General features: G+C 41.3%; 3 protein-coding genes across 3 annotated transcripts; 2 read left to right on the forward strand and 1 right to left on the reverse strand.

Annotated features, from left to right (window-relative positions):
- Window positions 1–1,156: 1,156 nt before the first annotated feature.
- On the reverse strand, window positions 1,157–44,252 carry aco2 (aconitase 2, mitochondrial). The gene is made up of 17 exons (XM_039765482.1): window positions 44,159–44,252; window positions 31,632–31,774; window positions 30,799–31,057; window positions 30,615–30,707; window positions 29,816–29,974; window positions 26,877–27,027; window positions 26,635–26,739; window positions 23,902–23,993; window positions 23,115–23,220; window positions 22,662–22,819; window positions 22,263–22,336; window positions 19,923–20,034; window positions 19,549–19,827; window positions 14,511–14,702; window positions 14,164–14,296; window positions 5,283–5,404; window positions 1,157–1,912 (listed from the first exon to the last, which is right to left on the reverse strand). Exons 1-17 carry the CDS (start codon window positions 44,222–44,224, stop codon window positions 1,775–1,777), a joined length of 2,382 nt encoding a protein of 793 aa, XP_039621416.1. The 5' UTR covers window positions 44,225–44,252; the 3' UTR covers window positions 1,157–1,774.
- Window positions 44,253–44,635: 383 nt separating this feature from the next.
- On the forward strand, window positions 44,636–60,787 carry phf5a (PHD finger protein 5A). Its single transcript, XM_039765483.1, has 4 exons — window positions 44,636–44,743; window positions 53,610–53,633; window positions 58,959–59,125; window positions 60,615–60,787. The coding sequence occupies exons 1-4, from the start codon at window positions 44,692–44,694 to the stop codon at window positions 60,702–60,704; spliced, it is 333 nt and encodes a 110-aa protein (XP_039621417.1). The 5' UTR covers window positions 44,636–44,691; the 3' UTR covers window positions 60,705–60,787.
- A 6,817-nt stretch (window positions 60,788–67,604) lies between these two features.
- Window positions 67,605–92,688, forward strand: LOC120536915 (protein Tob2). Its single transcript, XM_039765484.1, has 2 exons — window positions 67,605–67,900; window positions 87,659–92,688. The coding sequence occupies exon 2, from the start codon at window positions 87,790–87,792 to the stop codon at window positions 88,894–88,896; it is 1,107 nt and encodes a 368-aa protein (XP_039621418.1). The 5' UTR covers window positions 67,605–67,900; window positions 87,659–87,789; the 3' UTR covers window positions 88,897–92,688.
- The last annotated feature ends 10,823 nt before the right edge of the window (window positions 92,689–103,511 follow it).

Consider the following 103,511-nt stretch of genomic DNA (forward strand, 5'->3'; position numbering starts at 1 on the left):
AGTGATCATAAAAAATATATAAATACACACCGAAACAAGAAGTTGTGCAGCACATCGTATAAGCAGGGGCATTCCCAGCCCTCCTCCTACATCACCTCTTTGTGAGAAGTGGAAGTACCAGCAAGCTCAAGTACTGCATTTAGAGAAGGTCAGTGTGGAAGTGGCAGGATTAGTTTGAAGCACTGCAATGATGAACAAGATATTCAAGAAGATCTTTGGAGGGAAGACCAGCTTCCCCACAGGATTATTCGTTTAGGTGTGGCAGTAGTTCAGTGTTCTAAACAACATTAAATAGGGTCAAGAAAAAGAATGTGACCAAATTTAGGTATAGATTTGTCATGAGGTATAGTCTGATTTTCATCTAAGCTACACTAATGAACAAACAAGTTATTGTGTGGTTCCTGTAGATATTGAAAAGATCATTCAAGCATTAACAGCACATAGGCTGCTAAAGTCTGTGAACCTCTAAGCTGATGACTTCCATAAAAGCTTACTGGAGTCCATCCACCCAATGACACGAGATTGGAGGTGTGGTTTACTATTAATTTCACATCACACATCCTAAGACTATAAATAGATAAGAGACTTTATTAATCCCGGGGGTAATTCACAGTGGAACTGAAGCAGGTCTGGTCCAAAATTCCCCCTGAATGTTAGAAGCATTTCTCAGGAGGTGCCTTGGAGGCTCAACCAACTATTAGATCTCAAGGTTACTGTGACTGTCTGATAGGTGTGACAGATTAGAAGTTGTGTGTGTGTGTGTTATTAGTGTAAGGACATTATGTGTGTATGTACTTGTGGACTTCAATGAAGATCAGATCCCATTTTATGACCAATTAATGCAGAAAAGGATTTCCATACTTTTTCTTGCCACTATGGGTACAGGCTGACCTACACAGAGTCTTCTGCTCCAAGTCCCACCGTATGCAAACTCATGGGGACAATTCACTGGATCTCTTACGGAAAGTGGCACAACTTCAGGGCACAAAATGAAATGTAAACTTCCTTCAGGTATTAAGTCACAATTATCTATTATTTAATTTGACAAAAATGTAAATGTCTCACTTGGGGAAAAAAGTTCAGACCCCTTCTCAGCAGAACTTGTTAACATTTCCAGTTGTCCCAAGACACAGCTAAGCACGAGTCAGACATGAGCTCCCACAAAAAAGTACTTTTATTCACACTTTCATTTCATGTTACAAGAGCAACTTCATTTTACAGCAGCAGGGGTGTTTGAGAAAAGACAGAACTGTATGGCCACAGACAAACAGATTAAAATAACCAGTGGAGCATGGGATGGAAAGCGACTGATCATTGTGCGTTAGTAGGAGATTAAATACAATTTACAGTAATACACAGCCATAAAATGAAGTGCACAACACAAGCGACAAGCCAATTACTTTCATATTTTTATAAATGGATCTTGACGCTGGTGCAGTTTGGTGCGGATAAGCTTACAAATCAAAACAAAACTGGCGATTTTCATTGTTTTAATGATAAGGTTTAGATGTTCCAACAAGACAAACTCCAGAGCCCAAGCACTTTTCACAGCTGAGGTTTACACATTCAAAACTCCATGAGGCACGCAGATGTGTGCTGCTTTTGGGGAGACAGCAAGTGACGAGAGTAAGGACTCGATATACTTTGCCAATTCTTCTGTCCCGTTTATCCTCGAGAAAGGGTTTATTGTACCACCACCCACACATCCTCCTCATAAGCTGCAGGTTTCCCCCCCCTAACCCCCACCCCCAGCTTCCAGCCGGTCTTCTTATTCTCACTGTTTCTGCAGCTCCTTCATCCTGTTGAGGGCACTGCCAGCCTGGAACCATTCAATCTGGGTCTCATTGAAGGTGTGGTTCAGCTGGATTGTGTCTTGGCTACCGTCTTTGTGCTTGATGACCGCCTTCAGTGGCTGTGGAGAGGGAGAAGGAAGATGTTGAAGTCACATCACACAACTTGTGGTCAGGGGGGGATGTCCGACTCGCCAACTGCCTGATCTCATGGTGGATTACAAAAGTAGAAATCGCTAGACGTGGCCAATTAGAGGACTCCTTGAGGACTTTACAGCAAAGTTTCACACTTCCAAAGCATCAAATGAATACTCCATCCAGAAATTATATATTATGACACATTCTTTACCTCAGATGTAGGTTGTAGTGGAGGCCATGAAAACTTTATAATCTCATGTTGTCGTGGAGAAGTTACATACTGAAGGTTCAAACTCCACAAAGCTGTGGTGAGAAGATCGAGACAATGGCAAACAATGTGAAAAAAAAAAGATATTGTGCCGTAACTCGTGCTGCATAACCCACGTGTCTATTATCTATCCATGTAGTCAAAATGTGTGCATGTGTTTGGTAAATTATTATTAACAGACTTCCCGAAAACACTGCATTGAAGGCCAGCAATAAAGACACCATTCCCACAGTCCTTTCAATCTCAAAGATCTGTCTCTTTTCCCTCATTCACTAGTTAAGAATGTGGTCTTCAATTCAAATGCACAGCATTGTGGGAATGAGGTCTTTCCTGTTGACCTTCAATGCACAGTTTTCAGGAAGTAACTTAATATTTTACCAAAACGCACATTTTGACCACACAAATGGATAACTGAGATGTGGTTTATGTAGTTTAAGTTATGGGAAAATTTTGTTTTTTTTGGTCTGCCACGGACATTTTTTCACATCGTTTGCCGTTATCCAGAACTGGTCACCACTGGGTTCTGTAGAGTTTGAATCTTTAGTTTGTAATATCTCCATGAAAACATGAGATTAAAAGTTTTTTGGTCACCACTACAAACTACATGAGGTTAAAAAAAAAAAAAAAAAATGTACATAAAATTTTGAATGGAGTATATCTTTACGTTCCATGTCAGAAATCACAACTTTTCCTGTGTTTTACGGTCAAAGACTTCATTTCCCTAATCTTTCGGGGCAGTCATGATGCGTTTCAGTGACCCCTAGTCACATGGTCCGACATAACCACAAACTCAATCCAACCAGGCGGGGCAGTCAACCAGTGACCCTAGTCACATGGTCCGACATAACCACAAACTCAATCCAACCAGTCTGCAACTAACCCCAACAAAATTAAACCAGTTTGATTTTGTCTTAATTCATAGGGGTAGGCTCTTGTGGGCATAAGAGCGGACAACAAATGAATGCCCACCAGTAAAGTACACTGCAGATAAATGCAGCAACGACAACTAAAGAAAGCAGGCAAACACGAGAGGCTTGTCAGTCTGATGTCTCGTGTTTTATGCATTATGACAGAACGGAGGGAAAAAAGCAAAATCAAGGACTGGGTCTGCAACTTGTTGTACCTGTAAACCCTTCGTAAAGTCCCAGAAAAATGGGTAAGCTTGCAATCCTCACTGTGCTGGAAAGTCATTATGCAGCTGGGTACTACCTTGACATGTACCAGGAGATTTCTAGTCATATAAACTGGCACACTCAGGCACCAAGATCAGCAACTGAAGTCACCAAGCTTGACATGCCCTCGAACTAGAAGTTGTATAAATGAGATAACGGCTCAAATTAACAACACGCAAGGTCAGACTTTTTCCAACTTTATTTGCCTAACCCTGGGGTGGGCAATGTCGGTCCTGGAGAGGCTGCAGGTTTTTGTTCCAGCCCAGTTTCTTAATGAGAAGTCAATTACTGCTGAAGAAGCACTTATTGCTTAAGTGACATTTTGGTGCTTCATTTTAGTGGTCTCACTTGCTAAGGTTCTCCACCCTTAATTGCTTATTTCAATCTTAAACAGCTACATTCACTGTTTCAATGGCTCCTGATTAGCAATAAGATGTAAAAGATAAAGCAGTCAGACGTTCTCCATCTAGCTTGTTTCCATTTACATCTCTGTGTGTTCAACATGCACGGTTAGATTTAATAAAACAATTAATAGAAAACGTGACAGACTGAAAATTATCCGTTTTAGGCTTCAAATCATTTTGATGATATCCTTGAAAAGGAAAACAAATCTACAATAAGAACCTTACATTTCAGACTAACAAGCCTTAAAATTAAATAAGGTCTGAGATTGGCAATTGGGTTGGAATGAAAACCTGAAGCCACTGCGGCTCTCCAGGACCGACATTGCCTAGCCCATTAACAATTGACTCGTTACTTACCTAGTAGTATTCCAACCCCAACAGCAGCACAGAACACAGACTGAAGTTTCATGATACACAACATTTTGTGAAAGCAGGTTGACTCAATTTATAAGAGTGGGATAGACAATTACAGATGAAAGCATCAGCAAATTGTACACAGAAGACCCCTTCACAAGTAAACCATATTAGGAGTTCTGAACAAAAGGTCCTCACTTCATGCATTTCAGTAATTGCCATTTAGCAGTTTAGAAATAAAACTACATCATGAATCTTAAAATTTCCTTTTGTATAAACAAGTTAAAATGTGTGTGCTGAGCTGCCCGGTGTAGACAATGATCTCATCCTGATAATTTCACTAAGCTTTACACGGTCACCGACCTCTGATGTGTCGACTCAACCCAGGGGGGTAATTTTCACACAGTAACAACCTGGCTGGGAATGCTAGAGGGAATTCAAACAGTTCCTACTGTTTTGAGTGGTCAGTGGAAGGAATTTTCATGCATTTCCAAACTAGGCGAGTAATCACAAGACTGACACTGACAGCCTCCTCGTACCTTTCTCCCAAACACACGTTGCAGTTTCCAACTCAAGCAGTCACAAATAGAAATAAGACAACTTATTCTAAGCAGAAAACTTGCCACGATTGGCCTTCTTGATGAAATCTTACTGATTTATAAACAGAGCGAGTTTGTCCATCATGCTTGACATAACATGGCTCAGCACCATACTTGATTAATTAAACAAGACTCCCTGAAGTTCCCCAAATGGCTCCACACAAATCTTCCCAATGCTTAGCTGAGTCAATCTAGGCAAAGCCGTTATATGCATTTATTCAACTTTTACTTCTCCTTGAGAGAGAAACTTCTGGTGGGAGGCATGTAGTGCAGTAGTGGCACTGCTGCCTCACAACAGGGAGGCTGAAGTTCACGTCCCGGGTGCTCTTCACATGTTCTTGTGTCTCCTCCAGTTAACCTCCCAACAGTCCAAAGACATGTAGGTTAAGTGGACTACGGATTTTAAATTGGCCCTAGTGAGTGTCTTCACCCTGTTCCTACCCTGCATCATATGTTTGATGGGATAGGCTCCAGCTTCTCCACTACCCTGCCAAGGATAAAACCGGTTTAGAAAATGGATGGAGAGATGGATAAGCTTATGGCTTGTTATGTATTACCTTCCCTGGAGCAAACTTCTTCAGGCCTTGTATTGAGATTTTATCATCAGGACGAATCTTGTCGTAGTCAGCTGGGTCTGCAAAAGTAAGAGGCAGAAGGCCCTGCTTCTTCAAGTTTGTCTCTACAAAAAAAACACCCAAAAACACACTATCAGATAATGGAAGCAAAGGAAGCAAAGGTTCATAGAACAAACAGGATTAGGGAAGAAACCCAGAGTCCTCCTCTCTCCGAGTCTCCTGCCATCAGGCTCGCTGCAAAAACAAGCTGCCATAGGACTTCGCGGATAGGACAAGTGCTAGCAGGTAGAAAGCACATCTTGTAGGAGCAGACATGCAAGGACTTGGAATTGATGATCAATTCCAGAAGGAAAGAGAACATCTTTCCACTATTTGCTGCAGAAAAGTAGTCTGACCTTCGAGTCAGCAAAGCGAGGGGTTAATGAAGAGGTGGACAAGGTGGGATTGGAGATTATGGTTTGAGGGTGAGGACCACAGCAGATGCTCACCCCATTTTACCTCTATTTGCTCAGCAACCATGAATGTTATCCATGTTCAGAGAAAAATCGGGGTTGGCACAAAGTTGACACTGGAATGAGCAGAATTAGGACCATTACACAGGGCAGCTAATAACTTGTAGTGTTTCTTGGCTAATAACAGTTTGGGGGATTGATTACACATGCAGACTTTGTAAATTGAGTAATTAATTCAGCACAGATTTAAAATGCCCTCACAAAAATCACAGGGGAACATGGAAGAAACTGCCCCGTGTGCTCCTAACTGTACTCCAATATCAACTTCGGCAAACTCCATCACTCCTGGGATTGTCAGAACTGCACGCCTGCGAAAAAGGACCAACAAGGGAAGATTCCAGTATATATCGAGGGGGGGAGGGGGGGAAAAATACACAAAGAAAATTAGACAACATGAGAGCTTAATGCACATATACTAATAGACTCCCCTCACCTCAACTTTTAACAATAATCCTAAAGGTCCTGCGGGGAGGCAGCTTATTCTTAAATTACATTACAGCAAGAAAAATGAATGCAACTCTCAGATTTTTACCAGTTGCATCAGGTCCCCCTGTGCCTACTGAACTAACTAAGCCCAGAAAAAAGGCAACTTTATTTATATATATATAAAAAAAAAAAAAAAAAACACCAACAACACACACCTCCCCCCCGGTATTAAAATTACCACTCGCCCACAGCCAAAATAAGATGTGGCCTGGCTGCAGCTCCTCATTATTTTTGGCCTAGATCAATTAAAAATCAGTATCTTAAGAGAGATAATAAAATTCTTCACATTTATATAGCACTTTTAGATAGATAGATAGATACTTTATTAATCCCAAGGGGAAATTCACATAATCCAGTAGCAGTATACTGATACAATGAAAAAATATTAAATTCAATAGTAATCAAAATGAAAAAAAATATAAAAATAAAATTAATGTTCGCATTTACTCCCCCGGGTGGAATTGAAGAGTCGCATAGTGTGGGGGAGGAACGATCTCCTCAGTCTGTCAGTGGAGCAGGACGGTGACAAAAGTCTGTCACTGAAGCTACTCCTCTACCTGGAGATGACACTGTTCAATGGATGCAGTGGATTATTCATGATTGACAGGAGTCAATCTCTGCCACAGATGTTAAACTGTCCAACTTTAATCCTACAATGGAGCCTGCCTTCTTAACAAGTTTGTCCAGGCGTGAGGCGTCTTTCATCTTTATGCTGCCACCCCAGCACACCACTGTGTAGAAGAGGGCACTCGCCACAACTGTCTGGTAGAACATCTGCAGCATCTTACTGCAGATGTTGAAGGATGCCAACCTTCACAGAAAGTGTAGTCTGCACTGACCTTTCTTACATAGAGCATCAGTATTGGCAGTCCAGTCCAATTTGTCATCCAGCTGCACTCCCAGATATTTATAGGTCTGTACCCTCTGCACACAGTCACCTCTGATGATCACAGGGTCCATGAGGGGCCTAGGCCTCCTAAAATCCACCACCAGTTCCTTGGTCTTGCTGGTGTTAAGATGTAAGTGGTTTGAGTCACACCATTAACAAAGTCTTTGATTAACTTTCTGTACTCCTCCTCCTGCCCACTCCTGATGCAGCCCACAATAGCAGTGTCATCAGCGAACTTTTGCACGTGGCAGGACTCGAGTCATATTGGAAGTCTGATGTATATAGATTGAACAGGACCGGAGAAAGTACAGTCCCCTGCAGCGCCCCTGTACTGCTGAACACAATGTCAGACCTGCAGTTCCCAAGACGCACTTAGAGGTCTGTCTGTAAGATAGTCCACAATCCATGCCACCAGGTGTGAGTCTACTCCCATCTCAGTCAGCTTGTCTCTAAGGAGCAGAGGTTGGATGGTGTTGAAGGCGCTAGAGAAGTCCAAAAATATAATTCTTACAGCACCACTGCCTCTGTCCAGGTGGGAGAGGGATTGGTGTAGCATATAGATGATGGCATCCTCCGCTCCCACCTTCTCCTGGTATGCGAACTGCAGAGGGTCAAGGGCGTGGCGGACCTGTGGCCTCAGGTGGTGAAGCAGCAGCCGCTCCATGGTCTTCATCAGATGTGACGTCAGAGCAACAGGCCGGAAGTCATTCAGCTCACTAGGACGCGATACCTTTGGGACAGGGGTGATACAAGTTTCCTCCAAACGTGACGCCTGGCATTCACACCAAAGAGTTCAATCTTTGTCTCATCAGACCAGAGAGTCCTTCAGTTTCTCACTACTTAAAGCACTTCAGTGAGTGGGGAGCCACTTCAACCACCACTAATGTGTAGCACCCACCTGGATGATGCAACGGCAGCCATTTTTGTACCAATGCACTCAGCATACATTTGCTGTTAGGTGGTGAACGTGTGAGAGTGAGAAAGCCAATGAGAGACAGGGGATGATTAGGCCATGGTGGGCAATGTAGCCTGGACATTGAGATGCACTCAACTCTTACAGTGCATCCGGAAAGTATTCACAGAGCATCACTTTTTCCACATTTTGTTATGTTACAGCCTTATTCCAAAATGGATTAAATTCATTTTTTCCTCAGAAGTGTTTCCACACAACACCCCATAATGACAGCGTGAAAAGTTTACTTGAGGTTTTTGCAAATTTATTAAAAATAAAAAAATTGAGAAAGCACATGTACATAAGTATTCACAGCCTTTGCCATAAAGCTCAAAATTTGAGCTCAGGTGCATCCTGTTTCTCCTGATCATCCTTGAGATGTTTCTGTAGCTTAATTGGAGTCCACCTGTGGTAAATTCAGTTGATTGGACATGATTTGGAAAGGCACACACCTGTCTATAGAAGGTCCCACAGTTGACAGTTCATGTCAGAGCACAAACCAAGCATGAAGTCAAAGGAATTGTTCAGACTCCGAGACAGGATTGTCTCGGGGCACAAATCTGGGGAAGATTATAGAAAAATTTCTGCTGCTTTGAAGGTCCCAATGAGCACAGTGGCCTCCATAATCCCTGCAGCAATCCACCAATCAGGCCTGTATGGTAGAGTGGCCAGATGGAAGCCACTTCTTAGTAAAAGGCACATGGCAGCCCACCTGGACTTTGCCAAAAGGCACCTAAAGGACTCTCAGACCATGAGAAACAAAATTCTCTGTTCTGATGAGACAAAGATTGAACTCTTTGGTGTGAATGCCAGGCGCCACGCTTGGATCGAAACCAGGCACCGCTCATCACCAGGCCAATACCATACCTACAGTGAAGCATGGTGGTGGCAGCATCATGCTGTGGGGATGTTTTTCAGCGGCAGGAACTGTGAGACTAGTCAGGATAAAGGGAAAGACGACTGCAGCAATGTACAGAGACATCCTGGGTGAAAACCTGCTCCAGAGTCCTCTTGACCTCAGACTGGGGCAACGGTTCATCTTTCAGCAGGACAACGACCCTAAGCACACAGCCAAGATATCAAAGGAGTGACTTCAGGACAACTCTGTGAATGTCCTTGAGTGGCCCAGCCAGAGCCCAGACTTCAATTCGATTGAACATCTCTGGAGAGATCTTAAAATGGCTGTGCACCGACGCTTCCCATCCAACCTGATGGAGCTTGAGAGGTGCTGCAAAGAGGAATGGGCGAAACTGGCGAAGGATAGGCGTGCCAAGCTTGTGGCATCATATTCAAAAAGACTTGAGGCTGTAATTGCTGCCAAAGATGCATCGACAAAGTATTGAGCAAAGGCTGTGAATACTTATGTACATGTGATTTCTCAGTTTTTTTTATTTTTAATAAATTTGCATAAACCTCAAGTAAACGTTTTTCACGTTGTCATTATGGGGTGTTGTGTGTAGAATTCTGAGGAAAAAAATGAATTTAATCAATTTTGGAATAAGGTTGTAATATAACAAAATGTAGAAAAAGTGATTCCCTTGCCCGGACGCGGGTCACCGGGGCCCCCCTCTGGAGCCAGGCCTGGAGGTGGGGCTCGATGGCGAGCGCCTGGTGGCCGGGCCTGCACCCATGGGGCTCGGCCGGGCACAGCCCTAAGCGGTTACGTGGGTCCTCCTCCCCATGGGCTCACCACCTATGGGAGGGGCCAAGGAGGTTGGGTGCAATGTGAGTTGGGTGGTGGCGGCGGGACCTTGGCGGTCTGATCCTCGGCTACAGAAACTGGCTCTTGGGACGTGGAATGTCACCTCTGAAGGGAAGGAGCCTGAGCTAGTGCGCGAGGTCGAGAGGTTCCGGCTAGATATAGTCGGACTCACCTCGACGCACAGCTTGGACTCTGGAACCAATCTCCTTGAGAGGGGCTGGACTCTCTACCACTCTGGAGTTGCCCCGGTGAGAGGCGCCGAGCAGGTGTGGGCATACTTATTGCCCCCACTGGAGCCTGTGCATTGGGGTTTACCCCGTGGACGAGAGTGGTGGCCTCCGCCTTCGGGTGGGGAAGGGTCCTGACTGTTGTTTGTGCGTATGCCAACAGCAGTTTGGAGTATCCACCCTTTTGGAGTCTCTGGAGGGTTGCTAGAGGGCATACCTTCTGGGATTCCCTCGCTTTGCTGGGAGACTTCAATGCTCACGTGGGCAATGACAGTGAGACCTGGAAGGGCGTGATTGGGAGGAATGGCCCCCCCGATCTGAACCCGAGCGGTGTTTTGTTATTGGACTTCTGTGCTCGCCACGGATTGTCCATAACGAACACCATGTTCAAGCATAAGGGTGTTCATATGTGCACTTGGCACCAGGACACCCTAGGCCTCAGGTCGATGATCGACTTTGTGGTCGTGTCGCCGGACTTGCGCCATATGTCTTGGACACTCGGGTGAAGAGAGGGGCGGAGCTGTCAACTGATCACCACCTGGTGGTGAGTTGGCTTCGATGGTGGGGAAGATGCCGGTCAGACCTGGTAGGCCCAAACGTGTTGTGAGGGTCTGCTGGGAACGGCTGGCAGAGTCCCCTGTCAGAAGTAGCTTCAACTCCCACCTCCGCAGAACTTCAACCACGCCCCGAGGGAGGTGGGGACATTGAGTCCAATGGGCCATGTTCCGTGCCTCTATTGTTGAGGCGGCTGACCGGAGCTGTGGCCGCAAGGTGGTCGGTGCCTGTCGTGGCGGCAATCCCCAACCCGTTGGTGGACACCGCGTGAGGGATGCCGTCAAGCTGAAGAAGGAGTCCTATAGGACTTTTTGTCCTGTGGGTCTCTGGAGGCAGCTGATAGGTACCGCAGGCCAAGCGAACGCGGCTTCGGTTGTTGCTGAGGCAAAACTCGGGCATGGGAGGAGTTTGGAGAGGCCATGGAGAACGACTTTGGACGGCTTCGAGGAGATTCTGGTCCACCGTCCGCGCCTCAGGAGGGGAAGCAGTGCAGTGTCAACACCGTATATGGTGGGGATGGTGCGCTGCTGACCTCACTCGGACGCTAGGGTCGGTGGGAGGAGTACTTCAAGACCTCCTCAATCCCACTAACATGCCTTCCACGAGGAAGCAGAGCCTGGGGACTCTGAGGTGGGCTCTCCCATCTCTGGGACTGAAGTCACCGAGGTGGTCAAAAACTCCTTGGTGGCAGGGCCCCGGGTGGATGAGATACCGAGTTCCTTAAGGCTCTGGATGTTGTAGGACTGTCTTGGTTGACACGCCTCTGCAACATCGCATGGACATCGGGACAGTGCCTCTGGATTGGCAGACGGGGTGGTGGTCCCCTCTTTAAAAGGGGACCGGAGGGTGTGTTCCAACTATAGAGGGATCACACTCCTCAGCCTCCCTGGAAAAGTCTATTCGGGGTTCTGGAGAGGAGGGTCCGCCGGATAGTGAACCTCGGATTCAGGAGGAACAGTGTGGTTTTCGCCCTGGTCGCGGAACAGTGGACCAGCTCTTCACCCTTAGCAGAGTCCTGAGGGTGCATGGGAGTTTGCCCGACCGGTCTACATGTGTTTTGTGGACTTGGAAAAGGCATTGACCGTGTCCCTCGGGAATCCTGTGGGGGTGCTCCGGGAGTATGGGGTACCGGACCCCTGATAAGAGCTGTTCGGTCTCTGTACAACCGTGTCAGAGCTTGGTCCGCATTGCCGCAGTAAGTCGAGCCCGCTTCCAGTGAGAGTTGGACTCGCCAGGGCTGCCCTTTGTCACCCATTCTGTTCATAACTTTTATGGACAGAATTTCTAGGCGCAGCCAGGGTGTTGAAGGGGTCCGTTTGGTGGACTCAGGATTGGGTCACTGCTTTTGCAGATGATGTTGTCCTGTTTGCTTCATCAGGCCGTGATCTTCAGCTCTCTGGATCGGTTCGCAGCTGAGTGTGAAGCGGCTGGGATGAGAATCAGCACCTCCAAATCCGAGCATGGTCCTCAGCCGAAAAGGGTGGAGTGCCCTCTCAGGGCTGGGGGAGAGATCCTGCCCCAAGTGGAGGAGTTCAAGTATCTAGGGGTCTTGTTCACGAGTGAGGGAAGAATGGAGCGTGAGATCGACAGGCGGATCGGTGCGGCATCCGCAGTGATGCGGGCTCTGCATCGGTCTGTCGTGGTGAAAAGGAGCTGAGCCGTAAAGCAAAGCTCTCAATTTACCAGTCGATCTACCTTCCTACCCTCACCTATGGTCATGAGCTATGGGTAGTGACCGAAAGAACGAGATCGCTAATACAAGCGGCTGAAATGAGTTTCCTCCGCAGGGTGTCTGGGCTTTCCCTTAAAGATAGGGTGAGAAGCTCAGTCATCCGGGAGGGGCTCAGAGTAGAGCCGCTGCTCCTCCGCATCGAGAGGAGTCAGATGAGGTGGCTCGGGCATCTGATCAGGATGCCTCCTGGATGCCTCCCTGGTGAGGTGTTCCGGGCACGTCCAACCGGGAGGAGGCCCCGGGGAAGACCCAGGACACACTGGAGGGACTATGTCTCCGGCTGGCCTGGGAACGCCTTTGGGATTCTCCCGAAGAGCTGGAAGAAGTGGCCGGGAGAGGGAAGTCTGGGCCTCTCTGCTTGCTGCTGCCCCGCGACCCGACCTCGGATAAGCGGAAGAGAATGGATGGATGGATGGATGGAGAAAAAGTGATGCGCTGTGAATACTTTCCGGATGCACTGTATATGAAAACCGACCACAGAGCGCAAGGACCTTGATTTTATAGCTCATCTGAAACAGAGTGCCAATTTTTATACGGTACAGTGTCCATGTTACTGCCCTGGGACCCACACACAGACCACAGGGTAAGCGCCCCCGTCTCACACTTCTTCCAGCAGCAACCCAAGCTTTTCCTAGATGGGCTCCCATTCAATTACTGGCCAAGCCTGAACATGCTGCCGAGTGCCTATCCATTGTTTTGTCACACTAATGCACACATTTCAAATCAGTCATATTGGGCCAGTGTAACCTCCTTAGCGTGATGTGGATGTGGAATGGCACACACATGCTTGAAAACGCTAATTTTGTTTTCATTATCACCAGAGGAGAAACAAAGTAGCACATCTTAGACAATTTGCCGTCATAACTGGAAATACACTGAATGCTACAAGGTAAATGGTCAAAAATAGTTGTAGTTTGCTAAATAAATAGCTTGTGCTCAAATTTAAATTCATGCACAGATATTCTAGGATAGGCTCCAGCTCCCACAAGTCAGTGTTTATGTTAAAGTTTCAAAAATGTAAACTAAAGAAACTGTAAACCACTGAAGCAGTTTATGACAACATTCTCAAGCCTGTTTTATATGTCTGGGGCACACTCGGTTTGCAAGGCATTACCGAAGGGTGCATGTACAAGGTAAAAGTCTTGGGTTTTGATATTCCGATAGGAATGGGCTTTTATGGGAAGTGGAATGACAGTATAAAATTTTCAAAGTGCATCTTTTAGTACAAAGATAGCTGTGGAGACTGACACTACTTTAATTTACACACAAAATTCCAACTATACAAATATGAAACAATTCTACTACACTATTAAAGAGTTCTGGTGTGACGCTTACTAGGGAAAAAAAAAAAGACACTAGGGGGCTTGGACCGTACACTAGGTGAAGCTTATCCTAAAACCCCCAGCAATACTTGCTTATCCCATCTGGAATTATGTGCTTGTAAGGCCTCTTTGATCACAAGGCACAGAAAAAATGACTTTTCATTGCAATATGACATGACACTTGTGCTTTGACCCAAACACAAACCACGTCAGTGCTCTCACTTCCCCTATCATTGTCCACATCATCTCACATGTATCATGTGTTATATTTGTAATTCTTCACAATTGGTTTCATACGACTCCATCCTCCTTTTTATGTATAAACCAAGGCTGCTAGGTCATGAATATACTCCAAGGTGGAAAGTTCGCGGTTACCTCATTGCTGCATACTGGGCTTTGGGGTGTGACCAATAGGTCACCTAAATCTCATTCAGAATATCAAGATGGAAGCCTCGTTGTAATTGCATGATAACAAAGTATACTCACCATGGATTCTTGCAAAACTCCTTGTGATGATGGCTCTTCCTCCAAGATGTCGTGGCTCCAGGGCTGCATGTTCTCTACTTGAACCCTCCCCGTAGTTCTCATCTCCAACCACTACCCACTGCACTCCGGCTTTCTACAAGTCAAGAGAGACGGGGAAATAGAAAGTGAAAAAGACAGCAATAGTGCATTCAGCTGTCATTACCCAGGATTTTTTAGCTCAAATGAGATTGTGAGCATTAGATTAAATACTTTATCCCATCTCTACTAGTTCAACAATTCAATGAGAAAGTAATTATTAATACCAAGAACTAAACGGCACCAAGGCGGACATGTGCGTCCTGGCTGACCTTATAGTATCGTGCAGTGTCTGGCACGGCTCCATAATCTCCTGTAAGCTGGTTCTTCACATTGTTTGCCTTGTTGTTTTCGAGGTTGATTGCACCAATAAGCATGTTGTTAGAGATGTTGTCCAGGTGACCTCTAAATTTCAGCCAGGGTCCAGCAGCAGAGATATGATCTGTAGTGCATTTTCCTTTCACCTGCGGTGAGAAAAGTTGGAGAAGTGTGAATTAGGTTACAACTGCAGGAACAGATTGTCTCAAAGGTCACAGAAAAGCAAAATTTGAGGCAGTCTGAACTTTGTCCATAAATCCAGCTACCCATCAGCTCTATCAGTTACACTGGTCATCTCCAATTTTCTGAATTGATCCAAGCAAAGACATAACCAACCGATTGTAGCCATCAGTTCAAATCTGGTACACGTACTCGTATTAATAGTAATTTATTGCAGTTAGCATATCATTGAAGTACAAAGTGAGACAAGAGCACCAGTTTTAAGTTTCAAGAACATGCAGAACCAGTAAAGAAAGCATCTTTGGTGATTCAAGAACTGTGTGAGCCATCAGCTATATGTACATTTCCACCTTGATGTGAATGTATGCCATACTAGAGGACTGTACCGCGTGCAGTTAAAACGGAGGATGTTAAAAGCAGTCCAGCCAGTTTCTCATCCGCTTCATTCCCAATTAATCGCCACCAGCCAGGAGTAGATGCTTCTTCCAGGAAAAACAGACTGCCTTTGTTCGCTCATCCATGTGACAAAAAGGGGATCTCAAGTTCCACCCTGGTGGCCTCTTCTGGCTGCAGGTTTTTGACAGTTTCACAAGTAGCAACTAATTGTTACCTTTAAGTGATCTCACTGATCATTTTATTATTCCTCCTCTCATTTTGCACTCGGCAAAAAAAAAAAAGCATTTTTGCTAGGTTTTCATTATGTGAAATCAATCCCTGTATCTCTGTATATTATCTCTCTCTCTTGTAACGGCACACTGCACTATAACATGCAGTAAATACACTCGACTTATAGTTTATCCTCTCTGTATGTTCAGCATTTGTTTGCTCAGAGGTTGATGCGTTTGCGGTTTCCTGAGCAGCTCTTTTCTCCACCCTAGCAGCCCTCTTCTTTTCTTCTTTCATTGGCATCTTTTCGCGTTAAAACTGATTAAGTCAGTGTTTGTGTTACAATTACTTTATGCTTTCTTTAATTTTTTACTTAAGTTGATACTTCAGTCTTCAATCTGCTTCAAGTATGAAGAGATGGAGGAAGTAACAGCGAAGGTGGGAGGGAATGAGAATGGCGCCCATACGCATGTGCCACACAGCCGCCGAGAGTTGATTCTACAATAAAATAAAAAAAGAGGAATAACCTTGGGAGGTCAATCATCACCCCGAAAGCAGATAGTAGACGCCACGTAGTATATGTGTACCAAATAGGAGGTCAATAGGTCAAATGGTTTGTGAGCTACAGGCGATTTAAAATCCTGGACAGAAAAACCAACAGCCACGGTAGCTTTATATAAGAAAATATGGATAGATATAATTTTTTTTGTCACCTTCTTTACATTCACGATGCAGCCATTTTCTTTTTATCATTCCTTTTCCATGCAGTTTGCGCTCTTAATTGTATCTGAACACATAATGACAAGCACTGCAAACATCAGGGCGAGCAACACTGGCAGCCATTTTAGTGTTACTCACTTGTGTCCTTATTAGTACATGTCATAAATAAATAGAAAATTAAAAAGAAAATACTAAAAAACAAAAGAATTCTTGTACGTCCAATTTCTTGCGTCGTTTGATAAAAATTTACCATAAACAGTTATTTTTCAATCAAACACACACAGTAACAGCTTGCATAATTAATAAAGGGATGAAGACTTGCAGCCACAGGGAGCCACCAGGACTGAACGTTAAAACCAAGCGAATGAATAAACACAAAATTAGGTATTTTACAGCATAATCGGTCGTTTTTTGAAGCTGGGACTTTTTCAAAAGACGAGTTTGGAAATCTCCCCAATGCAGCTTGCTCAGGCATTGATCACATTAGAAATATTCACGAGGGATGATCAAAAAATTCTTGAGCCTTAACCCGAGACACATTCTGCAATGCAAATTTTGTAAGGGGCAAAACACAAATTTCCTCCATATTAAAATATCCATCCATTATCCAGCCCGCTATATCCTAACTACAGGGTCACAGGAGTCTGCTGGAGCCAATCCCAGCCAACACAAGGCGCAAGCCAGGAAACAAACCCCGGGCAGGGCGCTAGCCCACCACAATATTAAAATATGTCAATTACAAGTTTCCTGCCTTTATATTACTAAACGAAGGTTGTATATATTCACGGATGCCAGTGGCCAGACGCACCGAAAGCACACGCGTACAGCGCCTCATCGCCCCAGAGTCAAACCTGGCGGCTTCCCAGTGTCAGTAAGTGGCGCCCAAACAACACAACCTGTAAACTAAACTTCAGGTCACAATACAACCACCGCCCAAACATGTGTGCCCAAATGCACACACCACCACATATACAACTTTCGTTTAGTAATGTAGAACTCCAAGCCGGGATCTGCTGCCATGGTTACCATGCGCCGCCGTCACCATCAGGGAACTAGATGCCGCCAAAACCGCATGCGCACAACGCGCCCTACAGTCAAACCCAGTGACTTCCCAGTGTCAGTAGGTGGCGCCCAAACAACACAACACAACCTGTGAAATAAACTTCAGGTTCAACAGTGCCAGCAGTCGGTGTTCTCCACTCAAGTTCCAGCAGCTACTCCACTACACAGTGCCAGCAGCATTCCACTCCACAGTGGCAGCAGTGTGCTCTAATCCACTGTGCCAGCAGTCAGTGTGGCATATTTGAATCACATTAGGGTAATTCAGTGGTAAAAGTAAGTTCAATTATGATTCCTAACAGCAAACGACTTCTAGCTAAACGACAGAACCACAGAAAAACAAAAACGAGCCCGCATGGATAAAAACAATAAACGAAGGCGCCTACAACGCGCTTCTGAAACAGCAGAAGCAAAAAGGGGCACGGCTCCAAAAAGAAATAGCAGAATAGTTTGTTTCCCTCCCTCCATCATTTTTCATCCCTCCAAAGATCGGAGGGAACAGAAAGGGATTGCCATTCTTGGATTTGCGATTCTTTAGAGAATCGGGGGTTTACTGGTGATTTAGACCACGCATTTCTTGTTGCAAAATCAAATCAATACGTGACACTAAAAAGCCACAAAATCAAGTACAAAATGCTTCAAGATATTCATTGTGTAGTCAAGTCACTGTGTGCCAGGACTGGACCATCACATGCCACAGTTAAGAGATGAGCCACACAATTCCACCATTGGCTTTTCGGCCGTCAAAAGGCGATCCCAGGTCTGGCTGTCCTTCAAAATCAACAGCAGATGACAGCATTGCGATTATGGATCAGATCGTAATAGGAAATAGAAAAGTGAGATAGTAAATATATATATATATATATTTATATTACTTTTGAGAATGCAACGTATAGTTTTGTCCAGGAGGAAAGCAATGTTGCCTCAAATCAATGGCAGCCTTTTGTAGGGTGTGTCCCTGAGACTTATTGTCATCGCGAAGCAGAGCCTTACTGGAAATTTGAGGCATTTCAATTGAAATGGGAGATCAGGGGGTATAACGGTGATGCCAGGAATACATTGAGTGTGGAGAAACTCTAGAGACAGGGTGTGTATTAACTTGTGGATTTTTCTGCGAGTATTTGGTGGCAGTGTGACTAAGTTGCTTCGAAGACGGCGTTAGCCATGGAGCTCAGCTCAGAGCGAAATGAGGTGAATGGGAGGGGAGATGATGACGCGACTCCCCCACCCGCCTTAACTGTCAATCCCCCACAAACACAGTCTCTTGGAATTTGCATAAGCACAGCCCTTCACCTGCAATTTTAACTTAGTTACAAAGTGATCAAAACTCTCGTTTATATCCTGTGTCCTCTCATTAAACTTGTATCCCGCATTACCATGGGCATGACAAACGCCAGCGGCAGCCTGTCTATGAACTTAATTTAAACTTTAGGTTTACACCGTGCTTTGTTTCCGAAGTAGCAGCACTCACGAATATGGTTGTAAATGTCAGTCGCTCGCTTATTGTTTCGCTGCCTTCTCAATTATATAATGCATGTTTTCTTTAGCGCTTTTTGGAGCTCTTCCTGGTTTTCTACGTACTGCGTTGATAGTCAGTTCACGTGATTACGTGGGAGGCGTGATGATGTCACACAAAACTCCGACCCCCACGGCCATCCAGCTCAACTCCATTACAGTATATGGAGAAAAATAGCTTCCAGTTATGACCATTACACGTAGAATTTCGAAATGAAACCTGCCCAACTTTTGTAAGTAAGCTGTAAGGAATGAGTCTGCCAAATTTCAGCCTTCTACCTTCACGGGAAGTTGGAGAGGTGAGTCAGTCAGTCAGGGCTTTGCCTTTTATTAGTATAGATAAGCAAAGCATACTTTTGAAATCCTCCATGCTACAAAGGTCATCAAGGGTGTTCGGTAAAAGTGTGGACTCAAAGAGACGTAGAACCCACACCCTCTGCTCCAGACCTGTTCCCCTGGGCACACAATACCAATGATAAAGGCTAAGTCAGCTACAGAAAATATGGTTGCACAAGGAAGACAAAATGCTTTAAGCAGCACAAAAAAAAGCCATATGAAAATTTAAAAAGTCAACTATGACCACAGGGTGTATAGTGAGAAATAAAACTTGTATGATTTTACGGTTTTTTTTTTTCTTTCTTTCAAATAGGTCATGCTCAAAATCATTTATCTCCTCTCAAAAGGCTAGGCCCTCATCTAATCCACACTGACATGTCTTCACAGATTTCTCTCTCACTTTTCCTAATTTTGAAATCTTTTAAAACTGCTTAATAGGACTGCACCAATGAGTAATTGATTTTAGCTCTTATTTAGAGGTCAAGAACTAATTCTAGTTAATCTATGAGATCTTTCAAGGTGTTTAAGGATAATATGGGAATGAGCTCTCTTGTCCAATCATTTGAAAGGCCATACCTTAATGAGGACCTGCATGTCCTCCAGATCTTTGCCATCCCACTTTTCAAAGGGCTCCAGAAGCTGTAGTCTCTGGCTCTGAGGACTGATGTCAACACGCAGGTTGCCAGGATCAGAGGGTGGGTGCTGATAGGTGTCCTGTCCGGGGTCAAAATCCCGTACAGGTAGTTCATCTGCATTTGGTGGCTGCAGCTTAAACTTCTCTCCATTAGCTGCTGTTAGGAAGTCTTTTTCAGGGTCGAATTTCAAAGTGCCTGCAATAGCCAGGGCTGTCACAATCTGCAAATGGAAAATAAAAGTGGCACAATAAAAACTACAGCCACTGAAGAGGAATACTGCATATTGCTTGGAGGCTAGGGAAAAAAAACTCTCACCTCTGGGGAGGTGACAAACGCATGTGTTGCTGGGTTGGCATCATTGCGGGCAGTAAAGTTCCTGTTGAATGAGGTCACAATAGTATTCTTCTCCCCTTTCTTCACATCACGTCTACACAAAAAAAAAAAAAATTTATAGTCACATGTGCACCCGAGGATCTCCTCAAGGGCTCATTCGTGGTATGCAATAACCCGGTGGAACAAGAGGGGGTGCTGTCGCTAACTTGTATTTCTCCTTCTTTCCTCGCAGCACAGACAAACCGCCCAGTTTGAGTATTCATGCCTGCCCCTTCCAGTCAGCGTGATACAAGAAGCTGGTCTGCCTGGAAGGAGGTGTCTCTTTGTAGAGAGCAGACCGCCAGTCTGAGTTCCCTGAAAAGACATGCTGATGGGCTGCGTTTTGAAGTCATAAAGGAATCTATTTTATTTTGGACTGTACAGTTAAACGGTACAACCTGGTTGGTGTCTCAACCCCTTTTTCATCTTTGTCTTTTTATTCTGACACTCTAATATTTTACATAGACAATTTTATAAATGCACACACAAACACACACGGGGTCTCTGCACCCTGCTCGTTTCACTCGCCAACCCCCAGGTTTGGTTAACTGGATATACAATTTAAAGAGATTGTTATTTTCATGGGAATTATTACATATGCATTATTTTCACTTTTACTTTAATAAAGTTAAAACAATATTTGGAATTAACTTTTCTTCAAGATCGCATTGAATTTTGATTACATTGTGACAATGTATAACTGCCTGAATATCGTTTCTTTCTATCTCATAAAAAAAAAAAGACGACTTTTTCGAATGCTTGTCCCTGTGATTTGTTCCTTCTCATAGCAAAAGCTATTCTAATGGGAAACTGTAAACGTTTTAATACGAATGGCATATAAAGATCTTCTTTTTGTGTCTAATGTTATTCGTGGAATATGTACTACATTACCTTTCTTGCTGGCAGTTAAAATTTTACATGTCAGAATTGTTCGACCAATTTTGAACAAAACTAATCTTGTCCAAATTCATAGCCCTCACTCAGACATAAATTACGCAACAACATCCTTCTTTCAACAGTAATTTCGGCGGTGGAAGACCAGACAGTGTTAACGCTTGTAAGTTGATGTTTTCATCTTCCGCACAATCACCACCAACTGTTTCAGCATAGTCTATTGATACATATATAATCAATCTGCCGTGTAACTGATCGACAATTTTCATGTTAATTCGTTTGACTTTGTTTTCTCGCTGCCATATTTAGATGAATGGGCGATTCTAAACTGGATCTTTGGAAGTGTGTGTTCATAAGTAAGCCCTTTAATGGATTGGTGTCTGTCCAGGTTAAGTGACGGAATGCACCGGATGACCATGGTCTTGTTTGAAAATAGTTGTAAATAGGGCATGACTTGAAAGAATCTCATGGCAAAAGTCTCCGGCTCACGGGTCCACCTTCCAAAAAGTGTCATCGCAGGATTTTTTTATATTATATATACAGTACACACACACACACACACACACACACTAATACACATAACTCAAGACATACAGTTACCAGCACATGTGAATTTTTGCCCTTGGGATTATCTACCATTGTTAATGGGGTTTTTAAACCTTCCTATACAAACAAATGTGGGAAAGTACAAGATCAACAACTCTTCTACCCCAAGATTCACAGATTAACAACCCTTAAAATGAAGGGTTGTGCTGTGCACAGTTACTATACAGACACCTAGCATTTCTCAAGAGGATTTTCCAAACTAATAAAAATTGCATTAGCCAGACAGCATAAGACAAGGTGTGTTGGCTGCCAAAGTATGCAAGGAACACAGAGGAGACAGACTTAAAGGCCCAGTTATTTATGAGTATGATTTAGAACCCTATCCATCTACCTAGCCTGTCATTAAAAGAGTAGTTAAGATGCAAGTAGTTCGACAGGTTTTTTTTTTTAAATAAAAAAGGGCGTATGATAGGATTAAGAACAAATACATTAGAGTGCCAGCTTGGGTTGTACAGTTTGGAGACCAAGTCAGCGAGGCCAGGTTGCATTGGTCTGGACATGTACATAGGAGAGATGCTGGGTATGTTGGGAGAAGGGTACTAAGGATAGTGCTGCCAGGCAGGAGATAAAGAAGAAGGCCTAAGAGGAGGTTTATGGATGTAGTGAGAGAGGACATGCAGGTGATGGGTGTGACAGAGCAAGATGGAGAGGATAGGAAGATATGGAGCAAGATGATCCACTGTGGCGACCCCTAACAGCAGCTGAAAGAAGAAGGGCACATTTTTCTTACTAAACCATCTTCAGTGGCATGCAGTTCCATAATTATAAATTAATTTAAAATACCTGTCCCATTGCCCAATACAAGGACCACAGGCATTGGCCAATACAATTCCACCAACATCTCTTAAAATCTTGGCCTGGTGGGGGAAAAGAGAGAAAAAAAAAACCTTTAAATACAAGTTAGGAGTAAACTGGACAGCTATAATATGTACTGCAGCTAAGCCCCTGGGGGAAAGATATTAAATTTCTGTATTTCCACTTCAACCACAGGATCTGCCATTTTGGAATGTACATCTTTGAAGAAGCCGGGTTCCACACAACTAAATGAACTACACATTCGTTTCACTATTAATATCTAAGCTTGGCTACTTAATTGCTTCAACCTCTCCTAAGTATTTCTACCACGGGCAAAAAATGTATTGCTGTCTGCGGTTATCCAATCAGTAGAATGAAGGTACTCACATAACCATCTCTCTCAATAGTGGCCCTGATTTGCTCGGAGCCAGGACTCACAGTGAAATGGCCCTTACATTTAATTCCCTTGTCCAGGGCCTGCTTGGCAACAGCTGCCGCACGGCCCATGTCTTCATAGCTGGAGTTGGTACAGCTGCCAATTAGCCCTGGGGGCAAAAAAAAAAAAAACACAACAACATTAAAAGCATTTCCTATACCAGTAGAGGATTTAAAAATTATTATTCAGTAACTGAGAACAGGTGTACTGAAATGTAGTTTGAATAGCCCTTTGACAAGTAGGTTTGCAAATATCTGGAAGACATGCAGAGATCCTCATTAACTAAAATGAAATGCAGTGTAAAAGAACCAATATTTATTTTACTGTGGACACAGTTTAGAAACTTCCCCTTTAAACTTGTAGTAAACTCTTCATTGATGAATGCCATTCAACATGGAACTCACCGACTTTCACTTCCAGGGGCCAACCACTCTTTTCAGCCACAGCTCCAATTTCAGCAACTGGGTGGGCCAGATCGGGAGTGAAGGGCCCATTAATATGAGGCTTCAACTGGAAAACAGGAAAATAAAGAAAAAGGTCTAAGATGGAGAGCTTGTAAAATGTTACCTGCAAGTTATACAAAAAAGCATCTACTCCAGTTTGAGAAAATGTTGCCCCAACATCCGGTAATCATCTCCTAGAAAACTGCTATGCATACTGTACTATACATACTGTAACTGAACAGAGCTTCCCACATTACAGCATGAATCCACTAAAGACAACATTATTCATATGTTTAGAGGTTAGTCTGTTCAACATGTCAAAGGTAATATATTATCACAGTAAAGGCAGCAATGACCAAGTCTACTTGGCCAAAGTATAAGAATGATGCCAAGTGTTCTCCAGGCTTTAGACACTATATTGTATAATTTCTGCCAATCAAGTTTTGCTTTGAGTGCGTTTTCTACTACTGTCACAGTACTGCTCAGGACCAACCAATAATACAGAGAAGTGGGAAAGGCAATAGCTATGCAGAAATTAGATTTTAGTAAAAATGGCAATCACTTCAGTTGTTCAAATCAGCATTGATGCAATAATCATTAAATAACTGTGTAATGACATTGTTGGGTGTACATTTATGCCCACTAGCTCTTTTTCATTTATCCAATTTCCAAAAAAAGAACCAAATTAGCGGTCTGTGACCTAAATGTAACCGAGCCACTCCCCCAATCACAAACTTGAGCAGCGCACCTCACTGAGGTTGATTTCAATGACCTCATCATATTCACAGCCACTATCTGGAACCAGATTGTCCTTGAATTCGTCAGCTAATGCAGCGATTTCTGCAAGCAGAGAGAGAAAAGCATTATTAGCTCTAATAGTAGGCAGGGATGAATGTCAGGCTAGCTAAGTGATTGTACTTTCACAACAATTAACCTGCAATACCTCATCTTAAAAACATTAACAAGAACAGAGTGGTTTCAGAGGAAGTAATTCCAGAAATAGAAAAGCCAAACATTTTCTGACTTTAATACTGACTACTTAGGACTAATAAAAATGGTCATCTCGCAATGAAAGACTACCAGTCTGTATTTCCACTGGTGTACAATTACAGTGCTGGGGACAGCAGCTGCAGTAATGACATCAGCATGATCTCTCATATTCCCTCTCGTTAGTCGACAAAGTGTATGCTCACTGCAGGGGCTGTGTTGCACAGTGGTCACCTTAACACAGAAGAAAGTTACAGTGGTAATTCTCACTGAGGCTTCAGCAATTTACAGATGTAAAACTTTTGCCCGACTGGCTATAGCTAGCAGATTCACCACCAGGTATGGACATCTGCATGGTAAAAGGGATATTCAAGCACTGGCTGCATACAGCCACAGCTTGATTGAATAGATGAGAATACGACACATTGTCCTGGTGAGGAAGCACGATTGACACTCACTGGATTATAAAGCTTACCTTGCGTTTACATTTTCTGTGTATTTTAGTAACCTCTTTTGCCTCTGCCATTCACAAAAGTGCACCCCGATTTGGGGGTTAGCATCTGGGAAGTATTAGGATTTTCCACTCAAGAAATCCATAATTTTAAGTTGCTCCTGCATTATTATGGATGAGTGAGCCCATTGATTGGCTTGAATCCTGACTGGGTTGGTTCCTTCCTTGTACCCAGTGCTGCTGGGATTTGCTTCAACTCTTGACAACCCTACTCTTGTATAACTACATGTATCAAAATGTTAACTCTATAAAAATAAAAGACCATCTGTTATTAGTATTTTTTTGTTTTATGAGTCTTACGTTTTGCTCTCTGCCTTACTGTTTTATTCTACATTTTGCAATTAGCATTAAAGGTCTTTTACAAAAGATGTTAAACATGCATTTCAAAATATCACTAAGCGGTGTAGTAAGGGGTGTGTGGTCACTCAATTACGCATTTAAACTTTGGTAATGCTGGTAATTAATAAAAAGACAACCCCAAGGGACTCCCCAAGCTAAATGTAAGTCGAGTGAGGGACCTCAGTATCACTTCCCAGCCGGGATGCCAGAAACATGACAAGATCTGTTCTGTACAATTTATGAATAAGGTTCATAAATCAGTGAAAATCTTTTTTAAACATTTTCATTTCTCTGTTGTCTTTTGACATAGCCGTGTGTGTGGATTATTTGTACAATACAGGACCCAAAATTAAGGAAGCTTAGGTGAACCTTTTCTTTTCTATTGAAAAAGGCACATAATTTATGAATTCTGATCAATCAATTCATGTGTTCAAGATGGGTAAGTTCTACAGGTAATTAAGCTTCTTATACCTGCACTGTGGCTTTCACTTGCCCATGCTAGTCTGCATGGGCCCCCCCCACCCCAGTGGAGTTTCATGTGTGAATATGTCCGTTAGTACATGCAAGATGCTACTCTGCACTTTTACTAGATTAAGGATGAGAAACTCGCAACTAGAAAGTATTTATCACAGTTATTACTTTTCAGTTACAATGACACCACTACCATAAAACATTAACTGTCTTTGTCCAATCTATTAAATTACAATTTATAGTTTTTAGAATCAAAGTAGGTGTCCTTGTGGTTCGGTGTAAGCAATGCTTTGTTAATTTCTCCAGGCACATAGAAGAACCTTTAGCATACTTTCTTCTTTTGTTCAGATGCTCATTTCCTTCTTTGCCTTGGTCACACCTTCAGGATGAAAGCGGTTTTATAGTTTCGGTTTCTAGCAAAGTTTCACCTGCAGAGTTGACTGGTGATCAGTCAGCCACCGCTGTCAGCAAGGTAAACAACATGGCTTTGCTATATACAGTCTTCCTCTACTTGGGCACTTGCTATCTTAGCAAAGCTTCAACTACTTGGACCCCTCATCCAACTCCTTTTATGGAGAGTCTTCCATTTTTCCAGTCCAGTCCTGGTTATCCTTTGGAGTAGAAGGGTTAGCTACAACTTTGCTGCAGTCACACCCAACAAGCACTGGGGTCTCTGCTATACAGCTGAGCAGACAGGTTCATCAGTGAGCGGATAGAGGAAAAGCAATGATCTAGGGCTACACAAGGGTCCTTGAAGGTGGGAACAGAGGCTTGCCACCGATTTGTTGGGTACATATAAGCTCACCCTTTTGGATGACCTTTGAATTTTAGTCATTTGTTTGAACTTCAATGCCCAGCATGTGCCTCTGAAAGATATCACTGCAATGTTACATGGTCTGGAATCGATCATCTTATCGAATAAGGAGCAAATGTTGCATTTTTGTAAGGTGTCCACCGTGGAAACAGACTTTTATGCTAGCAGCAACTTAAGCAGCAAAAGACTGGCGTTATAACCATAGCAAAAATGTCAGTCTGTCCTGTACCAGCACTTTAATTAGTATGTAGAATACAGCCTGCATGTTTTATCAACATAAATACATGATCTGTTAAATTACAAATTACACAGTTATTCTATCATGCATGTAATTTACACTCCATAAAAAGTGCACTCACCAGATCGTCCAGTTTTATTTAGATAGGTCTTCATACGATGGTTATATGGGAAAACGGATGTAGTTGCACCTATCTCTGCTCCCATGTTGCAGATTGTTGCCATACCTAAAACAATTAAGAGAAGCTTCAGCTTGCTCCAAAAATCAGTCAGGTCAACCACAGCCTAAACTCATTAGGTAAACCGTCACAAAGTGTCAGTATTTACAGTGGAAATTAACCAAGGATTAGTTTGTAGGACGCACCCGTGCAGGAGATGGAGTCTACACCAGGGCCATGGTACTCAACAATGGCTCCTGTACCCCCCTTCACAGTCAGAATGCCAGCTACTTTCAGAATGATATCTTTAGGGGAAGTCCAGCCAGAAAGAGAACCGGTCAGCTTAACTCCGATCACCTGTACAGTATGTGAAAAATCAGTATTACTGAACAGAAACTTAGCTTTCAAGGATGTTTTATTTTTGACATGCAAGCACCAAGTTACAAGCCTCCACCAACATACCACAGCAGCACATGAAGTCCCAATTCTACACCAACCCATGCACTAACCTAAATTCAAAAAACAAAAACAGCAAAAAAAAAAAAAACACACCACACACAGTACGAAGAAAGAGCTTTTTTTTTTTTTTATATACAATGTTTTTGTTTGGGGATCATTGTGCAAATGTGCACAACTGAGCTGCGACCACAGAACTAACTGCTCTGTGGACGATTCATTCAAGCATTTCAAGGGCACTTCATTGTAATGAAAGTATCTGCTGATTGTACTTCATAGTAACGAGATTTCTATAGACTTGTGTCACATGGGGAAACTGTCAGAAACATAAAAATACTTAGTTGTAATACTCTCTGACCTTGGTCTCTCTCTCTCTCCCCTCTCTGCACCGATGCAAAGCCCGCCCACCTAGCATTCTGAAAAGTGTCCTCACTGAAGGGGGCAGCCTTTTTGCTGTAGCCCTTCACTGAGTGAGTCTCGCGGCCTGGTAGTGGGCCGCAGACCAGGGGTTGAGAACCCCTGCTTTAGAGCATACTAAATGCAAGACTGATTTCTTGGGCATTTTTTTTTTTTTGAGACTTGGAATAGAGGTCTGAAGTGGACAGATTTTTTAAACCTGCTCCTGCAGTACTCCATCCTGTGCCCACACACTTTCACATAAACTTGGCCTCATGTGTCATGCACCCTAAGGGTTTTTGTCCCACTACCGTGTGCAGAAACAAATTGCTTCCATTAAGGAAAAAGGTTGATAAGCCTGTTTGACATGCTGTTATAACAAGGAAGTGGCTGAAGGTGTCCCCTCTTTGACTCACTTGTCCTTTTTACTTTTTTTGCAACGACTCTGTTTCATCAGAATTTAATACTGATCTTCCAATGGGACTTAAAAAAAATTCTGAGCACAAGTTTGCACGTCTTTTTCACAGAAAGGGTTATTTAAAAAAAAAAAAAAAAAAAAAGCGCAGTGTGAGCAACGCATCTTGGTAAAGCTTTGCAAGTAGGCAACCAGTAGCTATTCTATATTGAAATAAAGTACAATCTATGTTAAGAATTGCTGCTCATTCCACACACACACAAAATAATGGCACATAAGTTTAAGTGACAAATATAGTGATTTGATTTATATTGTTATATATTGATATCGACGGATAATGAAAAACATTATCGTGGTAAGATTTTTTTGCCATATCGCCCAGCCCTAAAACATCTGGACCATAGGATTAGGAACATAAAGATAATTGTATTGCACTTTGGATAACAAAGAATGAAATCAAGAACTAATTTTTGTTAAGCTGCCAGGATCACAAACACCTAATTATGGAAGATGGCACACAGATCTTGAAAGCTGAATTATACAAATATCTTGAATTATCAAATCCTTTAGGCCTGGGTACTTATGAATTTTCATTTATTTCCGAATACATCCATTTTATGCTAAACATCTGTCTTGACATTTCTCTTAATATTCAAAAAATGTGTTACTGCATAAAATCTTGTCCTGCCTCAAGTCACGCTGTCAAAGATCACTGAAGAGAAGTTCCAAAAATACACAAAACAATTGTAGGAGTATACTTTATGCTGGATGATAAAACTACCCTAAATCTTAAAAAGAACTAAACATTGGCACAGCTTGGAGATATATACTGTTATTAATAACCATGCCAACAAAGAGTTCTAACATGAGAAAGGCTTTAAAAAAATATAAATAAATAAAATTAAATTAAAATTAACATTAATCTAGACCTGAAGTAAACACTCCTCTTCCTGTCTTCTATCACATATGGATAGAAACTTCCTATCAGCATCATTTTCAACATGGTTAACTCTGCATTCTCCAACTGACAGAATCGACCTTGGGGTCATGAGTACCAGAGCCTGTTCTGGCAGCCATTATGCACAAGGCAGAAAGAAATCCTGGATTCAACTGCAATTAACGTATAAGTCGGGCCTTGAAACCCCAAAAAAAAAAAATTGATCATAAAAATCAGACTCCGACTTCAAAAATGCAACACTTACATTTAACCCCCCAATCTTCTCGTCTCCTCCAATCTCGCACCAGTTTCTCAGACACATTGAATTTTGTTGCAGCAGCACAGTTACCAATTTCTTTCGGTACTTCAACGATGTTTAATTTAAAACCAGCTTCATATTTCCTACTGAATGAACGCTCCATCGTAGATAAGGGATGCTCGTACAATAAAGGTGTATGAGGGTGCGATTAAAAAAAACGCCACACTTCAGTGAAAACACTGCTTTGGAATGGTTCAGGCATTATCTACCGTGTGGTCACGTAGGCACAATACAGGAGGGAAAGAAAAGGCAGTGTGCTCCGTGGTTACTCTCTCAGGTGGGCATTAGCACATCATAATCTCTTGGGCCAATAGCGCGAGTTTTCCGCATTCGACTTATACGACCAACATTATAAAATACCATAAATAAGGTAAAAATCAAGCCCTGACTTATCCGCAAGTATACATGGTAATTACAGAAACAGTGAAGGGACTGTGAATTATAGTACACAGGGAGATTTGTTTGACTGAAAAGCCCAAAAGGAAGTCACTACCAAACCCGACACATGAACATTGGGGTGCACGCCCCAACCCGACCCAAAAGTAACAAATATATGCTGTGCCGTACATCAATTTACTTGCATCAGAATTGAACACTCAAGACCCCATGCTCTCTCACTCACCTTTGGGCACTTCAGCTCCCAGGGAATACCTGCCATGACGTCCACAGCATCTGCTCCACCTACACCAATGCAAATACTTCCAAGACCTCCTCCATTAGGAGAGTGAGAGTCTGTCCCAATCAGTAGCAATCCTGGATATGCATAGTTTTCAAGTATGATCTAAGGAGGATAAACATGTATTGTGCAACAAGTTGAACAGCAAATATCAACAAAATAATCAAGCCATGTATTTGATAGCAGATAGTTAACAGTATTGGTTATTATTTATAGAAATGATTTCACTATTGGATAAAGATTCACAAATTCATCCTAGAAAACACTTAAGAAGGAGGAGGAGGAAGACTTCAGATGGCACAGAAGCCCATAAAACTGTTGAGATAAGCTAGTACTGACCAATGGGAAAATGTGCTCAACAGGAAAAATCTCAAAAACAACCTGCCCAAGATTATTTTTGGTTTCCATTTATTAAATTCTCTATTATAATTCTGGGAATGAACAAACATCTAGCATTATTATAATTATTTTGATGGTTACTATTATTCAAAATTTGGCTAATGTCTTTATCCTAGGAGACTTATGAGATCAGGATACAACTCTTTAACATATTTATTGCCCAAGGGAGATTAAATCGTAATGTGATGAAGAAGCAGGAACTGCCAAATTTTGTGGTTTAAAATCCAGAGCCTTCACTACTAATGCTAAAAACAAAAAGAAGCCACAAGTAACTTGTATTGACACATCTAAATTCAAGTAAATTACACGGTACAGAAATTCTGTCCATTTCAATTATCAGTCTAACCTGGTGGATGATTCCAGACCCTGGTTTCCAAAATCCCACACCATATTTAGCCCCAGCACTTGCTATAAAGCTGTACACTTCTTGATGCATCTCCTGCAGGAGCAACCAAAAAAAGTACATACATTTCTGCAACTTCAAATTCATCATGTTATAACTATCATCAACTCTTTAAGGTCCAATTTACCTTGGCTCTCTCCAAGTCCTTCGCACCACCAACCTGGGCCTCAATCAAGTGATCGCAGTGGATGGTACTTGGAACTGCCACACGAGGTAGTCCACTGCTAATAAACTGCAGCATTGCCATCTGAGCAGTAGCATCCTGCATGGCCACACGGTCTGGATGTAAACGAAGGTAGGTACGGCCACGGACAATCTCCTGTCCAACGGGGTCATCAAGGTGGCCATATACAATCTTCTCGGACAAAGTTAAGGGCCGGTTCAGTCTGAAAATATATAGTTATGTGATTCATCCACTCCCAATACGCAAACCCACATTAAATCTTTTCACCACGGACACTCTTAATTTCCAAAATGGAACCTCCCGATGTGTTTAGCAGATTTCACAACATATGGGGTTAGAATTATTTAAGGAGAGTTACAGTTTACTGATTTCATCATTATCTACATTGACAAAATTTCTACCAAGCTAAAATTCCACTTTCAATCCAGAATTGGATTAAGCAGGCTGTAGACCATAATGGTATTTTATAATCCTCCTCCTCACATTTTCTAGAGTTGTTGATATTTTGACTGTCATTACTTAAAGTAATGCCACTGTGGAAAACCTATCCTGCACAAAAACAGAACATAAGCAGCTTCAAGGGGAATAAAAATTACTGGATACATCAAGAAAACAGACAACCGCTCTCAAAATATGTGAGAAAAGCTCATTATTTTCAGTAAACACAAAATGATAATGGATTAGGTATCCCTTTCCCTTAAGGAGTTAAGGCACCATTTAAGAATTTTATCAATGCTACTAACTCACTACTGTTTGTAGTTAATTTTAAATTATACCTTTTACGGACAATTTCGATGTTTTTCTGGAGCTTCTCATAGTTAAGGAAGTTATTGGGCTCAAAACGGCTCATCGCCACTTTGCCGTGAGCACTAAGCCTGGTTGTGATGTGCAACCGCCGCACACCCAGGCCCAAGGCATGCTATGAGAAAAACAAAAAGAAGAGACAATTGTATAATTTGTGGGCCACATATAATGAACTAGATCATAAAAACAAACAAGGGAACAATAGGGCTTTGAAAACCCAACAGGCAGGTAAAGCACTGAATATGTGAAAGAACAAGAACAAAGTGCCAAAATATTGAGAAAAAGAGATAGAGACTGAATTTAATAGAGGTACATGTGACAGAGAGAGGAGTAGAAGGAAAATCATCTACGTCAGGAAGAGAAACAGATAGGAAAGGTGCTATATACAGTTGTGCTTGAAAGTTTGGAAACCCTTTAGAATTTTCTATATTTCTGCATAAATATGATCTAAAACATCATCAGATTTTCACTCAAGTCCTAAAAGTAGATAAAGAGAAACCAGTTAAAACAAATGAGACAAAATTATACATTGTCATTTATTTATTAAGGAAAATGATTGAATATTACGAGTGGCAAAAGTATGTGAACCTCTAGGATTAGCAGTTAGTTTGAAGGTGACATTCGAGTCCGGTGTTTTCAATCAATGGCAATCAAGTGTGTGTTATTTAAAGGACAGGGATCTATCAAAGTCTGCTCTTCACAACACATGTTTGTGGAAGTGTATCATGGCACGAACAAAGGACATTTCGGAGGACCTCACAAAAAGAGTTGTTGATGCTCATCAGGCTGGAAAAGGTTACAAATTCATCTCTAAAGAGTTTGGACTCCAGCAATCCACAGTCAGACAGATTGTGTATAAATGGAGGAAATTCAAGACCATTGTTACCCTCCCCAGGAGTGGACGACCAACAAAGATCACTCCAAGAGCAAGAAGTGTAATAGTCGGCGAGGTCACAAAGGACCCCAGGGTAACTTCTAAGCAACTGAAGGCCTCTCTCACATTGGCTAATGTTCATGCTCATGAGTCCACCATCAGGAGAACACTGAACAACAATGGTGTGCATGGCAGGGTTGCAAGGAGAAAGCCACTGCTCTCCAAAAGAAACATTGCTGCTCGTCTGCAGTTTGCTAAAGATCACGTGGACAAACCAGAAGGCTATTGGAAGAATGTTTTGTGGACGGATGAGACATTTTGGTTTAAATGAAAAGCGTTATATTTGGAAAAAGGAAAACACTGCATTCCAGCATAAGAACCTTATCTCATCCGTGAAACATGGTGGTGGTAGTATCATGGTTTGGGCCCGTTTTGCTGCATCTGGGCCAGGATGGCTTACCTTCATTGACGGAACAATGAATTCTGAATTATATCAGAGAATTCTAAAGGAAAATATCAGGACATCTGTCCATGAACTGAATCTCAAGAGAAGGTGGGTCATGCAGCAAGACAACGAGCCTAAGCACACAAGTTGTTCTACCAAAGAATGGTTAAAGAAGAATAAAGTAAATGTTTTGGAATGGCCAAGTCAAAGTCCTGACCTTAATCCAATAGAAATGTTGTGGAAGGACCTGAAGCGAGCAGTTAATGTGAGGAAACCCACCAACATCCCAGAATTAAAGCTGTTCTGTACAGAGGAATGTGCTAAAATTTCTCCACAAGTTACCGGAAACATTTAGTTGTAGTTATTGCTGCAAAAGTGGGGTCACACCAGATACTGAAAGCAAAGGTTCACATACTTTTGCCACTTACAAATATGTAATATTCGATCATTTTCCTTACTAAATAAATGACCAAGTATAATATTTTTGTCTCATTTGTTTAACTGGTTTCTCTTTATCTACTTTTAGGACTTAAGTGAAAATCTGATGATGTTTTATGTCATATTTATGCAGAAATATAGAAAATTCTAAAGGGTTCACAAACTTTCAAGTACAACAGTACAGTCAATGCAATTAATATTCAGATCTCTTTAACAGTTTTGTGTTGCAGCCATATGTTAAAAGCATTTATTCCCCAATCAAGCAACATTTAATTCCTCAGAATGAAACTCAAAAAAACAATTTTAGAATTTTTTTCCAAACTTATTAATAAATTTAAAAATAAATATATATATATATACACTGACACAAGGACTCAGACTCTACTTAGTTTAAGTACCTTGGGCAGTGATTATGGCCTGCAGTCTTCCTGGGTAAGTTGGCACAAGCTTTGCAAACCTGCATTTGGAGGATTTCTGACATTCTTCTCTTCGGGTCCTCTCAAGCACTTTCTGGTTTGATGTAGAATGCTGATGAACAACTATTCTCAAGTCTCTCCAGAGATGTTCAAATGTCATAGCAAATGGTCTGAATACTTGTGTCAGTGTGAACATTTCAGGTTCTCTCTCTCTCACTCATATATATATATATATATATATACACACACACACACCCCGGGTTACGTACAAGATAGGGACTGTAGGTTTGTACTTAAGTTTAATTTGTATGTAAGTCGGAACAGTTCACAGGCCTGTTTGTTTAGCTAACAGCTAAGCTGGCCCAATATCACATCCAGATTTGTCTTATAGGTTGTCAGTTCAAATTAGTATAAAATACTGTAAGGAGAGTGGTCAAGGCAGTGGTCTATAAATAGCAAAGTAGTGTGTGTTAACCTCAGTACAGCTTGACCTAAAGTGAGACAATTCCCCTGCCACCACTCCAGTTATTTAAAAAAAAAAAAATCTTTGTAATTTGGAAGTCACTTTGGATAGAAGGGCATGCTAAATAATGTAAAAGTACTCACAGTAGGAAAACACAATACATTACTAAAGGCAGAGGGTTGCCACCTTGTTCCAGACACTGAACCGCTTTCATTGGCACGCTTTATTACAGGTTGTGTATGTTTCGGCTTGTTGTGCAGACAGACTGGCACAAGTCTTGCTGCATGCTAAAAGCATTAGAGCACATTGCCGAAGTGCCACTTTGCCCTTATTTGGCTAAATGTCAGAAGCCCTTCCACAAACTGCAAGCAGCGAGAAACGCTAGGAGTGGCTTAAATGCTGTAGAGTGCATGTGCCAAGAAGAAGAAAAAAAAAAAAAAAAAGTATAATGCACCAGCTTTGTGCCAGGCCCCAATTATTGTACAGCAATCCTCACTTGCCTTGTGTTTAGTGTAGTTGGTGGCCATGTCTCTTGGCTTACAATGGGAATATGCCATGTTAAGTGTTGGTGCTCAAGTGCAAGAAGTACATTAGTGTTAATTTATTGAGGAAATCATAGCAACTGTCCAACAAAACCCCACACACTCCTTTATGGTAAAAAGAAGCAAGCAAAGAGTTTATTGGTCTAAAGTGATCTAGAATATGCACTGATAATACTGAAGGAAACACAATAAACATGACTTTCTATCAGCTGATAAGGAATGTTTAAAAAAAAAAAAATGAAGACCTAATAGTTATAAAGCCACAGAATGAAGACTGTATACTGAATACTCTACAATTTGACGAGCATAATCTCAGTGCTGTAGTCACTTCTCACCAAAATGTCAGCCACAAGAAAGCAAACATTTGTGCATGGCGTATGTATACTGGTGCATGTATATATCCATCCATTATCCAACCTGCTATATCCTAACTACAGGGTCACGGGGGTCTGCTGGAGCCAATCCCAGCCAACACAGGATGCAAGGCAGGAAACAAACACCGGGCAGGGCACCAGCCCACCGCAGGTGTGTGTGTAATTTTATATTTATATATATATATATATATATATATATATATATATAGACATATAATAAGCCGTTACAATAACGGGCGCTAGAACAGTAGTGCATAAACATTTGTTTGAACAGTCTATTTTAAATGCCAAGGGACCTTGTATGTGGCTGTAATATGCGTCACTGTATTGTGTGCCTTTAATTTTCTCTCGCAGTAATACTGGTTTGTATTTCCGTAAAATGCCTGTCATTTTCTCTGACAGTAATACAGTGGAACCTCGGCTCACGACCATAATTCGTTCCAAAACTCGGGTTTTAATCCGATTTGGTCGTGAACCGAAGTAATTTCCTCCATAGGATTGTATGTAAATACAATTAATCTGTTCCAGACCATATGAACTGTATGTAAATATATATATTTTTTTAAGTTTTTAAGCACAAATAATAGTTAATTACACCATAGAATGTACAGTGTAATAGTAAACTAAATGTAAAAACACAGAATATCACTAAGAAAACCTTGAACAACAGAGAAAACTAACACTGCAAGAGTTCACGCTATAGCCTTATAGCCCGCTCACTGAAAACACTTTTTTTTTTTTTTAAATAAGTTTTAAGCACAGGGAAAAAATGAACATTTGAAAAATCTGTAATTTAATAAACAACCAAGAAAAGTAACATTGCAACAATGCATGTGTGTGTGTGTGTGTGTGTGTGTCTGTCTCTTAAGTGCGCGCCTCTGTGTCTGTGTGTGTGTCTCACACACGTGCGCGCCCGTCTGTCCGTCTCACATGCGCCTGTCTGTGTGTGTGTGTGTGTGTGTGTGTGTGTGTGTGTGTGTGTGTGTGTGCGCGCGCGTGTGTCTGTGTCTCTCTCTCTCTGCACAGAGAATGCACAGGAAGAGACTGAACACGTGCCGTGTGGCCCCACGCATGCGCACTTCACCATAAGACACACAGACACCTGGACGCACACAGGGGTTTTATTAAAGAGGATATATATGATCACTGAAGACACATAAAAGACCCACGAGACTAAAGATGACATAGAACAGGCATGTCAAACACACGGCCCCCGGGCCGCATGAAATCTGTGCAGCCCGCATGACATATCCTAGTTAGCACTGAACTTGTACAAAACGATTACTATTGTTTGTGATTGAATCATTCTGCATCTTCGGCGTTACTTATTGGCTTTTCGTACTCCTGTCTTCTGACAAAAGCGCGTTTTCCCATGACATTACGGTACCGGAAACATCATCTGCTAGTACAGTATAGCCACGAGCCTTGACCAAAGTTAATGAGCCACAACATCACAACTGAAGTGCTAGGCTACAGCAGCGGGCAGGAGGGGCAGCCTTAGGCATGTGCAAACTGTGCACCTGCACAGGGCTGCCACGGCAATATATATATATATATATAATATATATATATATATATATATATATATATATATATAGAATATAAAACAGAAAAAGAAAATATCGATATAGCGGACGGCATTGTGGCCGAAAAACATTGTTTCTTGTTAATTAGCATGCTGTATTTATTAATGTCGCCAGAGTCGGAGCAGTAAGCTATATGCTGCCATAATGAGAATATTATGGGACGCCACTTGGTTTTCAAGTTACAGACACGCATATAGAAGCATGTCATGAGCACGATGCGGCTATTCAGTGTCCGCAACGGACGTGGCAATCCACCGTGCATAAGATACCATATTGACATTGACGGGCGAAGGGGCCACCGATTCTCTCTCTGCCCAGGGCCGCCCTGTTAGGTTACACTACTGGCCGGGCTGCTGAGACTGGCCACTGGGCAGAACTGACCATCATGAGTAGTAATAGCCCGCATATTTTCACATTTGTTTGTTCTAGTTTTATGTAATTTTGTGCTAGTATTGTAACAAACCGTGCAGACTACAGCTGAAGATCTGAAATGGACGCGAGAAGTTGGCGAGTAGTTTATTAAGATATTTTTGTGATTTTGAGCTTGTAAAATTAGTGTAGGTCAGGTGGCTTTTTGCATATCGGCTTATTTTACAATATAAACTGAAGTAAACTTAGTAAAGTAAAATTTTGATTTTTGGAGAATTTGTTTTCCAACTTGAATTACTGAGCAATGAATTTAGTGAGTGTTTTCGTGATTTCAGTTCACATAAACAGGACTTTGTGGTGTTCTCTTACAACGTTGAGAATGCGCCCGAGAATATCCAAATGGAACTGATTGAACTGCAGTCAGATTCTATTCTGATGGCAAAATACAATGAAGTTGGTGTGCCAGGTTTGTATGCTTACCTGCCACTCTCACATGTGCAGATCCGCAAGTTGGCATCAAAAGTACTGTCCATGTTCGGAAGCACTTACCTTTGTGAGAAATTGTTTTCATGAATGAAAGCTACCAAAATCCCACATCGCTCAAGACTTACTGTCGAGCACCTTTCATCCCTCATAAAAGTTGCAGCTGCACAAGATTTCAAGCCTGATATTGACAAGCTGGTTACTAACAAGAGATGCCAAGTGTCGGGACAAAAGAAATAGATCTCACACTGTAAGACTCCTATATAAGCAATGAATACAATATAATAATATATGGTAAGGACCTAGCTAAGAGGCTAAGACTCTAATTGTACGGAGAGTGTATGGAAATAAATAGCTTTTATTTAAACTTTTTAAGTGTTATATTTTTTAAAGTTTTCAGTATTGTAAAGAAAGCTACAGTAACTTTGTATAATAGTATTTGTTACAGTGTGGCCCGCTGACGCACGTATGGCAGTTGAAGCAGCCCACCAATGGTAGCGAGTTTGACATGCCTGACGTAGAACATGAGATTCTTGCAAGACACGCCCTACTTACAACCAAATAACAGCACGGGGAGGAACACACTCAGTCATGTTTTGGCTTTGAGCACACACAGATCCAGGGCTCTCAGCGCATATAAAGCATATAAGGACAATGCGTTATAAATGAAACGTAGGTGACTAAGTGAAGAAGAAAGCAGCACGGAGAAAACAGACTCAAAAGCGTTGGAGACACAAAAACAGAAGAAGAATCTGTTATAATACAGTTTACTATAATATTTTAGGTTAATGTCACTGTCTCTGTAAAACACTCTTAAAGGATTCATTCACATGTGCAGGCTAAGTTTGGCACACAGGGGCTAGTCTGCCTGCATTTAGAAAATCATTACTTTAGCAGTTTGAAGAATGAATAAACTGCAGTGTAGGCATTGTGCTATTCTTGTATATTTTGGAGGTGGGGTTGAGTCTGTTCTGTCCTTGTTTGGAGATAAGAGAGGACCTGCATGTGGAAGAACCAGTATAAAAAATGCCTGGACACTGCCAAACCCTTTGAAGCTGACGGCCGGATGATATCGTCATTCATCCCGAAAATCCTTTTAACGCAGTGATGAAAATGGCAGACTCTATATATCAAAATCCGACCTTGGTAATGTCCGCTATAGCTTCCTTTCGTCTGTTATACCACGTAGACCGTCATTAAAGAAAGCCAAGTATAATTCTCTTATGTGATTTTTGTACCGCCGTAATCACTATGGGAGGGAAATCGCCTTTTAATATCATATCTCTATATTTTCGGTTACTTAAAATGCTGCAATTTAAAAGAACTTATTCCAACAAGGGAGCTTTTGCCTCTAAAGGAAACAGAAACTAGGTGCAAATTCAGAAAATAAGGAAAGTTAATTATACAATACAACACAATGTATTTTTGTATAGCCCAAAATTGCACAAGAAGTGCCGCAATGGGCTTTAACAGGCTCTGCCTCTTGACAGCCCCCCAGCCTTAACTCTCTAATAAGACAAGAAAAAGCTCTCCCAAAAAAACCCCAGTAGGGGAAAAAATGGAAAAAACCTTGGGAAAGGCAGTTCAAAGAGAGACCCCTTTCCAGGTAGTTTGGGCGTACAGTGGGTGTCAAAAAGAAGGGTGACAATACAATACAATACACAGAACAGAACAAATCCTCGATACAGTATACAAATAATTTTAGAAGAACATTGCAGAATTTAACAGTAGTACAGTATATATTACACAATATGATTTGGATTTGTTTAGAGTCCTGGAGACCTCGGCCATCAAGCGGCCTCCCCCATTTGGCCATTCCACAGCTGAAACAGCACTGGGTCAGCCAATCCAATGAAAGGACCCCTCTTTCCCACGATTCCTGCGATCCTCCATCAGGGATGACTTTACCTTAGGCAGGCACCTTAGCCCGGAAGAAGTGGAATTGGGGAAAAAAAAAAAAAAGCACGTCCAATCCGCATGTTGGCGCTATACACATGCAGAGCAGGTTAGAGATTATGAAAGCAGTGGAATTCGAAAGGCTCAAAAAAAAAAAAAAAAAAAAAAACGTTGCCGCGATACATGTGGAAAAAGTTAATATGAAAGTAGAAAAATTTAGAAAGTATAAAAAAAAAATAAAGTAAGCGCAAACAAACGGAAATTATTACTCGAAAAAGGGCAAGTAATCACCACAGACCAGGTGTCATTGAAACAAAAGCAGGACAAAGCGAGGTCAAAAATAAAAGACAAAAGTAGAAAACAAAGCAAAGAGAGGTTAAAAAAACAAGGGGGCCAAACACATGCAGAGCAGGTTAGAGATAAGGAAAACTGGAATTCAAAAGACTCAAAAAAAAAAAAAAAAATGCAGGCACGAAACCCATGTAGAGCAAGATACAGAATAAAAAAGCAGAAAAAAAAAAAAAATATGACAGCCTCAAAACAAAGTAAACTTCGCATTAGCGCAAAAAAAAGAGAAATTATTACTCGGCGATACAACGAAAAGGCGGATAGAGATCGAATATATGGACATTGTTGATATGTCAGAAGTATGTAAATATTGTAAGGCTTTGAAGTTTAAGTCAAGAGAATTTCAAAAATGGAGTTTACCTCACATGCATTTATTGGTTACTTTGGAAAAAAAAAATTAACTGCTGATGATGTCGATCGCTTTGTCTGTGCTGAAATTTCAAACAGATAAACCTCTCCTGAATTATGGTACAAAGTCATTAAACACAAGCCTCCCTGACCTCTTTTAAAAGATTCAGCATATTGGGACTTGGGAGGTGTTACTTTACAGCAAATGAAGGACTAAATGTATTTTCTTCATTGAAAACTATTTACTGAGCCGTTTCTAATATTTGGTGTTAAAACAGGTAGTCATCTGCAGTGAAGCATACTCGCTGTGCCAATCAGTCCAGAACATACACTACCACTGTGCCTTTATCAACACAACTGTGCCTATCTTATTTAAACTTGATTTAAAACTAAATGCATACCTGTAACGTTCTGTTCAGTTCTTGTTGCCCATGTGTGTACTTAACCACATCCAACAATAAGTATATCAAAAATCAAATATAAATACCTGTTACCAGGCAACCAATGCACCACGGTGCTCAATGATACTGGCAGCTTCCAACCTAGTTTTGATGAGCTGCCTTTGTTAAGCAGCATTTTATGAGCATTACCTTTAATTTCAATGGGACAACTTGAAAACTGCTGCATGCAGGAGAGTCTGCCAAGTCACTTGCTGTTAAAACGGTTAGGTGTGAATAATGTCATTGAAAATAATGGCAAATAACGTTATAAGCAGTTAAGGAACATCCTGGTCTGGCACTGCAAAGATGCTTAGGTGAGAATGGGCCCTATGATGTAGACGTGGTTTGTTCCCTTGCTTTAACCGGAGACAAAGATGGACTTGGGGGGTTATTTAGGGAAAGACTTTTTGCTTATTTGCTAGTACTAGGTTGTTGTACCGTGTTAGCCATTATGAATGTAGAGAAAAGCCAAGCAAAATGACACCTTTTATTGGTGAACTAAAAAGATTACAGTATGCAAGCTTTCGAGGCAACTCAGGCCCCTTCTTCAGGCAAGATGTAATCAATGTCTATAAAGCAATTAAGTGACTTTGAAAATGGTGTGCATGTCTTCAGAACAGCAGCCATGCTGGGCTTTTCACATACATCAGTGCCATGGATGCATTAATGTTGGCCCATCTGCAATGCACTTCAACTCTGTCTTCTTTACTGGATAAATGGCTTTTACTTTAAATGAAAGTCTGTGCCAGGCTGCCACCAAAATGCACCATCTTGGCACCTTAACTTGTTACCCATTAATTTATTAACCTTCTTATTGCACTAAGAGATGGCAGGGAGCTGGTGTTTACTCTGCCAGATCTGACAGACAAACATGACCTAGCTGTGGATGGGACATTGGGCAATGGCCGGGAATGCTCAGGCAATTTAGAGCCACCATTTAAAATTATCACTCATACATGTCTTTCAGATGGGGCGGCACTCCTCCTCTCCCTGCAGTGGTCTCTAACTCCATCCTGGAGGGCTGCAGTGCCCGCTGGTTTTCATTCTAACCCTTTTCTTAAATGTTGACCTGTTTTTGCTGCTAATTAGCTCCTTTTCCTTTCATTTTAATTGACTTGGTTTTTTCTTTTTTAAAAATGTTCTCCCCTGAATTTCTTCATTGTTCCTGTGACTTGCTTCATTTCTTTCCTTAAAGGGCACCCAAACAGAAATGAAACATGAAGTGAGTGAGCCAACAGAAGACCAACTAAGTCAGGGCCTCAAACTCCAACCAGTCGCTAAATTAGGTGCAGAATCATGTTGTTATTTAAACTTGTTCTTTAATTCCATGGCTTCTTGCTGCTCTCATTGTGCAATAGCAGACATTTACGAAATTGTGGATTTTCTCTTTTCTAAGAGCACCGTTAAAATGTTTTGGGGATCTGAGCAGATCAACATTCCTGAGACCTTCATCTTTCTTTATTTTCAGATATTGTATGATGGTTACAGTTTGCTGGTCATGTTTTGGTTCATTTTGTATCTCATTATTGTTTGACTGCTAATTAAGGAAAAAGAAACAATTGAGGGGTTGGAGTCTTCAAGATCACATCAAATAAAATTAATTCAAAAGAAGTTAATTAGCAGCAAAAACAGGTCACTAATTAAGAAAAGGGTTAGAATGAAAATCTGCAGCCACTGTGGCCCTCCAGGACAGGAGATGAGGACCTCAGGCCTACTGCCATTAAGGTGCACATTCTGCGCTAACACTGACTGGATCAAGATTCAAACCACAGTCTGCAGCGGTAAGGTGACACCACTGACCTCCCCAACAAAGTTATTACCTTAGATGCATTTTTTTTTTTTTAACCTAACGGCCTCAGCCCTGCCTAGTCCTTCAAAGGACAGAAAAAAAAAGCAGAGGCAAAGAGTGCAAATCGTTTTCAGCCCAAATGTTGAATTTAGCACCAGAGCTCTAAAAGTGGGAGAGATTAGAAAGCACTGACCACCTCCCCTAAATTGTTTTTTCCTGCAGTCATGAGTTTAAATACGCTGAATGGAAAATATGTACGTACTGACTGACCAACCCACCCCGATCTGGATTTAGCGCCTTAGAAGATGACAAATTATTTGATCAAATTTTGCCGCTGTTCTGGACAGATTCATAAAGGTACATATATATAGGTTTAGGATTTAATAACGAATATTGGCCGGTGAAACGTGCAGTTTTTCATACAAAAAGGAGAAAAAGCAATGCAGTGTTTGTAACGCATTACAATTCATAGTAATTACATAACGTTACTTTTTAAAAAAAAAAAAAACAACAACAATGTAAAACAATTACTTTTAAAATGAATGCTCCACACCACTGCATATGACCTAGAACATTTCCATAAAGTACATTATATAAAATACCACTTCCGGATAACGGAAATAGCCGAAAAATTCATAGAAATCAACGTTTTGTACCTAATACTTGCATGCAAAATTTGGTTGACCCAAGTAAAAGCGTACTCAGGTTATCGTGTTTACACACAGGCACACAGACAGAATTCCAAAAATGGTGTTTTCGGACTCGAGGAGCACTAAATCGTCGAGATTCATTAAAATTTTGGAATGAAATGCTCAGACGATTCCAATACTTTCCCTCTATTTCGCGCACGAGAAAGTCAAGGAGGTGTAAAACGTCAAGATTCTTCAAACTCTCGATAGCGAATCTTTGGACGATTACAATAGATTCCCTGTACTTCCTATACGAGAAAGTAAACTCGGTTTTAAATTTTTTGCTCCTGGTTCTAGAAGTTTAGACGGATGGGTTTTCAAATCAATTGGCTTTACTGTCAAAACATCCACACACAGTATTGCAGCATCCAGTACATGAAAATACATACATACATACAGTAATATTTAAAGATCGAAAAAGAAATGCACCGATCGAGTTTACATGCAATAAAGATTCCCGTTAAGACTTATGGCAATGTGCCAAAAACGACGTCTTAACAGCTCTTAACTAAACTGTTGCAAAAATTAGAATTACTTGGAAATCACATCTTTGCGCTCTCTTGGTGCCCTTGCATTGATCCTACTGTCACCTGGCTCTAAGTGGGCAATCAGGGCGTAGAAGTCCGGCCGACGTCGTATAACCTTGCTATCACCTTGCGGTTCGACCCATGCGTTACGTAACAGTTTTTTTCTGTAACAGTACAACTACATAGTCCTTCTGTCAATTCAAAATAGTAGGTATGCCCAGAAAAGTTTCACCCAGCCGCCCACAGAAGCAAATTGCCATGGCAATGCCTCTTCAGGACGCTCTGACCCAGCAGAACAGAAAAGCGTGAAGAGGCACACTTCAAGAAACACATCTTGCTGCAATAACACACACTAACAGTTCAACTCTGATAAATGTTTAGGTTTCAATTGACATATAGATGTTTAGCATTGTAGCTACATACATACAAAAAGAAAATATAATAATTTTTTGAATATAACCATCCCACGTACCTGAAGCCGGCTGACAGTGAGACAGTAAGACGCCATTTTGTTCACTGACAAAGATGTGTCGCGCATTTCTGACGTCACGCTTATTTATGCTGCATATGTGGCCAGGTCCTGTCGAACTTAAAAATAAATGTGGACATTTTTCATCTCCAAAGTATTTTGCAATGTTTTAAATATAAATTTTAAAATACTTTTAAAGAAACATTCTTATATCAGGTACGTGACACCTAAGATATATAAACGTAGACATTACATATTTTAATATGTGCACATCTGTTAAGACAAGTAGCGTCATCTTTTGTATTAGATCATTTTAAATATTTTCTAAAAGGTCGGTTATTCTTATTATTGTGCTTAAGACCGAACTGTATGAAAAGAAAATAATATGTTTGTGCAAGTTTATATGATCTGTTTGGGGTATTGAAACAACAATAAAAGACATGTTCTTAAATAAAATAAGTCCCCCCAAGGTGGTTATAGGTCAGAGTTCAAAGTTCGTCGACCGCCTGCTTCGCGAGTCGCCGTAAAAAAGAAACATGGCCAAGCATCATCCGGATCTGATTTTTTGCCGAAAACAAGCAGGAGTCGGTATGAGAGTGGTTTCTTTTCGATTTTTTTGCCTTCCTATTTCTTGAGTTAGTGTGTTTGAATCTGAAAAGCTGATCTGATTTGAGTCTTACTGTTAAAGTCGTACTTTAAAATGAAGCCTGAGTGAGTGAGTGAGTGAGTGAGTGAATGAATGAAAGAGAACGTTAAGGATACGTTCAGTTGTAGCAGGTGTTAAATGTGTCCGACTAAGACGCTACCAAAATTCCGTAGAATAAGACAAGTTTTGTCAGCGAATTTTACAAACAAACCGTAATTTTCATACCGGATTCCCGCTTGCATCTTAACACTTTAAAACGCGCCTCCACCGTTGATGTTCCGCCGTGCCAGGTTGCAAGTGAATTTGACTTGTGGTCTCGCGTTACCCTGTGTAGAATGTAAATGTAGTATAACGTAAAATTCATCCTTGTTGCGCACATTTAAGTACATAGCACCGCTAGTGTATTCGAAGCCCGTAAACGCAGTTGAACTGCTTGTGCTCCTAATGTACCGTTGCAAAAACCACTTTTTAATACTGGAAATAGTTGATGCCCACTAGAAAAATCACCGTTAAGATCAATTTCATTTTGTGCCTCCTGCTACATGATGCAGTGTTGCACTGTGTAGTGCATTTGAAGCATGTTTCGTACAGTTGAGTATAACTGCATGCATGACCTCTTAATGTCCGTCAGTCATTTTCTAACCTGCTTAGTCCTGAACAGGGTCATGGGGGTTTGCTGGAGCCAATGCCAGCCAGCTTAGGGTGCAAGGCAGGGACAAACGCAGGACATTAAAAGGTACACACCCACCAAGCACACACTAGGGACAAATCAGGATCGAGAATTCATCTTACTGTGCCAGGAATGTACCAACAGATGTTTTGGGTGTGTGCCAAGGAGACTTTACCTTCATAAGCTTGATGAAACAATAAAATTAGCTGTGCACCGTCACTAAGAGGGACACCACTTGATGAGAGAAACAATCCAGTATGTGTGGGTCAGAAAAGCCAAGGAGACTCCACCATCTCCCAAAGCAATAAAGCAAAGTAAATACTGAGTTGCATTACACAACCCGGTGTCCATTCACTGCATTGATAAATGTATGATTAATCCTCTCTTAAAGAACTAAGTCACCCAGGGGGCCTGCAGGGGTTATAATCTGGCCTAAAAACAGTCCAAAATACTACTAGGAGTCACTGTTTAGAGCAAGTCCTTATTTCACAATTACAACCACATGTGTTTATATTATATATTTTCATACAACAATGTAGCACTGTATGCTATACATTATATCACTTAAGTATAACACAGCAATTGCAGAACTTTTACAACTGTCACCTCGCTATTATATAAAAAAATCCTTCGACAAGACAGCACTTTTTGGAAGAGAGATTATTTTCAAGTCCTGCGAGATGAGACTTTGGCCGTGAGATTTTTTTAAGTCACGCCCTCCTGTCAGATATTTCCAAACTAGACCACGGCCCTCTCAACTCTCAGTCTTGTGAATGCTTTTGTCCGATACACTTCCTACGCTCTCAGCTGTTATCAATTTTTACTTTTCCTCACTTTTAAGTTCTCAATTTAAAGAAGACGTATTACGTCCAAATCTTATTGAAGAATTACATCACAGAGGGTTATCAACAGAAGAAATGAGTACACAGAGAGCACAGAGAAACGATGAAGTAAAACGAATTAACGGAACAAATGTCGATTGGTTAAATGCGTATCAATAGACTATGCTGAACTAGTTGGTGGTGATTGTGCGGAAGATGAAAACATCATCTTACAATATCCTGAAGAATATCTACAACCGTTAACACTGTCTGATCTTCCACCGCACGAATAACTGTAGAAAGAAGGATGTATCCATGAAAGGTAATGTAGTACATCTTCAGGGGATAACATTAGACACCCAATGATATCTTGATGTGCCATTCATATTAAAATGTTAACAGTTTCCCATTTGAATAGCTTTTGCAAAGACAGTTAACAAATCTCGGAGCCAAACATTCGAAAAAGTCGTTTTATTTAATAGAGAGAAAGAAACAAAATTCAATCACAGGATGTTACACATTGCATTGATGCATGTGTAACAATTCCCATGAAAATAAAAATCAGTTTAATTTGTACGTCCACATCCCCATACATGAACGGCAGAACCACAAAGAGGCTAGCGTGTAGTGCAGGCCCGGGGGTTGACAAGCGAAGCGAGTAGGGGGGCAAAGCAAAGTTTATCAAAATTTAAAGACTGACATGACATTGTCCTAGACTCCTGATGATTTGCAGCTATTTAGTTGTAAATCCATTCTAAAGACAGGAGTTTTTACATTCGTATTTAGTGTGAAAAACATCTTTAATTAGGCTCAGTTTTTATTTTTGTAAAGTGCAAATTTAAAGAATGTTCTATGCTGATTCAAGTCTTGCACAGGGCATCCGTTGTACTGATTATAATAACAGTATGTAACATGGTAAGGTACAATATAAACTTGAATTTCGCTGAATAAAAGCAGTTTTTGCCCAGATCTGTTCATCTCCATGAACACCTTGGTGAAATTTAACTTTTCATGTGCCATTTTTCATCAGTGTTGAGATGTAGGCTTGCCTTTGTAAAATGATGGTGGCGTTCAGACCTTCCATGTTTAACAAACCTTGTAACACGTAGTAGTGTTCAAACCAAGAGTAGTTGTATTCCATGCGTTTATTTTCAGTACCTATAAACAGTGTTCACTATGAGCAATGTCAAAAAATTCAAATGAAATCCCTTATGACTCAATGTTGTATGACAACAAAATATGAGAACTTCCAAGAGGCAAATACTTTTTATAGAAGCTGCGCAAGACGGCTCCTGGCTAGGCAGCTTTCTGAAATGATTCCCATCAGTCTTTTATAAGAAAAATACTCTTTGTTGGTCAATGTCAGAGCTTCATTTAAGCATTGTGGCATGCAGATCGTGGCATTTTGCCGCAGTAGTATTCCCAGATTGAATTTTATAAGGCTTCTTGACATAGCTAAAGCATTTTTGATATATTTAGGCAGAGTCTGCATTGGTTGGAGTGGCCTGTATTTAAGTTATTGGGATGGGGGTTAGAGATTAACTCTTGTTATGGTTGAAAAGAAAACATAGTGGAGTTTTCTGGACATAGTGTGTTGCTTGTATAGTGTCAGGAGCTCCAGTAATTTAAAAAAAAAAAAAAAAACATCATATGGATTTAACAAGGCCAAGTGATTATCCAGAAATGGTCTTTCCTCCACAGTCCATCTGTCTTGAACCTTTGGCAGGAGCTCTACACTTTTCCTGCTTGTGCTGCTACCAACTGTGTCCCAGTTTCAAATCATGTACCTGATTGTTGTCTATGTGGGATTTACACAATTTCCCCACCTCAGAGAGACGTACTAGTTGGGTTTAATTGGCGATTGCGAAACAGTCCAGGGTGAGTGTTTATGTGCTTGAGGCCTTGTACCATGTCAAGAGCTGTTTTGTTCAGGGCCTTAAGTTTCATGCTGCAGAGATGGGTCTTGGATTCCCTACTGCCTCTGACACAACTATAATACAGATTAAGTGCATTTCAGAATGTGACATCATTATTACTGTATATACTCGCGTATAAGTTGGGTCTTGAAACCAGAAAAGTCAACCATAAAATCAGACCCCGACTTATACGCCCGACACTTCGTTTTTTTATTTTTTTTTTTAATCTTCTTGCCTCCTCCAATCTCGCACCAGTTCCTCAGAAACAGCAAATTTTGTTGCAGCAGCACAGTTACCAATTTCTGTCGCCACTTCAACGACTCTTAATTTAAAACCAACTTCATATCTTCTTCTGATCAAACGCTCCATCGTAGATAAAGGAATGCTCTTACGATAAAGGTGTTTGAGGGTGTGAGATACAAAAAACACGAATCGGTGCAAACGTCACTTCAGAATAGATTGGGTATTACCATGTGGTCACCTAGGCACAATACATGGGGGAAAAAAGGCCGTGTGCTTTGTGGTTACTCTCTCAGGTGGGCGTTAGCAGATCATAATCTTTTGGAGCAATAGTGTGAGTTCTCCGCATTCGACTTATATGACCAACATTATAAAATACCAGAAATTATAAAGTAAAATCAAGTCCCGCGGGAGAGCTTAAACGTGAGTATATACGGTACTTAAAGAACAATCTATTGTGATAGTTCACACTACACAGCTGGCACATCATATTTTTTTTTTCTTAAAATATGACTAATCATCATCCATCTATTAAAACATAAAGTGTGTGTGTGTGGGAGATATGTCTCATTTGACTTTCAAAGGAACAGTCCAATAGTTGATTTAAAATGTGCTGGACATTTTTTCCTGCTCTCTTCCACTTACTGCACATGCTGAACCACAGTTAACATTTTGGATACTTCAGTGCCTTTGAGTTATGCAGCAACTTCAAATTATTTGTATATTTTTCTTTCAGAAAATCGTTCAGTTATATTTAAGACTAGGGGGCTCCACTGGATATACAATTTAAAGAGTTTATTTTCATGGGAAATGTCACATATGCATTATTTTCACTTTTACTTTAAAAATTTTGTAAAAACAATACTTGTCCTTTATTTCCGGCCCCTGGCGTGGTTAAATCTCTTTCTCGCAGGACATATAACACTGCTCGTGTTCTGAATGGGGGGTGGCTGAACTCGCGCTAAGGAGGTGCCATTCGTTCAGCTGCTAATGTGACAATGTGGGTTCGCTTCACGCTCCTGTCTAGCTTCTAGGAGTCCTCTAACCCGACACTGTCGGTAATGTCACCGATGAGCTAGGCAGTGAGGCACAAACAATGAAGCAAGGGGATGGTGCAAAAAGTGCTTTTATTTAAAATCAACAAACAAAAAAACAGTGCAGTGCATTAATTCCTTAAATATATTTATAAAACAGTTGGGAAGTGGAGGTTAAAATCCAATAGAAAAAAAAACTCTTTAAAAGCAACGAGGTTAAAACAATGACTGGAAGCAGTCTCTTTAAAAACAAAGCCTGGTGCCTTCTTTTACCTGGCGGATCCCCTGCTTCTCCCATTGGGCTTCTGAACAGGGGAGTCACCCTTCCTGCAGCTGACCTTCTCTCCACTCGACTGGTCTGGAGGCTTCCCGATCCCTGACTTCGGTTCCGCTCCCTCCAGACCGAGACTTGGCTTCCCCCAACGTCCAAGACGCTCATGTTGGGGAATCCATCACCCAAGCCTCCCAACTCCCACTGCCTTCTCGGCCATACGTGGCCAGCTGTCCTTCTTCCGGTCACTCCCGTTTCTCCATAAAATACTCAGCGGGAGCGACCACTACCAACTGCTTTAGGTGTCAGCCAAACACCCCACTAGGGCTCACAGTCCAGCTGCACGCGAGCCTTCGCTTGCTCGCTCGCTGTCTCTCACTCACGCACCAGCTTTCTCCTCGCTACTTCCTGCTGCCTTCTTCTCCTGCAACCTCCTGTTCTTTCCTTTTCTTTCTCCTTTTTTTTTTTTCCCCCTTCCTCCCCGCTAGCCGCCTCGCGCTTCTATTTATAATGGGGATGTGACAGCTGTGGCAATCGGCAGCTCCCTGGTACAATTATGGATGCAGACGGTTTCTCATCTGCGCACTTAGGTGTGAAACGCCCGCATCACCGATTCCCCAGGAAACGCTTCAGCCAAACACCACCTCACTAAGCCGCGAGTGCAGCGATTATTTATTTAAAAAGTGACCTTTGACATGAGCTGTGGGCCCGCTATACCACACTGCTGTCTTCCTGCTGCTGCTGCTGGCGAGCTGCGTGTTCTCTTTGTCGCGCTGCGCATCAGTCATTTCAAAGCCGCTGCAGCAGCTGTCCTTTTGCCACTTCGCATCTCTGCCACTCACGCTCACGTTGTGAAGGGGGTGGAGGTGGGTGAATGCACGCTAAGGAGGTGTGCTCGGATCATCTGCTGGCTTGGAGATGCTGGCGAGCTGCGTGTTCTGCTTGTCGTTGTTTTAAGAGCTGGGAGCACAGGAAGTGTGTCTGCCAAATGCATTCCAACAACTGCTAGGTTAGATGTCCGTGAACTTGTTTTAAATGTTGTCTCGCGTGACGTTAAAGTGTCTCTCGCGGGATGTCAAATTGTCTTCCGAGAAGATCATGTCTCACCTCCCTAGTCTCCCTCCCAAGATTTTTTTTTTTATATTAGAGAAAAAATGTGGGTTGATAGGTAAGCCATGCTGTTTTGCTCTGCTGCTTCACAATCAATTCCTGGTCCCTGAGGACATTTCTTCATTCAGTCACCATAAACAAGAATTAACTAGAAGACATGGCCACTGTAAAATCATGTCAGCCTTCCGTTTTTGCTCTATCACATCTGAATTTGTATCATCTTTATTATGTGGACCTCAGTATGGTGGTGTTATGAATGGTCTAGCTGGGGGCATCTAGAACCATATACCTCTCATAATATTACATGATATAGCCTAAGTAAATGGTTGGAATGGAAGTAAAGGGTTACATTCTTTCTCCATTGACAAGTCAGTTTTGCTGTCTCATATTTGACTGGAATATACGTGGACTTGCAAAGAGAAGACGAAGTTACAATTTTAATGTAGGGAACTGGCAAGAGACAACAGGACTTGATGATATTTCTTTAAGAAAAAAGATAACCCGTTCTTATTACCAAGAACAAATATACAAGACGCAACCATTCTTAAGTTCTGCTTCCCTTTACGATAACCCCGTTGAAATATTGTTTTCGTCTCTGGCATTGTGGCTGAATAAGACCACGCTTCTGTTTAAAGACAAGGTTCAGTCATTTTAGTGTATGTGTGTGTTTGTTTGTATATATTATTAGTCAGTCATTCTCTAACCCGCTATATCCTAACACAGGCTCACGGGGGTCCACTGGAGCCAATCCCAGCCAGCACAGGGCGCAATATTATTATTATTAGAAGTTCTTTCTAGTTCAGTCCACTCATAAGATAAATTATAGCTGGATGAATTTGTTAATAAGTACGTGGCATGAGACAAACCCTCTATGTATCAAATTTGCGATGCAGAATATTGCCGATATGAAGTGTGGCTTTGAATAAGATATTTTATAACATTAACACACGACTGAAAGGCAAATAAAAACATCTCTTGTCGGAAGCAGGGGATTTAAAAATCTGATTGAAAAGCTACAGCTAAGTTATAACATGACAGACTGCACCGTATTCACCCTCGGTATAATGACGCGAAGATGAAAGTTGTCAGTGCACAACATCGGCATCAATGCATGTGAACGTGGGCTTGCAACACACACACACTCTTAATTTAGCGAGTCACAACCTTGGAAGCATACGGCAAAACGCAGCATTGTTTCAAAGAAGCTCCCATGTCATCCATTCTTGCTTCCAAATTGAACACCGTTGATTCCTGCAAAGCACAAACTTGTTATATTGTAAGAGTTTTCATGATATATCCAGATAATACTGGGAGCAGCTGTCACGAGCCACAAGTGGGAGACTGTGCGCTTAAGACACTGCTACACCTTTGAATGATCCTAATTCAGAAGTAGGGTTAGATTATAGCAAGAAGGAATTATACAGCAGTGGATCTTGCATTTCCCTCAACAGCATTCCTGTAACGTGGCGAGGAGAGAAAGCAGCCAAATTCTCAGGGCTTGCGTTTCTCATCTACTTGTACGTCAGTCTTATTATGTGAGTATTTCAACTTCAGGAGGTATAGTCCCATTGGAGAGGCCTCTGTTTCATAATGTCATTCTCATTTTTTTAAAAGGAAATATAACATTACAAGTTGTTTATTTAGGTCCAGTCGGGACCCACAGCTAAACAGGTCAAGCAAAAAATAAAAGGACAGCCATTGTTGAAGAAATACTTTGATGTTAACTCAGAAAGCCAAAACACCAATTTTAATTTGGCTGGTTTGGCAGTGCAGTAGCTTTATATTATTACAGTGCAAATATATTAACACCAGTAATGACACAGTGCACGATAACATGCAGTGAATACACTTGACTTATAGTTTTCATCCTCTTTCGCTGTATGTTCTCCATTTGTTTGCTCAGAGGTTGATGTGCTTGTTCCTTCCTGAGCAGCTCTTCTTGTCTCCACCCTAGCGGTCCACTTCTTCTCTTCTTTCGTTGGCATCTTTTCGTGTTAAAACTGATGAAGTCAGAGTTTGTGTTGCAATTGCTAAGTGTGTTTCCTTTATTTATTTGTTCACTTAAGCTGGCACTTAACTCTTCAATCTGCCTAAAGAATGATTTAAGATATGAAGAGGTAGAGGAAGTGACCGCGAAGGTGGTAGGGATGAGAACGGTGCCCATACACGTGCATCGCACGGCTGCCCTACTGCCGAGAGTTGATTCTACAATAAAATAAAAAGAGGAATAACCTTGGAGGTCAATCATCCTGAAGCAGATCGTAGACGTCACATAGTATATGTGCACCAAAGTTCAGGTCAATAGGTCAAACGGTTTTTTAAAATCCTGGACAGACAAACGAACAGCCACGGTAGTATTGTATAAGAAAATTTATAATTATTTTAATAAAAAATAAAAAGTTAAAAAGAAAAACCCACATTAAACCTTGTCTGTTTGTGCACAGATTTGAATTTATTTTGCAGTGATTTGATTTATGAATGTCTCATAAAGAACATTAAACATTACATTTCTTAAATAAAAAGTTTATATATTGTACGGAGAAGCCTGAAATGCATTTTGAATTGTATTGTGAACTACGTGTATCTATCGCCTTACGCCTAGTAAAGAGTGCAGATTTAATAAAAATAAGCAGGTTGTTTGGCAGAAAGTACACATTGTAGATAACGGATATGTTGTTTAGTACTTTATACTTTCTGACAGTTGGCTATTGGACATTAACTGTACTTTCTGTTTTGTTTTTTACAGCCATTGGAAGACTGTGTGAAAAGTGTAAGTACAACAATCTTTTTTTATTTTTTGTGTATTCAGCCTGTTTAGGTATGGAAACCAAAGGCACAACATTCTTGAAATTGCTTTCTACAAGCTGACAGTTTCCTGCTGTGCCCTTCCTTTAAATGTGTTGCCTTGGTATAATGCTGTGCTAAACGGGGCGTGTTTTTTGTGTTTTTGAGTGTTCATTGCACACTTAGCTTTACACGAGTGTGTGTGGGTTTAATTTAAATACTCAGATTGGCCTCTTTATTTTGCAGCAGAGCCATATGCTCAAAGATGATCTCCCACAGAATTTTTGTATTGATTTAAGGAGCAATTGGTGGCTCCCTTTCAAAAAATTCACAACCAAATGGGACATGGTAGTTTGCCGTTACAAACTCTAACAGACATCAGGCAAGGCAAGAATCTGCAGTATTTTCTTTCATCTTTTTGTCAGCACTGGTAGACCGAAATACTGAAGACATACACTGGAAACCCCCAAAGGATGAATCTCAAAGCACATGGGTCATTTTGCTCATTTTTATCTCTTGCTTTTATGCTTGGTCAACTCAAGGGCCTGATTGTTAGCAGGGTGTTTCTATCTGTTATAGACCCGTGTTCTCTCAACCCACTTTTAGGTTACTGTCTGCTGCTGGTGCGTCACAGGTTGCTATTGTTTATAACTGTACTGGGTCAGGCACGAGTTCAGTCCCTCGCACCCCTGCTCTGACGATCATGTGGGTCGGTTCAAGGGAGAGACTCACATGGGGGAAAGTGGGCTGTGACACCAGAAACGTTGGGAATCGCAAGTAATATAGCTAATAGTAACTAAGTGCACAGCATAGTAATTAAATATACACCGTGACTTTTTTTTTTATATATTTTTATTAATTTTATTACAATCCATACAAAGCAATCAAGTTTTTACAAAAAGAAAAATTGAGTTAAGAACAGATCGATCCCCACCCCTGACACCGTGACTCTTAACCTGTTGGTAAGATGCTTTATAACAATTTAAACAATGGATGAGTGGAGTTTGTTTGTTTTTTTCCATTTTAGGACTTGGTATCTGTGTTGTCAACATTCCCTGCAGAGTCCATTTAAATTGTACATATTTCTCTAGCTTACTTTCAAAAATTTCATACCTCTGCATTTGTTGGTGAAACCTCTCAGGCTAATCAGAAATGGATTTACGTCATTACTCTGGTCTCTTACACTTGCTGTATCTTTCGTGGTGATGTTAAGACATTAGGTTTTGACTTTGGAAGATCCTAAGTGATATGTTCAATCTAACAGTCTGCATATGAGACTTCCAGCTGGCATTCTACTTAAAACTGTGCCATAGCCTGCACGTGTGAAAGGCAGTATAGCATTCAGTGTTAACTGGGAAGCTGTAGGTGTCAAATTGTTTAGGACAGGTTTCCCTTTTATTCTGAAAAAACAGGTAAAATGAATTGCATTTTTTGCATGAAAAATTACATTTTTTTTAAATCTCAAAAGTATAATAATAGTAATGATGAATAAAAATAATATGAAATGAACAATAATAACAAAAATAACAGTAATAATACTATTAATAGATATGGTTAAGTATAAAAATTGTTCATGGTGGCACAGTAACCTTGATTCAGCAGAGCATCTATCAAAGTCGGTACCAATGACGTAGCAACGCCGTACTGATTGTATTTCAGATCAAAAATTGTCCCTTTCCCTGTGTACAGAACCAAATTCCAAATGTATTCCATTTTAGATTCACAAAGCTCATAAAACTTTATGCCGAATCTTGCTCTTTTTGATGTGATATACTGTATCCATGACAGTCTGCCCTTATAAACCATGAGACTTTTATCACTCCGGAATATAAACGCTCTGAAATTTTGCTACAATGGCCTGGTATATAACCCAAATTTTCCTTGGTTTGGGTGCTGGATGGGTATTCTTATCAAAGTCTTCATTGTTGGTAGTGTGCAGATCCATCACCCCATCCATTATCCAACCCGCTATATCCTAACTACAGGGTCGCAGGGGTCTGCTGGAGCCAATCCCAGCCAACACAGGGTGCAAGGCAGGAAACAAACCCCGGGCAGGATGCCAGCCCACCACAGGCCACACATACACCCACACACCAAGCACACTAGAGTGCAGATCTTATATAATACGCTACCATAGCTGTTCGTTTGTCTGTCCAGGATTTTAAATCACCTGTAGCTCGCAAACCGTTTGACCTATTGACCTGAAATTTGGTACACATATACTACGTGATGTCTGCTATCCACTTTCAGAGTGATGATTGACCTCCAAGGTTATTCCTCTTTTTTTATTTTTATTTTATTGTAGAATCAACTCTCGGCAGTGGCCAGCAGGGCGGCGCATGTGTACGGGCACCGTTCTCATTTCCTCCCACCTTCGCTGTCACTTCCGCTACCTCTTCATATCTTAAATCATTCTTGAGGCAAATTGAAGACTTAAGTGTTAGCATAAGTGAAAATTTAAAGAAAACATACTAAGCAATTGCAACACAAACACTGACTTAATCAGTTTTAATGCAAAAAGATGCCGAAGAAAGATGAGAAGAAGCGGGCCGCTAGGGTGGAGAAAAGAAGAGCTGCTCAGGAAACCGCAAACGAATGCTGAACATACAGAGAAAGAGGATGAAAACTAGGAATGCTCAAGTCAAGCGTATTCAGTGCACGTTTTCGTGCAGTACGCTGTTACTGGTATTTCATAATTAGTGAAAACTTACACTCGGACATAATTTCTCCAAAGAACAGTGTTGCCAAAATGTTGTCCTTGGACTAGTACCATCGCTGCTCAGGTTTTACTACAAGCCCATGCAATATCAGTAAGCCCAGAAAAGCCCAGATATCATCAGCAGTTACTGGTTCCCATCTTTTTGAAAGGGAAAACTGCTTAGGTGTGCGGTCATTTGCCCGACACTGTTCAGCATAATGATTTGTCTTGACAACAATTCTGTCGATCACGTCATCACCTAGGACCAACTTCACGTAAGTGAGTGGATCTTGGCTGTCATCGTCCACTTCTATTCCTGGCTGCCCCACCAAATCAAAATGAGGTGGTGCTGGTTTATTTGAAGCAGGGTCAACAGACAGCCAGACGTGAGGGTCACTTTTGGATTCATCAGAATCACTTTTGGGCTCACTGTCCATTTTCATCTTCACCATCTAAGGACAGATTCACTTCCTCATCACTGCTTATGAGAAGCTCCTCAACATCACTAGCAAGAGGGTGCAGCACCTAGGTTGCAGAAAAACGTTTCCTACGAGATGCTGTTATTACGGAGGGGGTTACTGATCACACTGACAGGTGAGAGGAGGAGACGCACCAACACCTTTGCCCATGTGATATTCCGATGTAACACTTACACAAGACCCACCTATAACGTTGCCCGAGTGATGCCCTGGACTTGCGCTGACGGCACCTTTACAGCCCGAGTGATTCTTGGTTGTAACGCTTATGCAGGACGCATCTGTACAGTTGCCCGAGTGACACTCAGGATTAATGCTTTTAGCACGGTTTCCATAGCCCAAGTAATGCATGTTTCTAACGCTAAGGAAGAAAAGAAATGGAACATCCCCTCGGATAATACATGTCTGTCGTGTGTGCTTTTTTTGTAACCTTAAGCTTATCTAAGCACCAAACTTGAACTATTTTATGTATGCAAAGACACTTCCCTTGATCAGACATTTTTATCGACTCTCTCTACGTAAAGGACTGCTTACCATCATCTGTAACGAGCTGCTCATCTGTGGGGGGAAAATGATAAAAGATTCATCAATCATGGGGTTATCATGATACACATTTTCACACTTTTCCAAATGTTTAATTGGGATTCTGCTGCATTAAGAAAACAGAATTTGCATATGTTTGTAAAACAGATATACAATCTTAAATGAGAGTAATTTAAGATTAACAATATTAATGTTAAACACAACCTTCTATTTCACTTTTATAGATATGTAAAATCTGTCCATCCATTATCCATCCCGCCATATCCTAGCGACAGGGTCACGGGGGTCTGCTGGAGCCAATCCCAGCCCACCGCAGGGCGCGCACACACACCCACCCACAATCTAAGCACACACACTAGGGACCATTTAGGATCGCCAATGCACCTAACCTGCATGTCTTTGGATTGTGGGAGGAAACCCACGCAGACACGGGGAGAACATGCAAACTCCACGCAGGGAGGACCCAGGAAGTGAACTTGGGTCTCCTAACTGCGAGGCAGCAGCGCTACACACTGAGCCACCGTGCTGCCCCTATGTAAAATCATTAAATGTAATAACATATGGCAACAACAACAACATTTATTTATATAGCACATTTTCATACAAAAAGTAGTTCAAAGTGCTTTACATAATGAAGAATTGAAAAAATAAGACACAATAAGAAAATAAAATAAGTCAACATTAATTAACATAGAATAAGAGTAAGGTCCAATGGCCAGGGTGGACAGAAAAAAACAAAAAACTCTAGACGGCTGGAGAAAAAAATAAAATCTGTAGGGATTCCAGACCATGAGACTACCCAGTCCCCTCTGGGCATTCTACCTAACATAAATGAAACAGTCCTCTTTGGATTTAGGATTCTCATGGAAGGACTTGATGATGATGATGGTCACGTAGACTTCTGGCTTTTAATCCGTCCATCATTGTTGGAGCATCATGATGCTTTGAGTAGGTGGAGGTGGCACAGGCCGCCACCACAAAGAAACCAGAAAAAGAAACAGAAAGAGAGTAGGCAAACTTAAGAAGTATTTAGATGGTGGCACATTGTTCAATGTATGCTGCTGCCTTTGCTTAATTTATGTACTGTGCTGGAATACAAATAGAACGCCATCAAATCCAAAATGTTCACTGTGTGCTTACACAATATTTGCACTTTATCTTATATAACACATGGCAAGAGTGCACCTGCATAGCAACCATGCTGTACACGGTGTTGATGTTTAGCACACGTCACAGGATACTCAACCAGTTATTAACTAACAATAAATACCAATCAATTTATTTGTTGAATAAATTACACTAATATCTTGGTTAATGAATCATTTGAGTACCCAGCTCCCTTATAATGAACTGGCAAAAGAGAAGTGTGCGTCTCCGTAACAGGACAGCAGGCAAAAATTGTATTATGCTAAATGGAAAGAGCATATTGGACTATTCTGTATGGGTTTACTACAGGAGAATTTTAAAAATCCGTTGCCAGCAGTTAAGGAATGAATTCTTGACATCTTTGTTAAGGTCAACTTTGATAACTTGTACAGCTGCACTGGTATTGCTTGCCACTGCTCCAAACTAAACAGTCCCTTTTTTTTTTTAGGTGATGGCAAATGCGTGATCTGTGATTCCTATGTGCGCCCCTGCACACTGGTGCGAATCTGTGATGAATGCAACTACGGCTCCTACCAGGGTCGCTGTGTGATCTGTGGAGGTCCAGGAGTCTCTGATGCCTACTACTGCAAGGAGTGTACCATCCAGGAAAAAGATGTGGGTGTTTATGCAGTAGTTCATTTTGGCCATTTGTTTTAATAGTTTTACAAAACTGTTACAGCCTGCTCTTAACATGAGAAGCCCTTGTTTCAAAAGTAAGGTGCAAAATAGCAAATCGGTGAATTTCATTACCTATAACAGGGTACCAGCCTGGCCTGGTGTGGCCATGTCTTTAAGGGCCGAAGACTGAGAGTTAACAAAACATGGTCTGTTCATTTGAGGAATATCTGCCTCCTTGATCGAAAGTAAGAGGAGCCACCAAGTGCAGAACTTTGGTCCAGTAGCCTCTAGAACTCCAGTCCTGGAGGGCCGCATTCTAACCCTTTTCTTAATTAGTGATCTGTTTTTGCTGCTAATGAACTTCTTTTGAATTCATTTTAATTGGCTTGATTTTTAAGAAATGTTTCCCTGAATTTCTTCATCATTCCTCTGAATTGTTTCATTTCTTTCCTTAAATGGCACCCAAACAGAAGTATAAAAGTGAAGTGAGTGAGCCAACAGAAGACCAACTAAGTCAGGGCCGCAAACTCTAACCAATTTCACTCCAACCAGTTGCTTAATGAGGCACTGATTCTTGTCGTTAATTAAACTCGTTTTTTAATTCCATGGCTTGTTGCTGCTCTTGTGGTGCAATAGCAGACATTTGCGAAATTGTGGATTTTCTCTTTTCTAAGAGCCAGATCAGCATTGCTGAGGCCTTCACCTTTCTTTATTTTCAGATATTGCATGATGGTCACAGTTTACTGGTCCTGTGTTGGCTCATTTTGTATCTCATTATTTTTTGGCTGATAATTAAGGAAAAAGAAACAATTGAGGTGTCTGAGTTGACTTTTCACAACTTATAACAAAGTAAAATTCTGAAACACATCTCCTTAACACATCAACCAAGGTATTTCTGTACTCTGTAGGCAAGGGTGCCCACCCCTTTAAGCTTGAATTTTAACCCAGCAGTGCAGAGAGATCAGGGCGAGAAGAGGGAGTTCTAGAGAGAAAGCCGTCGGACTTTCAAGAGACATTTGTATCCTCTGAAAGGTTCCTAGTATCGCCCCAGATGTAGCGCCACCAAAACACCATTGGCCCAGTGAGCTTGTAGTTAGGAGAAGACAAGTAGAGTGAACAGAGTAAGGAGAGGGAGACCAGACCAGACCAGACCAGACCGGTCAGGAGGTAAGCGTTAGGTAGTTTTTAACACTTACAGCACAGGCAAGTGGATAAGTGACTCTGCGTTTCAAACCGGAGTTCAACGCTTATTTAGTTAGCTCCAGGAAGGCAACAAGATTTTGATGTATGTTGTTGGTTCTCCCAGTCCTGCTTCTTCTGTCAGTGTTGGTAGATCGTTATTTGGATAAAGACCTTCTTTGCAACTGTGATTGAAGTTAAGAGTAGCACATAGTTTATATTAATATTTTTGGGCTGGATTGTAATACAGTCTTCTTGATATCGTAACCAAAAAGTTAACTCTCACACTTGAATCTTTTTCTTGCAGAGGGATGGCTGCCCTAAGATTGTTAACCTAGGAAGTTCCAAAACAGATCTTTTCTACGAGAGAAAGAAGTATGGATTTAAAAAAAGGTGATCGCATACCACCTTGTGACTGACATAATTTGGTATTTTTTGACTATGGAAATAAAATTGCAAAACCTGTCTTCTATGCTTTTATATATTTTTCAATAAATATTCTTTTTTTCCCCTCAAACTCCCAAGTTGTTTGTGGGGTGGTGGTGGTGTGGGAAGATGAAAATGTGTAGGCTTGAAAATTGATGGGTAAGTAGCTGTTGTAAAAGGCAACAATTTTGTGATTCATTTTAATTTATTCAGATGTAGCATTTAAAACTATAAAGAAGAATAAATAGATATTTAAATAAAAAACTTAAAGTGGGGTCTTGCATATTCTGCTGTCAGTTTATTCTTTAGGACACCTCTAAGTTATTGGGTGAAGCAGGCTGTTTCATTATATGATTAGGGATTGAAGTGAAATGATTAGTGTGAAGAGAGGCAATACAGTACTACTGTTGTTAAATATGGTCTTGTGTATCTCTAAGTAGACTGATAGGTCAGAATTCTGTGTAATATTTGTCTTTTTTTTTTTTACACTTTAAATGTTCTCAATCCGTCATAGAGAAAAAAGAGAACTTCATCTCCCAGTTTCCAGCTAGTTTATGTCACTGAACAGTCCAGTTACAGGCCCACCCCTTAAATCTTGCTGGCTCTGCTTTTCACCCAATCACGATTAAATTCTACTTTCCTCCTACCAATAGGATGTCTGTTGCTAGCAGGCACTTTATATTTTTAGCAGAGGTAATAACCATCCACCCCCATCCCTTTTCACTCTCCTAGCTATGGGCTGTCCTGTATCCCTCCGCCAAATGTATGCAATGTAAAGTAGAGCCATATTGTGCATTCCTCATTTTATTGAACGTGTAACAAATGAAACATAACAGTTTACGCTTACAGTTATCTTTATATCAAACATTCAAATTGGAATGCAGAGTTATGCTTACAGCGTGGCCTTTACTCATTCCTTGTCATGCCTTTATTACAGTGCAAGCTCTGCATCTTTTTTTATTACTGTTATTACATGAATAAAGTCAAGCAATTTGAAAGTGGGTTAGTAATTTAAATCACTGAATCGGCAATAACCCGAAAATGGTTTTTTTTTATTGAGTTTGGGAAATTTAATGAAGACATTTTACCACCACTTTAGGATCACATTTTTACCCCCACTGAGGAAAAGTTTCTTGATTTTCTGTGAATAAACCACAGAAATTATATTAGAAAACAAAAGTGCTCCCCCACATATGCATCAGGCTCCCCGTGTCCAAGTCAGACATTTTACCTTGCCCCTCTAACAGCTTGTTCAAATCAAAACTTATTGTTCTATTTCTCAGTGTCTTGAGAAGTTAATCAAAATGTGAGTCCTTCCAAGATTAAGCATTTAATATTGCAGGGGAGCACTTTAAATGGTTGCCTTTTAAAGCTTGAAGATGCCATACATCTTCCAGTGCTGATTTGAGCCCATTGTGCACAGAATAAGATCTTGAACCGTGGGCACCTAATCAGGAAAAAGTTTGAATAACGAATGGATGCCTAACTCGTTAAATGTGCCATTCCTACATCATGTGGCAAAGTGGTGCTTCTTGGGCATTGTTGCCTCATTGTGTTTAAACGCTGGAGCTCTTTCAGCATGAAGATTACACATTCCTCTAATGTCCGCATGCGCTTCCTGTGTTTGAGTCTGGCTTTTCTCACCCAGTTGAAAGACATGCCATTAGGTTGATTCATAACTAAACTGCCTGGTGTGAGCGCACTTGGCTGAAAGTATGGGTGGGTCCTGCACCGCCTAAGTGGCTCTGATCCGCTCAGTTCTCCACAAACTAGTAATGGAGAACATCAGTGTGGAAAATGGGAGGGGGAGTTAGTGGTGCGTTCTCGCTAGAAAGGCGATTAGCTAATAGTGGTGAAAAACAACATACACAATTGGGATCAGTTGTGGCTATTTCTGGTTTTATTTTCAGAAATCCTGGATTTAATATGACTACCCTTAACATCTGGTCGCCCTACTTTTTTGAATTGTCTCTTTATGTAACTCGGTTAGGAATTGGTATTTAGAAACCTAGTGTTAAAAAAATTAAACTGCTAATGATCCAGCTGTATTTACAAATAAAGCAGAATAACCACGCATTAGTAGTGCTTTATTAGTAAAGTCAAAGCAAACGTTGGCATCTCAACCATATACAAGTATACAGAGAGACGAAATTGCGAAGCTCATGGTTCACAGTGTAACAACATGAAGTGCAAATGATAAATTAAAAATAGAATTAAAATTTAAAATTGAAACACAAACAAGACAAAGACGTAGCAGCAATATTGACGTGTAGTCAGCAATATGAACATTGATGCAATGTATGGTGTTTGCAATCTAGATACATAAATATAGTCAATAAATATGTAATATAATAAATAGATATAGATAAGACAGAAATTATCTATGTACGATAATAGTTAAGACAAGTATTGGTACTTTGTTAGTATTGCTCGACTTCTCACTACATTAGTAATTTGAAATCGTGAATGAATGAAAATGACTTGACCACAAACCTGAGGAATAATATCAGAGGCGGCCTTAGGGGTGTGCGAGGCCTCGGGCTGAACAACCCCACGCAGGGCCGGTTACGTAAAACACTGTTACCGGTATGGGTGGACTGTATACACTTAATAAAAATAACGTTAACATCCATCCATTATCCAACCTGCTCTATTCCAACTACAGGGTCACGGGGGTCTGCTAGAGCCAATCCCAGCCAACACAGGGTGCCAGCCCACCGCAGGGCACACACACATGCACCCACACACTAGGGACAATTTTAGAATCACCAATGCACCTGTCTTTGGACTGTGGCAGGAAACCCACGCAGACACGAGGAGAACATGCAAACTCTACGCAGGGAGGACCCGGGAAGCGAACCCGGGTCTCCTAACTGTGAGGCAGCAGTGCTACCCACTGTGCCGCCTTTAATGTCAACATACACCGGATTTTCTCATTACAGTATTCAGCTAAATTTTTGCAAGATAACACAGGGTACTTTATCAAAATATGATATAATCTATTAAAAAAGTGTAATTCATAATTCATGACAATACCACAACAGTGCAAAACGCAATGCGGTGTCATGTGGAAATTAGCAGGGCCTCTTCTAGAAAAAGTACCCAAATTTCAAGTCTACTCTGAGTCTCGATATGCAAGCTGTCCTAGTCATAACTCACATTGATGTCATGTCACCCAGTTATGTTTTAGTGTATTAATATTCGGACATGTTTATGGCCTACAAATAAAATGTGAGTTTCAGTGTTTCGACAGGAAGTGTGAAATTAACGTAGCGGTATCATCATGAAATCTCTTGCCGTCTTCCGGGTTCAGAGAAGAAAAATCCACTTTTCTTGCCTTTTAGTTGGAAACGTCGTTGATGACATCTTCGTTGTCTAATCTGGATGAAATGTATTTTTCTATAGATAAAAGAAGCCAACCCAACAACTAATGGGCTATACCTATTTTAGGAAGGGATTATACTGGCGACCCTTTACGGGAGATGAAGGTGGACTATGGAATGTTTTCAAAGCTGTACATGTATGGAATTTGACGTTGAAGAGGGATTTTAAAAGGGTTCCTCTTAGAAGCATCTCAAATAAATATATACACACACACATACTGGAGAATATAACTTGACAAATGGGACACGTGGAGCCCCCTTAGGCACCCCCAAATGCCGCTCTTGAAAACTATCCTTCAGGGAGCAATATGATGTGAATAAATCTTAACTCCAGTGGCTTCATTTTAAATTGACTAAACACATGCCATATGTACGCATGGTTTATAATGAAGGCCAAATGTTCAAACATCACATTTGCTCAATATATTCTTTCCATCTTTGGAATATGGAAAAAATGAAGGTGGCTCCTTCATGTGGAAGTGGTAGAAGAGCTTGTTCATTCATCTGTGTAGGTCTGTACTAAGAAGATGAATTACTGGATGATGGACGGATAGGATAATGGATAATTTCTTTTTTTCTACAGATGGAATGGGGCAGAACATTGGAGTATTGGTAAGTCCTGCTGCCTCACAGCATGAGAGTCTGGGGTTTGAATCTCCACCGGGGCCTCGTCTCTGTGGAATGTGCTCATTACCATTCCAGAGTCTGCTTGGATTTTTCTGCCTCCTTCCATGTTAGGTAATTGGAACTCCAAACAAGCTGTGAGTGAGTGAGTGTTGAGGTGTGTGTGTCTGGGCTGCCCTGCCTATGCCACCTGCTGGTGCCACCAGGTACTGATACTGGAGGGGTGAATAAATATCCATTGTATTTTCATTTGTTCTTATTACGGTTTTATTACTTAGTTTAAAATACAGTAGCGAGGATCAAATCAAAACTAAGAGGTGATTATACAATTGCATGTGTTATCTTTCTTCATTGGGCCTAAGGTAAGCTGAAAGTTGATTTCACAGTTTTCTGACATAATCTGTAAATGGCTGTGTCCCTTTTTATTAAATTGATAGTTTTCTCTCTCCGAGGATGTGCACTGTCACACCGCGACCACAAGTTTGCTAATTGGCCAAGAACACCACCTTCTTCTTTTGGCTGCTCCTGTTAGGGGTTACCACAGCGGATCATCTTCTTCCATATCTTCCTGTCCTCATCATCTTGCTCTGTTACATCCATCACCTGTATGTCCTCTCTCACCACGTCCATAAATCTTCTCTTAGGCCTTCCTCTTTCCTGGCAGCTCTATCTTTAACATCCTTTTCCCAATACACCCAGGATCTCTCCTGTGAATATGTCCAAACCAACGCAATTTCGCCTCTGTTGACTTTGTCTCCAAACCATCCAACCTGAGCTGACCCTCTAATGCCTTCATTTCTAATCCTATCCATCCTCGTCACACCCAATGCAAATCTTAACATCTTTATCTCTGCCACCTCCAGCTCTGTCTCCTGCTTTCTAGTCAGTGCCACCGTCTCCAGCCCATATAACACAGCTGGTCTCACTACCGTCCTGTAGACCTTCTCTTTCACTCTTGCTGATACCCGTCTGTCACAAATCACTCCTGACACTCTTCTCCACCCATTCCACCCTGCCTGCACTCTCTTTTTCAGTTCTCTTCCACAATCCCCATTACTCTGTACTGTTGATCCCAAGTATTTAAACTCATCCACCTTCATCAACTCTACTCCCTGCATCCTCACCATTCCACTGACCTCCCTCTCATTCACACACATGTATTCTGTCTTGGTGGTCCTACTGACCTTCATTCTTCTCCTCTCTAGAGCATATCTCCACCTCTCCAGGGTCTCCTGAACCTGCCCCCTACTCTCACTGCAAATCACAATGTCATCAACAAAAAGTGGCCAAGAACAACAGTCGTGTTTTTATTCTTACCAAGGACTACGTGTTTCTCCGTTACGAGTACGCCATAAGTTTCTGTTATGGGTAACTTCGGGTAGTTAAAACAGTATATACTTACTGCTAACTATTATGATTTTGTCACGCCTGGTTTTACATTGTAGATTAGCTGGTTTTGTTCTCGAGCACACCATGATAAGCGCTATATTAAAACTGATAAGGTAACATTTGAAACGCCGTCATAAAAAGGAGACGCCCCTCAAGTGGTCCATTAAGGTGACCTTCACTGAATAATACACACATTGGGTGCGTTTTATACACGACTATATATTCTGTTCGGTTCTGTACGTGACAGATTTGAACATGTACATGCGTAATTTGATATTAACCATAAAATTCTACAATTCGACGGAACCCTTTCGCATTTCCAGCGGACGTCGTCCACTTGTTTCTGTTGGTGCGAAAGTGGCGGCGACATCTGCGTGAAAGGAATCGCCCTTCGGCAGTCGAATCAGAATTTTGAGTGGAATTTGAGAATTGTGAATATAATATAAACTAAGTTGATAACATTCTTTTTTTTGTAATTTAGGTCAATGTCTCAGAAAGAATGTTTAATTAACACTCCATACGATCACATGGTACAGTCCATCTGACGTCATAAGCGATGAGGCGGTGCCGTGTCGAATGACGCAGGACTTCCCGTTGCCTATGTAGTCGTGTATCAATACGCGCGGGTCACTCATGTCCTTGTGCGGACGGGTTTAAATTGTGTCTCCTCGCTAAAAAGAAAAGAATCGAACACGTTTATTTTAGTAAACATTTTAATGACATTAAAAATGTGAATTGATATTGAATTGTGTTTCATGTTTGAAAAAGTGTGTCAGTGTTATGTACTGATGCGTTTCAAAAACTGTTTAAGGAATGAACTAAGGTTATTTCTATTACTAAACGTGACCGGGAAATATCGGAGAGCACCCACTCTTGGACAATATAAATTTAGAAAGCATTTTGTCTCATAAACTGTATTTTATCCTGGTTAATAACAGTGGTAGATATTTAGAGTGATGAGCGAGCGGATACATGAGTCGATTGTAAAAACAACACAGCTACCCGCAGTTCAACAAAAAAGATAAACCTTACGGAGTTTAACAGCATGACTAAATTAACACATTGGGTGCCAGTTTTAAATATTCGTTATTTCATAATCCTTCCTGTAACCGAGCCACAGATAGTTTATTAAAATCATAGTGATACAATTAACGAAGTAATATAACTATTGATACAGTAGACGGCTTGCATGTATTTACGATGCAATAATAACAAATTGTTCCTTTTTATTCTTCAGTGTAATGTTGAATACGATGCCTAAATGTTTTCCTTAAACATTGAATAGGAGCATTACTTCTGTTTCAAACACAATATTTCATATATATGTGCTTTTCTGAACCTACATAGTTCAATACAGAGTCGCCGTAATTACAGACCTATTTTATTTAATCCAAATGTTGTTCTTGTAGAAGAGATGAGACGAACGAACTCCGTGGAAGTAGTTCGGGCATTGTGTGCGTCACGGATAGGGGTGGTGCCCGAGTTCCTCCGCAGGGTTGCTAAGCACGAAAGTTTCGTTTCGTTTTTCAGTCCATGACAGCGACGGGCGGAGGACTGTGAGTGAATTGCACTCTGTGAGTGAAAAGGGTTAATAAAAAAAATAAAAAACAAAAAAAGAACAGAAAGACGATCGTTACCAAAACAGTAGATGTCACCGTTTATTTAAAGGTTTCAAATAAGCATCCCGTAGAACCCACTTAATCTCCGTCCCTGGAAAAATCTGGAGCTGCTTGACTGAGTTCACACCGGACGCCCACCTTGAACAGGACGAGTAAGTATGCGGCCTTCCGGCCGGCGAGGTTTCCTCACCAGCTTCTCCGTCGTGAGAGCACACTCCCACCCGCTAGCTGACTCCTTTCATCCGGGGAGGGGTGGGGAGCAAGTGGCCAACTTGGGAAGACAGTAAAAGCAATAAAGCTTATTACGAGAGGAATGGCGACCATTTTAGAAGAAAGCGTTTGTAAAATGGTTCTCGGCGTTTCTGTAAATATGCTTTAGGAAGACTCCGTCGTACTGCGTTTTGTCGTATTTTCAAAAGAAATGAACGACGGGACAAATGACACCCAGTCGGTGCGTGAGGTAAATATCTGTTTGTTTATGTGACGAATATTTTTTAAATGTTGTCAATAATCACCGCGTTTTGCAGCATAACCAACACTTTTTCGGGCAGTGCATTTTTAATGTCGGCTGCCAATTTGCAGACATCTTGCGAGTCGTTTTAATGGTGCTGTATTGCAGATTGTGTTGGTTCTCGTTTTTAATTTACTATACGGAAACCAGCGCCAGCATATTTGAGTTGTATTGATTGTCAGCGATGTCCCTTTTTTTCCCCCTTCGAGTTGTATTGTTGCTGGACACACCGTTTTGACTTGGGGCTTTTAAAGGGCTGTGTTGTAAAATGGTGGTTTACAACAGCTGATCCCTGCGAGAATACTCGTCATAACCCCTTCTGTGCAACGCAAAAAAAATGGATATTCGGACAGGAATGGGGAATGTACGGAGGGAATGGATCCTTTAACAAAATAAAACGGTGGTGGTGATGAAGATGAGGGTCCAGATGTACTTGTGACCATTCCCCAGAAAACTGCGTAACTCGTGGATTTGATAGAGGGTCTGTAATTTGCTTAAAAAACTTTTATCACAATATCGGCAAATAAAAAAATTGAGGAAAAGGCTTTTAGCCAGCATATGGAATAAAGCTAGAGGTACTAATTCGAATCAATGTAATTTAATGTGTGCATAAATGGATGTACGCATAATTCTGGGCATTCCCAGGTTCTGTTGAAAAACCAATATTAAAGCTGTTCATATAAAATGCTGCTACTTTTGAAGGAAGTTCGTATTCATTTTTAAAAAAAGATGTATTCAAAAAAATAAGGGGGCACAGTGATGTTTTTTTTTCTATATTTTTTTGAATCGCCAGGCCCTGTAGGCCCGTGTAAACACCCAGTAAATGTCGAGTTGAGGATGTGTGACATGCATGGCAACCACAAGTCGTATGTGACAGAACAAGGATTGAAGGATTTCCAGCGGTGTCCTTGTATAAGCAGTCATCTGTCCAGAACCGAATCGGCTGTGCTGGTACTTTAGTGCACCTTCAGCATACATTTGTACTAAATGGGGGGGGATTTTGAGGGTCAATCTGTGCATCTCCATCGAGATCGTTTTAATTTAAAAGGTGATGTTGAATGGAGCCTGACAAAGGGAACCATAAGAGAGCTGATTTAACTATGGGTGACTCTTCAGGTTTTTTTCTTGACACACCCTAAATGGAAATGTTTTCTTGTCGCTTGTGTCATTTTCTTTTTTAACTTTTTTACATACAAGTGTTCGCTTCCATGTTCCTCGTGCACGCAAACAGGTTGTGTGTAATATGGTTTAAATAACCAACCCCGCCAAGTTTTTATGAGCTTGCAAAGCAGATGCTGCCACCCCTGTTTGTTTTCACACAAGCAGGCCAACAAAATGAATTCAACACTCGGCCCCCTCCCTGGCTTTGGGACATTTCCCAGGGAATGCGAGAGCTGGTCCTTGCCCTTTAGACTAAGGAGCTGATAAGACCTGTCATTTCCTCTCTCTTGTAATCTTTTCTCTATGGCGAGTGGCTTTGGGACAGTGAAGAGAAGAACTGGTCCTCGGTTTTGAAACTGACTGAGCAGTTGATATTCTGAGCTCTTTTGAGAAGACTGTCATTTTCTGTCTTGTAATCATTCTTTGTGGCGAGTCGGTCATTACCTCCCATCTCCTGCTACTGTTCTGCCAGTGTGGCTTTGCTTATTATACATTATAACTACTTGCTCCTCGTGTGTCTTTTCAGTGCTTTGTACATTTCAATGTCATTTGGGAGGGCAGCAAGGAGAGGAGCTGGAGAGTATCCAGGCGGCAGTGGGCTCAAGGCAGTAATCAAACCTGGGCAGCTTCCCAGTCTGTTCACAAGTCGAAACAGTTTTTCAGTTGAAATTGCATTATATATTGAAGTTATTCAAGGTAATGTTTAAGTACATGCGCCAACCATTGTCAAACATCTCCTTTTGTATATTGATTTTATTAGGGTGGCGCAGTGCTGGCGCCGCTGCCTCGCGGTAAGGAGACGTGGGTTCGCTTCCCAGGTCCTCCCTGCGTGGAGTTTGCATGTTGGATAGATAGATGCTTCATTATTCCCAAGGGGAAGTTCTTGTTCTCCCCGTGTCAGTGTGGGTTTCCTACCACAGTCCAAAGACATGCAGGTTAGGTGCATTGGCGATCCTAAATTGTCCTTGGGGTGTGTGTGTGCCCCCTGCGGCAGGCTGGTGCCCTGCCTGGGGTTTCTTTCCTGCCTTGCGCCCTCTGTTGGCTGGGATTGGCTCCAGCAGAGCCCCGTGACCCTGTAGTTAGGATATAGCAGGTTGGACGGTGGATGGATGAATGATTTTATTGCAATCAAATGGCATTCCATACAAATACATAAAAATGGTTCAAAACAATTCAACTCCCACCCCTGGAGAAAGCGAGCTAGCCCAGCTTAGTACAACTTAAAAGCTAGTAAAAATAAGTCAATAGATAAATTAATAAATGAATAAAGATAAATGGAGTAAAAGAGGGGAGAGGATCCTCCGCTTATTCTAAATGTTATTGATTAGCTCCTGCCAGGTTTTGAAAAAGTTTTGTGCAGATCCTCTCAAGTGAGAATTTGATTTTCTTCTCTTAATCCGATGTAGGATCATGGAGCTAGAGCCGACCCTGACAGCCTCACACGCAAGGCAGGGGGTCCAGATTGGGAGGGTGCCAGACCCCTTTAGCAGTAGCAGAACTGTGGAAACGTGCGATCATCGAGTGAATACATCTGTGCGTGAACATAAGCATTCGCACACCTTGGTGTGTATAGAAGAGGAGTAGGACTCGCTGCTTTCACTTCATAGCCACTGGCTTGCTAGTATTTTTTTTTTCTTTTATTAATTGTTATTGTGCTTCCTACATTTTTATGGTATATTTCATGATAAAGCCTTTCAGATGGTCCTTAGTAATTTTGCTATGCTATTTTTGTCATTGGGAAGGTTTTCCTAACAGATTTATGTCTCTTCTGCACGCCAGGCTCACCTAACAGTTGAGGCACTGAGCTACTTTCCGCAAGGACAAAAATGTGGTCCTCGCTACTGATTAAGTATTCATATGAGTCATTTACATCACCTCAGTGCTCAAGTGATGGGAAAAAAATGGATTACATAAACTACTGTAATGTTGTACTTGTGAAGAGCATTAAGATGGTAACTGCTGTTGAAGTAATCATATGAAGTACAGCTAGTTAAAGTACTCGTGTGGATGGTTCTGAATCTGGTGTGAGGGACCCCATGTTTTGTTTTATTTTGGTTTTAAACTTCGATCAAATAATCCAGTTCTTCCATGTGCAGGTATAATAATTGTGTTGTAAAGGATGTTGGTCTGGAACTGGCGTACTCTTAATGGGCAGAACGCCATGCGGAGATAACACACAGATTCTGGTTTGCTGTACTGCACATCCCTATGTTTGTCAGTCAGTCGTTATCCATCCCACTATATCCTAATGCAGGGTCACGGGTAGGTTTGTCTGCTGGAGCCAATCCCAGCCAACACAGGGCGCAAGGCAGGAACAAACCCCGGGAAGGCGCCAGCCCACTGCAGGGCACACACCAGGGACAATTTAGGATCACCTAAGGAGGGAGCCCACGCAGACACAGGGAGGTCTCCTTACCACTGCGCCACCATCCTGCCCTATGTTTGGTTTTTTTTCCAAAAAGCTTTTGATTTGTTTTCATTTTAGTAGAAAGAAGAGTTTCTAAATGTTTTGTTTAATACTCTACATTTTGCTTACTCTGTGACTATTAACGACTTTTAAGAAGTCACTGAGCATTATCACTTTTTTTTTTTGGCTTTCCAATATGCTAGTTACTAAAATGCAGTACAATGATGGCAGCAAGCCAGGGTCTATTCACCTTGCACAGCAGTTTTGCTCTGCGAGTGTCCGTCTGTTATTGCCATCTTCTCTTGTTTGATGGGGAAAATTGCCAGAGAGGTTGTTGGCGAGTTGTCCTTTTAAGTCTTGTGGGTGCTGGCACTGCATGCTTTTGTTGGGGAATGTTTCAATGCCCTTTTTTGTCTTAATATCGTGCAAATCAGTTTCATGGAAGAATCTTTATATTTTTAATTGTGCAAGGTTTGTCTTTTTTAGTTCCGTATGAGCTCATAGACTTCGGAGAAGCTGTATCACTACAGTGCAATCCGTATTTAGTGCTGTTTTGTTTGTATCGAATATCAGAAATGAACGCTCTTGGTTATCCAGAAACCCGGTTATTACATTGCCTTTTCATGTACTGGTGCTGTTCAAACATATAAAGAACAATATATTGTGTAGTCCATAAGGAGCTGTGGTAACACGCTAGGAAAGCAAACAATATCTATAACTCTATTGCTATAAAACTACAAATAATAATGAAGTCTGCAGCACTTCTAAGAAGGCAAAGAAAACCAATTTGATTTGCCTTTTGTGTGTTTCGCTCCTATCCTGCCATTTTCAGCATCTGTGGGAAATGTTGAGCGGCAGTGGTAAAGTTTTATTTCTCTAATAGCATCTTTTTCTCTTTTTTTTTTTTATTTTGTCATTTTGTTGTACCAAGGACAAGACTGCCACTAGTATGAGATAAATATGAGCGGCCTTAATATGTTTTGTTGGCAGTTTTACATACAAGCTAAACATCTGACACACAAGCTGGATATTGTAACATATGCGATATAAGTGTTTATTAAGAAGACCAACGTGTCGTGGAGAAGCACATACATTAGGTGAGCTAGTTTGGGCTTTTTGGTCCTTGAAATGGAGATGCGTATTTTAATCCATACTCTTTTATTTTGGTGCCAGAGAGTGACCGAGTGTTGCATATTGATCTGTGCATGCAAGGAAAAATCTTGTTATCCACATGACGGTACTGGCACTGCTACATTTATTGTTTCTCTCTACAATTCCTCAGTCATGCTGTTAAAATTATTTCCTTGTGGAGTGTAGACGACGTGTTCTAGTGTTGGCGTCGGTGTGATGCTAGCCGCCTTTGAGTTTGCAACAGACGTTCAAGAGGCAAGAAGGTTCCTTTTCCAGTGATATCAATCAGTAGTCCTAGTTTATCACTTGCTGTCTTAGATCCGGATAAAAGGCCATTAAGTTAAATGCTGATATAAGAATTTACCTTGTAATCTTGGCTGCATCCACCCTAAGCAAGAGTGATGGGTAGGCGTGCGTGCTGTTGGTCAGTCCTACTTGAACTGTTATCTTAGCCAAGCCCAACTTGCAGAGCCCAATACTGTCAAGTTTTTCATTCTACTGTTTTTATTTTTTCATTTTAGATGTATTGTTTTCAAAATCAAATGCTTTCTTTTTAAAAGCTTACAGAATGCAGAGGCTAACTCGGATCTTCTTATGTAATGCGCTACCATGGCAGTCCGTTTGTCTGTCCAGGATTTTAAATCACCTGTAGCTCTCAAACCGTTTGACCAATTGACCTGAAATTTGGTACACATATACTACATGACGTCTACTATCCGCTTTCGGGATGATGATTGACCTCCATGGTTATTCCTCCTTTTTATTTTTGTTTTATTTTATTATAGAATCCACTCTCTGCAGCAGCCAGCAGGGCGGCCATGCGGTGCATGCATAGGGGGCGCCGTTCTCATTCCCTCCCACCTTCGCCGTCACTTCCCCTACCTCTTCATATCTTAAATCATTCTTGAAGCAGACTGAAGACTTTAGTGCCAGCTTAAGTGAAAAATAAAAGAAAACGTACTAAGTAATTGCAGCACAAACTCTGACTTGATCAGTTTTAATACGAGAAGATGCCAACGAAAGAAGAGAAGAAGCGGGCCACTAGGGTGGAGAAGAGAAGAACTGCTCAGGGAGCAGCAAGCGCATCAAATTCTGAACAAATGAATGGAAACGTACAGAGAAAGAGGATGAAAAGTAGGAATCCTCAAGTCATAACGTGCAAGGCGCCGTTACTGGTAGAATAATATTTCAGTATTCTTCAATTGCTGCTGTTATTGAATTATACAAATTTTAAAAAGTTACTATTCACACATTCTCAGTAAATGTCTCATTGAGACAAAGTGTGTTTATATATAAATAGAGAAGATTGGGAAAACATGGGGCATCATTTACAAGGTTTACCATAGAGAGATGGATTTGCTTGTAATGCTGCCAGAACACAGGCATTTACACTGAGATCCTGTAATTCTGTAGTTAAGCTTGGCATTAGTCTTCTCTATTCTTGGATGTCGGCTCTTATTTAATTGTTTTTAATAACCTTGAACTGGATTTGCTTTTCATTTTTTGACTATTAAATAGTCTTTTTTTTTTTTTTTTTGAAGTTGAGGATTGTGGAAAAAAATAACCTATTTGCTGTATTTACTAATTTTATAACCTCACAAAAAAGTCTTTGTGGTTCAGTTGTGACTGGTACAGCACACTTATTCAAACACGGAAAAGTTGAAACAATTCTAATATGCCCACTTTGGAGCAGCAGGATTTACAGATTTCGCAAAACATGCATTCTTTATTTCTGAGGTGTGTTTGAGAGTAACAAAGTTAAAATAATTATCACAGAATTTTGAATTTTTCTAAACAAATATCACACAACTAGTGTAGGTGCAGTTTTATACAGGGTGGCCCACGAAAAAGTAGCCCGCCTTCCTGCCAGAGTGGCGCGCCGATTGACTACCCTCATCACGAAAGCTGTGTAGACGTAGTGCAAACGTGTGAGTACGAGCTGAGCGACGTATTCCATTCCACAAAGAATCATTTTCAGCACTTTCTGTAAAGAGTGAGTAAAGATTTTTACATTTCAAGTTCTTCCTTTATGGAAGGGCGCCTTTTTTCGCCAGGGAGGCGGGCTACTTTTTCATGGGCCGCCCTGTATAAAGCCACAGTGCACATAATGGATATAGAGGAGCTATTGATTCTAGAGCATTGTGAATAGCAGCTACAAGCGTACTTTATAAAAAGGCTCGTAAAATGGGGTATGAATTCACGTCATTGGTTTGAAAACAAAACAACAAAATTTCTTGTCTGCTATTCTAATAGTATTTTCGTTGATTCCAATCATTTAATTAAATCTCTGGTTAGTACCACATGGAGGTAATGCTGGTACCCCAGAAGGGTTTTGCTGTACCGAAATAAAAAAGTTATGGTATCAGAAATAAACAACCGTCCAAAAAAAGCCTTGTGCTTAGATGTTCATCCTTCTTTCTGTTCACTGATGTGCTGTAGACTCCACATGGACAAAACCACCCTTACCCATACTATAAACTTGCTCTTCAACGTACTGAAGAATCCACAAGGGTCCCTAGCCAAACTGACTCTACCAAAACACCCTCACTTCAAAGTGACGAATAATCCACGGGGAATAGATACAGCGTGCCCCAAGGCTGAGAAGCGTGAAATTTTGAGGCTAGACAAAATATCTTGAGTGAGATATTTTGGGCTGGAGGTTTGAGGGTAGGTATCTGCAGTTTGCTTCGGTACTGAGGTTTGAAAGCGAAAGACAATTTCAGAATATGCATTGTGAAACCACCCAAAGTTGTGCTTCATTAAGACGATGGTGCAAGACGGAACTAACCACATCATCGAGCTGCAGCTAAGCCAAATTGATAAACAGGTTTGTGAGGGGTAAATCAAAATTTTTGAGCTCGTCCTATTATGATAAACCCCTGTAAAAATCAGGCGCGATTTATTTCATTCATAAATGCTTTCTGTGCCACTCGGAATGTTTTGTCCTTGATTCTTCCGTAGCTGACTTGACATCTCTGTCTTTGGCCTAAAGTTTCCCATGGAGATAGTTCTGATTGGGGAAAACTGATGAAAATCCAATGAGGCCAGTTGTGGAGAAATGGAGTCTGGCTTTGCTTCAGATCCACACTTTTACAGGGCAATCCTTGTGTGAACAGGAGTCTCAAAGCAGAAGTGAGATGATTGACAAATTTTTCCGTGATTGATCTCTGTGAACACCAAAACAAATCAGCAATATACTGACTGGTTATGGTGACCTTTTGAGGCAAGTAATCAATATGAACTTCATCACTCAACGTCGTAAATTGTGCATGTGATCTCGCCAGCACAATTTCATCCCCTGCTTATGTTTCTACCTTTTCCAAATTCATTAGCTCAAGATTGTGTGGTGAACATTGGATACAGCAATGCTTCATTTGAGGAGTCAGCATTCTGGGCTCCCAGTGAGCTCTGCTTTTGCTCATGTTTAATTGTTTATGAAGATTGGATTCAACTGACTCAACAAATTCATATAACATCTGCTGGGTCACACATCGTCACTCTTCAGTTCTTCACTACAATTCGCTCAATGATTGCAAGGTCTTTTTTTCATTTGCCAGTGCTAAAAACCGGCCACACCTCGAGTTGTCCGGGAGTGACATCCTGTTTTTGTAGACTATCTTTGGACTATGGCGTACAAAAGGGACAAAAGAATTCAATAATACCATGACACTTGATTTTGCAGTTTTTCCCATCCATGGTGTCAAGGTTCTACACCAAGAAATGTATGCTATAAACTACAAATTCTTGTGTGTATTTTGTATACATCCCGCTATATCCTAACTACAGGGTCACGGGGGGGTGTGCTGAAGCTAATCCCAGCCAACACAGGGCGCAAGGCAGGAAACAAACCCTGGGCGGGGCGCACACACACTAGGGACAATTTAGAATCACCAGTGCACCTAACCTACATGTCTTTGGATTGTGGGAGGAAACCCACACAGACACGGGGAGAACATGCAAACTCCACGTAAGGAGGACCGATCATTTGCATCATGTAAAATCAATAGTATAGAACAGCCCTTTCAGGTTCATACTCCGTGATTTCAGTGACCTCTCATTACTCGAATGAACATTGTACATTTGGTCCTTCCTGCTTTTATTATTTCATTTGAGTTTATTTTTGGAAAAGAGAATAAATGTCTGCAGACCTACATGCTTGATGAATGGAAGCTCATCATCTTAGATGGTGATGATGTGGGGCAAGGCAGTTGCGTCTTCCGAAAGCAGTAGTAGCATGTTACACTCTCTAAAAACGTAGACATCGATTCTCAGGGAGTAGTACGGAGTGCTTCCCATATTACTGCTGCGAGTATCTGTAAGCCTCAGAACAGTTAGCCTTTAAATGTGTTCTTGACTGTCCATTTTCACCTCTAGGTCTGTTGCAACTGATCATCATAGGGGTGTGAAAGATTTCTCCTCATCAGTTTTTCAATCTGTGGTATAATTCGTGCAAGTGACTCTTGATCCAAATACTTAGAAAATGAAGTACCCTCTTTTAAATGACTCTTTCGTGTGTTTAAAGTATTGATACCAATATCAAATAAAAGGTAAAGTACCTCTTCCAGTTAATGGAAATAGCCCAAAAGTTAGTAGAAATCTGTTTTGTACCTAATACTTTTGTGCAAAATTTGTTTGAACTAAGTGAAAGCATACTCAAGTTATCATTTTTACATACACAGACATAAAATCCAAAAAAGGTTATTTTTGGACTCGAGGAGGTCTAAAACATCGAAATTCATCAAATTCTTGAAATTACATTTTTGGAGGATTCCAATACTCTTTCCAATACTCTCCCTATACTTTGTATACGAGAAAGTCAGAGAGGTCTAAAATGTTGAGATTCATCAAAATCTCGAAATTACATTTTTGGAGAATTCCAATACTCTCCCTATACAGGGTGGTCCAGATCTAATTATGCAGATCCAGATCGCCTGCATGACGTTGATTTATGCGGGGACGATTCTTCATGTCGTCACTTCTCACGCTTCTCGATGGTCTGGGATTTTTTGGGTGTTTTTCTATGTAATAAACTTAAGTTATAGCGTATTGAAAATTGCATAATAAGATCTGGACCACCCTATACTTTGCATACGAGAAAGTCGGGGAGGTCTAAAACATTGAGATTCATCAAAATCTCGACATCAAATCTTTGGGCGAATACAATACTCTCCCTATGCTTTGTATACGAGAAAGTCGGGGAGGTCTCGACATTGAATTTTTAGAACAATTACAATACTTTCCCTATACTTCATATACGAGAAAGTAAAAATACACAAGTATGCTGCCCAGCAACAATGTGGGAACCAGCAGTGATGTAGCACATTATCGGGCAGTTTAGAATCCTCCATTCACTCAACCAGGACATTCTCTGATTGTGGAGAATGTGCAGAGACTCCACACAGTCCTAGCCCAGGCTGGGATTTGAACCCAGGATTCTACGCCCTGTGATAACCACTTGAGCACAAGTGCTGTAGTTGTTGTTACACTATCATGATTCTTGTGTCTTTTAGAACAGTTTGAGAGCCCTTGAGTCAACAACATTTGGTTTTTGAAACTTGTTAAATGTGTTGCCTTCTAGCTTTGTAGAATTTGGAGCACATCGAGAAATGGGACGAGAAGCTTGAAGTGTAGTGAACAACGTGTAAGGAAAAAAACGAGTTGCATCATCTCTGATAATGTAGCACACCATTGGCAAGCAGCCCTAATGCACTTTATAGATGCAGCAGTCACATCTTCTGTGTAACAGAGAACAGCAGATTTATTCTTAATTCTTGTCCACCATCTGGTATCAAACAAATGATTGCACGGGTGTTGGGTAAGAGTTTAATAATAAAGAAAAAAGAATATTTTTACTTTGTTGGTAGGTCCGCTGAAATCTTGCACGTATTATTTCAGATTGGTGGATTCAGGTTATTTTGTTACATTGTCACTTGCTTCTGTGTTGCTGTAATTTTGGGTTTAAAGCCATTGCTGAAAATGCACGTGCGTTTGTAGTTAACCTATGGAAAAGTTCAGGGTGGGCAGAAATGCTTTGATTGCTCAATGTTACAAAGATTTAAATTCCAGTACACCCAGCTGATGCAGTCTAATGTGCTGATGTAACGAAGCTGCACTATCTGCCATCAAACTTGCTGGTAACTTCCTAGTTCTCCTTTGTTATCATGTTACGCACAAGCTGTCTTTTGTGTGTGTGTTGTAGGGTTGCAGTGCTGCTGTTACGTCTTTTTCCTATAACATACACATCTTTAACAATTTTGATAGTAGCTGCAGGACAGCATTTAAAGGGACTGGTGGATGACTATGTTTTCTGGTAATGAGCATTCTATGCACGTGCCTCCTGAGTGAAATCAAATCAAAATGCAAATTTAACTCTCACCCTGAACTCCTACTTAAGCCTCTGGTTGCTTGGTAAGATGCTTAAAATTTGTTAATGGCTGTCCATCTTTCTCACTATAAATTGCTAACGTTTCATTTTATTTTTCATCTTGTGACCTTCTTGTACTTAATGGTTCTGTAAAACAGAAATCTTAGGCAAGTAACTTTCTCTGTCTTTGTATTTGCTTTTTTTTAATCATTATGTGGGGCTCTGGATGAAGCATTTCTAAACATTACGCAAGGATGTCAACATTATAAGATTTCTGTTTATGCCAAAAATGCCTGCCAAAGGAATCTGGTATCTCGCAGTCCACCTACTGTGACCTTAATTATACTTTGTGACAAAATAATAGTTCAGCCAAAATTCCTGGCTTGGTTTCCACGAAAATCCGCATGCGAGATGACTGTTGAGATGTGGTTGGTTGTTATGCTCCCAACTACCAGAAGAGTACCTTACATTTCGCACTTGACCAAATTTACTGTCGCTAGTAATTTTGGGTTGTGCGGACTACAACACACCCGCAACAATTTTGCATTCATCAGCTACTCGGCTAGTTTGATAGTGACAGGGTGTGTGTGGCCCATCAAGTGCATTTGTTGACTTAATGACATTGAGATGACTAGCGAATTGTGTGACCTGCTGCCACAGTGTCTTCCATAAATACTTTTTCCACCATCTGTCATGATATATTGCCTTATATTCATCACCAGGTAAGGTCTTGAAATAATAGACTGATGATGTGCAGAGTGTCTATTTTTGTATCGGCCATTGGCAGCTCACCATTACTGACTGTTTTTCGGCTGGTTGTCATGCTTTAAGAGTTTGGGTGGCATTGGGTTATCAATAGCTATGTATTTTGCATTTCTTTAGAGCAGCTGTCTGCTGGATTTGTACACGAAGACAGACTGGGTTTGGTGGAGTGGGTATGTAGTGTCTGCGTAAATGAGCCAGAGGACACTATTTGTCACCTTAATGGTGCCATGTCAAGAAACATAAGCACTTCTGTCACCCAGCAAGCAGGTGTTACCTTGAAGTTGACCCCTTCCTGGGCCATTACCATTACTTCTAGCTTTTATTTTCTTTCTCCCTCACTTCACTCGGGTTATATAAGCATTTTTGTGCATTCTGGATGTCGGCCTCCAGTTCCAAATTGGTTTTCAGTGTCATTTATTACTTACGCATAACTTTTACTGTTCTCCCCACCCCCAAAACTTGAATAATTTATTGGACATTTGCTATTGGGTTCCTTGCTGTTCCAGTTTTAAATATAATCTGCCGGAAATGAATTTAATAACAAGAACCTACTACTGTTCTTTCTCATCCAAGCTTTTAAGACATAAACGTTTGGCTAAAATGTTCCTTTCTAACCTGTAGCTGAATGATTCCTTAGCTGTAGATGATGAAAAATGGAATATGAATGTTGGCTGCATCTTTTTGAGGAGAGTGAATACCACATATTGTGTGTTTTACATCATTTGTTTTGGTGTATTTCTGTGGTTGACAAAACTGGAGGATGTAATTTAATAGTTTAAATGCAAGTTGGTATATCAAAGGGAATTGTGATTAAGTGTGTTCTACTGCATATTGACTTGGGGAAGAAATACTCTGTGCAACGTGAGGAAACAAAATTATTTGAACCGTCTAACCCCCAACATTTTGTCTGAATTTTTTTTTGGTTTTGCAAAAACCTACATACAGTGGGTATTGAAAAGAATCCCCCCTTCAAGATATTCCCAGTTTTTTGCTTTACAGCCTTAAATGAAAACACACAAACCTGTAATTTTTTCAGCTTTACTTACTCAATGCAATCTATAACATCGAAGTGAAAGATCTCACAGCTACAGTTCAGAAAAATTATACAAATTCAAAAACAAGAAATACTAAGATTAATAAAGGATCACCCCCTAAACTCAGTCAGATGTCCGTGCCCACCATTCCCATTGTGGTTACTGGCTTCCTTCCACCTGTGACCAATTGTAATTGGTGTGATTTAGTAAAGCTGTTCCTGGAGCATTCATTCCCTTGCTTGGTAGTGAGACTGACTATGGGTGGCAAGCCACTTTTCAGAAGATCTCAGGAATAGAGTTGTGGACAGACATAAGGCAGGAGTTGGAGACAAAAAAATCTCAAAGGAGCTCAGTAAAGTCCATCATAAAGAAGTGTTTGCTACTACTAGGACCCTCCCTGCTTCCGAGTGGCCGTCCCTCCAAACTGGATGGAAGAGCAAGGAGGAATCTGGTAAGAGAGGCTACCAAGAGGCCAATGGCCACTTTGAAGGAGTTACAGGATTTTATGGCAAAGAGTGTTAATTGTGTGCATGTGACAACAATTTCACAAGCGCTCCACAATTGTGGCTTGTTCGGGCCACTTCTCAAGAAAGGCCACATTAAGGCTCGTTTGAGTTTTGCCAGAATGCACGTTGAAGATTGTGATGTCAAGTGGAAAAGGCCTTATGGTCAGATGAGACCGAAATCAAACTATTTGGTCTTGGGAAATCCAGTGCAGCTTCACCGTCCACAACACACCATACCTACAATAAAGCATGGAGGTGGAAGTATCCTGTCATGGGTGTGTTTCTCTGCTGCAGGGCCTGAGGCTCTTTGTTAGGGTAGAAGGAAAAATGGATGGGGGAAAAAAATACTGTCATTCTTGAGGAAAACCTGCTACCCTCTGCCAGAAAGTTGAAGATGGGCAGAATGTTCACCTTTGAACACGACAACGACCCGGAGCACCCAGCAAAACTGACCACACAGTGGCTGAAGGAGAAAAAAGTGAATATCCTCGTGTGGCCAGGCAGAGCCCAGACCTAAATCACACTGAATATCTGTGGAAAGATTTGAAGATAGCAGACCACCGACACTCACCATCCAATGTGACTGAACTTGAACAGTTAAACTGTAAAGAAGAGTTGGGGGACAAATATTGCTCGGTCTAGGTTTGCAAAGCTGATAGAGACGTATCAACAGACTCGAGGCTGTCTTGAAAACAAAAGGTGGGTCAACAAAATATGGGGAGGGGGAATCCTTTATTAATCTTAGTAGGTCTTGTTTTCGAGTTTTTATAATTTTTCTGAACTGTAGCTGTGATACCTTTCACTTCAGTGTTCGAGGTTGTATTGAGTAAGTAAAGCTGGGAAGAAATATTTTTTGTGTGTGGTTTCATTTAAGGCTGTAAAGCGAAAAAAAAAAGAATATTTCGAAGGGGGATTCTTTTTAATACCCACTCTGCCACGTAAGAATACAAGGTGAAATGTTCCATGGGTACTACATTCAGAAAATCATAAGTATCTGTTCATTCTGTGCCTGCTGTAGATGGAAGCAGCTCAGTTCCTGTATGTATGTATGTATAGGTGCTGGTCATAAAATTAGAATATCATGACAAAGTTGATTTATTTCAGTAATTCCATTCAAAAAAAGTGAAACTTGTATATTAGATTCATTCATTACACACAGATTGATGTATTTCAAATGTTTATTTCTTTTAATTTTGATGATTATAACTGACAACTAATGGAAGTCCCAAATTCAGTATCTCGGAAAATTAGAATATTGTGAAAAGGTTTAATATTGAAGACACCTGGTGCCACACTCTAATCAGCTAATTAACTCAAAACACCTGCAAACGCCTTTAAATGGTCTCTCAGTCTTATTCTGTAGGTTACACAATCATGGGGAAGACTGCTGACGTGACAGTTGTCCAAAAGACGACCATTGACACCTTGCACAAGGAGGGCAAGACACAAAAGGTCATTGCTAAAGAGGCTGGCTGTTCACAGAGCTCTGTGTCCAAGCACATTAATAGAGAGGCGAAGGGAAGGACAAGATGTGGTAGAAAAAGTGTACAAGCAATAGGGATAACCGCACCCTGGAGAGGATTGTGAAACAAAACCCATTCAAAACTGTGGGGGAGATTCACAAAGAGTGGACTGCAGCTGGAGTCAGTGCTTCAAGAACCACCACACACCGACGTATGCAAGACATGGGTTTCAGCTGTCACATTCCTTGTGTCAAGCCACTCTTGAACAAGAGACAGTGTCAGAAGCGTCTCACGTGGACTAAAGACAAAAAGGACTGGATTGCTGCTGAGTTATGTTCTCTGATGAAAGTAAATTTTGCATTTCCTTTGGAAATCAAGGTCCCAGAGTCTGTGGAGGAAGAGAGGAGAGGCACAGAATCCACGTTGCTTGAGGTCCAGTGTAAAGTTTCCACAGTCAGTGATGGTTTGGGGTGCCATGTCATCTGCTGGTGTTGGTCCATTGTGTTTTCTGAGGTCCAAGGTCAACGCAGCCGTCTACCAGGAAGTTTTAGAGCACTTCATGCTTCCTGCTGCTGACGAACTTTATGGAGATGCAGATTTCATTTTCCAACAGGACCTGGCACCTGTACACAGTGCCAAAGCTACCAGTACCTGGTTTAAGGACCATGGTATCCCTGTCCTTGATTGACCAGCAAACTTCCCTGACCTTAACCCCATAGAAAATCTATAGGGTATTGTGAAGAGGAAGATGCAGTACGCCAGACCCAACAATTCAGAAGAGCTGAAGGCCACTATCAGAGCAACATGGGCTCTCATAACACCTGAGCAGTGCTACAGACTGATCGACTCCATGCCACGCCGCATTGCTGCAGTAATCCAGGCCAAAGGAGCCCCAACTAAATGTTGAGTGCTGTACATGCTCATACTTTTCATGTTCATACCTTTCAGTTGGCCAACATTTCTAAAAATCCTTTTTTGCATTGGTCTTAATTGATATTCTAATTTTCCAAGATACTGAATTTGGGACTTTCATTAGTTGTCAGTTATCATCAAAATTAAAAGAAATAAACATTTGAAATACATCAGTCTGTGTGTAATGAATGAATCTAATATACAAGTTTCACTTTCTGAATGGAATTACTCAAATAAATCAACTTTGTCATAATATTCTAATTTTATGACCAGCACCTGTATTCATGTATGTATAACCTTTCTGTCATGCAGTATGACTGGAAATGAAGAATAAGCAGGTGTTAGGGCTGCACTATTGAATGATATTCTGCCAGCAGGGCACCTCTACTACACATCACAAAGGATACTCAAGAGAAATGTACGCACAATATACGGCGTTGACTAGAAAATATTATACACTAAACTCTGCTTTCCACAATGCCAGATTACTTTTAAAAAGTAATGTATGTAACGGCCGTTTTATACAAAACTGAAAGTCTGCCATGTTCTTCCTCTGTGGATTGAGTACTATCTGTTGGTGCTCCCTTAATGATTTTGTTCATCCCCCATTAATATCATAAGAAGAAAGATCATGACATTGGACTTCTCTTCAGGCAGTCAACCCAGCCAATAAGTGAATGCCCTAAAAAGGTCACAGTTATTTATATGTGTTAAAATTGTAATTGTATTGTTACTGGTGTTTCCGGTTTGGACATTTCTGATGTTTACAGGAGAAGAACACGGTGAGAAAGAGGTTTTAATTTCGATCAGTCTTGTTTGGCAAGTTAGAGCAGCGAACTGTACATTCGTGTGAAGGTTCGTAGACCTTTCGTCTGGTTGTGAAATACCACCTATATAGACTAAACAGTTTTAAAGTGTATCTGCTGTATGCTTTTGTTAACGTTTTAATACAAAATCCAGAAAAATGAGACTCTCCTTGAGACATTTCCTTGTTTTGTAGGGAGGTGCATATTTGAATTGGAGTCGGGCACTCTTCATATAGTTGTCTGTTGAATGAAATGGAGCTCTGTCTTTAGTACCCGCTCGTTTTTCTTGGCAGTGTGTTGCATGGTGATTAACGCGTTCTCATTTATTGTACTCTACTGTATACATGTGACTGTTCAGCTCAGTTGAGTTTTGTTTAGTGCTTTTCACCAGTGCTGTTCAGGCTCAAAACGCTGTAACAAGTTCTCAGGTAAATTATAGTTTCAAATATTCCATGATTGTTATACATAAAGACGTGTTTAAACAGACAGAAAAGCAAAATGGTTTGAAACATATTAACGTAAATGGAGCCTTACAGTACCTGTCAGTTAATTAATGAATTATTAAACAGAGGAGGAGTGGAAAACAAACTAAAGTCATCAGGGTTCCTGGTGGAGGGTCCATGGTCATTTATAACAGTGACAATCCTAGAGTCCTTGGCCAACTGGCCGCCCACCCCTTCCTGGGTATTCTTCAGTAGAAGGGCTGTCTAATGCGACCACAGGATCTTTCCATCCATTGATTCCACTGCTCCCAGAATCTCAAATGTTAGTCCATGTAAAGGAAAACGACGTGGAGGAAGGAAAGCAAGGGCACAGGGTAATTCAGGGGTTATGTTGTTGGCACTGTGGCATTCAAAGCCACATCATCAGTGGTTTGTAAAAGGGTGTGCTATGATATATGCTTCATTCAGGATGTTTTTGAGTCTGTTGCTTTTTTTTTTTTTTAATTCAGTCCAACTTTTTGGGTGAGGGTTGAAGCTAATGCCAGCAGCCATGGGTGCAAGGCCAGAAACTGCCCTAGACAAGATGGCAGTCCTGGGGCCCTATGAAATTCGTTTTATTGTTTTACAAATTCCATTTTATTTATTTATTCGTTTTTCACCATTTTATTTTTCCTTGATTTGGATTTTTGGGATTTTTTTTTCTTTTACTGTAAGAAAGTAGTAACAGCTGCAACAAAACAAGCAATAATAAAATGTCACTTTACATTCCTTTTAATGAAACGGCACACTAGCACAGCTGAACCTTATTTTGCATATCTGTTTATCAGATAGGAGGTCAGATCCTCCATGACGCTGCATGCTGAGATTGCAGTAGGACAGGGAGTGCCCTCCAGAATTATAAGAGCTGTTACTAGTTTGAAGGTTAACTTCACTTTTAGAAAAAAGAAGAGAGATCCACTTGAAGGGCCTGTTGCATCTAAGGAGACGCCTGGCATCTGAGGTGACGCCTGCTCTTCTGCCCAGGTTTGTAGGAGTCAAATGTGAACCCTGGCGTGCCTTGTCATGGCAAGGCAGAATATTTATGAAATCCCGAAACATCATTGTAAATATTTAAAAGGGAACCCGTTAACAACCAGTGCCGTTCACTAAAAACATTTTTCTACAGGAAGTTGATACCAGTATCATTTCATCGGTTAGACGATTCACAGTACATACATCACATACAATTAGAACTGCCTACATAAAAGAATTACCGCACAGCCAAATGTTTACTCACCTATCACTATGATGAGAATTCTGTGGTCTCGGCTGTCAGTGGTTTCATCAGCTACAACATATATATTCTTGCCAGGAACCTTTCGAAGAACGGCGTCCATATGTTGTTCAAAGACACGGGGCAAATGTGTTTGACGAAGACTGCTCTCATTTTCTGGCAGCGCGCCTCCTTGTTCACAATGCTTAGTCAAGTAAGGACGCATTTTCGTCATTTGTTTTGAGCAGTATGTCTGACTCACATAGACACAAACTGGCATCTTGCCTCTGACCATTTTGTTTCCTCTGTTGTTACCTGAAGGGGAACACTTTTTGATCTTGCCTTCTCCTTGTTTTAGATTTGACACGGTCATTGCAAGTATCTTTTAGTGTCCAGTCAATGGTATGCGGGCAAAACTTGCTGAAAAGTTGTCCAGATTCGTAGAAGTCGGCGGGATATTCCTGTGCCTTCAATTTTGCAGTTAAGCTCGTGTCTCTTCGTTTTTTCGAAGTAGTTAGGGTATCTGATATTGCTCACTTCCACATTTCGGTCTCGTGCAGCTGGCTAATTCGCGTGCCTTTAACAAGAAAACATTTAGGAAACACGCACACAATGGATTTCTACAAAGAATTGCATTCGCTTCAAAAACAATAAACTAGGAAATAGTATCTGAATGACAGAACTACAGATTCTTCAATCGTTTAAAGAGAAGTTTTATAACAGTCACCCCTTCAGTCTCTAAATTCCGCACATTTCCATTTTTAAATCTAAAAGCCATTTTTAATTCCGTGATTCTGTCGCCGTTGCAGAAATCATAGGACCCTACAGTCCACCATTGATATACACAGATCAGTTGAAAAGGTCAATTTGTCGTTTGCTGTTTATTATTATTAGTCCTCCTTCAAATTATATAACCAGTAGACATTCCTAGTCTGTTGGTTTGAAGTTAACTTGAGATGAACAAGCTGTGATGTCTCTTTCTTTTAAGAAAAAAGCCTCCTGATGCTACTATTTTAAAATGAATTCACATCGGCCACGTGTGTGTAAGGGTGACATGTGCATTAATGTTTTAGCTTGGTCATTTGGTTATCTGAAGGACTTGTGCAGTGCTGACTCAACTTGACTCTTTGTGTGTGTTTTGTTTTGTTTCAACAGGGCTGAAGACGTTCACACTTTTTTAACTGGAATCTTTAGGAAGCAATTCTAAGTTGTCACTAGTTCACACTGGAGGCCTGACCATCCATCTTGCTCCAGCAACAGAAAGAACACAAGCAAGACGCTGCGCCATGCACCTGGAAATCAAGGTGGCTTTAAACTTTATCATTTCATACCTCTACAACAAGCTTCCCAGAAGAAGAGCAGATCTTTTCGGGGAGGAGCTGGAGCGCTTGCTCACTGAGCGCTATGAGGGACACTGGTATCCTGAGCGGCCACTCAAAGGATCTGGTTTTCGCTGTTTGCACATTGGGGAAATGGTGGACCCTGTGGTGGAGTTGGCAGCCCGCCGGAGTGGACTGGACACGGAGGAGGTGCGGTCCAATGTGCCACAGGAGTTGAGTGTTTGGATAGACCCTTTTGAAGTTTCATACCAAATTGGTGAAAAGGGGGCAGTTAAGGTTCTTTATTTGGAAGACACTCAAGCTGCCGCCGCCGCTGCTAGCACTGGACCCGCTGAACAATGCTGCACTCTGGTCGAGTCCGATATGGATAAAGAAAACAAAAGCACCAGTTTCAACCCCGACGCACAAGTCTTTGTCCCGATTGGTGGCGGAGTCGATGGAGGTGGACCAATGGGTGGTGCCCACTCGCTGTCCAGCTCTCCTTCTCCTCCAAACATGGCAGGCTCTGTATTTGGTCACTCTCCCAGTCCCACCTCCTTCCTCAGCACTCCAGTCCGGGTGCCTCCCCAGCCTATCACTTTTACCACCGCCAGTTTTGCCGCAACCAAGTTTGGCTCCACCAAAATGAAGAAGGGAGGTGGCCAGCAGAGGGTGGTTCGCTCGCCCACCAATGCAGCAACAGTTGGTGCCGGGTTGTCCAAACACAAGTCTCTGTCCCTTTCTCTCCACTCCCTGGGTGGCTTGGGGACAAGCAGCAGTAGCAGCAGCAGCCAGCTGTCGCCCAACGCAAAGGAGTTTGTGTATCCAGGATCCCCTGCATCAAGTGCACCCGGCCCTGCTACATCCACACTTTACTTTGACGGGGAAGCACACAGCAGCCAGTTTGCGGCCCCGTCCTCTTTTGATCCATTTGGCAGCACCACTAATGGCAGCGGAGGCCTGGCTAACAGCCTGTATTTGGATAAAACTCCCTTCGTGGATAGGCTGGGCTACAACCTCAACACCATGCAGTATCCAAGCCAAGCTTTCCAGCCAGTTGTTCTGGCTAACTAACTGACCACGTACGTGTTTGTTACACCTACCAAGTATTACTAGACGAGTCATTCAGATTTTTTTTTTTTCTAATACAAGAGCTTTTTGATCACAGTTGGAAGATGTTCTCTCTTTTTTCAAGAAATACATTGCAAAGCCATGTTGGTTTGTTCGCCCCAAAACAAATCGTTCTCCTTGTTTAATTTTCAAAGTTTTTGAAAACCCGCCTTAATTACACTGTTTAGCACCTCGGCAATTTGACCGTCAGGCTGCCCATGTTGGGCGTTACTGCCGTATTATACCGACCCCCAACCTTGTTTCCTTATCTGACTCCAACTCGCTTTCCTGCATGTTAATTATGTTGCCTATTTAAGTGATTGCAAGCAGTGCTGTCTGGTGATGATGTTGTTTGGGTGTCCCTTCCGAGTATCTGATAAGGACCCGGGGAGGAGTGCTGCAGACAAACAACATCCACCCAGTGGAGAACTAGAGAGTTACGATCTGAATTGACCGGCCCAAACAAATCAAAGCCCCCCACAAATCTTTTACATAGTGTTACAGAATTGGCAGCTGCTTCGTGAATTTTCTCTCTCTTTTAGTTTTCCTTCGTTCTCTCACAGCCTGGCTACAGGCATCCAGACGGAACGGCTAAAGTCAGCCTTGCTGCTGTGCAGTAGAAATTGCAGGTTAAGGCCGCTACTACTACAGTCTGTCTGTGTTTTGCCACTTTATGGAACTACTGCTAATGAGAATTAAATATGGTTTCTTATCGGCCCACACCTTCTATTAAAGCCACATTTTGTATTGCGGCTCCTTCCTTTTTTGTATTTTTTTTTTTTCTTTCTGGATTATTTTCATCTCGGCACTTCTGTTTTTTGTGAAAGATCCTTTGTAGTTGACACTTTCTTATGAGGAAATCTGCCTTTCATCCTATCTGCAGCAAAAGGCTGTGTGAGCACATTGAGAAATGTTGAGCTTGTGACACTTGAAGCATAAGAGAGTTGAGGGTCTCGGCAATGGGCCCTGCTAGTCAGGAATTCTCAGGCCAGAGCAAAGAGAAATTCACCGCTAGTGTCTTAGTTTGTCCTGAGGGTTCAGTCCCGTTTGATTTAGTAAAGTGTGGGAAACACTGGCTCATAGGTAGAGCGGCTAATGGGGCCGACAGGAGCTTCTCGTGTGCCCAGGACTGCTCGGCCAGTTGTTCATAGTTAGTATTTGGGGACTGGACTGTGTGTGTTTTCACTGGAAAGGAGCTTTCAATTCAGTTCATCTGACGTTCAGTGGCTGCCAGTTCATCAAGGGGCACACCACCCTTTAACCCCATGCTAGCAAAACCTGCTTAGTGTTGCGCTGTGCCCACCCAGCCTTGTTATTTCATATCTGAGTGCTTTTTGTTGCTCTGTATCTCCATCCATCTTGAATTACAGAGTCCTACCCTGCACACTATTCTCTCTCTCTCTCTCTCTCTGCTTTTTCCTTCATTTGCACATGGTACACAAACCTGGCCTGGCACACCCAAGTCCACTGCTTCACCTGTTCTCACGCCAAGCCACCTCCCCTCCATCTGTCCTTTGTTCATGTTTACAGTGCCTGAGTGGTCCTGACCTACGCACTGTAGACTTGTGTGTCTGCTACACTAGGTGGTGACTGCACTGTTGTGAACACCTTGTTCTACCCACGCCCGTGGGCAGTGCAGATTGTTAACTGAGCCCTTTCTGCCACAGTGCTTTACATTTTGGTTTCCCTCTGAACGTTTTTTTCCTAATATGCAGATCTAGCTAGCAGTGCATATCCAGGACTCTCTCTGCCATAGTTTGCACGGTCTTCACGGTTGTTCAGAAGACTGCCATTCGAGACGGCGTAAGGGTCTATCTTTTGATCCTTGGCCTCGACCAGTTGTCCCCATGCCCTCCCCTTATAACTCCCAGTTCTATTCAGAAGCTGCTTTTTTTGCCATTCCTTGAAATCTGCACTTTTCTGCGCATGAATTCTTCACAAAAGTGACTAAAAACTCCAACCACCCCCCCTGACCCAACTGTGTACTTTATGTTCTCTCGACCCCCTTTTTGAGTTTTTAGTTCAGACTTATGTTTGTAAGAATCATTTGCTACATTTGTAAATGTGAGAGGTATATATATTTCTAACTTGCATTATTATGATTAAGAAACTTTCTTTTCACAATTCATTTTTATTACACAGCAAAATTATTTTTTCAGAGAAGAATATATATATATAAATGATATGAAAATAAGTAGGATGAAAAATGTGAAAGTGTATGATCTTGTACAGATTTAACAGAGTTAAAATAATAATAATAATAAAGCCAGTTTCTATATAAAGGGTTTATTTGAAAGTCAGGGGTCGCTTAAACACTAATACTGTCCATCTGGAAGACTTGAATGTGCACTGACCCCACAGCCTCCTACGTCAAGTGAATGTACAATGAAGAATTCTAAATAGATAAGTCACTAAGCTGTTATTTATGCACGACGCACAAAAACGGATCCCTGCCTGATGTATTTATTCCTCTTGGAGCCAGCGCCACCGATTTCTTGAAACTCCCCCTGTAGCCGTCCCAGCTGGTCTCGCACTCTTCATTTCTGTACCAGTCTTCAAGCTGTAAAGGAGACGGCGCCAGGTGCTGCAGTAACGAGAGTCGCCACACACTGCACGGCGGCGGAGTGAGGCTGGCCGTTAGTCACAGTTACTCTTCATATGTTGGCACCCACACGCTGTACGTACACGTGGAAGGGGCGATTGGTATTTGTACAGATTTCAGCCATTTGCATACACGTTGAAGTATTTCAGATCTACCAAAGGGTTAAGTAGTCTCCATCCACCTCCGTTAAACATTTACACTTTTGATTGTTGATGTTAACCCTGCATTTTTTAATTTGGAACTGTAGATACAAAAATGAGCAAATCTTGAACCGTTAACTTGCACAAATGGAATGCAGATTGGCCAAACCTGGATATCGCTGGTCCGATTCTTGGTGCGTCACTGGGCTCAAAAGAACCCAAAACATGACATTTTTTTTTCTTCATTCCTTCCTGCCTAATGGGATTCAGTGGCTTACTCTTTTGAAGAATACGTGTATCTCCCCGTTCCTGACTATGTGGCCTGCAGGGTCAGATAATTGACCGAGCCCTGCAGCATACTTTTAAAATTGCGAAGAATGTACAAGTCTTCACTGAAGATTGTGTCTTTTTCGGTAAGGTTGTAATCCCCCCCGTGCTGATGAAGTGATTGTGTACAGGCCTGTGATTCATAACTGTGTTCTTTATTGCTTGTGTCTGGCCCCAAGCCTTTGTGACTAGTCTGGGCAGTGGTTGGCACACAACATGGCGACTCGGTACGGTAGTGGTGGTCAGCTTCTTGGAAATAGTCACACATCTTGGTCTCGCTCTGTTGGAGGCAAACTTTATTATTTGAATTTTTTTTTTTTCGTTCTGCTCTTGACTTTCAAATAATTACCCTTTTTGCGCTTGCGCACTCTCTCACTCTCTATATAGTATACATGTATATGAAAAATTGCAAAGTGGTATAAATGGGGAAAAGCTTTAGTTTTTTAGTTTGCCTTTATTGTTTTGTTTTCAATGCAGGAAGCAGATTATTTTCTACTGAGGATTTCAAACTTTTTATTTTAAAGAAATAAAATCTCATTTGTGCTATTATGCAGTGTATAGAGCTAACCTAATGGAAAGTGATGGAGCATTTGGTCCACTGCGCATTGGCCCAACTGTGTAGTTCCTATTTGTCTTTACGCCTTTTTTTAAGTTTGTATTAAAAAAGAAAAAAGCATGAGAATAAAAGCGGGTGTGTGGTGTCCTTTATCATCTCGCGTGGGTGACGGCTCTTTGAAGTGCGCTTGTGTTACTTGGGGACTTTTAGAGACCACACTTCATGAAATACAGAAGCTACTTGATGGCTTCATCTTGGGGTGTGGTCAGGTACCAAAAACATTTTTTTTTTTTTTTAATGGTATGGAACTAGCATTTAGCCAGTTTAAGTACTGGTAATGATGATAACCTTCAAGGACCTTCCACTTGGTCATTTATTGCTGTTTTTTTTTTAGCTCCAATCGTCCCCAGTGTTGCACATATAAATTTACATAAACCCAATGGATACTCCAAGGTGAATGTGCGGCACAGCACATGCGTGAGGGCTGGCGGGGAACGCGTCATTTGCCTGTTATTTTTCTTCTGCATTTTGGTATACGGGGGGTCTAAAAGCTGGTATTGATACCGAGGTCGGTGTTTTTGCGCTGACCCAACACTACTGTTGTGCTACGAGTCTAAGACGGGTTGAAATCTTAGGTATGCAGACCTCTCGTCATCTGGTGGAACGTCTCTTGTAATGCACGTAGTAATAGGATGCGTTGCATTTCTCATTCCAACAAATGGTGCATCAACAACAACATTTATTTCTAGAGCACATTTTCATACAAGTGATGTAGCTCCAAGTGCTTTACAGGATAAAGAAAGAGAGAAAAAAGACAAAATAAATAAGAAAATGGAATTCGGGAACAGTAACAGAATAAAAATAATGTGTGATGGCCAGGGAGGACAAAAAAAAACAAAAAACACGCCAGACAGCTGGAGAAAAAAATTAAAATCTGCAGGGGGTCCACGAGACCACCCAGCACCCTCTAGGCATTCTACCTAACATAAATGATCAGTTCTCATGGAAGAACCTGATGATGACGGTCATGTGGATTCTGGCCTTTAATCCATCGATGTTGGGACATCACGGTGCAGATCAACCACCATAGAAAACCGGAAAAAACAGCGGAGAAAGTAGGGGTTGGTATGGATTATGGAGTCACCAGGAATGATAATTATAATTAAATGTATATACAGAATAGCAGGGTTACACTAAAATGTAGCTATGAGAAAACTCATTACTTTCAAATGGCTTTTAGCAGTTTTTTGAAGTGCTCCACCATATTAGCCTGGAGAATTTCTGTTGGTAAGATTGGTGATATTCCAGATTTTAGGTGCATAACAGCAGAAGGCCGCTTCTTGAATTATGATGCGAGTATCAATCTGAGGTCTCTTGTATGCCCTTTGATGTGGGATGTCTTGAAAGTAGCGTTGTTGTTTGTAGGGCACCATCTGTTGGAATGACCGCCACATAGAAACCAAGACACTCGATTTTTTAGTAAGCTGGATTGTCGTAGAGAAGTGTGGATCTGAAAGCTTCACTTTATTTATTTTTTTTAATTAAAAAAAGGATACAAAAGCAATAGAAATGGAAGAATCCTTAATGAAGGTAAATTTTAAAAAGTTGCCAACTAAACTAAGTACCTTCAGCAAGGGAAAAGGTGCTATATAAATGTATCATTAATGGTCAAATGATAAAAAAAAGTTCATCTCAAATTTGATAAGTTGTGTGGCCATGGAGGAGCGAAAAAACACAACTCCAGGTGGGGTGGATACTGGGAGGCTACGGGGAGCGAGACAGCCAGATGAGCGAGCAGCCTTCCTAACCCACTGTGGTAAAGTAGCTTGATATTATTTACTGGATTAATTGTGGCTCAGAAGATTTAAAGCTGCGGTTGTTCTAGCAGGGTCTTTCTACCTTTACAGCACCAACGGTAGCTGCTGGTATTTGAGAAGGTTATAGTGGCAGATCATCACTGGAGGACTTAATGTTCTAGCATTTTACAGAAACTCAAATGTGCAAATTGTTAAGACCATTATACTAATCGTGTCATGCTGAAGTAGGTGAAGGGGCGTCACGGTGGTGCAGTGGGCCTCGCAGTTAGGAGACCCGGGTTCGCTTCTCAGGTCCTCCCTGCGTGGAGTTTGCATGTTCTCCCCGTGTCTGCGTGGGTTTCCTCCCACAGTCCAAAGACATTCAGGTTAGGTTAATCCTAAATTGTCCCTGGTGTGTGTGTGCCCTGCGGTTTCCTGCCTTGCGCCCTGTGTTGGCTGGGATTGGCTCCAGTAGACCCCCGTGACCCTGTAGTTAGGATATAGCGGGATGGATGAAGTACATGATAGAAGATGGGTAACATGCGGCCATAAAGGACTGCACACGGTCAGCAACAAAACCTGCGTAGGCTGTGGGTGGTTGGTATTAACAGACCCATTACACCACCACCAACTCCAGCCTGGAATGGTGGTACAAAGCAGGTTCTGAGCTGTTGGAGCTAAAAATCCGACCCTCTACTGTCTGTATGCCTTCGCAGAAATTGAGATTTAGCAGACCAGATAACACTTTTCCGTTCTTCAACTGGCCAGTTTTTGGTGAGCTTATGCCCACTTGCAGCTTCAGTTTCCTGTTCTTGGCTGACCGGAGGAGAACTCGGTGTGCCCATCTGCTTCAAGGTTAGCCATGCTGTGTAATCTGAAATGCTTTTCTGCTCCCCGCAGTTGTACAGAGTGGTAATCGGAGTTACGGGAGTCTGGCCATTCTCCTCTGACCTCTCTCGTCAGTAAGGGATTTCTGTCCACCCAACTGCTAATTTGTTCGGTGAGTGTGCGTGTCGGCTGCAGTGTTTAAAGCCGTAACTTAAAAAAAATAAATAATTGGACACAAAGATGCTGACATGGTGCATCAAGCAGTCCAGGATCCAGATTTTGGTTTTTTTTTTGAAGCCCCAGGCATATCATGGTATCCAGTTTCAAGAAAGTGATGGTGCAGACCTTTTCGAAATGTAATTGGGACACGACTGGAATCAGATTTCAGCAAGTTGAACATTAGAAGCTGCTCTGCGTGGGAGGGATAAGCGAACTTGGGTTGAAAACTCACAGGTCTGCTAGGATCTGCTTCCAGGAAGGTAACACTGCAGACTGATCTATAAAACAGAATCGGGACGCGAGTATCTCCAGGGGTCAAGTTACACATTTATGGATATACAGGTGCATCGCAATAAATTAGGTTATCCTCGAACAGTGGATTCAATTCAAAAAGTGAAACTCCTATAGTCTATAGATTCATTACACACAGTGATGTATTTCAAGCATTTTTCTATCCTTTGCATTTTGCTGATTATGGCCTACAGGTAATGAAAACTCAAAATTCAGTATCTCAGAAAGTTAGAATATTACATAAAACCAATAAAAAAAATGACTAAATACAGAAAATGTTGGCCTACTGAAACGTACGTCCATGTACACACTCAATAGTTGGTCAATTACAGTGTCAATGTGGCGTAGCATGGAGGTGACCAGCCTGTGGCTCTGCTGAGGTGTTCTGGAAGCCCAGGATGCTTTGATCGCGGCCTTCAGCTCGTCTACATTGTTGGCTCTGGTGTCTCTCATCTTCCTCTTGATAGATTCTCTATGGGGTTTAGGTCAGGTGAGTTTGCTGTGTCGAGCACAGTGATACCACGGTCACTAAACCAGGTATTGGTACTTTTGGCAGTGTGGGCAGGTGCCAAGTCCTGCTGGAAAATTAAATCAGCATCTCCATAAAGCTTGTCAGCAGAGGGAAGCATGAAGTGCTCTAATATTCCTGGTAGATGTCTAGCTGTGCTGACTTTGGACATGATAAACCACAATGGACCAACACCAGCAGATCACATCGCTCCCCAAATCATCACTGACTGTGGAAACTTCACACTGGACCTCAATCAACTTGGATTCTGTGCCTCTCCACTCTTCCTCCAGAGATCGGGACCTTGATTTCCAAATGAAATGCAAAATTTACTTTCATCAGAAAAGAGGACTTTGGACCACCGAGCTGTTAACAGTCCAGTCTGTTTTCTCCTTAGCCCAGGTAAGGAGCTTCTGATGTTGTCTCAGGTTCAGGAGCGGCTTGACACAAGGAATGCCTTGACAGTTGTAGCCCACATCCCAGATACACGTCTGTGTGTGGTGGCTCTTGAAACACGGATTCCAGCCGCTGTTCACTCCTTGGGAATCTCCCCCAGATTCTTGAATGGGCTGTGCTTCACAATCCTCTCAAGGCTGCCGTTATCCCTGTTGCTTGTGCACCTTTTTCTGCCATCACATTTTTTCCTTCCACTCAACTTTCCATTAATATGTTTAGATACAGCACTCTGTGAACAGCCAGCTTCTTTAGCAATGACCTTTTCTGGTTTACCCTCCTTGTGGACAGAGGGTCTCAATGACTGTCTTCTGAACAACTGTAAGTCTGCAGTCTTCCCCATGATGGTGTGGCCTACTGAACCAGACAGAGACTATTTAAAGGCTCAGGACACCTTTGCAGGTGTTTTGGGTTAATTAGCTCAGTGGAGTGCGACACCAGGGGCCACATGTATAAACGGTGCGTACGCACAGAAATGTTGCGTAAGAACTTTTCCACGTTCAAATTGCGATGTATAAAACCTACACTTGGCGTAAAGCCACGCACTTTTCCACGGCACCTCATGCCTTGTCGTACGCAAGTTCTCTGCTCGGTTTTGCAAACTGGCGGCACCCAGCGTCAAAGCAATGGTACTGTTCTTGTGTGATTACTCATTTTCATGACGCGGCTTTATAAATACACTGAAACTAACCGCATATTGTTTATTAGTGTAATGCATCTGATTGTAATTAACTCAATTAATAATGGTCCAGGGAACAGCCATAGTATTCCAAATACCATAACTGCTTTAGCGTTGTTACTCTCACTGCACTTCTTCGTCTTCTTCTTCTTTCAGCTCCTCCCGTTAGGAGTTGCCACAGTGGATCATCTTTTTCCATATTACTCTCACTGCACGACTCAGAGTATTTATATCACTGTATCAGAGTGTGAATCACAGCAGCAGCTGATCGGAAAGAGAATTATCAGTATACAGCTTCAAGCACACGCTGTCTCAGCCACGGCAAAACGTTTCGAAGGCTTTCCTGTACGGACCTCGCAGTTCAGAAACAGTTTAATCCCAAGAACTTTAAATGCACTCAATCAAGTGCTCCTTGTAGAACTGTTTGTACTTAAGTACAATCACCTCACTGTAAACTTGCACTACAGTTATAATATCGCACAACCTGCGCCTATAAAGCACGTATTTACATATGATGCGATATCATTTTAAGATGAAATGCAGCAAAATATGTTTATTATACAGATAAAACTTTAACTTCATTTAAATAATCTATATTCTTCACTGGGAGTGTCGTGAAGGATAGAATAATTAAACATGTACTACGAAGATATTTCAATGTTCCTTAAACGTTTTGAAGAATTGGCTCTAAGCTTACAGATGGCTTAACGTCTATTACACAGCTGATTGTGTGGCGATCGGTTACTTGGGGAAAGAAAAGCAAGGACTGCAGTGGCGGCGCCAATATATATTGAATATAAAACAGAAAGAAAATAACAACACAGCTAAAAACGCAGCGACAAATTTCGACAAAAGTTAAATGCTTGTGTCATGAGCACGAGGCAGCTATGCAGTGTCTGCAACGGACGTGACCATCCACCGTGTATAAGATACTTCACTGACATTGGCGGGCAAAGGAGCCACCGATTCTTTCTCTGCCCAGGGTCGCCACAAGCCTAGAGCCGCCCCCGAGTACTGCTGCAATAAATTATTTCATCGAAGTGAACCCCATGTTTAATAACGTGCTTTAACTCCTATCATCATGAAAATGACATCACGTATACATCTCAGTATTTTAGTTATTCAGAGAGCTGTAATATCACGAATGTCATGGATTCTGTGTCCAGTTAGAGGAAGAGAGACAGTTTATGAAGCAAGTAGTGATTCACACACACAGAGCACATAGAAGATCACATACAAAACAAAGCATTTAACGTGCTACTTTAGTTACGATGTGATTTGAGAAACTGGTTAATTAAACGATTTTAAGATGAAGTTCATGATTTTCTACTTTAATGACAAAATAAACTACGTGATTAAAGTGGAAATGTCGAGATTGAAGTTGACATTTCGTGCTTTTTCCCCACTGTGTGCCTTTTTTCTCTGTACCTAATAAGCTTTCATATGAACTCAGACAGTGGGCTACAACTCGGCTTTTCACGGCGACTTTGATATGTGACTTCTTTTTTATTTCTGACACTGTGCGATTTTGTGAACATGAGCTTTCAAGTTTCTCCAACATGCTATGTCACTCGATCAACTTCCTTTTGTTGATTATACTACGGTTTATTTGAACAAATAGTATGTTTTTCTTTGCCTCCACTTGGTATTCACTGAAATTCTTATATTTTCCCCGTGCTTTTCCCATTGTCTTTTCACAGAAGGCTGAGCTTAAGGGCGATTTATATTGATTTGCATATTCAAAGAGGCGTAATTCTGGGAGGAGTTGGGGCGTTACATAATCGGCGTGCGGCGTTAGTTTTCACACTGATTGGGATTTATGTAGCGGAAGAACGTGGAAGTTGGAGTACGCACAGATTCCTGCATCTGGATTTTTTTGTGCGTTAGGACATTTCGGCTTTTATGTTTACGCCATGTTATAGTGCGAGTTCTACGCACGGCGTTATACATGAGGCCCCAGGAGTCTACAACAGGGGTCTCCAATTCGAGTCCTAAGAGCTACTGTGGCTGCAGGTTTTCATTCTAACTCTTTTCGTAATTAGTGACCAGTTGTTGCTGCTAATTAACTATTCCCCTTTATTTCAAATGACGTTTCTAGAGACTCTGACCGCTGAACTGATTCTTTTTTCCTTAATCAGCACCTAAACATAAATTTGATGTGAAGTGAGCCAACAGATGACCAAATAAGTTGGGGCCTCAAACTCCAACCAACTTCACTTTAATAAGTTTCTTACTTTGAAGCCAATGCGTGTTGCTAATTAAACCCGTTATTTAATTTCATGGTGCTCATTCTGCCGTGGCAGACATTTCCAAAACTGTTGATATTCCTTTTTAAGAGCGCTGGCTGTCAAAATGTTTTGTGTACCTGAGCAGATCAACATTAATTACTGAGGCCTTCACCTTTCTTTATTTTCAGTTATTGCGTGATGGACGCAGGTTGTTGTTTACGTGTTGGTTCATTTTGTGTCTTAATACTGTTTGGTTGCTAATTAAGGAAAAAAGAAGTAATTAAGGGGTCTGACTCTTACGTTGTGCATCAATTAAAATAAAGGCAAAGAGTTAATTAGCAGCACAATCTGGCCACTAATTAAGAAAAGGGTTAGAATGAAAACCTGCAGCCACATTAGCTCTCCTGGGGCCTCATGTATAACGCCGTGCGTAGAATTGACACTGTAACATGGCGTAAACACAAAAGAGCGAAGAAACTTGAAAGCTCACGTTCACAAAATCGCACATTGTCAGAAATAAAAAAGAAGTCACATATCAAAGTCACCGTGAAAAGGCGAGTTGTAGCCCACTGTCTGAGTGTCATATGAAAGTTTATTAGGTACAGAGAAAAAAGGCACACAGTGGGAAAAGCACGAAATGTCAACTTCAATCTCGACATTTCCACTTTAATCACGTAGTTTATTTTGTCATTAAAGTAGAACATCATAAACTTCATCTTAAAATCGTTTAATTAACCAGTTTCTCAAATCACATCGTAATTAAAGTAGCACGTTAAATGCTTTGTTTTGTATGTGATCTTCTATGTGCTCTATGTGTGTGAATCACTACTTGCTTCTTAAACCGGCTTTCTTCCTCCAACTGGACACAGAATCCATTACATTTGTGATATTACAGCTCTCTGAATAACTAAAATACTGAGATGTATACGTGATATCATTTTCATGATGATAGGAGTTAAAGCACGTTCTTAAACATGGGTTTCATGGCGCAGTGATTGTGTGCGACCTTTGATGAAATAATTTATTGCAGCAGAACTCGGGGGCGGCTCTAGGCTTGTGGTGGCACTGGGCAGAGAAAGAATCGGTGGTCCCTTCGCCTACCCATGTCAATATGGTATCTTATGCACGGTGGATGGCCACATGCGTTGCGGACACTGCATAGCCGCCTCGTGCTCATGACACAAGCATTTAACTTTTGTCAAATTTGCCGCTGCTTTTAGCTGTGTGTTATTTTCTCTTTCTGTTTTATATTCAATATATATTGGCGTAGCCATCACTGCAGTCCTTGCTTTTCTTTCCCCAAATAACCAATCGCCACACAATCAGCTCTGTAATAGAAGTTAAGTCATCTGTAAGCTTAGAGCGCCGATTCTTCAAAACGTTTAAGGAACATTGAAATATCTTCGCAGTACATGTTTAATTATTCTATCCTTCACGCCAGTCCCAGTGAAGAATATAGATTATTTAAATGAAGTTAAAGTTTTATCTGTATAATATAATAAACATATTTTGCTGCATTTCACCTTAAAAATGATATCGTCATCATATGTAAATACGCTTTATAAAGTGGCTCAGGTTGTGCGATATTATAACTGTAGTGCAAGTTTACAGTGAGGTGATTGTACTTATAAGTACAAACAGTTCTACAAGAAGCAATTGATTGAATGCATTTAAAGTTCTTGGGATGAAACTGTTTCTGAACCGCGAGGTCCGTGCAGGAAAGGCTTTAAAACGTTTTGCAGTGGCTGAGACAGCGTGTCCTTGAAGCTGTATACCGATAATTCTCTTCCGATCAGCTGCTGCTGTGATTCACACTCAGATACAGTGATATAAATACTCCGAGTGGTGCAGTGAGAGTAATATGGAAAAAGATGATCTGCTGTGGCAACTCCTAACGGGAGGAGCTGAAAGAAGAAGAAGGTGCAGTGAGAGTAACAACGCTAAAGCAGTTATGGTATTTGGAATACTATGGCTGTTCCCTGGACCATTATATTGTTACAAGTTAATTACAATCAGATGCATTACACTAATAAACAATATGTGGTTAGTTTCTGTGTATTTATAAAGCCGCGTCATGAAAATAATGAGTAACCACACAGGAACAGTAGCACTGCTTTGACGCTGGGTGCCGCCAGTCTGCAAAACCGAGCGGAGAACTTGCGTACGACAAGGTATAAGGTACCGTGGAAAAGTTTAGGTTTTATACATCGCGATTTGAACGTGGAAAAGTTCTTATGCAACATTTCTGTGCGTACGCACCGTTTATACATGAGTATGGAGGAATATTTCGGAAAAAATGAAATAAATAAATAAATGCGTAAATAAATATAAGTACTGTGAAATGTGAGCATAAATAAATAAATGTGTCACGAAATATGTTTTTCGTTGCTTATTTATTTCATTTTGTCCGTAACATTCCTGCAAACCGTCATGAAATACGACTTGAAATAAAACTGTCACTTTCACTCGTCAAAGTTGAGAGGGTGGGCTCTAACACGCCATCTAGTTACTGATTGGTGAATCGATAGCACAAGAGTTAATTAGAAAAATGCTTACTACTGCCGATGAAATGGATTCTGCCGAAGATATTACGTATTTCAGAGAGAGAACTGAAGATTTATCGGAAGAAATTACAATGTTGGCGGCCCTTTTAGACTCCGATATAGATGAAACTGTTTTTGAAATTATCGAAGAACAGGTGGAACGGACTCTACTACACTCCAGTTCAGGTGATGCAGTACCCTGCTCTGGACGTCCATCCTTTGACATTCCAGCTGAGTCAATAGAACACCTTCTGTTATGCGGTTTAAAAGTACAACTGATTGCAGATCTGTATGGTGTATCGGAGAAGACGATCACAAGGCGAATGAGTCAGTTTGATATACGGTAAGCTGCAACGGCTGTATTAGTTTAGCTACTTTGACATGGAATGCCCAAAGCAGCTCCAACTAATATTTTGAACTGAACAACTTTACCACTGATCAGAGCTGTACAGTTGTTTGAAAAAGTTGCTGCGAATATGCAACTGACTTTATACTCGTAAAACAAGGGTCAAATACTCAGTTCTAAAAGGGCCGCCAACATTGTAATTTCTTCCGATAAATCTTCAATTCTCTCTCTGAAATCGTAATATCTTCGCAGAATCCATTTCATCGGCAGTAGTAAGCATTTTCTAATTAATTCTTGTGCTATCGATTCACCAATCAGTAACTAGAGGGCGTGTTAGAGCCCACCCTCTCAACTTTGACGAGTGAAAGTGACAGTTTTATTTGAAGCCGTATTTTATGACGGTTTGCAGGAATGTTACGGACAAAATGAAATAAATAAATAAATAAGCAACGAAAAACATATTTCGTGACACATTTATTTATTTATGCTCTCATTTCATGATATATTTATTTATTAAGGCTCTCATTTCATGACACATTTATTTATTTATGCTCACATTTCACAGTACTTTTATTTATTTATGCATTTATTTATTTATTTCATTTTGTCCGAAATATTCCTCCATACATGAGGCCCCAGGACTGGAGCTGGAGAACCCTGGTCTATAATATTGAACTTTTTCACAATCTTGTAATTTTCTGAGATACTGAATTTTGGGTTGTCATTAGCTATAAGCCATAATCAGCAAAATGAAAAGAAAGATTCAGTTGAAGTACATCACTCTGTGTGTAATGAATATTTATAAAAGCCAAATACCATTGACTCACTCATCACGAAATCTCTGGAACCCTGAGGACTTGGGACTTCAGATTTGGAATGTAGCTTACCCTTGGCCCATATGTGCTCGCTAAGAAACGGTTTGAAAAATTGCTTGGTCCAAACATGAAATTTCTTACAGTTTTATAGAGTCCTGTGTATGTCCGTCCGCTTTTCATGAGAGAACTACGTAACAGATTTAGATCGGTTTTTTTTTTTATATAATTTGTTTGAACATCTCGTTGAT

Source organism: Polypterus senegalus, chromosome 10 (assembly GCF_016835505.1).
Source record: "Polypterus senegalus isolate Bchr_013 chromosome 10, ASM1683550v1, whole genome shotgun sequence".
NCBI lineage: Eukaryota > Metazoa > Chordata > Cladistia > Polypteriformes > Polypteridae > Polypterus > Polypterus senegalus.

Bases quoted from the DNA above. Each gene is read 5' to 3' on its own strand.
- aco2 (XM_039765482.1), bottom strand. From the start codon at position 44,224: ATGCGCGACACATCTTTGTCAGTGAACAAAATGGCGTCTTACTGTCTC. The intron at 23,994-26,634 runs GTGAGTGCACTT...CTCTGCTTGCAG, and splicing joins AAATAAAACTGGACGATCTG to AAATCGCTGCATTAGCTGAC. The intron at 5,405-14,163 runs GTGAGTATACTT...TTTTTTTTGTAG, and splicing joins GAGTTTTGCAAGAATCCATG to AGACAAACTTGAAGAAGCAG.
- phf5a (XM_039765483.1), top strand. From the start codon at position 44,692: ATGGCCAAGCATCATCCGGATCTGATTTTTTGCCGAAAACAAGCAGGA. The intron at 53,634-58,958 runs GTAAGTACAACA...TTTTTTTTTTAG, and splicing joins TGGAAGACTGTGTGAAAAGT to GTGATGGCAAATGCGTGATC. The intron at 59,126-60,614 runs GTGGGTGTTTAT...TTTTTCTTGCAG, and splicing joins GTACCATCCAGGAAAAAGAT to AGGGATGGCTGCCCTAAGAT.
- LOC120536915 (XM_039765484.1), top strand. From the start codon at position 87,790: ATGCACCTGGAAATCAAGGTGGCTTTAAACTTTATCATTTCATACCTC.